General features: G+C 38.9%; 4 protein-coding genes across 4 annotated transcripts; all 4 read right to left on the reverse strand.

Annotated features, from left to right (window-relative positions):
• Positions 1-19,819: 19,819 nt before the first annotated feature.
• Positions 19,820-38,172, reverse strand: LOC139733528 (uncharacterized). The gene is made up of 10 exons (XM_071644338.1): positions 38,146-38,172; positions 37,205-37,354; positions 35,972-36,070; positions 34,280-34,415; positions 31,055-31,953; positions 29,754-30,288; positions 28,431-28,546; positions 27,765-27,875; positions 22,477-22,638; positions 19,820-19,996 (listed from the first exon to the last, which is right to left on the reverse strand). Exons 1-10 carry the CDS (start codon positions 38,170-38,172, stop codon positions 19,820-19,822), a joined length of 2,412 nt encoding a protein of 803 aa, XP_071500439.1.
• A 2,375-nt stretch (positions 38,173-40,547) lies between these two features.
• On the reverse strand, positions 40,548-90,958 carry LOC139733530 (uncharacterized). The gene is made up of 16 exons (XM_071644339.1): positions 90,760-90,958; positions 85,214-85,290; positions 82,024-82,081; positions 67,952-68,035; positions 61,550-61,803; positions 60,940-61,040; positions 59,007-59,122; positions 57,514-57,771; positions 56,853-57,034; positions 55,211-55,461; positions 54,247-54,410; positions 45,765-46,501; positions 43,607-43,761; positions 42,182-42,301; positions 41,480-41,622; positions 40,548-40,797 (listed from the first exon to the last, which is right to left on the reverse strand). Exons 1-16 carry the CDS (start codon positions 90,840-90,842, stop codon positions 40,548-40,550), a joined length of 3,033 nt encoding a protein of 1,010 aa, XP_071500440.1. The 5' UTR covers positions 90,843-90,958.
• Positions 90,959-102,677: 11,719 nt separating this feature from the next.
• Positions 102,678-115,206, reverse strand: LOC139733493 (nitric oxide synthase-interacting protein-like). Its single transcript, XM_071644305.1, has 8 exons — positions 115,117-115,206; positions 111,576-111,681; positions 110,909-111,020; positions 109,433-109,496; positions 108,366-108,541; positions 104,718-104,902; positions 103,729-103,837; positions 102,678-103,020 (listed from the first exon to the last, which is right to left on the reverse strand). The coding sequence occupies exons 1-8, from the start codon at positions 115,184-115,186 to the stop codon at positions 102,949-102,951; spliced, it is 894 nt and encodes a 297-aa protein (XP_071500406.1). The 5' UTR covers positions 115,187-115,206; the 3' UTR covers positions 102,678-102,948.
• A 4,430-nt stretch (positions 115,207-119,636) lies between these two features.
• LOC139733531 (uncharacterized) lies at positions 119,637-123,619 on the reverse strand. The gene is made up of 3 exons (XM_071644341.1): positions 123,513-123,619; positions 121,959-122,116; positions 119,637-120,951 (listed from the first exon to the last, which is right to left on the reverse strand). Exons 1-3 carry the CDS (start codon positions 123,617-123,619, stop codon positions 120,233-120,235), a joined length of 984 nt encoding a protein of 327 aa, XP_071500442.1. The 3' UTR covers positions 119,637-120,232.
• Positions 123,620-144,179: the final 20,560 nt, after the last annotated feature.

The following is a 144,179-nucleotide window of genomic DNA, read 5'->3' on the forward strand; positions in this document are numbered from 1 at the left end:
CTGCAGCATGCTCAAATGCTTGTGCAACATCCTCTAAATCCAGCAACATGTTGTGCAACATCCTCAAGAATTTGCAACAAGCTTAAAATAAAATGTATTCGAACATGTGAAAAACATGTGCAAAACATCAGAAGCATCGAACTACCCCGTACTGAGATATTTGTGTGCAAAATATGAGACAGAACATTGAATGTGAGCAGCACAAAGAGAGATAAGCTGCAAAATATTGCGTACCGTGTGCTCATGATGTGGCTACGCGCGCATACAATTTCTGCAATATTTTAAGATTTTGAGCTTGCAACATGCTCAAATTTCAAGTTGTGGACCACCCTAAGTGGTAAGATAAGAGAGATAAACCTCACGGGTGTGGTATCACTTCCAAAGAGTTATTCCCAGTCTGCACGATTGTGCGATATGCTGAAAAGGAGAATGTCTGTTGCTCTGGGGATTGGGGGGGGGGGGGGGTGTGCAGGAAAATAGTTAATATGATAATATGACTGTAGCATGCCCTTTTACATCAAACATTTGCATGAATGTCCATTCTTTTCCTTTGTCACCAATTATAACTCTTGTCAGTAAGTCTTGTCAGGAACCCCTCTGTGTATTATGTTTATCAACCTCACCATTACAGGTATTCCCTGTGTTGTGACATATAGCGGTGCAGGAGTGACACATTGATGGAATGTGTTACTCCAGCCTCAAAATGATAATTTTTATCCAAGTGATGGAAAATTTGTAAAAGTAAAGTATCATGCTGAAGATGTTTCTCCAGCTGAATTATCATTTATTTCTATCATTTGATAAAACTGCATCATTCTACTTCTATTTTTTTTTCCAGGAATCTTCTACGGATGTGGAAGCATTCACCATAGACCCAGACTTTGACTATGATAATGTCATCCTGACCCCAAAGTGGCAGCCAGGTGACATGGTGCCTCCAGGGAGCTAGCCATTCAGGCTTGAACAGAGACTACATGCTGATCAGTGAATACATCAGAGGCTGTTTGTCTGAAGGAGAACATCTTCCAATGTTTCAAATCTGACGACATGCTGTTGACACTGTTTGACAGAACCTTGCAGATACACCAGATAATTGTCTACATTTAAATCAGTGGTTCAAATGTAAATTTTTTTTTGTGTTTGAATTAGGCCCTCTTGGCAATGTGCAACTACAGGCAACTCCCATTATCATAAATGTCCTCGGATTCAGCAGTCTTCTGTCGCTACATCTGTACATCAAAATTTTGATAAAACCAAAGGGAATTTTGTACCATAGACTTGAATGATGATAATTTTCGGACCAGAATTGTTGCTTCATTGTCAGAAAATGATGTTATGACCTTGTTTGTTGTAACGGGAGCAGCCTGTTTTAAAGATGGATTACTATAAAACCAGAAATGTTTGCCTGCATTTTAATTTCACCAATTTTGCGAGAGCTAAGATTTACAAAATTAGAATGCACACGAAAGTTCTTGTCTACACTGCAGATGTATGTGCATTGACTGCTATAGGCAATTTGCGAAAATTTGGTGCCGTGAAGGTCGTTGGCCCCATTCATGAAAATTTCATACCACAAAAATATCGTTTTACAGTAATGTTACTGGTCCCTCCTGTATCTCTCCTGCCATCCCATGTCCTGTAGAAACAAAAACAGGATAAACTAGAAAAGCACTCTGAGAGCGCAGACCTCTGCCAAGTATGCAGGTATGCAGCTCATTTCCACCATTGATCTTGTTCTTCCATAGAGATAATCAGTGATTTCCACCCATACGTACTTATAGCATTGTATGCTGAAAGTCGCCCGATTTCCCAATGTAGAAGCCATCGTTACGTCATAAACCCTCAGCTGCACGGCGCGCCTCGCCCTAGCAGAAACTAGAGCACGCACTTTAATTAGTGCACGCATGCAAACCTCAAATACGCCAGCCTGAACTCCCAAGTTCATTGACCCTACCTGCCAAAATGTCAAAAATCCTTCATAAATTCCCCAAAAATTCTCGGATCACTACCAAAAGTTAATCGTTTGTTACTTGTGTCATTCTCAACCTTTCCTGCAAGTTTCATCCCAATCCGTTAACTACTTTTTGAGTTATTTTGCACACGGACAAATGAACAAACGAATAAACGAATAAACGAACAAACGAATAAACGAACGAACGAACGAACAAACGAATGAACGAACAAACCAACGGTAACGAAAGCATAACCTCCTCCCTTGGCAGAGGTAATAATTATGATTTGTTGGGTTTTTTTTCTTTAGTAATTCTTCCGAGTAGGCATCAAACAATGTTTTTGATTGCCAAGGTTGTGTAATCCAAGTTTTCACAACTTCCTCAAACCAGATGCCATCTTTGAAAGTCAAGTTTGCAGTTTGCTTTACAGCTGTCACTGCTGGAGTAGTAGTTGTTGTTGTTGTTGTTCATTTTCCATCTGTGAAGATGGCTGGATAGCCCATATTCAGCTACACTAAGTTGGTCTTCCATGGGGTCCAGTTGGATGTGGGGTGGGACCACTTCACCGGGTTAGACACCCTGCTCTTTACGATGAATGAATGAAGCGGGATCTTTTACGCGCATGAGCTGTGACTCTCTCATACACGGGACCTCCATTTTATGTCCTATCCGAGGGACAGAGTGTTTTGCCTCTTGCTAGAGGAGACGGTATGTTTACACACAACATTGCTCAGTCCAGACTCGGGTTCGAACCCGGGCCGCGTGATCGTGAGGCAGACGCGCTACCGACTGAGCCAACTCACTGCCCTTATGAGTTTAGTACGAGTTTGCTGTCTGAGTAACTTTCCACTCTTTGGTTTCCCATGGCAAGGTGCATTCCTCTTGTACTGAAAATAAATACAAAAATGAATAGATTAAACCAAAATTACAAGCTAAGGAATTGTCATAGAAAAAACAAAAACAAATAATTGTAAAACTCATGGATAGATCCAGGTTTGACAGCTAGCATAAGGAAGTAGATTTCTCTTTAATTTGAATAGGTTGTTCAGGGAGGAAAAACAGGTATTTCAGGTACTGTGGAGATGTCGTGGCTGAGTGGATAAGAGTGCTCGTCTGTGAACGACACGAGCGTGGTATGGTTCGTGGGTTCGAGCCCATGCCAAGCCCGACACGTTTGCCCTTCAGCAAGGCACTTTATCCACATTGCTGCTCTCCACCCAGGAGTATAAATGGGTACCCGGTAGGATGAGAGAGCTTACAATATGTTGGTTGATCAGATAAATTGTGTGCGCCTGTAAAATGGCTGCGACTGGCTGGAATGCTCCCCAGGGAGTGGAGAATGAGCACTGTTGGTGCTGGTTGGAAATAATGTATCCAGTGACCGGGGTAATAATAGTCTGTAAAGCGCATTGAAACCCTGAAGTGTGTGAAATGCGCTATATAAAAACCAGCTATTATTATTATTATTATTATTATTATTATTATTATTACTGATGTGGTCTGTGTGGTGAATATATGCATCATAGGCAGCAGTGTGTTGTTGGATGAAGAAATAGGGTTTACAACATGAGAAATGGTCTCCTTTGACCGTAAGAGGCTTGGTTAAACTATAGGAAAAAAGGGGGGAAATTGTTCTGATAAGGATTTGTAGCAGGCAAATTACGTTGTGTTGAATTTACTTTTGATCCAAAGATTGGGAAAGTAACATTGGGATCTCGCCAGGACCTCGAATTTCACAGTATGTTGTAGGAATAGTCATCGAGATGTTTTTGATTGTGTGAAGTGAAGCTTAATGCACAGAGCGTGATAGGTGTGAAGCATTTGGAATGCTGTGATGAAATCATGTGTCTACAAGTACACAGTGTGAAGGGTTTAAAGTTATCTTTGAACTTTATGTGTGAGAGTGTGACTGCTACTTGATTTTTACTCATTCTCAAAGGTAATATTTATGGGAATTGTGGACCATTTAAATAGTCTGATTGAAAAGGGTAAAATTTGATCAAGTGTTTTTAATAATTTAGGAAGTTGATATTGTGAAATAGTGCTCCATGAACAGTTAATATGAATATGCAAATGAGTGAGCTGATGACATTATTACATCAAAGCTTACCAATTACAACTATAATTTAGTTTGTACACAAAATCTTGTTTGTTTGGGTTTTTTTTTTCTTCTTTTTTTTCAAATGAAATTATGCCCCAATCTCATATCATCATATATCTGACTGATCCATTATTTTGGACTTATGCAGTGAGGAATATCATCATGTTTTATGCTTTTATAGCAGAAAAATCTAATTTTTGTCAGTTTTATGTACACAACTAAATGGAAATTTAACAAGTGATTACATCATCAGCTCACTCATTTGCATGTTAAAATCAAAGATCAGGTGTTTTGCAGACATAAGCATAACTTCACAATTTCATAAACTTTGCTAATTTTTATTTGATATAAATCAAGTTTTCACTGTTGAGCTTTAAAAATTTAGACCAGCCTGTGATTGATCCAGAATTCCCAAAAGCAATTACATTTAAATTTGTGAGAGCATTTAAATATACAAAACCTGAAATGTAAAAAATGATGTAAAAGTTAGAAAATTTTGTTGCAATAGTTGAAATATTTATGACTTGTGATCAATGCAATTGGCAAGGTTTGATAAATTTCAACTCTGTTGATGTGTATGTACATGTACCAGACTGTATATATTTGTAAATACAATCTTGTGCACCATTCCCTCTGTATTCCTTTTTTGAAGGGAAAGTAAAAAATATATTTGTGTAAACTATCTCATACAGTTTGGTTGTTTTTCATTGAATATAGTCAAACCCCGCTAAACAAGGTCATCCTGTCCGCAATTTTATTTTCTTATACTGGATACCCTGTAAACATACTTTCATAGAGTTGGTTGAGATGAGGATTCAGCTTTTAACTTTTTGCCAGGTACTTAGAAACCTTTTTATGGAATGTTAAAGAACATAAAATTCAAAAGGAATTCAGAGATTACTTGATGAAAATAGAGTTTGAAATGGCTGAGATATTGAACAACAAAGTAAAACAAAGCAATCGTAATAAAAGGTGGGTCCCACCTCTTATTAGGATTACTTTGTTTTGAATTTCTCAGCCATTTCGAAACCAATTTTCATCAAATAAACTTTGAATTCCTCTAAAAAAGAATTATTTGCTCTTTCATATTTCATGAGAGGTTTCTTATTATCTCAAAAATGATTTTCAAAAAACATTGGAAACCTGGGGCCCATTTCATAAATCTTGTTATCAGTGACAATGCCACATTTCTATGACAAATTTGCTCTCAGCCAATCAGATGCAAGAATTTCAGTTGCTTGTCACATCTGTGACAACTTGTCACTGATAAGTTTTATGAAACGGGCCCCTGAAGCCACCAATTGTATACAGTGTATCTCATATTAAAGGGATGGTACAGAAACTGAAACAGAAACTGTAGCATCCCATACATCCTTTATTCGCATCTTGGGCAACTTATCCCAATGCAGCTAGCAGAATTGATCAGAATATGTAATTGTTAGAAGATTTTCATCAGTGAATATTTGATGTGCATATATCTAAAGTGAACTTTCAGGGCAGTTTGAACTCTGTACCCCTGTCTCAGACTGATACTTATACCAGTACATGTATGTACATCTCTGCTAACCACACTTTCATTTAAAAAACAAACAAACAAAAACAGACACATGTACATTATACACATACTTATACCACACATGCATACATACATACATACATACATACATACATACATACATACATACATACTTACATACATATACACACTCAAACAATGAAGAGTTTGTTCGCAAAAACTGATAAGTCCATTTTTGAAGATTTTGAAGTACGGTCTCTGTCATAAAGTACAAAATAATACCTTTTAAATGATATATTGGTCAGTACATATAAACTAAGGTACATTTGTGAAGTTATGGTCAAAAGAAGCAAAAAATTTCTTATTATTCTCTTTATTTTTCTTGACCTTTAACGCAAATATCTCCATTTGGCAAATATGGACTTATCGTTTTTTGCAAACAAACTCTTCACATATACACAGGCATACATATACAGACACAATGTATGTGCGATTAAATTACATTTGAAGACATGTGCAGCTAATCACTGACTGGAAGATGAACATACACTTGTACATATACTTGTATGTCTCTCTGACATAACAGATACACTTTGTACATGTATGTTGTGATGGCATTATGATATACAATGTACCCCTCTTGGGACCGTCTTAGAATAGTGTAGACCGATTCAGTACTTGTCATGTATTTGAATTCAAATTCTACGCATGTTTTGTTCACAAAAGTTGCCAGAAAGCTTGTCAGAGGCTTGCCCTAGCTAGCAACAACTATGTGAATTCATAAGTAGAGAATTAATGTGGAGGGAAGAGGTGAATGAAATGCTTCGTTACTAGGCAGTAGGAAGAGAAACATTCATGAGTTGTAATACATTCATTACAGAAACAGCCCATTCCTGAATGTTCCTACACAAGTTTTACCCTTGGCTATGTTGTAAAGGTTGAGTCTGTTTTATCGGAAATTATACGTGACACTCAAACAGAAGATACAGAGATGGGTGCTTTCAATGCAATCACATTTTATTCACCCTGGTCACAAAATGATTTCTGGTGTGCATTTCAATCCAAAACTCTCCGATCAAACGAGCTAAGAAATCTTGAGAAGAGGGAAGGCATAGAGCAACAAAATTCTACTGAATACAGTCTTCAAATGATTGAAACAAAAAGTATAATGCAGTCATGAATCTTACATCATTTATGGTTTCATACCACTACCAAAGCATACACAAATACACATGATATTGAAGCGAAGTTCTTGAAGACACAAAGGCTGTTAAAAGATATAATAATAGCTGATAGATTTGAAATATGTTTGTCTTCTAAACATTGAAAAAAGTAATCATAGCATCAAAGTTCAGATTAGAAGAGGCAAAGGAAGGCACATGATCGAAACTATTATCTGTTAACCTCGGTTCCCAACACACTAAATGTGAATCCCATGTGAGGCTGCAAATCAAACACAGAAAAATGTGCAATGACCAACACCAAAAAAAAAAAAAAAAAAAAAAAAAAAAAATAGAAAAGTCATGGAGCAAGGCTAGTGATTGTTATGCTCTGATTATCTGGCTGTGCCATGAACAACATGGCAAATCACTTTGGTCTCCTAAAATGCATTACCAGAGACTCCAACTCTCCCGCTTTCGAGGGGAGATCTCCGCCGAAAGCCCACTTTTGCAAAATCTCCCGTTCTCCCGCTTGAGATTTAATTTCTCCCGCCCTGGCACTGTGTCTCCCGTTTGAAATGATTTCTTACTTTTTGTCTTCGTATGTTTTATAAATAAGCCTTAGATAGCACGAGAGACCATCAAGAACCCTAATTATCAGAGCTTCCAGGGCCCAAGCGGGCCCTGGACCCCGGCCACAAGGAACTTTGCGCTCGTGATATGCGCTTCGCGCACATCAAGTTGGAGTCTCCCGTTTGCTAGGGGTTTCAGGCGGGAGAATCTCCAGATCAGAAGGTGCTTAGGGTTGGAGTCTCTGCATTACTGTTGTTACATATGTAAGTTTTTTCCTCATTATCACAATATAAATGTATCTCTTGCAAATCTAGACTTATTTGAAATTCTGCAGATTGAAATGGGTCCATTTCACTATAATTCCAATCTTCATTCAGTTCATATAAACTTCAGTAAAAATGCAATAGAAAACTTCTGTATATTTCTCTTTTTCCTATAAAAGCATCTGATATCTCATCTATCGCCATATTTCTGTTTCCTGTATGCATTTCTTGTCAGACTTAGCCTACAACAAACCTGAAAACATCCAATGCCATTCCCATGCATGACACTCATTCCAGAATGAATTGTTCAACAGCAATCCATCTTTGCATTCCAGTAGTCTTTTTTTTTTCTATACTCCTGATAAACCTTGAGCTATACTGAATACAGATTGTAAATATATTTCTGCAGCAAAAATAGAAAAACACAACCCTGCATTTCATGCACACTACAACATTTCTCTTAATTTTTCATTGATGGTCTTTTCAAGTCACAGATGTCATAGGCAAAGCTGTATTCACAAGCATTTCAAAAGTCAGTTTTGCTGGTTATGTAAGATGAAAACAAGTTTTCCACTATTTGTTACTGTGAGTACACTAAAACATTTAATGATCTGGTAGATTTACATAAAAGGGCATGATAACTAACTGTAATCATAAGATCTGTCCAACAAAATAAAACTGGCAAATTGACCGATCAGAATCGAGTCAGATATGAACATTTAATTGCTAAGACAATAAGTTACTGCTAGTCTTTATGCTACAAGTTTCTGCAAAATCTTGAACTTTAAGCCACACACAATGATTGAGTATTCAGTAATCAAAAGTCTTTGATGAATTATTTTCTTTGCAAAATGAGCTAACTCTTCCTTTCTGAATACAAGTATATTGATTTATTTCACAAATAATGAATGCCCGAAAATAATTCAATCACAACTTATTTTACAACCACATCACTTTGAAGGCAATGGATACATAGACTCTACTTGTACTCATATACTCCTTGATGGATATCCAATTCAAACTCTAAATACAATGGTACAATTTGCAATGTAAAATCAATTCTGATCTGGAGATTCTTCAACTGCAGCTAAATTTCATAATATTCTTATATTTCTATCTTTTAAAAAATCCAGTTCTTCTTACTATCAATATCTTGCATATAATTTACACAGTCATTTCATCCACATCACATCAGGAAAAAAGGCACTTGTAACATGTTTGTTCATTTTATATATTCACAGAGTCTTGAGCTACATGCACAGATCAACCCTCAAACATGTCTCCTAAATGTAATCAGAGTCTCAGCATTCAGTCACCTGCATCAAAGAGCAACTTACTGTATACGCTATAATTTTCGCGTACATAAATTTTCGCGAATTGCCGCTGTCACACATTTTCGCGAGTGGTTAAATTCGCGATTGGGGGACCAGAGAAAATATGAAGTGGCAAAGAAAGTGTGAATTTTCAACTTACAAGCAAATAAGAATGATACTAGTTATACACTGCATGAACAAAACTTACCAAATTCTGCGAACTAGTTAGAATTCAACATATTTGAAGTGGTTAAGTCCATCGCGCTAGATTTCTGACGAGTGGTCCCCTTGCGATAATGGATTGGCTCTCTGCAGTATTCGTAAGTAGACGGGGACGTGCTATATGTACGTAAACAAGCTTAGCCAGTATGGTCTGTTCGGTAAGCCATGACATGGTATACTAGTACTGAAATGTTCGTATCATCAAGGCAAGGGATTCATTTTGGAAGGTAATATTTTCGCGTGTTGTTAATTTCGCGAATAGCTCCCGACTCGCGAAATTCGCGAATAGCTCCCGACTCGCGAAATTCGCGAAAATAAAACCCCCGCGAAATATATAGCGTACACAGTACATTTTCTGCCATCAGTGTAGAATAGGAGAAACAAAAATTAATAGTCTAGAGTCATGAAACTCTTTGAAATATTGTCAAACACTTTCCTGTGACATTAGAAAACCAACACACTGGTGGAGGGTAAGTGGTTTTGATGCATGTTCTTACTGTTCTGAAGATGATGTGTGTGCAAAACCAAGCATTTTAATGTGAAATCACCCAAAGTTCACAGCAAATTCAATCCTTACAGAAAAAAAAAGAAAAATCAATCACATAATGAAATAAGTCAAGAAGAAATATGACATGGGTGGGTAAAAAACTATACAGAATGCATTGTGATTTGTTTGAATGTTTTCACTGAAACTCGTTCTAGCCCACATTCAATGAATAAGATTCTTCAAATGTATAGAAGAGTCAACAGTGCCAACAGCTTTCTGAATATGTTCTGCATAATGACATAAGCAGGATTACCTCCACTTATTTCTGTTTGCTGGCCAGACTGTCATGTGTTTTAATTTTACTTCGCAAATATCTTGGTTGCATTAACCATACGTGTACATCGTACTGACAAAAAACAAACAAACAAACTTGATTAATTGCATAAGAGATCGTACAACTCAGCATGAAACATAACCCAGGAAATATGTTCTGGCATATTTCCCACAGCCAATAGGTCGTATAGATGTTGCCATGGTAACCAGTATTTTTGGGGTATTTGTCTGACACATAACAAGACTACCCATTGATGTACATGATCCTGTTATGTGCAGTATTTAACTTGGTAATTACTACCCCCCCAAAAAAAAAACAAACAAACAAACAATAATAATAATAATAATAATAATAATAATGATAATGAATACATTAAATAAGATAAATAAATATACTTTTAGAAAAAAAAGTCATACAAAAATCACATGTATAAAAAAAAATGTAGAAATGTCCGTCATGTTTCAAGTACTGTTAACATTTTGTTTGAACACTGATTGCTACAGTCATTTGTCCACTCTCCTATTACACCATATCAGGTACGTCCATTAATCATGTCATACTGTGAATATATTTACCTGAATGATTTAGAATACATGTACAGTTTACTTCCTATTAACTTTAAGAAGCAGCTTTAACTCTCACAGGCAGTGGATACGTACTGGCTGACTGGACCGAAGAGACTAACGTTAAAGTTTCTATTAATCTACACTTTTGTACAAAATAAATACAAATAGTACCATTATACTTGAGTACCTTGCAAACTTTTCAGAATACACTGCTGCAGACTTCTTCAAAATACTTTTTAAATCTACAGTTATTTCATATCAAGTACCAAAATACTCTGGTTTTCTGAATACAACTATGAATGGTGATACGAATACAATGTATGACAGTCATGACTATAAAATCATATTTACAATGTACAGCGCATAATCAGGGCAAAATGTGCATGAATAAAAACAACTTCTCTTTACTTTACAAAACTTACTTCAACTCTTGAGATGAACAAATTCACATGAATTCATCTCTTTCGAAAAAAAAAAAATGATGCTGCATAAAATCAATGAGTAGTTCCTCCTTACCAACAGAATAAATCAGTACTTACAGTATGCATACTGCACTACACATCTTGTGGACAACAGTTAAAACATCTGATTTTTAACAAATCATGCCACTGTTATGTACAACACACGGTTGGGAAATCTCAGCCCCCACACTCAAACACATACACACACTTACAAACACGCATGGTTCTTATGATCAATGTGTGTGTGTGTTCTACAAATGATCTCTTGATTACGTAGCCAAAAAAAGCCATGCCATGAACAGGGATTACTTGAGCTTTTCTACTGAGCTTAAACTCTGCAGCCAATCATGGAAATACACAGATTTCAGAATACATCGGCACTTCACACATTTTCGAGGTTATTTTAGGTTTTTGTGGCATTTCATCTCCATGTTCTTGAACACTCTTGATTACATTCGCCACTTTCCTTGCACTTCTAGTCTCCTAGAATCTATACATTATGGTCATTTTTCATCATTTCTACATCAGTCAATATTTTTGTTTATTCTTTTATTTTTGCATCGATGCAGATAATTGGGAGAAATGAGACAAGACTATACTGACATGACATACAAGATGAAAAAACAAGGCACTTACTTCTGACATGTCAGTCTCATATTCTGTATATTGCCTTGCCAGTCAATATTCTGTATATTGCCTCGCCAGTCAATATTCTGTATATTGCCTCGCCAGTCAATATACATGTAGACCAGGTCACTATCTGCCCAGTGTGGATCACTCTATCCATCCTTCCTTTCAACAACATTTTTACAACAACCCAGCCACGGCTGCAATTTTTTATACAAGTGTATTTCATTTAGTACCAGGTTTTGAGGCATCTCATCGGTAGATATTAAACTGTATGCACCAATAGCCAAAGGTAAAAATTTCATTGCGTATGATTCCATTATGATAATTTCATATGCTTTGAGGAACACTGACAATATTAAATCTGCACACAAACAATTTAAGTTAGGACCAGTGTTGGAGAGTTAATTGGAGGAATGAGAGAAAGAAGCAAACAAACAGTGCTTTTATTACATCAGCTGGGATATCATACTAACTACACTCTGACTCTTAACCTGATGTGGATGAGCTGATTTTGACATAACACACGTTTCTCATAGACACCCGTCTGAGTATAATCTGGGCCCCATTTCATAAAAGATGTTAGGATGACAACTCTTGGTGGAATGACCACTTTTCACAGCAAACAGCCAATCAGGAAGCTGTATTCTTGTCGTTACCATGACAATAGTCATTCCAGCAAAGAGTTGTCATCAAATAAACTCTTTATGAAATGGGGCCCTGGAGTAGTCCTCGACCGATTAAACCCAGTGTGGTTTATGCTTAACCCTGAGAGATGCTGTAGAATACAAGTGCCACTCCACAGAGTAATCACTCTGTGATGTTATAAGATTATGGCAATACAGAACACTGTAATAGTGACAGTTATGGCCCCATAGAATATTGTGACACTACCTGCACTGTTTAGTCACCGCATCAAATCAGCACCTGACTATCACTAAACCCAATGAAAAGCAAGCTGCATAAAAGAAGCATCCATGATATTTATTTCCCTTTCCTGCTAAGCGTGTACAATGTATGACCCCTGCTTGCTGTTGTTTTAGCACATTCCATATTTGAATGCAAATATCCTCCTCAAGTACTTTACAACTTTCATCAATAGAGCACAGAAGTGCAATGTCATGGCCATTCATCGCCTTGTAAACTGGTTCTAAACAATCTCATGTAGTTCACATATCTGCGACAACAATCGTTGCTAACACTGCTCATACTTGATTCAAACCCACTGCCCAAACCTCTTTGCAAGGATGTCTTTTTTGGAACCAGTACTGGGCTGAAACAAAAGACTGTGACATCATTACTTTGATGCTCTATACCAGTATAATGCTGATGAGTAGGAAAGCATTAACAAGTTTGCTCATCATGTAAAACAGCACAAGGCATTTCCCAATTAAATATCACAAACCAAAACTTCAGAGATGAGGGTTAGTGCATGATATCCAAGCTTTTCAAAAATTAATGATAACTGTGTGTGCACTATGACAAACTTGTGCAGATTGAATACACCAGTACAACATTTGTGTATGTGGCTGTTAAGATTATGGTACCTCTATGAGGTAAATACAATGTAGATCTGAGTTTTTATTAATATTCAAGTCATCAATGGCTTGTTACATGAAGTGGAAAATGATGGTAAACAAGTCATTATCCAGTAAACTTGGTAACTGTGTTACTTGTGCAGTTGGCTTGATCTCGATTATTAGAAGTGCAAAAGTGAATACACAAAGCCTGTGTACTAGACTCGGATACAGACATGAACAAGTGATTACTGTGAACAGCAGAATTGATGCATACACAATTTTCCAAACCTCAAGGATCACTGCCGAATGTTGTCGGCAAACCGGAAGGGAATGTCTTAAGGCCATGACTAGAGGAAGAACCCAAAAGTCTGCTTCTTACTGGTGCATTCCGCTATATCCTCCATCATACTATAATTTATTTGGAAAGAAGTTTGGGTTATCTCAGCCTTCTCAAGGGAAACCTCCTTGCATTGAGTGAAAATCTTTCCTCCGACAAATTTTTCATAAAGGTTTAATTTGAACTGGGATATGAAATTTAAAAGCTGACTACTGTTCAACTAACATAGTCTGAAGTAGCCACTTTGAGAAAATAAGGATTAAATAAACATGACTGCCGATTTCCCTGTTTGGGGTTGAGTTTTGTAGTAAAGCATAAGGCACAAATCTCAAAAATTCAAATGTGAGTAATTCCCCAAGAGTCATTTCATCAAAGAGGGCAGCTAATATCTACTGCATTGCTGCAGAGCATGAAAAGGATTTTTTTTTTTTTTTTTTTTTTTTAATGTATGGAGAGCCAAGCTGGAGGCTGGCGAACTAGCAGTGAATGTCACGACAGAGATCAAATTGGCAACGTTTGAGAGAAAAGACCGACTCACAGCAGGCAGAAAACTTGGTAATGTGAATCAGCAGCAAGGGTTTAAGTCTCTTTGAAAGGATTTGTGCAGCAAACTGAGTTTGTTTGTTTTTCTTTCTTTTTTTTTGGGGGGGGGAGGAAAAATTGCAGGGTGGTGGTGGTGGTGGTTTTTTTAGGGTAGCAGAAATGAAGAACGTTCGATCATAAAATAAAAGAAATTGTCAAGAGAAAATCTTTAACAAGAGTGAGAGATAAAGAGAAACAGCTAAGGACATTGTCATGAACTTCTACAAGGAAAAATACACACACACAAGTAATTGTGGAAAACATTTCTTCTAAAGTGTAACAAAACTAATGCCTACAAAAAGGGGGGGGGGGATTTTGCAAAACTTCTTTCAGATGAGAAACTGTGAGTACCTAATGAGCTTTGCAAACATTTTGCCATGATTTGATTATACAGAACACATTTCCATGAGAACAAAATCTATGAGTACTAACTTTATAGAAATCTTTAAATGATACAACCCAGTACGACTATGATACAACCCAGTACGACTTTTGATCAATCAAAAACAATAATTGTCAAACTTCTAAATCTGAAATTCTAAAGCATTTGTTGCGAATGAAAATTTCTAGCTAGTTTTTTGTCCGATTTTGCAGTAATAAACTTTCTTTTTGGCAGTTTTAAAGTAAAGATCTAAGGAGTTGAGCAGCACAGAAAAAAAAGGCAAGAGAGATATAAAAAACAGCTGGCAACTTTACACTTTTTTTTTCTTTTCTTTTTCTTAGCATATAAAGATCTACAGGAAAGTTACAAAGTAAAAATTTGAGCAAACTTTCACAAAAAGATTTGCAATCCCTGTATGCTGCAATACTTCTACGGGGCCTCAAGGAACAGGGTGCAACAAAGACAGGGCAAGATAAGTGGAACAGGGCTGCACACTAACCCATTTTTCCTACTGGTCCAACCTGTCTGTCGGATCATTAGGTATCCAATTTTTCAACCTTTTACTGGTCTATTCCTGAAAAAGTTACTGGTCTGACAGTGATTTTTACCAGTCAGGGGCCGTCGAACCAGTGCCAGTGTGCAGACCTGGTGGAAGATTTGACAATGCTTTGGTGAAGCAGTCTCTGTACAACAAATGGAAGCACATAAGCACCACTCACTACCATCTACATTGTATCTTTGCTTTGCAAACCTTTGAACAAATCATTGCACATAATGCAAAACTTGTTTTTTTCACAACAAAGTGTTCAAGGACAAAAGACAAAAATTAATTCAAGAATTCTTTGAACACCTCATATATTACTTATGAAGTGACCAAGTCTTTTCAACAGTAAGAAGTATACAAAAGAACTGCAAAAGATTAAGACAACACATGAATCAAATGAGGGTGCAGACACTTTTAAAAATGAATCATGAACAAATACATTGAAGAGTAAGACAGCATCAAAATCAATCAACACTGATTTGAAAATACTTTTGAAAAATGTGCCACAGTCCAATGGTGAAAATTCTGCCCAAAACTCTAATATACCAGTACACATAATTTAATTGACAGCATTGATAACAAGTCAAATTGTAGTGGCCATAGTTATTCTCAGACAAAGAATTCATTACTACAACTTACTGTGGTGGCATTTTAACTCCGTAAAGATTGATTCAGTGGAATAAATACATTGAGCAAACAATCGAATGATCTCGGTTAATTTCAAATCAGCTACATGATTATTGTAACTGAAAAATGGGTATGAATTATCACTTTAGCAGAATTCTAATGGAAATTCGTTCATGGGGCAAAGTGACGGACAGGATTTTCACCATGGATGTTGAGCTTAGAAGACAGAAAAACACACACACACAGCAAACGATTACACAAGACTGTAGACTTGATTAAAACACACAATTTGTTAGTGGTAGTCACTGCTTCAAATTAGACAGCGGAATTTGTGTATTTTGCTTTAATAATATTCGGTTTGTGGTTGGTTTCTTGAGATGAGGGGAGGGTTAGATTCCGACACCGATGATAATGATGAGGAGGACGAGCCTTTGGGCCTTTCGACTCTCGGCTTGGCATGGGTTAGGCTACGGCATTCAATTGCGCTGCAGAATACAGGAGCAGTGATGAAAACAAATGACAGATGAAAAGCAGTTAAACAAAATTCAAGCTGCTCATAGAAAAAGAACTGCAAGTGATATAGCATCAGTGAATACCATTGTTAAAATAAAATAAGAAATATATATGGGTTAAGTTTCTCAAAATTAAACAAAATTAAAGGACAAGTTCACCTTCATAAACATAAGGATTGAGAGAATGTAGCAATATTAGTAGAACACATCAGTGAAAATTTGAGGAAAATCGGACAATTCGTTCAAAAGTTATGAATTTTTGAAGTATTTGTGCAGTAACCGCTGGATGAGAAGACTACTGCAGTGTATGAATAACTTAGATGTCACATGCGTACAACAATATAAGGAAAATATAAAGAGAATTTCACAAAATTCCATCTTTTGAAAAAAGTACACATTCCCCTGACTCGTTACCGACAAATGTTATTAGTAATATCATTCCCCCTGCCTTTAGAAAGAGGCAGGTCAAGTGCTCTTTTATTATGCGAAAAAAGTGAAAATATGTTGAATTTTCTTTTACATTTTCTTCATACTGTTGTACGCATATGACTCACAAGCTGAAGTAGTCTCCTCATCCAGCAGTTCCAACACAAAAATTTTAAAAATTCATAACTTTTGCATCGATTGTCCAATTTTCCTCAAACTTTCACTGATGTGTTCTACTAATATTGTTGCATTCTCTCAATCCTTATGTTTATGAAGGTGAACTTGTCCTTTAAATATTGCATGAGGAAAATTCTTGACATTTATCCATTATTACTTCAGTAAAATGTGGCTCAAACAGAAGAAAATGAAGCAGAAACTGCAAAACACATTGGAAACAGAGAACATCTTTAAAACAAGTTCTGCATTTTGCTGATGCAAATAATGGATGCTCAAATTGACATTAAAAGGGCATAAACTCACTCAGGTTTTAGGATGAATTAATCTAATAATGCAATAGGATTGCTTTTCACTCTACCCCCCCCCCCCCCCCCCCCACCCTTTTCTTTCCCCAGCTGGTACTAAGGGTGGGAAAGAAAAAGGGTCTACACATTTCAACTTTATATTTGAAAGTCTTCACTGATTAGTCATCAAATCTATAGCACTGTGGCATTTCTTTTTTAACTGATGTTGAGATCAACGGATAATCAAACACACTGGAGGGATGTAAAATGACTGTGCAGTCTATATGTACATAGAAATCTACATGAAGCATGGTTCTAGGACACACTACAGCTAATTTTGGTGGGTGTGGCATTTGAATGGGATGCCTGCTTTTTGATCTGTGCAGCAATCATTAATGAAGTTTGTACAGCAGCTCTTTCATTTGCTGAGGAAGATGGCATCTACTGCTTACAATTATCATTCTTAATTGCATTCCATATGCTGATTTAATAATATATGATTAATATTTCTTGCTGAATACCATGCATTCTCAAGTGAAAATCATTGGTCTACCCATCAGTTTTGATGACAGAATGCTGAACTTTTCATGAAAGTTTGTAACGTAATTAAATCTACAAAAAATGTTGCAGTATTTTTCTTGTTTGCTATTGCATTCAAGAGAAAATAGCAGTTGCTAAGATAAGGATGTTTGTTTGAACAGCTTATGGATAAAGATATCTTGGTAGATATAAAGATCTCTTGTCAATACGGAACATGCTTCAGAAGAAATTGAATATCAGAGAAGAAAGAGAAAAAGAATCAAGTGGCATGCATTCACATCAAGAGAATAATAATTGCTGCTAGCACATCTAGCAAATACTAGGTGATGAAATATGGCTGACTATCTTGGGAATTGAGAGCAACAGAAGCTTGCTTACAGCAAAGGAATATTACTAAGAGACAACATGCATGCTTTGTGCCATTTGCCTCGCTCACATCTCAGCCAGTATTTGTAGGGGTCTCATCTTTTTGGTGATGATTTTTCTGAGAATATACTTCTCTGTCATGGCGTTTGATTCTCCTGAGATAGCGTCAGGCATCAGAAATCCCGCCTTGATTGAAACTTGAAGGTTTACATGCTAATAAAATTGTTATTCACAGAATTGTAACATCTTATGAGAATTCTGTTTGGTATTTTTCTTTTACTGCTCATTACCAACTCTCCACAGCAGGTTCTTTTATCAAAATCTCACTTCCTTACCTTTTTTTCCTTTTTTTTTTTTTTTGGTGTTAAGGTTTGAACCTTCTGCGCTTGTCTTCGAAGAGTAAACAGAAGGGGAATTTTCGCACAGAGAAGAAGAATAGCACTTACATTAATAGCTACTACTTAAAAACAAAAGTTCTATGAAAATTCAACATTAACATCAGAGTCATACACTGTATAATAAAGACGGCTACGTCCAGGTAGCCACTGGAATGGTGAAGAATCATCACTGAGCAGCATCATATTTACACTTTGTTATGATTTGTCTCACATGACTAAATTTTTTAAGAGCCCATTACTTAAATCTCATCAAATTCCCTACAAAGTCTCTGGTACTAATCATAGCCTCTGGCTCTACAGCAAATTGGTAGGTCTGGGTCAAGCTGCAGACCAGTCAAAAGTCCTGGAACAAAGGGGAAAACTCGAAACTAGCAACAGACCTAGACTAGCAGGAAGCCTATGACACACAGATAAAAGCAACACCCCTGACCAGCCCTTGAACGGGGTGATACACTTATCTTAAAGACAGCTCTTAGGACTCGCGGGAAGTCTTAGTACTTTAATCTAGGTCACCATAAAGGGCCCATGTCTTAGGCATAAAAAGGAAAAAATTCCAATAACTGGGCCTAGTCCTAGCAAGTGTCCCATTGACTAGATCTAGACCTAGAGGCAAGGTCCAGTCCATAGACCTAGACCGGTGCTTCATCAGAGCTGAAATGACGACCATACTTGGTCTGGCCCAGCCTGAATTCATCCCCACTGGGCCCTTCATCTGAAAACTCTGGCGTACCTGCCAGAATCTTGGTCTGTTCGGACACCTCCTGGGCCAGGGCCCGCCTCTTGACCAGGACCTCTTGACGCAGCTCCTTCTCCCGCTCCAACCTCTGTTTCATGTCGTTGACCGGGGGACCACTTCCATTCCACTCTGGAAGGCTGTATGGAAGAAGAGAACAACAATCACAGATTATGGAGGCCAGAGGAGGAGGAGGTAGAGGAGGAGGAGGTCGAGGAGTAGGATGAAGAAGAGGTGGAGGAAGAGGAAGAGGAGGGGAGGATTAGGAGGAAGAGGAGAAGGAGGAGGAAGAGGGGTGAAGAGGAGGAGGTAGGAGGGGGAGGAGGAGGAGAAGGAGGAGAGGGAGGAGAAGATGAGGAGGAGGAGGATTAGGCTGAAGAAGAGGTGGAGGAAGAGGAAGAGGAGGGGAGGATTAGGAGGGAGAGGATGAAGAGGAGGAGAAACAGGAAGATGACAAAAAAAAAAGGATGAGACGGGAGGAGGAGGAACAGGAACAGGAGGAGGAAGAGAAGGAAGAGGGAAGATGAGGAGGGGGTAAGAGGAGGAGGAAGAAAAAGAAGAAGAGGAGGAAGAAGAGGAAGAGAAGGAGATGGAGGAAGAAGAAGAGAAGGAGTAAGAAATGGAGGATGAGGAAGAAAAGGAAGAAGAGGAGGAGGAGGAGGAAGAAGAAGAGGAAGAACAGGTGGAGGAACAGGAGAAGGAAGAGAAGGGGGAGGAGGGATGAGGAAGGAAGAGGAGGTGAAGGGAGGAGGAGAGGGAGGAGGAGGAACATGAGGAAGAGGAAGAGGAGGAGGAGGAGGAGTAGTAGGACTCTTCTTACATCTCCCTGGGATGCCACTCCTGTAGGCTCTGAGAGGTGATAATCTTGGCCATCTTCTGCACCTTGGCCTCCCTCCTGGCTCGCTGCTCCTCCGTCTCAAACTCCAGCTCACTGTCTTCATCTTGGGCGGGGTTATACCTCTCTGGTATGTGCACCTTGGCTGGGATGCCAAGCTGTGGGGTAGGATGGAAAGTTAATCACATCATTAAAACACATTACACTACCATTCATTTCTTGTTGCTTACTGTCTTTTTACTTCATTTATTTCTTCTTGGAAAAAAATTATCAAAGGATTGCATTGTAGCAAAGGTTGAAGGGCCCTGAATAGGACTTTCAATCTATTTTGGCTAGAACTGCATTATTTTCATTTTCAAAGATATGATACTAAAGTTTTTGTGAAACAGCACAGACAATGAAGTCTACATATTGAAAGAATGAATACATGTAATGTATTCTTGTTGGCCAAGAAATATAGTAAACAAACTCACCATTACTATAGATACTGTGACTAGTAGAACTTAGCCCAAACACAATATTTCTCAATTATGATCAACTATCACTCATATCATAGTGTACATATTCAGGGTAATATGATTAGAACACCATGCAATATTTTTTGTCTGATGATCTCAAAATCTTAACAGGGGCAAAAAGAATACATCAAAACTAGAAAAACATGCTGGAATGTTAACAGAAGATTTCACAATCTCTTTCACTTCAACTGTATATATTATGTCTTCCATGCTGGCAACACTTTGTATCATACAGAGTTCTGAATCAGTGATGAACAACTAATTATGAGACCCAGATAGCAGAGAAGTTTCAAAACAAAACCTGCATAGGAACTTGAGTGTACATTATTGGTGCATATAATCACAAGCATATCAAGGGCAATTTAACAGCATTCTTCGTTGGGACATAAAGAAATAGCGTCACTTTCCACCAAGCCTTGAAAAATCTTGAGTTATCACAATTCAATTCATCACATCCCAAGAGAAATAAAAGATATCATTTTGGGGGCTAAACATGCCCTGTCTAGCACCATTACTTGCATACCAGAAATAAAGAATTGTGATCAATAAAGAAAAGATTTCTCTTCTTTCTTAATAGAGAGACATGACCACACACAGATACAAAAACGTGCCACATGATTCTCAATTAGACTTACAGCACAGATTGTTAAAATGCCAATTTTGATTTTTCAGTAAATTTGTTCTCCTTGTTTCTTCATTTGTTTACTCTTTAATCCTTGTCTACGATAATGGTATTACATGACAACTGTGGGTCATGCAGATTTTGTGGAACACCACATATTCAGCAGGTTGAATAGTGTTATGAAAATCTTCACTCGCAAATTACTTTTGACCTTAAAGAAGTTACTCCTGCATTCAGAGTGCATACAATCAAAGATTATATTAAGTGTATATTGTTCGCCCGTGCAAAGCAATTAGACATCCATACAATTTCTATACATAATGATCATTCTCCTGAAACAGTTACACACGGCATGCTGTATGAATTTTTCCCTGGTAACTAAAAATTACCACGGATCATATCATGAGGATCTCTGCATTGCAGAAATGAGTTTCCACTATATTCAGTTTGATGAACAAACATTCCCTACATTACTGTGTAAATAATTAAATAATGCCATAAATTGTACATTTTGATCTCATGACTTTTGACCTTCATTATATTTGACCTCACTGCTCATCACTGCACCTCTCCACCAAATAAACTCTGATGATAGGTGGTGATCAACTCTTCACAAACATGTCTTAAGCTAGTGCACCAAGAATTGACCTTTAATTCACAGCCTCTCCTGGACTCTTTAATCTGATTTCTCATGCGATGACATCATCAAATGCTCACACTTCAATAAATATTTCCATGCCTGGTTAGATTGATTTCAATGAAGTTGATACACATTGCAAGTATACGTCAAGTGTACATGTGCCCAAGTGTAAGTATCAACACACATAAAAGTCAAGGGGCGTGCATCCACAATACACTCCAAGCTACTCCAGGCATTAAATACCGTGAAGAGATGAGCTGGAAGGTGTAACTCATCGGCTGAAACCATGAAACAGCCTCGCCTGAATCGGCTTTTGGCTCTACGATACGCCATGGGCAGCGAATAGTAGATCAACTTCCAAGAGAGGGACAAAGATTACAGGAGACCTTATAAATCTTACACATAAAATGCTTTCTTTGAGACATTTTTTTCCCACTACTTCTTCATCTCTATGATGTATTCACAAATGCACTGATTTGCTCATGTTCATTATTACACATATGTATTGACATACTATCTACTTTGAATTTCTTTTACATTACATTCGTCAGAAACTATTTTGATTGAAGAAACATATCTCCATGCACCATGGACCTTAAAGTTATGCCAGACCTAAACATTGTAAAATGAAAAATTATACAATTAGAACATGAGCACAAAATAGTCAAGAAAGCAGTTGCCTTCACATTATTCCATACACCTGATAAATCATATCAAAAACAAGAATCCTGTTTTTGAAAAAAAGTTTCCTTTAAAACAGAGGACTTTGCTAAGAAAGAAAATTATACACAAAGGAAGACAAACTGAGTCATAATTTTCCAGGAAACAAAAGAAAAGAAGATGAAAGAGATCACTCACCAGTCCTCCACCGGTCGACTCATCAAACTCGACGTTCTTGAGGTCACTCTTGTAGACAAAGCTAGATCTCTGTCTCTGCTTCTCAGCATCCTCCTCCTCCTCTTCTTCCTTGGTCTGTAGCGCCCTCTGTAGTTCACTCATGGGAAGGTCATTGGCAAGAGCCTACCAAAATAAGAAGACAAGATATTAACTTATGTGTACACAACTTGAAATATCATCCACTATGTCATTGTCATTCGAATCATATACATCGTATTCTGTATTTGACAAAGAAGAAATTTTTCCATGATTTCATTCCACTGCCAGAATTTGGTTCATTTTAGGTGTGCATGTTCACTACATGATCAGAGGGGACAAAAACATAGTACATATTATAAGTGTTGCTCAATACAATGGCCGCGAATGAAAAGTCAGCCTGACTTCTGTGTAAAGAGCTCAGATCTTGTCAAAATTCTGGATTAAGACCAGCTAAGACAGACAGAAACAGCAGTCTTCATGACCTTTACAGACAGGTTCATGTAAAATGATCTGTTTACTGAAAAATCTGCAGATAGGTGATCTTTACAGACAGGTGGGTCTGTAAAGCAGGTTTGGAGTATAGCAAGTTAGATATCCATTTATCACTGCTTTAACACAGTAATGTGAACGATCCAACACATTCTGTTTTCTCTATACTTACGATCAAGTTAGATGCGTATTATCCAAAAACAAAGAGTACATTGCCCTTTTCTTATAGAAAAAAGAAATACAACGAAGTCACTGCATAATGCATAAAAGCACAGAAAGAAATCACACGCAGAAGTATTGCCAGTAACTTGTCTTGAGATTTGATGTTGTAGTCATATTGTACGACAGGAGAAGAGTCACAACCTCATTGCGACAAAGTTGTTATATTCACAAGGAATGGCAAAAAATAATATAAAATAAAATAAGATAAAAATCACAGCAAGCAAATCAGGGCATGAGACAAAGACCATGCTCGAGACTAGAAAATTAATTTTACATGCAAAGATGTGTTAAACACCATAAAAAGTCAGTCAACAGATTATCATGTATGGAGCATAAAGTGCGCAGTGTAATTTGATTTTTGAAATGATGGTAAGAGCACGATTATCTGGTGTTTTTTGCCAGCATTTCTAATTCTGTGTTTCAATGTTAACCATGCAGTTAGAGGGCAGCATTTATAAATCATCGAATTTGTCCACATCCAGAAGCTTGGCGTAAATGACGCATGTTTAGCTGTAGCATGAATGAATACAAACTCAACAGCTTCAAAAAAATATTTAAAAAAACGAAGAAAAGCTAGAGATAAGTATGTAGCTCGTTTTATAGCAACTCTCTCTTGGAAGAATGTATCTTGACTTGAATTACCTCATTACCTATATTCCTATCTATTTTATTGAACAAGACAGGAAGAATATTACGTATCTACATGTTACATTAAATGTACTTCTACTACTACAATTTCTCCTATTAGTAACAATATATTTGAAGCATTTCAACAGTTCATTGTTCAACAAGAGAAATCTAATACATGTTTTGTTTTGGTCAGGTTTGAGTTTCTTCAGTTTGTCTCCCTTTACAAATGAAAATTTGTTAAGATCACAACTGCTGATCTGTAAATTAACAAACAGATCAGCAGTTGTGATCTTAACAAATTTTCATTTGCAGATGGAGACAAACTGAAGAAACTCAAACCTGAGCCTTCCCCCCTCTGAATAATATCTTTCTTTCATTTATGTTTTTTTTTTAGGGTGATTTTATTTTTCTCCAATGATAGTTCATAATGACGGTAAATCAACTACCTGACATACATGTATCTGGAATCTAACTGGTTCAAGAACTCAATATAAATATGAAACCCCCACAGCAACTATTACTAACGACTTCAGAGCTTTCACTTTCTATGAAAGACTTTATCTCAAAAGAAAATCAGCACACCACTTCATCAAGGTTGGAATTTAAAGAATCTAATTTGAAAAGTCTGGGTAAGAGCTCCACAAATGATAGATGATGCTTTGTGCTGTTGATTAACCCCGCTTAACTCTGAGGGCAACCTATTGTTTGGAATGTCAGATGGATTTTGCTGTGATAGTCCCATATGGGCCTTACACACTGTGCATTCATACTCCTTTAATACACACTGTGCACCTACACTTCTTAAACACTGTGCCCCCACAGTCATTACACAATGTGCACACTCCATGCGCATACATGTGTACACTGACTATGATCTGGTGCTTAAAATTATGGCTTACAATATACCACCAGACTTATTCTTGGCTGGTTAGTCCAGTTTATAGCAGGAGGACAAGAAAGATAAATAGTGAAATTGGAAGAAAGAGTGAGAGAATTTAAAAAAAAAATGACTGGATGAGAAGACAGTCAAAGTGAGCACAACAGAGAGACTTTTATTTTCACTGCATGCAATGTGTCAGTGCATTCCCTCCAACACAACACCAGTCAGTGCCAAAGCTTGGTTAATCCTGTAAAGCAAGCACAGCATATAGCACAATTCATGTGAAAATGTGATAAGACAAGACTGCTTGCACAGCATGGATTACAGAGGTCTATGCTTCAAAGGTATTCACAAGATTCCCATCTCATACACAGAGAGATGAGAAACACTGTGGTGTGTCATATTGTATGTTGTTATTTTCACGTACAGATATTTTTGTGAATGAGGAGGTCACAGATGTTTTCGCGAGATGTGGTTTTTGCGCATTAACACTGATGCTAACGTAAATGCACTATTACCCTAGCGCATGGAGACATTTTTGCATGTTGTTAAATTCATGATCTAACCGTGATTCATGAAATTCATGAAAATTAAACCCTCGCGAAAATAACAGCTTATACAGTATCGACTCTTACCAATCTGTGATTGGTAAATTTCCAAGGAAGTAAAGGCTGCTGCCTATTTTGGCAAGCTATCTAAATTCCTACCAAAATTTCTTTAAAATGATCTACATGACTACATTGCATACCAAATAGAATGGCATGTCTTCAAATTTCATTTTAACTTTCTGCCAGGACTAAAAAGGTTAGAATTTATCAATCAAGCTTCTTTTACACTCTGAGAATGATTATTATCTAATTTTCAGTCACTCTTCAGGATTAAGCGTATCATGAGATGTAGCATAAACTACCAGCTGCCCATTACCTGTAAGGAAAGGAATCCCCAAAACAATGAGGAAAGATTAACTTGGGCATGAATCTGTTTATAATCACATGGAAATATGTAGATCTCTTTGGGAACGATTCTGTTCATAATCCCATGGAAAGGTGAAAATTAATTTGTTTATAATTAATCAATATGTTTATAGTCGCATGGAAGGTGGAGCAAAGCATTTAACTTTTATTTCCGGTGTGAAATGTGTTAACATGCGACAAGTTCTTGGATGCCAAAGAATGATCTGTAGAGGGCGCTGTTTGCATTGTGAGTGGTTTGAAGAGGCCTCAGGTTGTTTAGCACATGCAAGAGATGTGAGAAGGTAGTGAAGGCACAGCCCAGGAATGCACACAGTGAAAGCCATACAAATACAAAAGGAGGTGCATGCCTTTTCCCACACGGAGGTGGGTCGGTAACTGATCGGGCCGTCCAGGGTGTAGATTCGCTTCTGATGCATGAGGGCTTGATCCCCGTCATTCTGGGATGAGGGGGACTGGGGAGGGAGGGACGCTGACCGCGAGAGGGCAGGGTGGTGGGGATGTGAATCGGGATGCAGCGATGGGGGTTGAGACTCCAGGGGGAGCTGATGGTGTGGTTCTAGGACCGGGTGTGGTTCTACAAAAGGGTGTGGTTGTAGGACCGGGTGTGGTTCTACAAAAGGGTGTGGTTCTGAGACAGGGTATGATTCTGGATCGGGGTGTGGGAGGGCTTCTTGGTGTGGGTAAGGTTCTGAGCTGGGGTTGGAGAAGGACTCTGAGTGGGGGTACTGGTGAGGATCTGACTTTACAGCATCTTCAGTGGAAGGGATGCTTAGGTTGCCAGGCAGGGACTTGGCCCGGGCGGATCGTATGAGACGCTGAGAGGCACTGGGTCTTCTCTTTAGCTGGGACTATAACGGGTCAAGCAGGTTCACACCCATGACACATTGGTAGGGGAGGGGGCGGGGCGGGGCGGGGCAGTGGCAGGGGAAAAACAAACAAGTGAGGGAGAGATTTCATTAAATGATTGATGAGTTACATCTACTCCATTATTAACCCGTTGAGGACGAGTCCCGAGTATACTCGGGCAACAGGTGTATGGGAAATACACCGCATGTTGGAAAAAAATTAGCCCGTCCTCAAAGGGTTAAACCGGTCTGAGCTTGAATAAGGTGTGAGGTTAGTATTAATAAATCACAATATCATACAGATTAAATATAAATAAAATAATGCTGGCTGCAATGAAGCAAGCATGGGTGGGGATCAATCCATGCATGGATAAATATCAAAACATCAAGTTTGGAATCCGCCTGACATCACCATCAGATCATTGTATCATTTTCATCTATCACAGATATATTTGTGGTACCAAGAGACACATGTTTTACAATGTGTGATACAAGTTTATGTAGCTGAATCTGATAAAACTTTTATCCGATTGGATACAAGATTCAGAATAAGGCTCCTACAGATGATAGACATTCTTTATCCATTAGCGTATGTATAAAGTTCCCTGCACAATCAAGCAAAGCTATGTGTGATCTAACTGTTGATACAAACACCAAAAAGCAACTCAGTTTCTATGAGATGCAAAGTCAATATTGCCAATGAAGCAATGTAGGCTTGAATCCTGGATACCCCCCCCCCCCCCCTTATATCAAGAAAAAGCAAATACAGTATATGTCCCTCAGGGTGGCACAAACATCATGACTGTCATGTGAATGACTAATTGGTTTCAACTTCACTTTCGTGAGAAATTTCTAGAATGCCTGCTTTGGTTAATTTACTCCTCCATAATGTAATCCTATGCTTATGAGATCACTACATCAAACTTTATGTATTGTGGGGCCTTTCCTCTAAGGTAAACCAACTGGTAGAAAACTCTGTGAACATTCTAGGATCTTAGCATCTCTGATAATAACAGGGATGATATAACAGGGGTTTTTTTAAAATCAGAAATCAAAATTTTCAGGTGATTTTTATACATGAAAATAGCAAAATGTGTTACAGACTTGAAAAGATGAAAATATGAAGTCAGATTTAAATCTCCAGAATATCATGCCTGTTAGAAGTTTTCTCTACATTCCATCAAACATGCAACAGGCGGTGGTGGTGGTGGTGGAGGAGGATAAACTTACAGCGGGAGATTTGCCAGGCTTGATGGCCATGACTGGTGGTGCGTCCATCTCAGTATCAGAGAACGCCTCTCGGTACGACTCTGTGGGGGGTTGGCTGTTTAGCAGACGCTCCTGAAAGGTTGACAAACACAGTTAATCACTGGTAAGAAAATGGTGAAAATTCCCTAATTTTGGAAGGCTTTTGTTATTGAAGTTGAGAAATCTGTACCCCACTCGCATGTCATTTCTCCTTCTTAAGCACACAGAGACTGAAGTGAAGCCTTTTGGCTGCCATGGCAGTTTTGTGCATAAATAAACTTGGTTGACTTGAATTGAATTGAATTGAATTGAATGGAATTAAATTATACATTCAATTAATGATTGATAGTTTATATCTCCTAATTTTCTTACACCAAGGAAAGCAAAAGCTGACCACTTTAATAGTGACAAAATGCACAGAATGGCTTTGTTAAACAAAATTCTCATAATGCCCTACAGCAAATATTGAGGGTTCCAGCAGCTCATCATCTTTCATTTAACACAAATTATTTAATGTAAGACTTTCACAAAACTGCTCTTTGCCAGAGTAACAAGTTTTCTGAAGATGGCTCCCTCTGCAACATCCATTTGTATTCCCGGTCATATCACATTTGTGCATCAGAAGAGAAGAGATAAAGATAAACTCACTGATGCTGATTTACGTCGATTCTTCTTCTCTTCATCAAGGCCTGGTTTCCTCCTCCTCTGAACACCACTGACAGACGAGAAGCTTCTTACCGAGCTGTTGTCGGAGTCAACGAAAGCTAGGAGGAGCAAGAAAAGATGATAAATGGTTTTATAAAATGGGTTCAAGAATGTAGCCAATTGGAGGTGCTGAAATGAGTCACGTGTGCTTGTATTAATTTCTCACTAGCATCCACGGCTGACGTCACAATGTTTGCACTAGCAGTGTGCACTCAATCAGTTGTTACAAGTGCGTCGCGCGCTACTATACGCACTGTCAATCCTGTAAACAACTTCTAGTTCGGGCTGCTGCCGGCCGGCCTTTCTTGTGTGCATAACATTATGTGGCATACGTATACAGTACTCTTATACGTACAGTGGCATGTGCAGGATTTCTGAGAGCGACGCGCTTGACTCTCTCGAGCGAGTGCTACATGTAGCTGACTGGTATTGACCCACAAAGGTACGTGAAAAATGCTGTTAGTTTTCGACCCATTTTATAAAACAAATGATGCACAGGATTATTTCGTGGCGTTAGTGGAGATGCTGCTCAGTCTCGGGTATTTACAATGTAGTGCAACATGCACTCGGCTTCGCCTCGTGCATGTTTCACAATTGTAAATACCCTCGAGTGCGCTACATCTCCACTAACGCACTCTATCCTGTGCATCATTTGTATAACATAGCAACATTGGAAGGCATGTTCTCTAGCACTTATTGACAGTCTTCTCAAGATCACTCTGTTATCAATTCTGAGCTGGTGAAATATGGTGTCAACATGGACTACTGTAAAACATGATAAATTCACGGCATGAAATTTTCGGGAATTTGAGCTGACCGCCTTTTTCGCTGCATGAAATTTTTTTGCGTATTGCCGCTGGCATTCAATGCATATAGTGTAGACAAGAACTTTCGTGTGCATTTTAATTTCGCGAATCTTAGGGCTCGCGAAATTTGCGATATTAAAATGCATGCGAACATTTCGCATTTTACAGTATCTTAAAATCTAAAGCTTCTTGTTAATATACAGTAACAGCCTTTAAATTTACATGATATATTTCACAACTCAAAAATCAATGTACTCAACACTTGGTCATTCATATTTGATTATCACAGTTCACTATGATTTTCACAGATATCGTATATTCCTGTAAATTGTTATCCTACATAACTTTCTGTTTGAAGAAAGTACATGTAATTCTTGACACAAAAAGTATTCACACATTGTCTATGTCATACTGAAGTACCATGCTTTTTCTGAAATGACGACCTGTCCTCATATCATACCTTTTCTAAATGGAGTTGGTCCATAGAGGGAGGTCTTGCGTTCTTTCGGCATTTTGCTGTCTTCCGACAAATAGGATGACTCAGAGGGTGTGGGCTGGTAGCTGTTGCCATGGTAACCATAATCCCACTGAGGTTGTCCATTGTATGCATCCCACTGACCTCCATCATACTGTGCAGGCCTCTGCTCCTCCTTCTGGCTGGGCACCCCCGCCACATTGGTCATGGAACTGGCCGGAGATGGCGAAGCATAGTACTTGCCATCAGGATAGGACTGTCTCATTTGTGAGGATGGGGGTGGCTGGGTGTTAAAGTCCTTGGGAGGGGCAGGATGAGCAAAGCTTTGTGGAGACTGTGTTGCATAGTTTGGTTGAGGAGCCGAAGACTGCAGCTCCAAGAGCTGCTTTGGAGAATGCTTCTTTGGGGGCGGGTCGTCAAACCCCTTTGGTGAGAGAGAGGTGTAATGGAACAGTCCAACAGGCGTGAGGTCAGAGGTCAATTCAGGTGACTTCAGAGGTGAGGTAGGTATTTCCTCTTCCTGTTGACAGACAAATGAAAACAACAGTCTTAATACTCTGGCAAAGACTAACATGACTTCAATCACTAAAAGACTACCGAGAATAGAAGATGAGGAGGAGAAAGAGGAAGAGATAGGAAAAAGGAAGGGAAGGAGACGAGAAATGAAGGAGGACTGAAGAAGCAAAAGGTGAACAATGAGGATGAGAAGATGAGAGCAGAAGAGAGAGAAATTGAAAAAAGAAGAAGTACGGAAAGAATGAGTGTATGAAAAAGGAGAACAAGATTATGAACATTAAACACATAAGACAATGTATTAACATCACAACCCTAACTCTTACTCTCTATCTACACATGTAGCTTCCTTTCTAGAGTGTTTTTTTTTTTTTATGGTAGAACAGCAACCACCACATGATGGAACCAAAATTTGACACAAGTTGAAGACAAGAATATAGAAAAGTTCTGTGTTCATATTTCCCTCAGGTTTATAAGCCTTGTGGTTTTCACATCATACATCATACTGTAAAACGAGGACCATTCGTGTGCCTTTTAATTTCGCAAGAGCCAAGATTCGCGAAATTAAAATGCATGGGAATGTTCTTGTCTACACTATACGCATTGAATGTTAGAGGCAACTCACAAAAATTTCGTGCCACAAAAAAGGCCGTAGGGCTCTAATTCGCGAAAATTTCATGCTGCAAAAATATTGTGTTTTACTGTACATTGAAAAGTATGTTGTATCTTACTCCGTGGGAGATGGGAGGATGAAGCTTGGAGGATGCCCTCACCTGACTCTTAAAGCTCTCTTCCTGATCAAACGGGTGTGGCACTGGTTCCTGGATGGTCTCTTCATAGCTGGTTCTGACTGGTTCCAGGTCCCTCTCCATCTCCAGCCCAGTCTCTGGGTACTTCTCACCCGTATCCAAGTCTGTTGACATGAAGGATCTCCCTGATCCCTTTCCTTCAGGCTGCTGGAGGGGTGCTGAGAAGGACGGCGGACTGAGGACTGGAGCTGTGTACTCGGCATGGACCAGGTTTTGTTCCAATGGTATGGATCCTGGATCCTGGTGTACATCGGAGTGCCTTGATGGGACCCTGATATGGTCCAGGGAGACATCATTGGATCCCAACACATCATCAAAGGGTGGTATGTCAAAGGAAGCCTGCATCCCAGGATCTTGTCTGACACTGGACTCATCGGCACGATTATCCACATTCATGCTACTATCACCGACGTTCCTGTCATAGTGTTCTGCCCCACCCCCGTATCCATGACTACCATCCCTACCATCCCAGCTCTGATTGGAGTGCTCATTGAACCCCGCTGGAGCCTCGTTGGGGTAGAGTTTGTCAGACTGGTCTCGAAACGAGTCCCCGTATCTTGGCTGTGGCACACCAGATCGAGGATCTCCGCCCTGGCCCTGGTTGCCATAGCGACTGGAACCAGTGGCATACACCCCAGGACTAATCACCTGACCCATAGCACCCAGACGGTCAGTCTGTGGATCCAGATAGGACATCTTGCTGTCCCCCGCAGGTGTGGAATCCAAGCGGTCAGGAGTGGACGGTATTGTGGTCAGGCTATCAATGTCCACTGTCTTCAGAGTGTCCAGATCGGTCACTGCGTAAGGGCCGGAGAGGAGAGCTTCCCTTGAGGACTTCCGCTGGACAACTCGTCCTGGTGATCCTGGCAGTAACACAATTTTAAAACTCCAACATCAGCATGGTTATCTACATATTTTGACAGATAATGTCCACTATGATAAACAGTAAGACATTTTTGATAATCAAATCAATTTAAACAGAATTCATTTAACTGAATGTAAGCACAGCTTTCAGTGCTTGGCTCTACAACCACAACTGCAAACTAAAAATTTCTAGAAATAAGCTCTAAAATGACCTGTTTTTACCATTGGAAAAACTACATCATTACAGGGCGCTGTCTTATCAAACTAGAAATGTCGCTACAGCAACTGGTTATACCCCCGCCAAACAACATTTCATAAGCTTTGGTCAAAACAACATTTCATAAGCTTTGGTCAAAACAACATTTCATAAGCTTTGGTCAAAAAACTGAGGAAGTAGTTAAATCCGCAAGATCTTTCCTTGATCTTCTGCCATTAATATGCCGTTACCATGGCAACGTACTTTCGGGTACTGTCGAAAAATACGTCTTGCACATCTACAACCAAAGGCACACATCTGCACCAAGTTTCATGGAAATTGGGCAAAAACTGAGGAAGTAGTTTGTAACACAAAATTTTCCATCATTTTGGCTCATAATATGTGAGCTGTTACCATGGCAACATACTTTTTGTCACTGTCAAGAAATGTGTCATGCTGACCTATATCCTAAGACAAACATTCAATATGAATTCCATGAGAATTGGAAGAACACTGATGAAGCAGTTTTGCCATGAAGCATTTTGCCCTATATTTTACCAATAACATGCCGTTACCATGGCAACGCACTTTTTGCCACTGCGGAAATATGTGTCTTGCACATTAACATATTCAGATGAACATCTGTACCTAATTTCATAAAAATTGATCAAAAATTGTGGGAGGAGTTCGCGACGCAAGATTTGTACCCATTTTTGCCCATAATATGCCGTTACCATGGCAACGTACTTTTGGGTACTGTCAAAAAATACGTCTTGCACATCTACAACCCAAGGCACACATCTGTGCCAAGTTTTATGGGAATCGGTTGAAAACTGAGGAAGTAGTTCGCGACGCAAGATTTGCAACGGACCGACCGCCCGACCGCCCAACCGCCCGACTGTCCGCTGATTCCTATATACCCCCTTCAAACTTCGTTTGGCGGGGGTATAAAGATAAAATCGATTTAAATTACCTTAACACACAGGCTGCCATAGACTTACAATAGAAATCAACTTTATAATCAATTTTATCTCTTCATAAAACAGGGCCCTGAAGGTGCATATCTTCAACCAAATAATTGGACAGCTGTTACTCAAAAGTGGTAAGGATGACACATATCAGCATGTAAAGACTATTCTGAAACATTGCTAGATCTTTCTGTGAAATTTATTCTGCAATTTGTTGAACATATGTCCCTGTGATTCCGTAGTATAAACAATTCAATCAAATACACTTCATGGTCCCTTTTAACAAGCAAATCCAAAGAAAGAAAATGCCAGTACCTACTCAGTAATGCTGATGATTCATCAAAATTCATTTCAAAAGCATCTTTTCACAGCATGCAAGCATAAGGCAAGTTATATCTCACTGCCAGCAAATAGTCTTGGTATCTAAAATAAGCATAAAGTGTGACCAAGGCAAGCCAAAGTTTGGTATTAGTAGCCAAATTCACCAGGTGAAATTAAACATAAAGTGGATTAAGGTGCCTAATCTACACCCATGTTAGAAGAAGCAAATGACTCAAGTCGTCACTTCTATTACGCAGCACCATAGGAAATATCTAACGCAATACCACAGAATCAAAGCAAAAATTATCAAAAGTCAAGGTACATTGTAGTAATATCTTTAATTGTATGTACAGTATACTGCGCTTAGTAGAATATGACACAAACGATGCTGCGATGTAGATTTGATCTTGCAAAAACTTGAAATTTATGCGATGCAAATAGTAAGAAATGAGTACAATCGTAATAAATGAATTTTGGCTTTCACAAAAACTACTTCACTTTTCATTCTGTCTGGTTCCCAAAACATGTTAGCAGACTATTAGTGACAAGGTTAATAAGCAAGGTCCCACACAAAGATGATTTTTCTACTAAAAAAAAAAAAATTAATAAAAAAATAAATACTTAGACACTACACAGCAGTATACAAGCCACAAGAGATTCCCACATCCAGCTTGCTTCAGTGTTAGTATGGTGAAGGCAGTTCATCCATGTTAGCAGCACACAGAGACTGGTGATCCTTTCTCTACCATGCAGCCAGCATGCCACCCATGACAAGCACACCCACCGCTCCCTTACCCAATGATGACGCACCACTCCACCCACTATCCTCCTCATTATCACCTTTGGCCTGCGTGCGGCGCAGCGTGTCCATCTGATTGGCCAACGCCGTGCGCTGTCTCTCCAAACCGTTCATGACGGACTGAACGTGGGACACCTCTCTCTCCATCTGTAATTTCTCCTTCACCGAATCCGCAGACTGAAAGAAGAACGTGACACGTCTAACCTAGTCTTCTTTATCGTCATGGCTACCAGCATCAAGGGCAGAGTACAACAGTTTTAAGGTGTGAATTTTCTTCAATTTGCCTCCCTCAAACAAATGAAATTTGTAAGATCGCAAGTGGTGATCTGTAATTTAACAAACATGTCGGAAATGTCGGGAAAGAGGAACCATGGGACTCGTACCTGTCATCTACTGAGATGACAGGTTCGAGTCCCATGGTAACTTTTTTTCCGACAGTTTAATTTAATTACAGATCAGCAGTTGCAATCTTACAAATTTCATTCGTTAGAGGGAGACAATTGAAGAAAATTCACAATGTAACCTTCACCCCTCTACTTAATACAGTTGAACCTCTCGTATCCGGACAAGTTGGGACCGGGGCTCATCCGGATAAGGGATTTGGCCGGATACGGGAGACTCAATGCTTTATACATGTACATATACAATGTACATACACATGTACTGATGTAGCCCATTGTAGTACCACATGTAGTAATGTGTATACTGCAACCTTTTCATTGTTACACTCAGTAACAGACCCCAAAATAGAGGTTCGTGTTTGTAAGAATGAAATCATTTTCTTTTATAAATTCTTGGGATGATTTACCTAAATAATTATTAAGAAATGTATCAAGTAGATCTTGAAAATAAACAGTACGAGTCGACGAAAATTCGCTTCAAAATTTTGAGTTTTCAATATCATTCGTTGCTCAGCCAATGACTTGAAACAATGCATGTCTATCTAGTCATATCGACGGCTGTGTATGGACCTATGTGTGGCAATGCCATATGAGAGGACTCGAGCGCATAATCTGTCCATGTTCTTGCGATAATTTGGGGATGTTTGGGGATGTTTAAATGTCTGAAGGTAAGCAACTTGGAAGGAAATTTGATGTAATGTATGTTAATCATGTTGGAAGTAATATGTAATTCATGTGTGTTTGTGTAGGAGTTCTCAAGGAGTTGGGAATCCCCCTTTCCTCCCATAATTATTTAAAAATTAAAAAAAAAATCACGGCGAGATTGCGTCCGTATAGTAGAGGAATCCGGATAAAGGGAGGCCGGATAAGAGAGGTTCAACTGTATTCTCTTGCATATATACAACAGTTTTCATATGATAGCCTCCTGATGAGTGAAGGTAACACTCTACTCTTTGAAGTTGGCGTCATTAAATGCATCAAGTCAAATCAAGTCAAACACAAGGTAGGATTGAGCTTTATGAAAATCGGACAAAGTTGAAAAAGGCAAAGAATTCTAGTGTTATATATTGTCATGACACATTTATGTTGACAGGTGCAACCATTGTAAGCAAAATTGATGAGTTCGTGACGTAAATGTCTCAAAATTCTCTCACTGTTTTATACTTACATTATCTTCATTACTGCTGTGCATTAAAACACTGATTTGTGACAAAACTTTTCTGCTAGACTGAATGAATCAGTGTGCATGTACTCAACATTCAGCTTGAAAAACGAAGAAAAATATTGAAGAGAATGGCTGTTTTAGGAGACTAAGGATGACCTTAGACTGACCTTTTCCCTGCTGATGTCCTCCATGCCTTCCATGCCAGATCTCATCAAGGCAACCTCGTGTTCAATACGCCCATTCTCTGCTGTGATCTCTTCCAGCTCCTGGTGTCATACACAAAACACCAAATATTATACATCAAACACCAAATATCAGACATTAAGCACCAAATATCATATATCAAGCATCAAATATCAGACACCAAATACAAATGTTGTACACCAAACACCAAACATCGTATACCAAACACCAAGCATCATACACCAAACACCAAATATTGAACACTAAACTCTAGTCACATGAGTAGGTCATTATATATCAATCTTACATATATCTATGATCATATCCCTTCATTTTACATATATCTGTGATAATCTAACTCAACTTGCTCAAAGCAGCTAGTGTGTGATATGAATAACGATGTTTCTCGTTGAAAATCACACATGAAATGTATATTGTTGTAAGATCCAGTGCTATATATGCAAGGAGATATTGACACAAAACATTACCTGTGAGAACGAAATAAACAAATTGCTTACATTCACATTATTGTGAATTCAATGTGGAAATATGTTTATGTTAACTGCTTTTCATACAGTCTTACTGTCTAATAATTCAAATCTTGTGAAGATTTCTTCATATCTAACACAATAAATCTTATGACAGCCTCACAAATTTATGTTTCCAAAAGCTTTGACCAGCTACAACTGACAGAACAAACAAAATCACAAATCTAAACAGAACACTTAGTAAAGAACTAGCTTTAAAGGCCCATAGTCCCGGTAGTGTAGAGGGCGCTGTTGATGATACTGCCGATTACCGTTAGCATTGATACGAAGACTGCCGAAGTTGAGCTGTCATCAAGATTAAAGCCTGTAGGTGTTGCTAGGTAACGTTGCATTCGTTGTCTTCTCTGCGCATCACGCAGTCTGTAGTAATGCCAGGATGCGTGTATATGTGCTTCTTATTATGACATCACAAAAGAAGTTTGCTAAAGCTGTCATCCCCCTCAGCCAAATCATGAGCCAAACTGTGATCGAACCACTGACTACAGTGGATCGGATTTCTTCAGACTCGGGAAATGGGTCACAGCGGAAGCGCTAAAGAGGAGTCGATAGTGTAGGTCTCTATAGGAAACTTGCGCCGTGCGCCTACCTACGCATTTGACTAAACCACTGAGACTATGTGCCTTTAATATCAGGGCAGAGAGATATTGGAATGTAAAGTTGACCCCTGACCTTTGTGCCCTGAGCCAGCTGTGACCTGACCCGGGTCAGCTGTCTCTCCAGCTGTCTCTGCTGCTCCTCCACCCTAGCAACCGTCTCCTGGTCCTCCCACTCCTGACTGATCTGCTGCTCAAGTCTCTCCAGTGTGTTCTCAATCTTATCCTGGGAGATAGACAGACAGAAAGACAAAGCACTCAGTCTTATTGTTGTTCTTGTTGTTATTCTTGTTGCTGTTGTTGTTGATGATGATGTTGTTCTTGTTGTTGTTGATGATGTTGTTGCTGTTGATGTTGATGTTGATGTTGTTGTTGAAGTTGCTGTCGTTGTTGTGGTGGTGGTGGTTGTGATATTGCTGTTGTTGGTGATGGTGGTGTTGTTGATGATGTTGTTGCTGCTGTTGTTGTTGCTGCTGTTGTTGTTGTTGTTGCTGTTGTTGTTGATGATCATCATCATGTTGTTGATGTTGTTGTTGTTGTGGTGGTGGTGGTGGTTGATGTTGTGGTTCTTGATAAGAGGCTTGTCATGGTTAAAGGCATAATCTGGTGTGGCTAGAGCTAGTCTTTGTCAAAGATCCTCTTGATGTATTTATAGCAAGAGTAGTAAGCAAAGGGTTATCGGGTAAAATGGAGTCCAGTGAACAGCCTGAGGCAAAAAGAGGGCCTTGAATACAAGTCCAAATTCCTCTAACAGCCTGTTTAGGGCAAGCTGAATTTGCTATAACACACATTTCCAATAGACACCTGCCCGAGTATGGTCGGGACTCATCTTCAACGGATTAACTTACCCCCTTGAATTACTGGACTTTGCTACTAGCACTTGACGGTGAAAGTCTAAACAAATCAGCAGGGATATGTTCAAGGCAGCTTGCAGATTTAACATTTTCCACTTTCAGTTTATCTATCAAGAATCTAGCAATGCCATTGGTTGAAGTGTGGATGCCTACGCCTTCTCACACAGTCACAGTAATCCCCCACAAGCATGACCCACCATTTGCACTTCTCAAGCTAAAGAAAGAGAGAGGGAGAGGGGGGTAGAGGAAAAAGATAGTACAGCTTTCACATTCAGACAAGTTTTTCACAACACAGTTTTCCTTTCCATTTACCTTTTCATTCCTAAGGACGTTGACCCTGGATGAGATCTCCTGTAACTTCTTGTCCAGTTCACGCAACTGATCAATCTTTTCCTGGAAGTAGGAAAAAAGATGGCAAGTCATGAGATAAAGTCACTACACACACCATACCCTAAGGCTTAATACTCTCCACATAATTCCCTTTGTATCATCTCTTATCTTTTTGCTGCTAATTTGTATCAACTTCACTTCGTCTTATACTCCCATTTTGTCTACCACATAGTATTTGAAACACCTACTGTAAACGTCAATATTTTCGCGCGATTAATTTTTCGCGCTGAGCGGCTCGAAAACATATTCGCGGGTTCTTAAATTCGCGCTTAATACACAGTCTCTGTTTTCATCCAGCGATGCCAGCGTACGATAAGCGACGTAGCGAGCGGCGCGAGTGCGAGTACAAGCGCTCAACTACGTAGTACATGTGTATTTTACTCGATACATGTACTGTAGTACTAGTACTAGTACTGTAGTCGCGGGGATGTAGCACACCAATCGGCCATGGGCTCGGTGCGTGTGGTGCGTGCAATGATACTGCTATATGCGTAAACATGTCTGTACTACGTAGCTGTATCATCGACGAAGCGCACACATTTCAGGCCGTTCAAAATGTGCATAGAAAATTGCAAAGATATATTCGCGCGTTTTTGAATTCGAGCTAGCCGAACGTAGCGCGAAATCCGCGAAAATTAATGTACCGCGAAAATTTCCACGTTTACAGTATTATCAAAACCATACTTTCAATCCAAACCCAACTTCTAAACTTCGCAATTCCCTGGTTGCAAGCAGTCAAAATAGTCTGAAGTACAAGCTCTAATTATGACTCATAATTATTATATAAAAAAGTGATCTACAAAGTATTGCATGTGTATGGGATTAGATTTAATAATTTTCATGTATTCTCATGATTCAAATTAGTAATTCTCTTTTGCATTTCATTTGCCATTAGTATCCACTGCATGCAAAAGTGTTTATATCGAGAAGATGACTGAAAACGACATTTATTCCTCTCCAAGTGCAAAAAATGATTTTTTAAATTTTTTTTATGCTTACTTCCGATTTACGTCTCTCTTTCAGATAAAGAAAGACTTTGGTTCTGTGAACCAAAACAGTAGAAATAGACTTGGTTTGAGTGAAAAATAATTGTTCCTCTAGGAAGCTTCCTTCGAATTCAAGTTTGTCCTCCTGAAATATCTCTCACAAAGAAAGATTTAATTTCCTTTATGCTAAAGAGAGCTGGTTAATAAAGGACAGATTTTATCCTTACCTGGAGCTCTATATCTTCTGTAGTTTCCAGCTGCTTAAGGTCTGCCTCAAGATTCTGCACTAGTTTCTCCTCCTCAAGTCTCCTGGAAAACTCAATCAGTTTCTTGGGTGGGCTGTAGGGCAGACCCTTCTTCGCTTTGTCCTAGAACCACACAAAACAACATTACGTATTACTCTGAGGGCATAATGGAACATACACCAACCCAAACAGGGTGATGTTTGGAATCCAAGGAAGTGTAAAACAAAATGATATCTATGGTAATGATGGCTTGGCACATGTATTTAAAGAAAAAATATGTGCAGTATGGTAAATAAACTCGTGACATTAATTTGTACAGCTAATGTGTGTTTACTTGAGAATAAATATTTTGCTTCAATGGAAAATATTAGTTTTGCACAAATTAAATGACATCGATTAGGTTTCTAATATGTATGCGGTAATGACACTAAAACTGTGTTGTTTTAATGGTTTGAAGACCTTCAATTCAATTCAATTCGAGTGATTTTATTCCACAATAAAGTAATACAAAGCAATATACATGAAGCTTACATGAGTACATAATATCTTAAGGAACATTGAATCATATAAGTTTCAACAAAACATGGATACAATTATGATAATACCAATGTTTTTGAATAAATAGACAAGTAAGCAATACAATTTTATTTTGTGAATTTTGTGAATTACTCTAGAAGGTGAGGGCATCTCAAGATCCGTCAACGACTTGCATGTATGAAAATTTTGATATCATGACGTCAGGCGAAGCAAACAGAAAAAAAGGACTATGACAAGGACAAGAACGAAAGCAGGGACGGAACAGGCAGGAAAAGGCAGGAAAACAAACCTACAAACAACACAGAAACTAAAACTGTTTTGCAGTACACATAAAATGCTTAACTCCTTTCTTGATGATGCAAACTGCACTCTAACATATTTTACAACCCTGCCAGCATTGGAAACCATCAAACCATCATCTTTTGTGCATCATCTCCTCGGTAGGTCAAACTCACCCCATAGAACTCCTGGGCTATCATGTGATTGTCCCCTCCATACAAACTGCCCATCCTAACCAGGTTATCCACAAGGTTGATGAGAGGAGAGCTGATGTCCAGTTCCCTAGCAACCTCCTCCCTCTCCTGTACCATCTCCTGGTAGTACTCTGGTTCATCCTCCTCCATATCTGCCACACTCCGCCTCATCGAGTCACTCCGCCTGACAGAAGATCAATCGACATGACAGGACGTTAATCTAAGTTGGAAATTGAAGGGAAGCCTGTCTCTGAAATAAATCAAAACTTTCCAACTTAGATTAACGTGCATTTTAATTCCGCGAATTTTGGCGCTCGCGAAATTCGTGAAATTAAAATGCATGCAAAAATTCGTTTTACAGTAGCTAGTGTGTGCCAGCCATTAAGGCCAAAGGGTCATGGTTACAAATGTAGCTTCAAATGGAGATTTTTGCAATGTATAGCTGTGTTTAAACACTAAAAAGTAAACCAAACAGTGCCATGCCACATTAGGAGCGTTCCACCACTATGTGGAGATAGCGTACCTCAGGAGTTATTTTTGGACTGGGGTCAGATAGAGTGGCCACATGTGTTGTAGCATCGGGCCGTTCACCTCATGCGCTTATGCTACATACAGATGACCCTAGCAAAGAAAATTGCATTTTGTATTATTACGTAGTGTGCGTTATGCACATTCTTTTCATGTCAACAGCTGGTACTATACACTTTTGGACCTCTTTGCATTCACTTTCTTTAGCAGCTTTAATGCCAAATATCTCAAATTGGCAAAAAGGAAGTTAACTTGTTTGGCGATAAAAACTCTTCCTATCTTCTGACGTCTTCAACCTTGATTCCATTCTAATCATACGACATTACAGTGTAACTCACCTTGGTCTTAGTCTGGCCTGGCTGGCTGATGAACTGCTTCGGTCTTTGATGAGAGATAACTCATTGTCAATCATTGCCAGCCACTCCTGGAGGTTTGCCTTGTCACGTCTCAGCTGGATCAGGAACAACACTAACTCCTCATGCTGCATTTCAGATATAACACACAGATTTCAGTGCATGGGACTACACATATACAGACATTTCCGTAAAACCGGAAAAATTTTTGTATGCATGAAACTTTCGCAAATTTTTGAGGAGCCAAGATTTGTGAAAGTAAAATGCATGCGAAAGCGTCGCCCGGAAAATGCTTGTCTACACAATGCATTGAATGTTGGGGCGATTCACAAAAGTTTCATGTCGCCCAAAGGTCATTGGCTCCAATTCATGGAAGTTTCATAACGCAAATGTTTCTGGTTTTACAGTAAGTGCATTCTAAACAAATAATCCTTTCACAAAAAAATAACAACAACAATCACACACAGATTTCATTGAGTGGGATCACACATGGACAGCTTCATAACATCCATTGTTTTATGTTTGCAATGACAAAACGAACACCACAAGTGCACTTTATGTCTTTACAAACTAGATTGCATTAAGGCAGCTCGGAGTTCTAGTATCTGCGTTATCTTCTCTCATCTATGCTATGCAACAACAAAAAAAAAAAAAAAATTCAGATGATCCCTGACTACATTCACTTACCGACTTTCCGATGAGATCCCCTGCTGCTATGCTCAGTCTGAGTCTGATTCCAGTGGAGAGGTCAACAAACTGTTGAGTTTTCTGCTGCCACATACGGTAACGGCCAGTTTTAGGAGCACCCTACACAGACAAGAAGACAACAACAACAACAAAAAAGATCCTATTTTCAAAAATCACTTCCATCAAATTATGCACAAGAAGGATCAAAGATTTGAAAAGTTAGTTGTACTAAAAAAGTCAAAATCACAAGACACAGAGCAATTAAGAATTAAGGGCTGCTGGATGGTTGGCTGTTGACATGTTCAGATGATGTGGGTGTATATGATTTGCAGTTCACCATGCACAGGTCATGGTAAGGTCAACTAACTTTTATGAACTTTTACTCTATAAAATCCCCAAAGTTGGTAATTTGATAAGGTTGACTGGTGAGCTGTCTGTCACTGGTAGTGCGCTCAAATTTGAAGAATTCACACAAAAAACATCACCTGTATTTGTCAGTATTTGTAGAAAATTTGTCAGTACATGTAGGAAATGAACCACAGATCATAAAAGATGGGTTGCCAACATTTTTTTAAGAGCCAGTTTGGGTCAAACTTTAAATGTCTCATCTTTGAACTGTGGCAGTTTGTAACGAGACGGATGGCTGGATAGTTTGAGGCCAAACATTTGGCAGTGGATGCCACTGACATGGAGAGAAAACTAAAAAGGGTAGACAGAAGAGCACTTCACTCTGATAACTAGGAGTTCTGAGATTCTGAGTTTGAATCCTGCATGCTAGGTTTGTCTTCTGCTTCTTACTCTTAACCCAGAATATTGCTCAATATCCTCTAGGAACAGGGGCGGATCCAGGAATTCGGTAAAGGGGGGGGGGGGGGGGGGGCAACAAATATTTCTGGTTCCACTTCCAGGTTTCATTTCATTTATTTCTTTTTATTTCTTTTGTTTTTAACGAAAAATAAAGGGGGGCGCGCACCCGGTGCGCCCCCCTCTGGATCCGCCACTGAGGAACCAGCCAGGCAGCCACGGTTAGTAAGCAATTCGTGTATATGGGGCAGACCACTTCACCACTTTATACACCCTGCCCTTTGTGATGAATAAATGAAACAGGATGTTTTTATGGCTATGTACGTGGGTTGTGACACGCACAGGACCTCCATTTTATGTCCTACCCCCCAGAACAGAGTGTTTGTGCCTCTTACTAGAGGAGGACAGTACGATTACACTCAACATTGCTCACAGGGACTCACTGGGCTTCCAACCCAAGCAATTCGTTCGCAAGGCACATACACTACTGACTGACCTATCTTGCCACCTTCTTTCATACTCGGACAAGATGTCTTTCCCACAATATCTTTCTTTGTTTTAAATTGGCACTTATCCCCTTTTGCAGTTAAAATCTTCAATTCCATGAGATAGTGCACTGACCTGCCTAGCACCAATTGGTTGCAGCGGTGCCACGTCGTCGTCCTTCTCCAATTCCTGGCGCCTCAGGGTGTCGTTACGGTTGAGTTGCTGCTGGCTGGAAGAGATGGACCCACTCTGGGAACGTCGACTCGGGGCGATGTCCGTTGTGTCGCCCTCTGTGAATCACGACAAGACATTACATTTTCACTATCAATTACTATTAACTAGAAACATTCCCAGCATGAAGTTTTGGTGACTCAGAGCCAATGACCTTTTTCACAGCATGAAACTGCAACTGGTGATGAATGAATGGAGGGGCATCTTTTAAAGGGGAAGGCTAGTAACTGATCAGTGGGAATCAGTGGAAATGCTGGGGGATGATTGTTCCAATCCTTGTGGGATTCATTTAAGAGTACATTATATATCTATTGTTGTGTGAATATTATTTGCTTCAGAATGGTCTCATATTCAAGTAATGTGCAGTTTAATGTTTCCAGGTTAGCATGCCTGTACAGTGACAGGGCATTAAACTACACATTACTTGAATATGAGATCGTTCTGAAGCAAATAATTTTCACACAATAGATATATAAAATATTCTCAAATGAATCCCACAAGAATTGGAACAATCATCCCCCAGCATACTAGCTATCCCCTTTAAGCCCGCCGCACACTATACGACTCACGACCTTACGACTGACAGACTTTGGATCCGAAATAAATCACAGTATGCTCAGAATAAACACCGCTTGTTTATTTCAGATCCAAAGTCTGTCAGTCGTAAGGTCGTGGGTCGTATAGTCAGGTTTTACATGCATGAGTCTTGATTCCTTCACATACAGGTCCTATATTTGATGTCCTATCCAAGGGACAAAGTGTTTTTGCCTCTGACTAGATTGGACAGCATGATTACACTAAGCATTGCTCAGCTAGACTCAATGGGTATCAAACCAAGCTACAGTTGAACCTCTCTTATCCGGCCTCCCTTTATCCGGATCTCTCTATTATACGGACGAAATCTCGCCGTGATTTTTTTTTAATAATTACGGGAGGAAAGGGGGATTCCCAACTCCTTGAGAACTCCTACACAAACACACATGAATTACATATACTTGATACATTTCTTAATAGTTATTTAGGTAAATAATCCCAAGAATTTATAAAAGAAAATGATTTCATTCTTGCAAACACGAACCTCTATTTTGGGGTCTGTTACTGAGTGTAACAATGAAAAGGTTGCAGTATACACATTACTACATGTGGTACTACAATGGGCTACTGTACATGTGTATGTATATTATGTACATGTATAAAGCATTGAGTCTCCCGTATCCGGCCAAATCCCTTATCCGGATGAGCCCCGGTCCCGACTTGTCCGGATACGAGAGGTTCAACTGTATTTGATTGCAAAGTACACATGCTATGCTATGGACTGAACCATCTCGCAATGATCTACCTATCATGTAATTAATTCTAAAAATATCAGTTAGAAATATCTCTTATTGCAAAGTCCTATAGCCCAAGCAGTCAGCACAGCATTTAACAACCTTTTTCACTTGAATCAAAATATAATTACTCCACGTTTGACTGCACAAATATCCTAAATCCACCAATTCGAACTAAACATGCAAAGATTGTCATGCTAAAACAGCCATACTGCGTGTACGAACCAGAAGGGGGCCATAGTGACACAGAAGATTATCTCTTTAAGTATGCAATACAAGTCTCACCTAAAATTGTTGAAATCAAATATGTCAAGAGTTTGTATTAAATGTGTATTTATGAATATATATTCCAACGCTGCCCTCTGGCACTGGTCCAACGGTCCCTTACCAGTAAAATTCACTGTCAGACCAGGAACTTTTTCAGGAATGACCAGTAAAAAATGGAAAAACTAGATACCTACTGGTCTGACAGACCGTACAGACCAGTAGATAAAATGTGTTAGTGTGCCCTGTATATTCACTGAAATAGGATTATCTAACACACATAGCATAGCATACCAGTTAAAGAATGAAACCATGCAGGTGAATTGATATGACATACTGTGTGTCAAACCTGCTTTAAAAGATATACATGTGTTAAAAGCAATCATTAAAATGATATGATTGGTCCAAAAAAGAGAGGAATTTGATGAAGTCATTTAGTGAGTGTTAGTTTAATCCAAGATGCATCATACCCATCAAAGAGCGATCCCGACTCCGCGACCTGCTCATTCTCTGGGTGTCTCTTGACATGGTGCTGCTCATAGAGGGCGTCCTACTGCCCGGAGAGCGCCCTCTATTGTCTGGCGGTGGTCCCCTGCCACGCATAGGAGGTCCACGTCCCTGCTGGCTAGGTGGCCTGCCGTGCTCTTGCGGTGCTCTTGTCTGCTGGACCGGCATTCTCTCCTGGGGATGAGGCATGCGGCCCCGCTGCGGGGGGCCCCGCCCCATCACTCTCCCCTGCTCTGGTGGTGGCCTACCTTGGTGGGGAGGCGGCCCCCTGCCGTAGTCTTGTGGTGCCCTGCCATGCTGGGAGGGTACCCTACCATACTGTGGGTGAGCTGGCCTGCCCTGATCAGGTGGTCCTCTCCTGTATTCAGATGGTACCCTTCCATGCTCAGATGGTATTCTTCCATGCTCAGATGGTACCCTTCCATGCTCAGATGGTACCCTTCCATGCTCTGGTGGAACCCTTCCATGCTCAGACGGTACCCTGCCATGCTCTGAGGGTACCCTTCCATGCTGGGGCGGCATTCTAGCATGCTGAGGGGCCATGTGGTCGTGCATGGGAGGTTCCCTACCTCTGTTTGGCGGTGCCCCTCGGTACGACTCCGGTCTGGCTGATTGCTGGAGCCTCTCAGTGCTCACTCTTGTGATGGGGACCTCCTCCATGGGGGCGAGGCCTCGCTGGTGACTTGGCTCCGAGATGGACCTGTGGAGGGCAAAGGTCAGGGGTCAAGGTATCACATCCTGTCAGTCTACATTCTACATCTGCCCCTTTGAAATCTTCAGAACTACTTGAATACAAGGACTCCTGCAAGATGCTTTGTTCATCAGGTTTGACATTTTTGTGGGTGTAACAATATTTATTATTTCTTCAGCTCACTGAGGGTGAGCTGATTTTGCTTAACATGTATTTTCCATACACACCCGCCTGAGAATACTTGGAACTATAGTAGTCTTCAACTGGTTAATATAGGGCCTGCCATGCTTAAAACACTGAAATGGTATGTTCCATTTAAGTATGCAGAAACATTATATCTGTTCAATCAAGTACTAGATCTGATTTCTAGCAGGGTTTTCATATAGAATGCATGCAGTTAGGCGTGACAGATTTTATCTCACGAGCGTTCGCCCGCGTCCGGCATGCCTTCTTATCTGTTAAGTAGCCAGCTTGGCACGAGCTTGGCATGCGCCCATGCCGTCCGCGTTCCGGGAACGCCAGCTTAAAAGTCTTTTGTTTAGTGCCTTTGTTTCGAACACAATAGCGTCAACTTCACTGCACCCAATCGACCACGAAGCCATCGCTCCATGTAGCCAGCGTTCGGGAACGCCCGGATTAAGTCTTCCCTTTGTCTTGTGCTTAACACTTACACAGTTGATTTCATGGAAGCTTAAAAAACGGACAAACTAGCAAACAAATGAAACACGAAAGGCATTGCACTATTACGCGTTAGTAACGCTGTGATTACCTTAATTTGCGTCGATGAGAGGCGTAATCAAGAAGTATCTGAAATAGTATCCGAAATATAGTATTTGTTCCCCTTACATGAGCGTGAGACCACTCTTGTAAGCAGCTTCTCAGGTGAAGCAAAATGTGTGTAATGAAGTGACAAGTGTATAAGAAAAACATTCACAATAGCTAGGTAGATTGACGGAAACTTGACACCCATGGCCGTGCCAGCCAGGCAACAAGCTGGTGGAAATTTCCAGGAACTTCAAAGCAGGTTTGCCGCCAGGCAAAAACCGCAGGGTAAAGGAATTTGCGTACGCGCTGAATGGGTCGTAAACATCGTGTCAATTGCATGGGGCCTGGGAGGGAAGAGGGGCTATGCATAGTACATGCATTAGTAACCCTGTGCTGTGTGATACGTGCATGCTGTTGGAGACACGTGCTGTAGTTGGCGAGAGCTAGCTGATGAGAGCTCCCTGCACCTGAAACCAAGGAGGTACCAGGCGAGCTCGCCTAGTACCTCCTTCCTGAAACCAGGGAGGTACATACACATCTGGCTCTGCTGAAACTATGGAGCTTTAGTACAGTAAAGCTCGACATTGCTTAAGTCGACACGATAAAAAAGTCCCGATTTTTGTCTTGTTATTCCTTGAAAATTTCTTCGTCTTACTCGACATTTATAAGTCCACAACTCGCGTAAGTCGACCTGATTTTTTAGTGCCAACTGAGCTGAAATACGTGTTTATTCCCTCGTCTAAGTCGACATAATTTTTCGCTCAAAATCTTATCGCCATTCTCTTAAAAAAGAATAAATTGTTTTCCCGCTCTGATTCGCTGCATTTCTAATCGGTAATTCCCTAGTGTATGGCGTGGTAGCGTTCGCGCCATGCGTCCATATTGTCTTGTACGCCAGAAATGAAAGGGCATACATTCATTTACATTGGAGAATTACATGTAGTTGGCTACCCAAAGCAGTTCACTTTCCCCCTTTTCTGCTCGTTATTCTCAAAACGCAAAAACTTTGTACACATAAAGGTCCTAGCAGAAAATCATTATCAGAACGTGAAATACACGTGTAGGTGTTTCTGTTTATCCGAATATTCTAACGTTAATTATTCCGAAGCGTTAATAGAAACCTGGGCCCGTTTTTAGAAAATTAATCAAATGCAACTACATGTAATTAAATGCAGCTGAAAATTAAATGCAGGTGTATCAAATCACGAGCAACTTTGCACATAAACGCAAGTGCGTTGCTGCCAAAAGGCTTGCGTTTGATATAGTATGAAACTAGAAAATAGTTGTATGAACCTGAAACTCAATTGCGTTGAAACGCAACTCTAAAAATCAAATGAAGTCCATCAATCACGCGCAACGCTGTATTCAAACGCAAGAGCGTTGCAGGGAAGACTTGAGGTTTTCGTAAAGAAACTACAGAGAAACTGCGTTTAAAAGCATCTCTTAACATCTACGGAAGTGAGTTATTGTTGAAAAGACCTGCATTATTTTTTACTTCTTACGCAAAATTAAGAATTAAACGCAACCCCCAAAATCAAATGCAAGTCCATCAAACACAGAACGTTGAAAAGACTTGCATTTCATAATCATCCGACACTAGAAAATTGTAAGAAACTTAAACTCAATTGCGTTTAAACACTAATTCTAATAGTCAAATGCAAGTCCATCAAATCACAAGCAACGCTGTATCTAAAACGCAAGAGCGTTGCAGAAAAGACTTGCGGTTTTTGTACGAAACTAAAAACTGCGTTTAAACGCATAAAAACTATGAACCGAAGCGTGTTATTGTTGAAAAGACTTGAATCATTTTTTATTTCGTAACGGAACTTTCGCCATGATTGAACTTAGTCTGCACTAGCAGGGGAAAGACATCGCAACATTAACACGTTTCAAACTACCGAAACGCATCGTGCTTCACGAAATGTCGATGAAAAAAATAGTAGCAAATTATTGTTACTGTAGTTCGCTATTCCGAAGGTTTAAATCTCAGTCCAAAGTTAAATAAGTTCGACGATGGAAAGATGTTTATCTTTACGAAGGTTAGTAATCCGAAAGATGTCGTTTCCGGATTAACAATTTTTCTTGTTTTTATTTCAGACTGGCCCACGCCGTACATCACAGAGCGGTAATGTTGCGAATCGGAGCGCGAGAACAATTCATTTTCAGAGTATGGCAATAGAAATGTAAGCAAAACAAATAAAAATATGGCGACTTAGGGAAGGAAAATCATACATCCTCTTTCAACTCAGTCGGCACTGAAAAATTATCTCGACAGAATCATAGGAATTCACACGCATATCTTCACAGCAACGCACTTCAATTTAAATCGCAAATTTGCATGCACTTTGGGGAATATGCGTTTGTTTTTTTCATATCAAATTTAAAACGTACAGTGTCTAGAAACGGGTCCAGGTTTCGGATCCCGCTCTTTCAAAAGCTCTCAAGATTTTTGTGTTTTGTGCATTGCCGTTACTAACTTCGCGTATATTATGTGCTTCTTTCGCAATAAAACTCGAATTAAGATGTACACAGCGATAGAGGCTCAGCTCAGCAGATACTTGCCTCCAGTGACAATATTCTTGTGTACAACAAAAGAGTTTGTGAGCCCATTAGCGCAATGTCTATTAATACCTATACCTGGTGCCCGATCGATACTTTCATTGTTTGATGGCACATGGTATTGTAGTTGACCATGGAAAGGGATACTGTCATAATAGGCCTACAGCTTGACTGTTTCCGCACAGGAGGAATGAATACCAACCTGTCCATTCTCAAGTCGACCTGCAAAGAGAATCTCGCTTTTGAGCATTTCAGGCTCTTGGAGAATTATGGGAGGAACGGGTTAAGAAAACTCATTTAAACTATGAATGTAATTATCCCTCTTCCCTGGTTATGTAATGGCTGTTTAGAGCTCATCAGTGAAGATTGAAAGTAAGCCTACTTTTTGCAAAGCGTATTATAATGACAACTTGTGCAACAATAATTAACCTGGCTATTTGTTAACTGGCAAAATGTAACGTTTGGGCTTATTTTCTTATAGGTCAGCAAGACGATATGCGGATTCCGTAAAGTTCTGGGTAAAACCTAATGTCCTGAGAGAAGACTTACTAATTTACAGGCGCTTGGAACGGATAAGTCTACCGACTCTCACCAGGAAAAATTTCTCCAGTACTACATACAGTGCTAGCCGTATATAGTGTATGATAGGCTATCTTATAACAGGCGGGAAGGACGGTGCATCTTCTACAAATGATTTGTCTCTCGTGGAAGAAAACCCGTCTCCTTGCGTGAATTTTAGCTCCTTAATGCCTTAATCTTATTATATTTTGTTAGGATATAATTATATTCCACTGCTTGAAACGCAGTGAAGGGGGGGGGTTCATAAAGCTGTTCGTAAAGATACGAACGACTTACGAGTGACTGATGATAAGTTCTTGTGCTGAATTATGGAAATTCTGATAAGTATAGCACATCAGAACTGATCACCAGTCACTCGTAAGTTGTTCGTAACTGTACAAACAGATTTATTAAACGCCCCCCCCCCCCCCCCCCCCCCCCCGTAACACAATAATGTGATACTAGAAAGCTTTAATGTCATGCTGAGTTAAGTAACCAAGTCAGTGGTACTTCATATTTTATGCAGTGTTTCAAAGTGACAGATTATGAGAACGACTGCTGTATTGTTTCGTTTAGGGAAAGAATCAGGTTGTGAGCTTGAACGGAAACAGAACCTGAATTTTAAGAGATTGTCATGGTTTTGTTTGTTTACTTGTTCGTTCGTTTGTTTGGTTGTTCGTTTGTTTTTGCTTTTTAGAAAGTGAACTACTGACAATAGCGTACAAATATTCGTATTTAAGGTTTAAAGGGATGTGGAATTGGATTATGTAAAGCTAAAAGCCGCGTTTACACATGTTCAGACCCTAACAAAACTTGGAGGCGGTCCGCAGCGGGACGGGACGGAAAATATTGATAGTCTATAGCCTGATCAGACGCCGTGAGAACAGCGTGTGATAGCTATAGAAGTTCGCCGGGGCGAGGACTGGAACGATCCGAACAAGACTTAGAATGCGAAGGTGGGGGGGGGGGGGGAACAGGAGAATGTCTCAACTGCATATACTAGTATACCCACAGCGCACTGCATCTCAGGCAAATACAACGTGGCCGCCAGGAACATGGTGTAAACGTAGCTTTAGAGTCTGTAGAATCCACATTTATATCTATAGGCATAACTAAAACTTGATTTCTCGTGACTCTGACACACTTTGACAGACTTTGACAGATTTCTGTGCACAACATGTACATGTAATATTCAATCCCACACACATACACACACACACAAAAGATCTTCGACCTCCTAGACCATTCTCCCGCCCATCATTCTCTCTCTGCATCTTTTTCTGTTGTTATTTTGTTCCACCTATGGGGATGTATTCTATGTTCGGCAATAATAGTGCGTTTCATCGTGTTTTGTTTTGTTTTGTTTTGTTTTATTTCATTTTTAGATTTAGATCGGAAAAGCAATATAGACGGGAGGTAAAATTCTTGAAGCAACTATACAGTTTCAATTTTTAGTTTGACATCGTTCTTATATTTTGATGTTCGTTGCACCTGTAAGGTTCTTGTGATGCGAAAGTTAAATAAGATTCGCTATACTATTCTCGAAAATTCCCTCTGCCGTATTGATATTCGTTAATGTGAAAAATAAATACAATTCATTAATCCGAAACCGCACGAATTTTGTGATTCTAAGGGTGCATTTATCGGGATATTAAATTAATTACGTTAATCTGAAAACGAATAACACAACTTGTTCCTTTTAATTTCTGGGATTAACAAAACATCAGAAAGCAGAGCTTATTTAATTTTCGGATTTTAAGTCTGGCATTGGGGGTTAGTAGTTCGGAAAATAAGTATGGAAAATCTTTGAGGCAAGAAAATAATTTGAATTCCTATTATGGCATCGTTATTTCCTTTGCCTTATGTTCATTATTCCGAAAGAAGAATAAGGTTCGTAAATCCGATGGTTCTTTTTGCTGAACCCGCAAAACACGCAAATTTGATATGCCTTATGTATTAATGTGTTAATCCAAAATTGTATAGGGCTCGTTAATACCATTTGTGGCATTATTCCGAAGGTTCGTAAATGTGAGAATGAATTACGTGCATGGTACGAAACTTATGTCATTTTTGGCTAAAAGAAAATTAAAAACGCCGAATCTTTTCCTGTGACGGGAATATATGGGTTTATTTCTGAACGTGACATCGTTTACTTCTTTGCACGATATTCATCATTCCGGGAAAAAAAAAATATTCAGATGGTTCATTCATCCGAAAATGGAAAAAAAGGTGGGTCGTTTATCTGTAAAGAAATTATCATATTCGTGGTAAGAACTTCGTTTTCGTATCAGCTATATAACGTCCGAAATTTCGAAACTTATAAAAAGAAGAAAAGCGAACCTTCAGCATAATAACAAACTTTAGCGAATCGTAACAGTTTTTTTTTTAATCAATCGAGCAGTGTGGAATAACAAATCCGACATTTGTTTTAGCATGGTATTGAGCAGAATGTTACTGCTATTCACTTCCAAAAGTAAAAGCAATTATCTGACATTTATTCTGGCATCTTCTGGAGCCGAATGTGATTGCTATTTACTTTCGAAAGTAAAGCAAATATCCGACATTTATTTAATCACCATACGGAATTGAATATTACTCTGATTCATTTCCGAACGTCAAAGGAAACATTCGACATTTATTTTAGCATCTTCCGGAGCTGAATGTTATTGCTATTTACTTTCGAACATAAAAGCAAACATCAGAAATTTATTTTATCATCATACAGAGTTGAATATCATTATTATTCATTTCTGAACGTCAAAGCAAACATTCGACAATTATTTCACCATCTTCCGGAGCCGAATGAAAGGCAAAATCAATTATCTGACATTAATTTAAGCACCGTACGGAGCTGACTCTTTCCGTTATTAATTCCCAAAGTATAAGCAAACATCCGACATTTACAATGTATTTTAGTATCATACGGAGTCGAATATTACCGTTATTCATTTCCAAAATTAAGAGTAAACATCTGACATCTATTTTAGCATCTTACGGAGCCGATTGTTACCGCTGTTCATTTTCGAAAGTAAAGGCAAACATCCGACTTTTTTGGTGGCCCGATCGTACCAAAATCTTCATTTCTGAAATTTCGGTGGCCCGACGCGCGTTTTTGGTGGCCCCGTAAGATTTAGTGTCGAGCCTTGACTAATGTCATCGAAAAGTAAACCAGAATGCAACTTCTCGCTTGTGAATTATTGCTTGTGAATAATCGCAAAACTTTGGCAAAACTTTTGGAATACCAATCCTGTTCATGACGCTTGGAAACTGCCAGTCGTGAGAATTTTGCGAACTCGTGCAATGTTACTCCGTAGCGTATGCGAGCATGTGGAGTCGCAATCGTTTAACTGTCTGAAGTGCGCGATTTCTCTCACTCGTTTTTGCCACGCGATTTATTTTAACTTGCAAGAACGATGTGGAATTCTGGCGTCCACCGTGAATTGTGCACTTGCCGGCGCAAATTGTTCTTTTCAAAGGTGAAGCCGTGCGCGGAAAGCACGTGGTTGGGATAATCCTTGCGTTCCTAAAGCGGAGAGGAACGCCATGAATGCGACTTGTGAGCAAGCCCGTTCTGTTGCGTCCAAGGAACGCCCTCATTAGGCTGATGAATAGAGGGATTAAACCCCCCATTCTGCACGCAGGAGGAATAGGGGCGTCCCCTAACAAAAGGAGGAACGCGAGCATTCCCCACGCGGCCGAACGCTCGCTATATTAAATCTGTCACGCCTTAAATAGAGTGAGCTTTTTAGTGCTCATTCATATAATGCAATATTTAATTCAATCAAAAGGTATTTGATTGAAAGATAGCATACACTTGGAAAACAATATTATTTTGCCAAGTCAAAGATGTAAAATAGTGTTCATACTCTTACCTCTGACTGGCATCTGATCTTCGACTGTCAGACCTGTGTGCATTTCGGGGCAATCTATTTGGCCCTTGACCCCACACGACCTCTGGGTCATAGTTCATAGGATCGTTGGGATCTGACCATTGGTCCTGTGCTGGGTGCCTAGGAGCATCCTGAGTGTAAGGTCTCTGTCAGGGGAAATCAGAAAGCAATACAGGAAAACACAAATGTCATCAGAATGACAAGAAATTTCAAAGAGGATGTTACAATACAGAGAGAAAATACTACTCAGAATATCACAAAGAATGACTGAATATGAGTTAATGTATTAACCATATTTCTCTACAGAAGAGACAAAAAACCTAAGAGTAAAGTTACTGTAAAGGCACACATTTTTGTGTGCATCTTTATTTCATGGATTTCACAAGAGTCAAGATTCGCAAAAAATAAAATGCACGGGAAACTTCTTATCTACAGGTTAATGCATTGACCAGTGGCAATTCATTAAGATTTCATGCCTCAAATTAGGCCATTTAATTCTTGCAGATCTGTTCAAGTCTGTATATTAACTTGTATACAACGAACCCTTTTCTGTTTTAAGCCTTATCAAGTGGTGGGTAACTTGGCAGTTTTATATGTTGGTTGCTTTAGGTCTTGATGGATAAAGCAAATATTGCAGAAATAAGACACTTATCTCTCTTTATACAGTAAAACTAAAAAATTTCACATGCATTTCAATGTTCCAAATTTTGCGAGAGGCAAGATTCGCAGAATTAAAATGCTCATGGAAGTTCTTGTCCACACTATATTGCATTGGATGCCAGTGGCAATTCCTGAAAATTTCATGAGGCAAAAATGGTCGTCAGCTCCAATTTGCGAAAATCTTATGCTGCAAATATTTCTTGCTTTATAGTAATGGGAAAATACCAATGCTAGGTCACTCTTGTGGTTTCTTCCTTCTAAATGTTGCTCTCTCTCTATCTCTCACCTGATTTGGGTCCATGTCATTACTCCGCTGACCATCCATCTCAACATGTCCATTCCTCTGTACCAGCCGTCCATTGTCAAGATGACCTTCAGGCCTAGATGAGGGAGGACGTTCCCGAGAGCGAAATGACTCGTCGTCGGGGTGTGAAGACTGAGAGGTGTAACGGGAGGACGAATCTCGCTGGCTTCGTTTTCTCTCCTTGATGTCGGCGATGTCCACATAGTTATAGCCTGGGATGTCCCTTGGCTTGTCTGAAATAGGAAAGGTTGTAGATGCTGTGTCATAGCATGATTACAAATTTGCTAGACATTCTTGCGAATGATTAAAATATTTCTAATTCTGAGGCATATCTGGCAACTATCTAACATCCAAGAAAAATATGCTTCACTCAAACTGCTTTCCCTTCATCCAGTAGAGGTCAAACTCTATCTACAGAGCACAGATGTCTTCAAATAAGCTGACATCTTGGGATCTCATTATGTCATTACAGAACCAAGAGAGACTTTGCTCTAATAGATACCAATTAGCTTTCTATAGGAAAATATGATGAAACTCAAGTGTTAAAACTGTTTTATCCCAGATATACCACAAAGCAATTTTTCACATCTGTTGAATGGGTTCTATTTTATTCTGTACAATTGGTCATATTTTGCTTTATATACCCCAATAATTTGAAAAAAATATAACACAATTGCTAGTCTGCACTTTAAGGGACTGTACAGTACTGGTTGAGGTGGGGAGTCAGGTTTATAACATTCCTAAGTGAGATAATGAGAAACCTCTTATGAAATATGAAAGAGCATGTAATCATAAGAATGATTCAATGTTTATTTGATGAAAATTGGTTTTCAAATGGCTGAGATATCCAAAAAAGTGATTATAATAAAAGGCGACAGGCCACACCTTTTATTAGGATCTCTTTGTTTCACCTTGTTTTTAGATATCTCAGCCATTCCAAAACCGATTTTCATCAAATAAACTTTTGATAGCCCTTAGAATGGCATGCTCTTTGACATCTCATAGAGTGGTTTCTGAATATCTCTCAAAATGTTAAAAGCTAAATCCTCCTCTCAACCAGAACTGTACAGTCCTAAGGCCATGGACCACTACTTCTGTGGTGAACTTCAATAAATGCATCAATGCAGAAAGAGCATAACCACTAAACTAACACCTCACTTTGGTATTTGGACAAAGGTACAGTGTATGTAAGACACAGAGTAGAGGAAATACCAATAACTCAAGACCAACAATGGTACTCCTGCAGTCTGGAAATTGTGTAATTGACAAATAAGCTTGACTTGAAACAAGCCTACATGTATGTCTGTGTATTTAACTGGTGATGTGACATTAATGATAATAATGATAATACTGTATTATCACTGGATCGATGGCGCATTACAACTTTTGTAACAGCATTTGCAATGCGCCATCGATCCAGTGACCTATTTGGAGGCACAGGGGGTCATAAAAAGTAAATTACATACAGCTGTATTAAAAAAGGTGAAAAAGAGAAGGCAACGATGGAGATATACATGTATATGAACAAATCTAAACAAACATTGAACCACAAGAAGACATAAATCTTATTACTTCAGATTCTTTTTAAATGTTTTATGATATAGAGACCACTCCTTACTCCCACCTGTGCCATAGCTCCTATCGTGGGAAGACGCGCTGTGCATGCTGGGTGATCTCGGGGGTGACAGGTGACTGTTCTGTCCGGACCGTCGCTCCTCCAGACTGGAGGAGAAGGATGTGTCGTCATGGTAACCACGTGGCTGGGAACCTTCCCATGACTCTCTGGATGACTGGTGAAGGTAGGATCTATTTTGGTAGAGATTTAAAAAAAAATGAAAGAGACATTAAACGTATCAAGCATACTTCTAAATAGCCTTTAATGATTTTGCATCTTATTTTAATGGCAGATCATAAAAGCTACATTTTAAATCTCAGCTGTAATGAAAATAAAAAATCACACCTTACCTTGAACTATGTGAAAGTATCAAAATAGGTGGAGTGTTAAAGATTGATAACAGACAAAAATTAATTTAAAATAACTGTGCTGGGGGCAACACGACACTTGCTCCTGAGGCAGTTAGTCCGGTCTTATTTTTCTCCACGGACTTAGGGTAAGGGTTGTCATCTGGTTTTAGGTTTAGTTTGATGTGAAGATTAGAATTAAGGTTAGGGTTATGTTTGTGGGTAGAACGCATGTTTGGCTTAGCATGTAGATATTTCATGAGAGGAGTTGTTGCAGGAGCAAAGGTCAAGGAACCATGCCAGGTGATGAGGAGGTAACCAACCTGTCTGGTCCGACTCCGTTCCTCATCTCTGCATCACCCCCGGGACCAGGGTTGCCAGGATTGTCAAACATCACCGTCTCATAGTTGCCCCATCCCCGCTTCTGAGGGGGACTTTCAGAGCGGTGGGCGGGGCCCTCGGGTCTGGGTGGGGAGGAGCTGTTGGGGTAGCCAGGGGCGTCGACTGGACGTTCGTTTCTCCTCAGGGAGCGAGGACTACGTACTTGACCACCTCCCCACTCCATCTCATCTTGTTCGTCTCTGATAATAGAAGAAGAAATTGAAGAAAGTACACATTAAGCAAATGCTAACCAATTCTGAACATACATGGTTGGTTGGTTTGTTGGTTTGTTGGTTGGTTGATTGATTGAATGCTCTTGCTGGCTTCTTTGAGTAATTTCTCCTAACTTCAGAACATACAGAGTTCAATTCTTACAGTCAGCATACAAATAGTACTCTAAAAGAGAGATTTAAACTTGAGTATAGTTTTACATCTTGTGTTAAAAATTTGCTTCAGTACTCTTCTCCTCACATGTTATGGAGGAGGTATAAGAGGGCAATAAAAGAACGTAACAGGCGATGTTGATGCTCAAAGTTCACTTGATATCGTTACTGTTGTGATTATTTCGTTATATTCACATTTCCATAATTAAGAGACATTATTGAATCTCTCTCATTAAGTGATCACTATCTCATATGATAACAAACAGGACTTTGAACAATTAGTTTTTGATTGCAATGGACTGTCTAAACACTGAATATAATTATATTGTATGCAGAATTCATTTTTTTAAAAACAATTTTCAACTGATATGGCAATCCATTTCACTCCAATGACTCATACTGTATGCTACCTCCACATTGTTTCGTCTATAATATCTCATTCTTTTTTTCTTATTCCTTTTTTTTTCTTGGGGGGGGGGGGAGGTCTGTCTGCTCAAATTTCTTATTTCTTTGACTCCATGCGAGTTGGAATACAAATTTTGAACTCTACTGTAGGAGTGCTACCCTTTGAAGGAAACAGGAACCTTAATGGTGGATTGAAGAGGGTTGAGAAGGGGGTAGGCAGGGACCAAAGGCTACAACTGGTGGTAGGAGCTACAATTTCTACAATCTAATACATAATGGACAGACTTGACACAGTCTGTTTCACAGTCTCTCTCTCTGAGGATTCTTGTAGCAAAGTATTTTGAGTGAGTAAAGAATTTCACCATTGGTGGATAGACAACAAATTCAGTGTCTCGGTGTATTCCAACACATGACACATTTCAACTGATGGAAACAGGAAAATGAGGTAAGAATTGAAAAGAGCGAAATCTAGAAATTCACAATTATTTCATTATGATTAATTATTTCATCATTATTTAACCAGCTAAATATCAACATGATGACAAAGAACATATGCTAATTAGTTGCAAGGTGTAATTCTCAAATACAGAATTTGTCAAGTATCAAAAGGGTGAACCAAAGCAGGTGGAAGGCAGGTCTGAACTCACCCGTAGCCTCTGTCCAGCTGCACCTGTGAGGCGCTATTCAAAGCTTCAATCCACTGCTGCATGAGGTCTCCTGATTCTGTCGCAAAGTAGTATGTTCGCATATTACTGTGTTCACACTGGGGAAATAAGAGCAGTAAGAGGCATTGATCAGTGTTTTCTGAAATGAGACAAACTCTGCGACAGAGAATGGTATCATGGGAGAGGAGAAAACAATTGGGATTGATCAAGACTGAATTGTATTCATTTCCACATGTGGCATAACAAAAAAACATTGGTCACATTAACAACGAACATACAGTTACACTCGCCTAAGTCGACATCGCATATGTCGAATAATCGCACAAGTCGATGATTTTAAAAAGTCCCGATTTTTCCCCATTGACTTACGTGTATTAATTCACTCACAAGTCAAATTTTGTAAGTCGAATACTCGCCTAAGTCGATGAAATTCCAAGAACACTGTCACGGAAAAACCATTAAATTCACTGTGCCTAAGTCGAATAAGATTTTACTGTGCAATAAATCACTGTCAAAATCACGAGACGCCAGTTTTTGTTTGCGTAAGACCTAGTCTGTCCAGACAGGTGACAAAATTCAAAGCGATTGCATGCGATTGTTGAAATCTCTTCGTGTTTGGAGGTCCGCTGGTACAGCCCTGTTGCGTTACGTACGTACAGCGACTGGGCTGTGTATAGTCTGTGTATGTTTGCAGTCTGCACTGTGCAGTGGATGGATGAAGCTGCTGAGTTTTCAAAGCGGAAAATAGAGGGAAAGTTACGGGCACGGGTAAATCAGAATTACACCTCTACACGCATTTCAAGCCATGGTATGGTAAACTGGAATCAATCACTGCTCAAATATCGTTCATATTCACTTCCCCAAGGTTTAACAAGGGTGTAAAGTAATCGGACCTGTGCCAATACTGTAAATGCACTGTCCATGCAAAGTTAGCCGCGGCCCTGCCGGGCGACCCGTGCTGCGGCACACCTCTCCCGCTCTCGCCTCCAGAGCAGACGACATACATGTACATTTATACATAATGTACGCAGGGAGGTGGGAAGCATCCCACCTCCCTGATGTACGTGTGGTGTAACCAGGGAGGCCACCTCCCTGGTGTAACTGTTGTTAAGTCAATTTTTTTTTCGACTTACGCACAAGTCGAAAATCGCCTAAGTCGATATGTTTTGCTCAGTCCCGAGAAGATCGACTTATGCGAGTTTAACTGTACATATGATAGTAGATGAATCACGAAAAGGACACAATAGAAGCTTGTTCTTAGGGATCCCATAAATACAGTAACACAGATTTGATTTTAATACAAAGAAACATTATCAGTAAAAAGATAATCGATAACCAGCTTTGTGGTGGAGATGATCATTATGTCAATATGAACATATTGACTTCAAAGATGGAAAGACTAGTAAGTTACCTTAGGTTACCACTAATCTTCAACTTATAAAGAGATCGAAGGAAGCAATTTAACCTTCATTCATGGATTCCAGTAATGAATTTGTCATTACATAGCTGTTAACAGTGTAACATATTCAATGTGATCAACAGAAAACAATGATGATGATATGAACTTGAAGATTGGAGTTACTGATAGTAGTTCCCTCTTGCTACTCATGAGACCTTCCTGGAGAAATTCATTAAAAGTTTTGGAATCATTTCAAACCTAACAAAGCTCTGTAATTTCTCTGTCAATCTTATCACATAAAGCTAATGATACATTTATTTAGCACAAACTATTCCTTGTTATGCCTGAAATGCATTGAAGGAATATCCCTAAGAAGATCTCAGTAAAGTCCTGACACAATTTCATCTAAAAAGAATAATAATAATAAAATAAACAAATAAATGATCAAATTACAGAAAACATAATCAGATTAAGGTGAATCCCTTCTTTTAAAAGTGGGTCTGAAAAAGGGCTCACCTTGAAGGCAAATTTTCTTGTGATTTTGTCGCTTGGCTCCACAGGTTTGATGGCATAGCTTGGGAGCATCACCGTCCCTGCCTGGTTGACTTCATTATCACCTAGAGTACAGTTTAGAGAAAGGTGAGAACTTATATTAAGAACAGACCAAGCTTCTTAAAGACGGAAAGGGGAGAATAGGGAAGAAAAGACACAGAATTTCAATGAAGTCGATCACACTGGCAAAAAAAAAAAGATTAAAATATTCTGATAAAAGTTCACAGGCAACTGTGCACAAAAACCAATTAAAACATTAACATAAATTGCAGACTGGAAAGCAATTTGTTATGCTTTGTAATGAGAATGCTCACCACTGAAAAATCACCATTTTTATCACACAATTTCTTACTCCTACTTTTTGCAATCACATCCGAAATGAGGCCTGCATTCATTTTGTAGAATTATAGTTTCATACAGCAGGCTGTTTTAAAGCCAATTGGGCAATATTTCCCAATGAGAATGGGACTATCTATATAGACAAGTTTGCTCAGGTATGAAGGAATTCAACATCAAACTTCACATTTTAAAGTAATGTTCATCCATTCATCACACTCAGTTTACTGAAACTCACCCTTGTAGTAAAAGAGGCAGAAGTCAGACACAACACACCAGCGTTTCCGCCACACTCCAAGAGGTCCGCTGTCCTTCTTATACAGCCAGCCGTCCTTTGAGACCACCGCCCCCTCCCGTCGCTTCACCTTAGGGGCCTCGTGTTTGGGGATGGTGCGCTTCTTGAAGCTGGGCTTGGCAACGGGGGTGGGACTCTGAGGAGTGTGGGGGTAGGTTGAAGATGAGGTGGGGCCTTGGTGGTTGCTAGGAGACAGCCTGTACAGATAACACAACAGACATTCAATGAAGAACTAGACACTATGAAAAAAAATAGTGCCTTTTTTTTCTCAGTTATGTTGAACTGGTATGCATCTTTCTACATCATTGTGTATGCACCATATACATGTAATATCAGAATAATCATGCATATTTATCATTCAGGGAAAGAGAATTAGTGAGTGCATACACAAGAGCACAAAGAGAACTTTTAAAAACAGTATTGCTGGAAACTTTGCATCATCTGCACATCTTCATCTGCAGCAGCTATAGATTACAACTGCTTTCATTCAAGCTCTTGCTCTTTAGTAATTCCATTGCAGTACTACACATAATTTGATTAGACACATACAGTGTACAAGATGTGGGATGAATTCTACTTGGATGTCATACAGGTGTATCTCAACATCCATTGTGCTGTTCGGAGTATGCATGATGTCAAGGGGGGGGGGGGTATGACTAAAAACAAATTAACATCACTCCAAAAAAAATTGCATACCGTGTAGATATCGATCATTACTTTGTGAATAATACAACATTCATGATGCTTGTTAACTATAAACAAGGCTCAATGGTTAAATTTCAGCTGCAGTAAAGATCTCAAGCATAGACAAGGTTACAGCCAACACACAAGGCACGTATATCTACAATGTATCATTCAAAATTCAGAAGTTATGGAGTTTTCTCAAGCATCAAATTTACTTTACAACACTATTCACTGAATGAACAAATAAAAAATGTTCCTGACTGCCGTCATGAAAAATAACTCTTTTGGTTTAAATTATTTTACATAATTGCCAATGTTTACAAGCTGAACAACTCATTAAATTACTGTTTATAGCTAGGGCATGTATGCCTGTCCCATCAGTGGCTAGTGAATGAATTATCAGAAAACAAATAATCCGTCACCTTCAAAAGACAGTAGAAACACTTCAAGCACAGATAGTCGTAAAGAGTAAACAAGGACGGTATTCAAAGTTTGATTTTTGAGACCTTTGGAAGCAATCAAAAGTTGGTTGTTGGTTTTTTTTTTTTTTTTTGAGACCATAAAAACCTGTAGTTCTAGATCTACCAGACCTTGATCTATAATGTACATTGTAGACGTATGTTCTCTTTTGCAAATGGTGCCTTATATCCTATACTATAATACTCGAAGTTGTTGTTGTTATCGCGGCCTTATGTATTTCCTGTTTTATTTCGGCGTTGCTGGTTTCTCTATCTCCTCCCGAGCCGTCGGCTCCGGGCAGTTGCGACCGGTGCCGTCGGCCGCAGGAGAGTATCCTACATCGAATGGCGTGGGTTTCGTCCCCTCTCCGCCTCCGTGTCGACGTCGAGGACGAAAAAGAAAAATTAATTAGCTACATGCATAATGCATTTTTGTGCGTGACGAAAGAGCCGAGCGTTTCAATATTCACGGGACCTGCGCTGGCCTCCTGCTTTCTCGATCTTCCATCTTTTAGCTTGCAGAGACACTGGGGGATACTAAAGATGATGGTGCAGCGAAATCTCTGACATCTTCCGGCGGACGCGCACGCACACACACAATGTACCTCGCAGAACTCTATACACACTCTACACTGTGTGTATATAGTTCTGTGATGTACCTTTGCCTCCGCCTGTTACGTGTACTGAATGTATTGACGATGGTTACACGAATCTGTGTGTGCGTGATATGGACTACAAGGGCATTTACGTACAGTTCGCCATTATTGGCGTCCCCAAATGAAAACAACGAACGTTGGTTATGTAATTGTATTTTGCACAACTGCAGAATACTATATGCAGCTCAGGTACGTCATTTAGTTTGCTCGCCGTTTGCTCTCAAGTCCGGTGTCATTGTACGCAGACTGTTTAGGACGCGGCTAAATATATTTGCCGATCGTACCCTTACATATCAGATTACACGCGCAGCTGTGTCCATTCGTTTACTGCAGAGCTGCTGTAATCATACATATTCATAAGATGAGCGGACGTAGAGGAAAACCTCGCTTTGCCGACCGCCTATTTTTAGAATTGCAAGTGGAAATAGAATGTGTGGTTCTATGGTCTATCAAACCAAGTTTTGGTGACAAAAAAAAAAGAGGGAGCAAATGAAGATGAATGCAGTGATGTATATATTCTTCTTTCTTCCATAACATGGGAAAAATATTAAAGAAAATACGAGGTCGTGAGAACCTACTCCCACGGGTGCCTATTAAACCTGATGACTATGATCTCCCCCTCCCCTAATAATAACAATGATGACAATAATAATAATAATAATAATAATAATAATAATAATGATAAGGATAATGATAATAATGATATAATAATAACAATAATAGGAGCAATAATTGTAGGCCTAATATTAATTATGATAATGTACAATCTGAAGCAGATGTAGTTCTATATTAATATGATATATCAAGCCAAGTTTTGGTGATTAAAAACAACAAGGAGGGAGCAAAATTATGAAGACGAAGATATCTTATTTTTCTCTCATAACGTGGGGAAAAGAAACATGAAAAAAAAACACAAAACAAACCGAGGCCTTGAGACCAGCCGTGGATTCCCGCGGGTGCCCGCGTGGATGCAAGAGCAGGGGGTAATCAAAGTCATAGTGTTAATATCTTCCCGTTTCGACGGGAACAACCTGTGGGCAGAACTTTCGGAGAATCTCATTTGCGTTTTTGGTAATTTTTCCCTGAATGTTTTTGTTTTTTTGCCCTGCGGAGGTGGAAATGTGTGTGTGCGTGAGGGGGGGGGGGAGGGGTGAGGGGCAACAAGACAACTGTTGGACTTCAACGGGTGCAAATAACCCCTCGAAACTCAAGTTCTATAATAAAAGCAAGTAGTGGCGGGAATGATCCCTACCAATGGACCGGATCGCCTGGCATATACTACAAAAATGTATTATAAAATTTCTGGGAAGGGTGGTCATTTAGAAGACAGCACAATTAACGAAAGAATGAGAAGACTTTTCTTTTTATTTCTTCAATAAAAATGTGCAAAATCGTATTATGAGAAAAAAAAATAAAACCCCTCAGACCCGTGGATTTCCACGGGTGCTGCTAGTCCACAAAGAATAGCCAATTTTGGTTCAAGATGATAATGTACCATAAGAGTAATACATACTTTATAGTGCTCACTGATCCTCATACATGTATTTCCTCAAATTTTTATACTCTACTGGCGGCCTGAAATTGCCTTGTACACATGTAATTCAGAAAGATACCAGGACACTACATGTATGAATTCTATATATTGCAATATCACCCAACACACTTATCATACAATGTGAAAGCAGTTTCAATATTTTGAATAATGATTCCTTTCTTGTTTCAAAACGTATGATACTTTTTTAATGCTGTTATCTTTAACCTGTAGAAGACTAGACCCAAGAATACTACATACATATATGGCAGGTGTCTATGGGAAATGTATGTCATAGCAATATCAGCCTGTCCTCAATGGGTTAAAGGGAAGGTAAATCCAAAGAGCAATGTGGATTGAGTGAAAGCAGCAACATTAGTAGAACACATCTGTGAAAGTTTGAGGAAAATCGGACAATCGATGCAAAAGTTATGAATTTTTAAAGTTTTGGTGTTGGAACCGCTGGATGAGGAGACTACTAGAGGATATGACGTATGAGTGGACAACAACACAAAGAAAATATAAAGGAAATTCAACAAAAATTCACTTTTCTAGAATTATGAAAGAGCAGTGGACCAACCGCTTTCAGAAAGCAGGGGGAATATTGCTACCCTTAACATTATGTCAATATCAAGTTGATGGAATTTGTAATTTTCGTGAAAAATGGATTTTTGTAGTATTTTCTTTATATTTTCTTGGTATTGTTGTCCACTCATACGTCATAACCTCTAGTAGTCTCCTCATCCAGCGGTTCCAACACCAAAACTTTAAAAATTCATAACTTTTGCATCGATTGTCCGACTTTCTTCAAACTTTCACTGATGTGTTCTACTAATGTTGATGCTTTCACTCAATGCACATTGTTCCTGGGGTTTATCTTCCCTTTAAGGCTGAATCACATCTCTACCACTCCAAGTGTAACAGGTGTACTGGGTTCAACAAGCTTGTCAAGTACATGTACAAGGGTACACTTCAGGCAAGACAATGCATAGCCCTGTAGGGGGTTTACGCTGCAAAATAACGCATAGTCACTGTTTTCCAAAAAGCAGAATGGCGGTCTACATCACAAGGGGACTTACTTCCGCTTGAATTACGACCTTCTACAAGAATACGTGTACATTGTGTATTAATGGTGTATCCAACAAGGCACAACATTCCTTTAACAGACACAATGGGACCTAGTACTGAACATTGAAATGTTCTGCCTCATATCAACTGGAAACACCAGAGGCTCTAAAAGAAAGCAATCCTCTACTCTAGAAAATACATGTACCAGTAGTTCAAGCATGAATCCTTTGATAGTTATAAACTTCAGTTTGACCTGTACCACTGTATAACCTTCTACTCAGGGTACAATTATACAGGCTTGCAACACAGGGCAAAAGCTCTGGTACTAATATTGTGAGCTAACACTAAGTTTGAGTAGAAGTTTGTTCTGCGTATTGTGTGAATAATGATTTTCATAAAAATTGCAGTGTGATCCCAATTACTGGCAGAAAATGCGTCTAAGTATCTAATGGTTTACTTTTGATGAAGGGCTTTTACAGTGTATATACAAGGATGTTTGAAATTCTGACTTCAATATAGAAAATGTATATTATCACAAAAATTCCATTGTTAAATGAAAATAGAAAATATAATGGCAATAAACATCATTAGCTCATTGATATTCTAAAATGTCACAAAGCAATAACATTGGTTCTCTCTCCAAAGTCATTGCTACATATATACTTCCTTTTTTCTGTCCTGTCGTACAGCAAAGAAGACAAATATTACAACTGTGAGTCAGACCAAATTTCATGAAAAGAGAGTTAAGTCTTACCTGTCAATACACAAAGATTTTCCACAGATTCTAGAAGCAAGATGTGTTGGGGTAATATCCTAATAAATGATCCACACTGATGGCAAAAATCTCTGTTTAATAGCTTCCACAAAGATTTTTCCTCCGCTCTACCACACTCCCGAAGAAAGGTGAAAGATGTCTCCCAGACACAAGACACTGTACAAAGAGCTGTGGAGCCTTTAGAGTGGGATACTAAACTACATGTACTATCTACAGAGTGGAGGGTAGGGCCTTGTGTTTGCTTAAAATGCGAGTTCAGATATTAATTGGCTGTCATTAAGCATACAATGTTTGCTCAAGAGATTTCTGATTAAGGGAACGTTATGCATCTTTGCTCCCACACCAATCAGCTGTGTGTCGAGTTCTGCAATGTATAGAACTTTTTTGTTTCCTTGTTTACTTTTAATCTTTTCTTTTGATGGAGGAAAACAAGATTACCCAGGAGCTGATGTTTTAGAAAAAGAGGAACTGTATATTTCTGTTACTATAAAAGCTACTTTGCAACATTGCTTACCGGTACTTGCTCAAGGATCTGTGGTTTTTAATGTGTTTTTTTGTTGCCTTTTTTTTAAAGGATGTTTACTGGTAGTCACTGAACCCTACTGTTTTGTATGTCCTGGATTAACTATATCTAAAAAATATATATATTATATAAAATGTTCCTTCCCATCTAAAGTCTCTTTTTTGCTTGACTTTTTATTTTTGCTTCTTCTTTTTTTGAAAGACCACAAAATCTATATTTTTCAAACAGCACAGTACAGAAGGGGGAAAAGAGAGATGTGTAAATATTTAGTGAATGATCAAAATGCAAAAATAAAAGCTTATCTGCCTGAAGCATGTCTGTCTGAATATCACAGAGTGTTTCAAACTGAAACTTTGAACTAGATATCACTATAAAGTAGTGTCAGATTTCCCTCGTCACCATCAAAAGTACAGAAATTAGGCATTAAGACTTAAATTATTAAAAATTTTATCCCACAGCAATATTTTGAAGAAACTGACACCCAAAAATGACAGAGACTTTTCATGTGTTTGTATTTTGGTCACAAAAATGTGATAATAGGAGCATTGTCTTGAAACACTTCCTTTCTTATAGCTGTATAAAGATACAAAATATTACTGTTCTGTTAGAAACACAGCCAGCATGCTGTGAGTTTGGGGCAAAAAACTCACATTTGAGGAGTATCCTGAGGGTCAGTATCCATCTCTGACCGGCCGGTCACTGGGTTGCTGAAAGTTGTCATCTCGCTGTAGTGACTACAAACAAACAAACAGACAGACAAAAAAAGAAGAGACAGGTTTACATCACTGAGGACACAAGTCATACAAATTCCTTCTTGGGTAATAAGAGACAATGAAAACACTCAGCTCCTCCAGACAGTATTTCAGGTGGGGTAGGGGTGTTTTATATGATGCCCCATTCATTAACTCATTGTATTCTCAGGCAAGGAAGCAAACATATGATGTCTAATGCCATTCACAATGAAACTTGAAAGCAAAATTTTTGTTGTCATTGTGTGGTTAATAAGACACAATCATACAAGTGTAAGCTAACCAATTCTTATACCCCTTTCAGGTAATCGCGGTTCAATTATCCGCATCCAAATAATGCGGATGAAGTAATCAAAATTGCGTTCATATATCCCATGAAGTGCGCACTACTTTAATACGAGCGCCCGTTCATAAACGGTGCGAAAGACGGGAGTATTTGTCATGGTTGCTGCGCACGCCTCTATAATGACGTAATGTTTCAGGTGATATATACTCAAGCGCACACGCGCGAAGGGGCTTGGGGACGGGACTCACGTGTATGCACAGCTCTCGCTCAAGCTCAGCAACCAGCGGTTGTGCGGGAAATCGAGTGACCTTTAACCGAACTGTGGAATGTTAGTCCGCATAAGTCGTAAAACGCATTCATGTATTCTCGATCAACTCCTCATGCTGCAATAATGCGGATAATAGCAGCATCAAAATAATGTGGACTTTTTTACTCCTCTCCCGTTCATGTAATCAAAATTTTACGACTTATTGCTCCTATTATCCGCATCCACGATTACCTGAAAGGGGTATTAAAGACTACTATTCTGTAGCCTTTATGCCTGAAAAAAAAAAAATCACCTAGATGTTTTATTCTACACCCATCAAAGGGAGAGTTAGAAAGGGGGGGGGGGGGTGTAGTTTTCTCACAGTTGAAATTCCTGCAAATAAAAACAACTACCAAAATTCCAATATTTGAAGATATTAAAGAGACTGCTTCATTCTTTTCTTTCTTTTTTTCCCTTTTTTTTTTGGGGGGGGGGCAGTTTCTTGATATTGCAAACACAGGTATGAATGGTCTGCATGTGCCTTTGTTCACTCCTATTGTATGGAATGTGCATTCCTTTCTTTTCATTCATTCATGCTGTAAATTACATTGACTTCCTCACATGTACACAATGGAATACAAATGAGTTTACAAATACTGCGAGTGTGTGTGGGTGGTGGCACACTATTTCCTTTTCTTTTATATTGTATTTGCAGTACTAATGACTTCCACAGACAGCTTTTTATTACTTCACAAGTTTGCACTCTAAAACCTTTTTTTTTAACATACAGTTCATAATTTCCACTTTATATGATACAATTGTATGTGAAATTGGACACTGTATATTGATCACATGTCATTTTTTAACACAGCATCATTAGAAAGGCCACAGACATGTATAGGCTAATAGGCCACCGAGCATCATCACTTTATAATTCAATGCCTGAAATGTGTGAAAATAACTAGTCTTTCAAGCCAACTAACTGCTCAAACCACAAAGTGCGAAAAGGACAAAAAAAAAAAAAGAAGTGGAAAAAAGGCACTTTGCTTCAGGGTCGGGATTGACAAATCAACCATGAGGGTTATAGAACTGATTTCATGGCTGCCAGTTCTCTCAATACAAAACACTCCATAGACATACAAATGCTTTTTCTACACTGTGAAATATATGGAGCACACAATACGTGATCTTTGCGGCGAGTGAATCAGTTCAGAGTGAGGAGAGAATGGTGTCACTGGCTCTGTCTGACACAAGGCTGACACGCAAAATAAAAACACGTTTGTCAGCGACAGTCGAAGTCAACAACGGAATGACAGACACATCGAATACCTACATGTGTGTAGGATTCTATTTGACCCTTTCCATGCCAGGGACTTTGTACAGTGTGCAGACTGAGCACTATGGGGTTTTCTCTGCTAATTCACCAGCACTCAAAGCACATAAAGGTTTTATGGCATCCCTGTCAGTGTCAAGAAGTTAGGCCTTTTCCCATATGTAAAAAAAAAAAAAAAAAAAAATTACTACGGGATCCTCAGCAATGATAACTTTATTGGGTGAATCAATCTAAAATTTCAGGGTTTGAAACTATAACTCATTACCCACATCTTACAGAAAAGCCCACCCGATTTACTTCAGTTGTCAAAGAGAAATGAGGGTTTTTGTAGAGCATGTTAGGAATCCCTTCCCTCAAAGCTCTGTCCATTGTGTTCACACAGTACAAGTGCTAAACTTGGAAGAATCAGACATATGACATGCAGCAAACCAATCCACATTTCTCTGTGACCTCTAAACCAAATTGAATAGGGGTTTTCTGCAATATAGTAAAGATGTTATATTTTTAGACCCTAGAATAGCATTTGGACCTCGTAGTTAAATCATATTGGCAGTTATCAATGCAAAAATCCAATTGTAATTTTTTGGGGATATACTGTACAAGAATATAGATTGTATGAAATGATGTCACTTATTTAATAGCTGGTCAACAAGGGATAGAAAAGCACATTTGGTAAATACGTTCAGCACGAATGCAATGAACGTTTGCCTTCAAACTTCCCAATTTGTGCGAAATTTGTTTCCAAACACCACACAAACGAGTTCTTTTTCAGGTGTGAACCCCCTCAGTGTGAGATATGTGTCATGCATTCCAGAGCTGTGAATTGGGCCATCCATCAAGCAAGTTACCCCCTGTTGTGTGGGGCTGCCTCTATCCTGGTATCACCTGAAATCCTGCAGGACTCTGCATTAGACAGAGCCTAGATGCATCTCTGGGAGCATTTATCAACTCGGTTCTTGCACAGAATTAAGGTTTCCTGATGACTTTTAGGGAGATTTAGGCAGTTGATAAACACAAAGCTGCTTTGATTATGGGGTTATAGAAACTCTTTTCTGTATGAAATGCCATCAGAAGTGTGATCTAAAACATTTCAGCCAGAAATGCGTTTCTGTTGAGTTGATAAGTTTACGTGAAGTTGCCCTGAAACATGTTTATAGCTCAAACCGACCCATGTCAACTTCATAACCTCTGCTCCTCGAATCAAACAGCACAATGAAGAGCTGCCTGCTTTCGTCTCTTGTGACAGAGATAATAAAAGCAATGTTAAGCTTGAGAAAAGCGATGTGGGACACTTTTGCAAACATGTTTGATAGTGGATATTGAAATGCGTTTCAAACATGGGAAAGTTAATATGAAAACCCAGTTTCCCTTTTTACAGACAAGATCAGGGTCCTATTGCATAAAACTATAATATCTTTACAATAATGGCAACTACATTGTAGGCCCTATGAAATCAGTAGTAATCTTGAGTGATTTTTTAGCTCTGATTGACTATGGAATACAGTGTTGTTATGGTAGTTGCCACTGATTGCAAAGTTACAATCAATTGCATAGTTACCATGTTTCCGCAACAGGGGTCTAGTACTTGTGAACAACCTCCTCAGTTTTACAGTCCACTACACACACTTTTCTCTCTGCCTCCACATACAGCAAGCCAAGTGGATGCAAATCATAATTTACTTCACTCGCTCAAAACATACAAATCCTCACAATACATTCTTTTCATGTTTTATCAACATCAAATTCAAAATCTTAACTTGTTAGGCAATATCATCTCTATATTCTTGCCAGCTTGTACCGAAGTGTTATTGCTATTGTTTGTACTGTACATGTGCTCCAATGAGTCACATAAATGTACCCCTGAAGGGTTAAATCAAACCAGACAATTTTCAAACTAACCCAGTAAAACATCACTGATGTTCTCCACAGTGGTAGCAAGAATGACAGAGTGAAAAGTAAAAACTGCAATTATCTTTATACATTGTATGATAGCTCTAATCAAAATCACACTGATTTATAAAGCTTTTGGGAGACTGTTACCAATTGTCTTTGCCCATTTTCTTGTAACATATAAAACAGCAACGGTGCAATTTCACGTACACTTCCAGACAATTTTACATGGGTGGAGAACACTTGATCTCCCACGCCAAGTTTTGAGTTACATTATTTACATGAAATCACATAGAGAGACTCCCACGCCTTTGATATCTTTGCTCAGGCTGGAGTAATGTTTCAAGTCATGTCCTGGGTGAAAGGTGAAGTTATAAATCTGGTCCTCATGAGGGAAGGCTGATACACAGTGATGTATCGCCGATGCTACTTACAAATGTACTCATGAATAAACTGGTGTAAGGATAACAGTAGAACTTAGCACACAACAACAGAATCTTTCTCAATGCAATGTAATCAACAGTACTCAAGAACAATGAATACACATTACAGCACACAACAGACAAAGTGCACTAGCACACATATTACAAATGGAGAGCTTCAAAAATATAATACAAATGTATACACATGGTTGCTGCTGATTCTTGGTATAAACTTGGTTGTTCAGCAATGAGGTACACATGAGAGCATGTAATACACTGACCAGTATTTGATTAATTCTCTTTGAATGCTACAAGCTTTTTCTGATAAATTTAATAGTAATAGTCTAAATGATTTGATAAAGAGGATCTCACTGACTGGCTGGGAAACTATTGATGTGAGAAGCTATGGCAAACAAACTTCAGATTTCAGCATTTCAAGAACTTTAAAAAGTTTGGGGTTGAAGTTTATGTCAACATTTTGTGAAAGAAGAATGCCATATCTGACTGAATCTACAATGCCTGTCATGTGGAATCCCATACAGTGTATCTGTTCCTTTGATAGTTTATTACATGACGAGGTAAATAGATAAGTTAAATTGACAATCAATTTGAATAGCAGCATGAACACAGCTTTACATCAGAAACTCTTTCATTGGCTTAAAGGGTGTATACAATTCTGGTCGAGGTGAGGATTTAGCATTTAACGTTTTGCGAGATAGGCCTATTCAAAAACCACTCTATGAGATGTCAAAGAGCATGCAGTTCTAAGGAGTATCAAAAGTTTATTTGATGAAAATCGGTTTTGAAATAGCCGAGATATCCAAAAACAAGGTGAAACAAAGAGATCCTAATAAAGTTGTGGCATGTCGCCTTTTATTATTATCACTTTTTTGGATATCTCAGCCATTTACAAACCAATTTTCACCAAATAAACGTTGAATCCTTCTTAAAATTACATGCTCTTTCATATTTAATTAGAGGTTTCTCATTATCTCACTTAAGAATGTTCAAAACATGAATCCCCACCTCAACCAGTACTGTACAGTCCCTTACGTATAAAGAGAAGAATAGGGAAGCAGTACCCAAATTATAATATGGTTCACCAACATATGATTAGTGCATTTAAAAAGCAATGGACAATGCGACAAATCACACAGATCTATTATAAAGCATAGTTTGCAATAATGAAGTAGCTCTTATCTTTTAATACCATTTGAAGACTAGTCCCCAAGTGCACCATGGCTGGGGTCTCCTGTGTACCAGTATGTGTGTATCAAACAAAACTGAAAATTGCCTTCCACAAAGTCAATGAAAACCAAATCAATTTTATACTTCACGGTAAACGACTTCAATTTATAAGATTTTCCACTGGCCCCAGTAAAAGTGGTCCCAAGAGTGATAAACAGAAAGATGAATATCATAATGATCTGGTTTCAAAATCATGAACTTGATTTCTCCCGAGGTCCAGAGCCCATGCTGTGTCGCCATGGTGATTGCATGAATGAAGGAACAAGCAGTCTGCTGTCTGCAATCTGTCCTAGATGATGATGGTAAAGGGTTCAGCATTGGCTGTCTTATAAGCCTTGTCTACAACCAAGGTTGTCTTGGCCTCATTTCAAGACTATGGCCAGTTTTACTTAGACCCTAACAAAGAGTATTCTGTGGCAATACATTTACACTACCATTGTGCACTTGTTTGCAGTAAATCACTTCTGTCAAGACATTTGTACAAAATATTAACCCCATGAAGACGAGTCCCGAGCATGGTATGTATACTACTTGGGCAGGTATCTATGGGAAATGCGTGTTGTAGCAAATCAGCCCGTCCTCAACAGGTTAAATGCCCATATTCGCTTCCAGGAGCTCAATAGCTTGCAACTCAAATCTAAAAAGAAAGAAAGTAGTGTTGATTTTACATGGATATTCAATACCTTCAGACAAACAAGTTTCCTGACACATGAGAATTAAAGGTCAGAGGTCACAAAGGTCAGACTTGACAATTTTTAGACAATGCCTCTCACGACATTTTTGTTTCTACATTCTGTTTGAGTTCTTTCAAGACTTCCCTCTTTACAATAACACATTTCAATTAATAGCAATAGTCTGTAAATGACCTCACCACCAAAAGACTATACAAAAATGGAATAATCATTAACAGCAATTGAAAAACAGCCAAGTAGAAAGTGGTTATTTTTACCTCTACATAATATATGCTTAATGAATGTTTTTGTGAATTTGGTTGAAAAGAACACACACTCATCTGTACATTTCAATATGCACCTACAAATATTGTAGGTCGAGCATAACAATTTATTTGATGAAATACTGGTATATTCAGTTTTAACAAAGACCTATCCAGTTTTTTAAATACTTCAGTTACAAGTCAAGTGATAAAGAAGGTCTACCATGACCTTTACCTGATCATACTCAGTCAGATTGTAAAGTTCTGTGAGCTGGTTTATTCCTGAATTCTTTTCCCCTACACAAAAAAAAAGTCAGGCGAGTTCAATCCGAGATTTCTAATTGTCTTCCAGGCTTGTGTGGGTAGCGTGCCTGACACTTATTTGACCTACAAACACAAAGCAGTCAATACCTCCTTTATTCTTAATGTCTTCTTTTCATGGTGGAAGTCATTTGTGAATAATATATTTTGCCTCACTGAGCAGATAAAAATAAAAATGGCAGAGTACAGGATGAGCACTGCGGTCACAAACACCCCTGCACTACCTGTCAATACTTGTTTGTGAAAATACTACCATTGAGATGAAATACTATGATTATAAAGGGAACTCTCACACAATTTGTTTAAAATTGTAATGTCATTTTAAGGAAAACAACATTTAGATGGTGGGTTGTGTGAGATCTCATCACAGCAAAAATGTGGCAAGCAATAAAAGGCTATCTTCTACAGGTAAAAATAAAACATTTGCAACTTAATAGGCCCTGCAATTGTGCACATGAAAGGATGGTATTTTTGTTTCTTTTCTTTTTCCAACTCGTTTCGAATCCTGTTCTAATGTCTTAACCCGTTTGTTTTGATCAACAAAAAATTCAAAGAAAAAAAAATGAGATTGTACTACATTATGAGGTCATCTTCATAAATTATTCAATTTGGGCGATTTGTCATGAATTTGCTTCCTTTTATAAATCAATGTAGGGCGTAGCAGTAGTCCCATTTAGTCATTACTGTGTAGTGGTATCACGCAGGCCAGACGTGCCAAACATTCCTGTCATTAACTGACATTTTGGGAAAAGAATTATAAGGATGAAATTAATTCTGAATGGAAAATCAGGATTTCAGCTTTTAATAGCAATCTCTCTGTAGACCTATTTATGAATTCAAAGTACTGTAGTACAATGTACACTATTCTCTGCTGATATCACTTCATCTCCATACATACATCGTAATTACTATGAAAATCTGCATTCACTTCAAGTGATTCATCACTTGTTTTTACTCTGTAGTCTGCATATTCGCTTGAATTTTGCTGTAGTCTGCATATTCGCTTGAAATGGATTGCAACAACATGATTTTGACATCACAATCTTCTTGATCTTTAGCTTTAATATGCCATCACTTCAAGGCAATGCTCTCATTCATTCATCCAATGCATAAATCAATCTTTTTTTTCACTTAATTTGATAGGGAATACATGTACCTCCAATAATGATCTTCTATGTAATGAAACTAATGAAGAATATTCTGAAGAGAAAATAAAAACTATTGGTGGAAATTTGTTTTCACAGTCATAACATCAAAAAGGGACTGATGTTTTGAGACTACTCTCTTAGACATAAAAGGAAGGGAAAAAATATCATCGTCAATCAATCTCCATCACAGCCCAGTGCTCTTGGACTAAAAATCTGAGATATTGTGTACAAAACTTGACCTTTGACCCTGCTATGACTCTCCCAGTCTGTGTGGAGAGCTCCTTGTTCCACCCACGGATTGGGGCAGAGAGACGCATTCTTTGAAATGTTATATTTACCAACCCCAACGAGAAGGAGAAGTTCATTTTCAGGAACATCTTAAATCAGGCAAGCTGGCATACATTGGCAGGGAAAATTATTTCTGCACCCTTTATTTTCTGTGAACTTAGATTTCACAAATCAGGGCTTGAAAGACGAGCTCGATGGTTGAACTAATGATTGATAAAGTACAGTACTGGAACGCTGAACGAAGTATCCCATTCGAAAAGTAATTATGTCAGCAATATCCCAGACACTCCAACCCCAAGCACCTTATGATCTGGAGATTCTCCCACCTGAAATCCCTAGCAAACTGGAGACTCCGACTTGATGTGCACGAAGTCCCTTGCAGCTGGGGTCCAGGGCCCGCTTGGGCTCTGAGAGCTCTAGGATTCTAGTTGATCTCCTGTGCTATCTCAGGCTTATTTTTCAACATACAATGGCACTATAAAGTAACAGATCATTTCAAAAGGGAGAAAATACATCTTTATAAGCGGGAGACACAGAGCCAGGGTGGGAGAAATTAAATCTCAAGCTGCTGGAGAATAGGAGATTTTGCGAAACTGGGCTTTTGGCAGGAGGTTTCCCATCGAAAGCGGGAGAGTTGGAGTCTCCGATATCCCACACCTTCCAAATGGGCAATACAAATTAATATACAGATTGCATTTGTGTGATATAAGGCACAATATTTTTGCATGTTGTTCATTTCATGAACATCAGTCACCTTACAAAGTTTGTGAAAACAAAAGCCACGTTTTTAGTCTTGAGACTTGAGACAAAAGCTTATGATTGTAGATCAGGGGGGCATTTCATGAAGCTTTTTGGTCGGATATTTTTCTGACAAACTGTTACAAGCTATCGAAAACCTTGCATCTGATTGGCTGAGAGCAAATTGGTCCGACAACTTTGTCGGACAAAATGCTTCATGAAACGCTCCCCAGGGGGGCATTTCATGAAGCATTTTGGTCGGATATTTTTCTGACAAACTGTTACAAGCTATTGAAATCCTTGCATCTGATTGGCTGAACGCCCAATTTGTCCGACAACTTGTCGGACAAAATGTTTCATGAAATGCCCTGTAAGCATTTTTGTCCGACAACTTGTCGGACAAATTTGCTCTTAACCAATCAGATGCAAGGATTTCGATAGCTTTCAACATTTTGTCAGACGAAATATCTGACAAAACGCTTCATGAAATGCCCCCCTGGTCATTAAATTGATTAGAATGTTTCTCTTTTTGTGAAGATTCAAAGACAATTTTACAATGAAGATCTTATACCTGTAGCTGGTTCAATCTATAGGCCCACTAGTGTAAACTAGAAGCAAACTTTCATTGCTCCACAAGAGATTTTATAAGAAGAAGGAGCAGGAAAGAAGAGGTAGAATCAACAGCAGTATTAAAAGAAGGCAAAACTGATTAAACTAGAAATATCACTTAAGGTGATTAATACCCCCGCCCCGTGACGACAGTCTTACCCAAGGAATGATCTTTCCTTGATCTTCTGCCATTTAAATGCCGTTACCATGGCAACGCAGCTTTCGACACGTCCGAAAAATATGTCTTGCACATCTTCCCACCAAGACTATTGTGTGTGCCACGTTTCATAAGCTTTTGTCAAAAAAAACTGAGGAAGTAGGTCAATCCACAAGATCTTTCCTTGATCTTCCACCATTAATATGCCGTTACCATGGCAACGCAGCTTCCGACATGTCCAAAAAATATGTCTTGCACATCTTCCCACCAAGACCAATGTGTTTGCCACATTTCATGAGCTTCAGTCGAATACAGAGGAAGTAGTTCAATCCGCAAGATCTTTCCTTGATCTTCTGCCATTAATATGCCGTTACCATGGCAACGTACTTTCGGGTACTGTCAAAAAATGCGTCTTGCACATCTACAACCAAAGGCACACATCTGTACCAAGTTTCATGGAAATTGGGCAAAAACTGAGGAAGTAGTTTGCAACACAAAATTTTCCATCATTTTGGCTCATAATATGTGAGCTGTTACCATGGCAACATTCTTTTTGTCACTGTCAAGAAATGTGTCATGCTGACCTATATCCTAAGACAAACATTCAATATGAATTCCATGAGAATTGGAAGAACACTGATGAAGCAGTTTTGCCATGAAGCATTTTACCCTATATTTTACCAATAACATGCCGTTACCATGGCAATGCACTTTTTGCCACTGCGGAAATATGTGTCTTGCACATTAACATATTCAGATGAACATCTGTACCTAATTTCATAAAAATTGATCAAAAACTGTGGGAGGAGTTCGCGACGCAAGATTTGTACCCATTTTTGCCCATAATATGCCGTTACCATGGCAACCGTACTTTTGGGTACTGTCAAAAAATATGTCTTGCACATCTACAACCCAAGGCACACATCTGTGCCAAGTTTTATGGGAATCGGTTGAAAACTGAGGAAGTAGTTCGCGACGCAAGATTTGCAACGGACCGACCGCCCGACCGCCCGACCGACCGCCCGACCGACCGACCGCCCGACCGACCGCCCGACCGTCCGCTGATTCCTATTGACCGATTCGGGTTCGTTGAGGGCAGCAGACATTTTACGGCACAGGGCGCAGCCATAGTGGGTGTATCGGTGTGTATCAGCCGACCCCCCCTGCTCTCCCCCACCCCCGGGCAACATGTTTATCACGCACTTGCAACAAAGGTTCGCGCACTAGCAAGCATTCGCGCACTCAGTACGAGACGCCCATTGGCTAAAGCAGTTTTTCATTCTGCGCGCGTGCTAATGTAGGGAGAGGGGTGGGGGAGTGTGGAGGGGGGGTCGGATGATACACCCAGTATGGCTGCGCGCATGCCAAAAATACACATAGCGCGTCACAGAATCGGTCAATATACCCCCTTCAAACTTCGTTTGGCGGGGGTATAATAAGGAAATTATATTACTGTGATTTGGTATTAGTCATAGGCAATATCATGCCAAAATCACAACATCAAAGCATTAACAGTCACGTGCATGAATTCTAATATTAGAGGCCAAAAGGTTGGATTGATGTTATGAATGGAAATTATGTGGGTTTTTTTTTTTGTTTTGTTTTTTTGGCTGCTAAATATTTGGAATTATCACGATATCTAATCTGAGGGTCAGATACAAAGTAAATATTAAAAATGGAAAATACATGTCACAAAAAGTCTTGCCTAGCAGTATGGAAAGTGAGGTTCAAAACGTGACATCTCAAATTTTGTATTTCATATGACACATTAAAAAAAAAAGAGTTACAAACAAGTATTCCTATGGTATGAATGATGATACACTCACTCATTCTCATTATATGTCATTTACACACCAAACAAACACACACCCACTCACAGCAAAGTGTGTGTTTGGCATATATCACTTCAGCACAATATTAAATTCTAGCAATGTTTTCATTGCACACTGGCAGTATGGCAACAAGAGGAAATATTTCTCCTATGATACATCATCTTTTAATAAAGAATATAAATCACTATTTCACACGAAGCAGATTTTATCGATGCTGGCTGATAAATGCTTGGCATGTCATAAATTACATAAAGTATGCAAATAAATTCAGGAATGGAATTGCACCACAATTTGTAGCAATCACCTGAATACCAGCATTTTCAGCTCAGTACAACATCAAAAATTTAATGTCGACATGTATACATGTATGTTTGACTTCTTACCAGTACAGATGAACTTTTGGCTAGATGTACATGTACATGTACAGTGCATTGGAATTGTGTAATTTACTTACCTTTTAATAGACTGATTTCATATACACTGAGATCATTTCAGATTCTCCTTTCACTATTCTTGATTACAATGCGGTCCCAGGATCAATCTATTCAGAGACTTGGTCTATGACATTGGTCTATACTTGTTGCCAGGGTACAATTTGAAGTGCCTTTGTATAAAGACTAATCAGTACACATAATTCTACACCTCACTAGTATTCTTTGGCATGGATCCATTGACTGAGTTTAATACAAAGATCAAACTGGTTTGGAGGGGAGGGATAAGAGGAAAGAGGGAAATGCTGTACATTCATTGTAGATCAATGGCAGGCAGGGAGGTGTGAGTTTGAAATGTAAGCGGTATGATAATCCAAGCAAATGCTCATAACTACGCTTGCAAGAAACCAATGGAGTCAGCTGGTGAGGTAATTTGAGCCAAACTATCAGGCATATGCTAAGTCCATCAGATTTTATTCAAGCAGCTGGTGATGGACCGAGAAAATTGAGTTTGATTTTTCCGCTCCCTGGGGCTTTGGAGTGACTAGAACATTTGTCACCATCCATTGCAATCATGAGGTATAAGTACAGTAGGACGAGCTATTAAAAGCACCACAACATCTGTGTTTAATCCACCATTATGATTAGTTCCATGAATGGGACTCAGAGAGGGTTTCACACTTACACATGTACATATCCACTCAAAAAAGCGCTTTGTTATCAATTTCTGAAATTATTTCATAGCATTGTCAGTTACTGAGAGTTTTGATCCTAACTGCAAACAATGTTATACGTCGTAAGAGCATACATATCTAACTTGGGGTAGAATTTGGGTATTTTTTATATTCCTGTTTAATGTTAAGGTATTTTTTTTTTCTAAAATAATATGAGTTTGTGTATTATTATTGTCAAGGATTAATTTTGAATCTCTTCATTTATATAGAGTATTGATATTGTGTTGATGTTATGATGTAAAAAGGAATGTCCTTGATTTGTTATTTTGTGTTTGTTGAACTGTTATATTTTGTCATTCTGTTGCAGGGCCCCCTAGGATAACAGTGTTTGAACTACTGATGGGGCTACCCTGGGTAAAGAAAACTGAATAAATAAATAAATAGAATGTATACATACAACATTTGTATCACAAACTTTAAACACTGTCAATCAAACATGCAAATCTTGATACAATTGAGTATAATGCATTTTTGCATGCATGACAGCAAGGTCAATAGCCAGGTTACTCCTTCTCAATTTTGTTGTGGAGGTCATATCATTCAAACTGCAAATGCAAATCCAGAAACAAATTCAGAAAAGTGCTTTGTAGAGTCATGATCCAAGTTTGATAGACTTCCCAAAATACCTTGATAACAGCATAAAACATGTTTCTGGAGATATCAGTGAACAAGCTCTTTGGTTAGTATGAACACCCTTTCAGCCTGCACAACATAACAATTTCAACGACTTTAATAGACCACACATAGGTACCATGCCCATCAATCAGCAAATGCTTGATGAGAATATGATGGGTTGTCATGTTTAAGGATGCGAGAATTCCCTGATGAGAAAACCACGTACACTACATTATCATGCATCAGTCTCTGACAGGGAAGTGGAAAGAAAGATTTCCACCTCCCTGGTCTCCGAGCAGCAAAGCAGGAAATCATGTCCGTAAATCAGTCTGAATGACTTTCCTACTTTTTATTAATCTAATTAGACTATGATGGTGGTGTGGATTAGCCAAACTGGGTGTAACTAGTTATGTTCAGACGACAGGCCCTAACCTCGAGGTTACAACATCTGTAGGAAACCTCGAGGTTAAGCTCTTGCCCTCTAACTACTACGTGTGTCCACATGACGAATCTAAACCTCGAGGTTACGAAACCTCAAGGTTGATTTTTGTGTCCACAGGTACTTAACTACCAGAGGGGATTTTATCTGTTTACAGAGCTAATTTATGGAAAGGAAAATTAAACACAATCTATGTCATCATAAACAAGCAAACAAACAAAATACTATATTGAGTTTGGGAAAGTGACAGTAAGTTGAGACAGTTTACAACTGTGAAGATTTCTGGGAACATTCAACTTACTTGACAAAGTAGACTTGTCCATCGGGAGTTACGTCCTCTTGCCACCCACGGGGAAGATCTATGAGGAGAGAGAGAAAAAAGTAACAAACAGTCAGCTCTCACAAATCACAGTTCAGGTCCTGGTTCAACATTTCACTTCTGGTATACTGCCATTATAGAGAAATAAAAAAACTCACATCTTGCAAGTATGAACACCTGAAGTTTCCACGTAAATTGTAAGTCGTACAAGATTTTAAAGACACATGGCCCACAAAGTCTTGGGATAATTTTGTTGAAGAAATTATCAGCCTGTATCCATTGGCAACTCTCTGCATTTTACTGGGAAACTATTATTCTTACAATTGGGAAGAACATCTATGGAACTGGTTAAATTCATTAACTCTTCACAAAATCAAGAGAATTTACAAAAACTTGTCAATTTGAGGAAGAAACAGGAGCTCTCGTGTTCTAAGATGTGTTGCCAAATGAAGAATATGTCATAATTTCAGCCATTTATATGTTATTGAAATTTCTGTGAAAACAAAATATAAATAATAACAACACAGTAGTGAGAGAAAACTTTTTACTGATGGATTAAAGATGCTAAACATGTGGATGGAATTTGACGATGAGTAAGCTTGTCTGTTCAGAGAGTGAGTGCCTGATACATTGTGAATCTTGATCCTCAAATCCATCTATTGATTCATTCAGAGTAAAATTAGAAATGGCTACAAATTCTACTTCGCATCCAAAAGGCAGAACCATTCATTTATAGCCTGTGATAGTCCATAGGGGATTGAAGCCCTAAAGCCTCCTTCATCTTGAAATACAGTCTGTCTGGATTTTATAATCTTTTTTCCCTTTTAATCATCATTATTTACAGAACACTGACAGGAGTTACTTTCAATATAACATTTAAAAAGGGAATCAAATTAGTTTATATAGCACTATGTTTCACTCTCTAGGGTACAGAAGTTTGCGAGATTTGGTGTAAACTGAGCAAAGCATCTCATAATGCTCTAGAGGTACCAGAAAAAAAAAAAATCACAGCTTGTTCTGTGTAAAAAATTTCTTGTGATTACATGTAGCTCCAACTGTCATCTAATACCAACTATGAGAGTTTCTACATATCCATCTTTTTCCTAATACTCATGTAAACAATGTGTAAAGAAAATAGCAACATCATTTTTAATTTACCCGGTACTGTAAAAGTGTCTATTTTCGCGCGACTAATTTTTCGCGTTTGATCGGGTCAGAAGAGTTTCGCCTGTTTTTAATTCCGTGGAATCAAGACATTGTGCACAGGAATATATGGCAAGCAAAAATATTTGCGAGCTTTTATTTTTGCGCTAATTTCTGGTTGCGCGAAATGCGCGAAAATTTCAACACCGCGAAAATTTCCACTTTTAGAGTAATACTCATGCATGTATTTCAAACAATGTGTGAGAATATAGCAAAATCAATTCTACTGTAGGCTGTATACTGACATTAAAAGTTGGTCACAGGGTTTGTTACAGTATATCTTTGTCTACATTTGTTTCTTGTGTTTACCATCAAAACTTTACATTTTTCAGTCATGTTTCTTCTTTACGTTTAACTATCAGATAATGATAAACATGGTACCGGTAATGGAAGAACAATTCTTTCCATTTCTATCTGAAGGTTCCTGTTACCAGGATTAATCACTTTGAGACAGTGGTCACAATTTCCTTTGAGGAAAGAAGATTTCCCATGGATCCCCTGGGATGTCTTGAAAGTAAAAAATCTTCACCTCTGTAAAACTTATACTTCAAGAAGGGTCAAAATCTTGTAAAACACATTCTTTTTGCCACTCCCCAATAGCATCTTCACTGAGAGTTAACAATAGTAAATCACTTTCCAAGGAGGCAAACATCCATAGCAGAATAGAGAGACACAAAAGATGTCCTCTGATTGTTGTCACACTCAAGCGTAGATGGATCCTCTTCAAGTCACAGTGCTAAATCCTATAAAGGAGCTTATCGTCAATACTTTGGAGATAACGCTCCCCGGGCAACAAAGAACAGCTGCAACTATTTGTCCAGATCCGATTTTATAACCTTGGTTAACCCCTCGCTCCTTCTTTTCCTCAAAGTCCCACAATAATTCCACTCTGTCAGGTATTCTGAGGGTTAAGCTAGGTTTTACTCTTGTCCAGTGAGTCAGGTTTGATCTTGCATTCCACAGACTGCCGTCACAATGCCAATCACGGCTATTCAGCATTGAAACAAACTTTTACAATGGAGATCAAACCTTTTCTCCTGTCCACTCCACTCCTCTAAGCTTACAAGATTGCCATTATTAACACCAAGACTGTTGACGTACATCTACCTTTAATATACATGTATCTTGGTTCAGTATTGAACAAGTGTGTACTACATTTGTATGCTACAACTGTGTACAATCTTACATCCATTGGTGTGATTAGTCAGAGAAAAATGCTATTATGTTTACCTTGCACAGATAGCATTATTTGTACAAGATTTGTTATCAATGATTTTAAGGTACAGTACTGTAGAATGTCCAATACCTAAATTTCCCAGATTTTCTCTTTATTTTTTCTTGTATTTGGAGATAAAAATCACGTTTTTTCTTTGAAAAAGGGGGAATTCATTTACTGGTGTCATACCTTTCAGATACAGGGTTAATTCTCAATCCTGCACACAAGCTATGACATACCATAAACTCTGATATTTTCGCGCAATTAATTTTTTGCATTGGGCAGCTCAAAAACATATTCTGAATTTGCACTGTGCAATTGTCAACCCATTCAAAATGTGCAGATAAAATTGTGAAGATATTTTTGCGGGTTTCAGAATTTGCAAATGTGCAGATAAAATTGTGAAAATATTTTGTGGGTTTTAGAATTTGCAATAGCCAAAAGTAAGTGCAAAAAATTCAAAAATTATTGTACCATGACAAAATAGCACCAGAGACCATCTAGAGTTCTAAAGCTTCCACAGCCTTCAAACAAATGGCTGCTGACATTTTGGGAAAATTACTTCATAATCGGATGGACAATATCAACTTCGCTATAGAATTATCATGACCAAACTTAAAGTAGCTATACTAAACACATATATGAAGATCCATTCACAAGCTATATTTGTTTTCATTTCAATTAAATGGATGAAGAACTGTTTGTGTGGATGCAAAGCAATAAAAAACTGAAGAATGAATGATTTCCTCTCACCTTCTCTGTCATCATATCCTGATGCTACTGGTACACCAGTCACTGGGTGAACCCATGTTGTCAGCCTCGACTCATCGCTGTAACATTCGTAAATGGGAAATCAAAACCGAGTGATTTAAATGCAGTTCATTACTTGATTAAAGAGAATAACTACATTTAAAATTAGCTTGTGTGAAGAGAAGCAGAAAAAAAAAAGAGAGGAACAGGAGAGGGACAATTTTAATAGGCAAATTCTGATCAAAACTGAAAAATTTATTATTTTCTTAAAAGTGACTGATGAATCAAGCACAAATTGGCAACTCCTTTAAATGTAGTATGTGAGCTCATCTTCTACTCATATGCACTCTTCGTAAAATTCCATAAAATCTCTCTCCTTCTCATTCCCCCTCTCTCCATCTTTCTTTATTGATGACGGAATGTACTGGTACCGATGTGTTGGCTTAGTGAGTAGAGCGGCTGCCCTCACAATCGGGAGGTCGTGGGTTCAAACCCCGGCCGCGTCATACCAAAAGACGTTAAAAGATGGGAGTTGCTGCTACCTTCTTTGCCGTTCAACAGTTGAAAAGGTTAGAGCAACGTCGATCTGGCGCTGCTCAGTGGCTGCCGGGCCCACGATCAATTGGGCAAAATGAATTTCCATTCTTGGACAATAAAATTTGGAGTTTATATCCAAAACAATTATTATTATTATTATTATATGCAGGGGGTTTACGGAAAAAAAGACTTAGAATAAGGGTGTGTGTACAATTTACATTACTTGATGGGAAAATGAAACTTTTGTATTCTATAATATGAAGCAATGGGGGGTGGGGTACAGCTCGTACAAGACATCACAGAATTGTCATTTCATGTTTGATTGATCACATCTTCAAAACCCATACATTTTTCAGCTTTTACCAGAATTTGTTCAAACTTTTATTGTCCTGTTCCCCTGATTTTCTGCTTCTAATGCCACAAACTGATTTTTAGGATTGATTTGTCCTTTAATGAAATCATGTTATCCAATGATGCTACAACAACCAGAAACAGAATTCAACAATTCTGTCACTAATACAATGTACAGCTGTAGCTACACATTCCATGTTTAAGGCGCTACCTTTCAGCATAAAAGGCCCAAACACATAGAACTGTCTTTTTTGTTTTCATCTTCTTTCTTTTTATTGCAATGTACGATGTATGCTGCAAGCTCAGCACTAAAGCTTTCCAAAATGCACATATGCCAAGACAATGACTTGAGTTTCCAAGATCACTCTCACCAGGGAGGTGTCACCTCCCCGCCCTCATCGAGGCTCAGAGTGGTAAGTTTGAACAGTGGGGTGAATTTCTTTTTGCATTTGTTCCCAAAATTTTAACTAATCCAGGGTGGTCCACAACTTGAAATTTGAGCATGTTGCAAGCTCAGAATCTGAGAATATTGCAGAAATTGAATATGCGCGGAGCGCACACAATGAGTACGTAGTATGCAATATTTTGCTGCTTATTTCTCTTTGTGCTGCTTACATTCAATATTCTCTCTCATGTTTTGCACACAAATATCTAAGTACCAGGTAGTCTGATGTTTCTTATGTTATGCACATGTTTTGCACATTTTTGAATACTTTTACTTTGAGCTTGTTGCAAATTCTTTAGGATGTTGCATAGTATGTTGCTGGCTTTTGAGGATGTTGCACAAAAATTTTAGCATGTTGCAGCGACATGCTAAAACCCCTCGTCAACCACCCTGCTAATCTACTTCTCTGATTTTTCTGTTTTCATACAAACATGATATCAGGATGGACTTTTCCTTTAAAGGACAAGTTCACCTTCATAAACATAAGGATTGAGAGAATGTGGCAACATTAGTAGAACACATCATTGAAAGTTTGAGGAAGATCAGACAATCCGTTCAAAAGTTATGAATTTTTGAAGTTTTTGTGCAGTAACCGCTGGATGAGAAGACTACTGCAGTGTATGAATAACTTAGATGTCACATGCGTACAACAATATATATAAGGAAAATATAAAGAGAATTTCACAAAATTCCATCTTTTGAAAAAAGTACACATTCCCCTGACTCGTTACCGACAGATGTTATGGGTAATATTATTCCCCCTGCCTTTAGAAAGAGGCAAGTCAAGTGCTCTTTTATTATGCGAAAAAGTGAAAATATGTTGAATTTTCTTTTACATTTTCTTTATACTGTTGTACGCATATGACTCACAAGCTGTAGTAGTCTCCTCATCCAGCGGTTCCAACACAAGAATTTTAAAAATTCATAACTTTTGCATCGATTGTCCAATTTTCCTCAAACTTTCACTGATGTGTTCTACTAATATTGTTGCATTTTCTCAATCCTTATGTTTATGAAGGTGAACTTGTCCTTTAATAGTATTAGTAATGTTTGGCTATGAATAATAGCATTTAACTGAATTCTACCAAGCATTGCCATATCATGCTGATGCATTGCATGTGGCAAATCATCAAAAAGGTTCCACAACTATGATAAATTTTAATAAGAGGACCCAATTTTTTGCATCACTATCAGGATCTCATACATGTACTTTGCAATTTATTTTATTTTCATCATCATACACAGGAATATCACATTTTGCATCATGATACAAAGGTTGATTTTTGAAAAGCATTCTTTCTGGTGTGTGTTTGTGTACAGGCTTTATACATTCAACTGACATAATTTATTCCAATAAGCCCAATCTAATCCTTTAAAAAAAAAGATCAAAATGAGTAAGAATCATATAGGAAGGTAAGACGAGTCATAGCTTGAACATCACCTCTGTGTAAAACATTTTGTTGACAGTGTTGATACAGCAATGAAGCCTGCATCATGTTCTTGCTGTATATTGCATTTGAACTAAACTTTCACTTTGTTTAAATTGTTTTATTTTGTAATTGTTTGTTGATGGCATGCAAGTAACTGGCCAAGTTTTGAACGATACATCGTCTTTAATGTTGTTATAATACATGCATTGATACAACCTCAGGTCTTGTGATTAAATCATTGTTTACATTTTTTTTTTAAAGGAGTCTAACATTCCCCTAAAATAGCTTCAATTACTTGAACAAACCACTAAGACTGGGACCAGTGGGGGTCAGTCCATAGTTACATACTGACATCAGTTAGTAACACCAAAAAATGAATCTAGAGGCTCTTTCACTCGGAGGTCTACTGGTTTTTAATGTGATGGTCTTTCACTGTGATAACTTTGCACAGCCCTGTCACTGTACACAACGTGACAGCGCTGTACCAGGAGGGATCCACAACACAAAGTGACACATGTCGATCGCGTTGAGTTTTGATTCATGACATCATTTTTGCCACCTCTGACTCATTAAAGACACAGAACTTCAGGTGTATGCACACATACAATGTAAAGTTCTGTGGCATGTGCTGCTTGAGTGTGCATGGCATGGTCGACAGTGTGACCTTTGAAAGTGCAGCTCCGATCACGCTCCTGATTTGTTAAATATGGCCGTGCGAAGAAGTCTGATCTACCGCGTGCACACACTGCATTAAATCTTCATTTTCGGTAAGTTGTGCACTGTGTAAAATGTCAATATCGATGATAAGAAATGAAGTAAAAATGAAGATTGTCCTCAATCAATGAGTCTGAGGTGACAAATGATGTCATGAATCAAAACTCAATGCGATCGACATGCGTCACTTTGTGTTTTGGATCCCTTCTGGTACAGCCCTGTCGCATTGTGTACAGCGACAGGAGCCGTGTGTACAGTTATTACTGTGGTGTAGTTTTTCACTCATTGATCCACTGCCTACGGTATTTTGGCTGTGGAGGACAACAGTTTCTCATCTCATCGACTACCGTAAATCTAGAGTCAAATGCTCACGAAGTCTGTATATCATCAGAGTGCAATCACAATTCTACACTAGCTGTTGTAGCCACATAAGGATGACATGAAATAAAATGTACATTTCATTTTAATTCATTTTATTGTTTCTGCATGTCTAATCACTTTCAGAAATATACACATATGGTTCATAATAATTCATGGCTGATTTTGCACATGAAAGGCAAGCAAATCATTGTGACAGAGAATGGAGACATACCAAGGTGGCAAGGCCGGGCTTGACAAGGGTAATACTTATAAATAGTAATTTAAAAAGGTTAACTAAGTTTAACTCATATTAGAACCTAACCCCGGGACGCTCCGTATACACAGTTACACACCGTGGGAGCGTCCTGAGACAATAGAGTGCTACAATGTATATCGGTAAGCTTGAAAAACATACACAGTCTGTCACAGATTTTCGCGCCTCCGTAAGTTTCAAATTTCACTAGAAAAAAACTTACTTTTATAGTATACATAAGATTCTTATCTAATTCCTACCATCCGTTCACCTTGTTCTTGTTCACACTGGTCCAATGATCTTGAAAAAAACGTTTTTTTTTACAGGTCCATCTCCTAGCTCCCCATCCCATTCACCAGTTTCGAAATCAGTACGCAGTACACTGCGCACGTAAATATTCATGTGCTGGTGGAGTCGCAATGCGTTTAGCCTTCTGACAAGGCCTGCGCGCGCGCACCCACCCAGAAAGCAACGCAATATACAGCGAGAGGGTTTGCCACAACAGTATGATACGGCCTTGCCATAAAGCTACAGCTGTACAGATGAATTGACGGCCAGGGCATGCGCACAAATTTCAAATCCATTGACGGTATAAGATGTCGTTTCTCCCAAGTTCCTCTCGACCGAGTCGTATTTAACTCATCAATTCGAGCAGAAATGGAATATTGGCAGAACCAAAAGTTGAACGCAGTCAGTCTTCAACATTATAACTTCACCTGTAAGTCTTCATATTACAGAATTTTTGCGATTTCATATTGATATTTAGGCGCTATGCTTCGCCTGTCATGATCATGTCTGCTACAATGCGCAGCCCCAACACTGCGTGTTGGGGCTGGTCGCAGTTGATTAGAACCCTGCAACTTGTACTTTCTGAAAGATGCTAATCAATGCAGCTTGAAGCGAAGGAAGAGTGCGAGCAGTCAGAAGTGAAAGAGAAAACCTGGATCTAGAACCTGAGGCTGTAGTACAATTTTGTACATGTATACAAAAGTGTCTTGTCAAGTTAGATCGATCATCCCAAGAGTCTCAAATCTCGTACACGACTCTGTCTTTCACCAGCATCATTCTCACTCTCACTACTGTCACCAGTGCAGTGGGCAGTGCATCACATCTAAAGACAGAGATACATAATTTAGTCATCAATCACAAACACCCATGTATCGCATCATAATTTAGACCCCTAAAACCCAGGATAGCCTAGACATCTATGTGCACTACATTAGAATCCATACACTTAGTTAACCACATTGCTGGTAGATGAACCGTCAGAAGTAAAAGGCACGGATTATAGGGATTGAGCTGTTCGCGTCACGTCGGCTGTGCCTGTGGGCCGTGGGGTAGGTAGCCGCGTATAGTACAGTAATGAGTAGTAATGCTTCAACTGCAAGACTGGTCTAACCCGTTACATACACAAACGGAGTAAATTCTACAACCAGAAACGAAACCAATTTCCACTTACTTTATAAAGAAAACACGTCCATCGGACGTGACAGCATACTTCCATGGAGCAGGCAACTCTTCTGTCCTTAGCCTCTCCGCCATGATGGAGAGATTTTGATTAAAATAAATGGTAAGACTGTAAACAATCCGATCTAATTACTCATCGTGGAGTTCGTACCTTGACAGCTAACCTTCCGTACATACAACCCATGGATCTTCCGCATAACATACACCCACATTGGGGTATGGGGTGCGAGCTCGCGTTCTTCGATAGTACACACACACTCTTTACACGAGTGGCTGCACCGACCATTGCCCGAGGCTTCCCACTGGCGCGCCGCCGCGCCGTATCGATTGAGTGCATGGGGGCGTGCATCTGAAATAATCCTCTGTTCTTTTTCCCTCCGTACGTTCACAAGTCATAGATTATGCCGCATCTCAGTGAAGATTTGAAATTGCTGGCTGACTTCAGATTTTAGTTCACAAGCAGATGAATAGCATGCGATAGGTCTGTCTCCCTCTATAGTTATTGACTTTACAATGTAGGTACATGGAAAGTGTTGATCCTCATGGACTGACCGTGTGTCTGTAATAACCTAAATAATCTGATGGTAGAAAACCCATTCGTTTCTTCCTTTTTTTAACTTTCTATTGTACTTCAACTTTGTCTGTATAGCTAAACTCTTACAGTTTGATTTCTGCTGCATTTGAAGAGTTTTATTGCAAAATTGCCATTTTTAAACATTTCAAAGTAAGTCCATCATCAGATAGAGCAAAATAAAACATTTCCAGTAATACCTCACTTGTAACATAACTAGTGATTACAAATACCCTGTATTTCCTTATTATTCCCTTTAATTTTAGCAGTTTTTATCACAAATATAAAAAGTTAAATACAAAAGTGGATTGCTCGTTTTACAATAAAACTCTTAATTTCGTTTCTCCTCCTTCAAGATCTGTTCAAAATCTGGTCTGTTTGAGTTGAAACATTAGCAAACAGAAACTAACATTCTCCCCCCCCCCCCCAAAAAAAAAAAAAAAAAATGGGTCCAAAAGAACATATCCTCAGTTTAAACAGTTTGGACACATACAACTTGCATGTTTTTAAATTCATTTCATGATTTTAGTACACTGTACAGTGATCGATGTACTGATAGCATGTTCAGTTTCCTTTGACCTTTTCAAAATTTCAATAAATACACCGTAGGGCCTATTGCAGGGCCGGCGCACTGTTTTCAAATTAAAGTGTGGGGGCCCACTTCCAGGTTTCATGAGCTAACAAGCAAAAAAAAAAAAAAAAAAAAAAAAAAAGGTCCTCAGCTCATTCTCTCCCCTCCCATTTTAGTGCCTCTTACATACTTCCGGGTTGAAAAAAGTGTGGGGGCCCAAAGTGATGACACCCTTATGTATTCCTTTATATGGTGCACAAAAAGTGTGGGGGCCCAAGCCCCCACGGCCCCCATGGCTGTGCCGCCCCTGTTTTGTGCCATTCTATACATGAATTTATTAATCATGAGCTCAGTTTGATATTTTGACTTTGAATAATAATACATTCCCATGAATTCTTGCATTTGCATGCATAATTACGAGTCGTGTACATGATGGTTGTGCAGATAGCCATAAATTGCCTGTGGGTCTCTCAGGGTAGCTGCAATGGAGGTGTGCTAGGTGTTTATGTGTTGGTGGTTTGTCTGGTTCCTAGCCGTCTGTTTCCGTGTGTAATTACAATCTCTTCTCAATGTATCCCCTGTAGGAGTCTCCTAAAGTTTTTTGATCCCTGCACACTATAATAGGGGCTGTGTTTCTTTTGTTGACTCTGTTTGAATATTTCAGCTAAGTGATTTCTTCTTGCCATTCAACTTGTATATTGATTTTATACATTTTATATTTATATATTTTGCATTTTGATTTTATATATTCTTCTTCTTATTATTATTTTTTTCTTCTTCTTCCTCTTTTCAAAGCTCTTAGTTGAACGGCAAGAAGAAATAAACCTCCAGTAATACCTCACTTACATTGTGCCATAACAAGGAATATTCTAGAAGTTATGATAATATCCTGTATTTTCTTATCATTTTCTTTGTTTTTAGCAGCTTTAATCACAAATATCTCAACTTAACAAGAATGGAGTTGGCTTATTTGTTATTGCTCTATCTGATGATGAACTTACTTTGAAATGTATGTATATATATATATGTGTATGTATATATATGTAAATGTATATGTATATGTATATATATGTAAATGTATATGTATATATATATATGAAGAGTTTGTTCGCAAAAACCAACAAGTCCATATTTGCCAAATGGAGATATATTTGCGATTAAAGGTCAAGAAAAATAAAGAGAATAATAAGAAAAATTTTGCTTCTTTTTACCATAACTTCAAAAATTTACCTTTATATGTAGTGACCAATATATCATTTAAAAGGGATTATTTTGTACTTTATGACAGAGACCGTACTTCAAAATCTTCAAAATGGACTTATCGGATTTTGCAAACAAACTCTTCATATATGTATAACATGTATATGTATATTACACAATGTATATGTATATGTATATGTATATGTATATGTATATGTATATGTATATGTATATGTATATGTATATATATATGTATATGTATATTTACATCTATATGAACAGTTTTATTGGAAAATGGGTTTAGCGCCATTTTCAAACATAACATTTCAAAGTAAGTCCATCATCAGATAGAGCAAGATTAAACCTTTCCAGTAATACCTCACTTGTAACATAACAAGGAATATTCTAGAAGTTATGATAAAAGATATCCTGTATTTTCTTATTATTTTCTTTGTTTTAGCAGCTTTAATCACAAATACTTCAACTTAACAAGAATGGAGTTAGCTCGTTATGCAATAAAATTCTTCATATATGTATTTGTATTTGTATATATATATGTATATATATATATATATATATATATATATATATATACACTCATATATATATATGTATATATACACTCAGCAAAAAAAGTAAGTTTGCCCTAGCATTTTTGGATATATCTCAAAAAGTGTTTTACCGATTTTCATAATTCAAACGGAAATGGATAAGGAATTTTATTGGTACTCATAACATGAGTGGCAAATCATTGCCACCAGATATCATTATTGGTGTGAAAAAATGCATTTTATGTCATAATGCATGGAAAAAAAAAGTTGCACTTTAGTGATTTGCAATGACTTTTACACTAATAATCAAACAATCACTCATGATTCTGAACATTTAAGCATGGTTGATTGCATATTTCTCTATCTCTTTCTTGTCATGAGCATACAGTGAAGTATTTGATAGTTGATATGTCCACCATCCGCTTCAATGACCAGCCAGCATCTCTTCCTCATACTGTTAACTAAAGTTTACTTGGCACTGCCCAATATTGGCCCATGCTCTCTGCAAGATGCGCTTAAATTCTTGCAGTGAAGTGTCATCTTTCACCTTCTTGCTCGCTTTCCGCTTAATGACATCCCAAAGATTCTCTTCTGGATTACAGTCAGGGGATCTTGCAGGCCACTCCATACGTTCGATGCCATTTCCCTCAACAAACTGATCTACAACTTGAGCGCATGATGCAAAATGGCCATAGGCACATTAATGTGATCAACCCTGATTGGAATTACAAATCACATGGCTTCTACCAACATTTTCATATTGAAAAGGCTATTGTTTAAAAAGTATGCATAACATCAGTTTAATAGGGAAGCACATTGTACCTGAGGAAATTCCTGAGAATTGCACAATTTAAAAAAGTCATTTGCTAACTTACATAGGAAATGTATACAATATGCTTCATATAGCCTGAAGTGCAACTTTTTTTCCCATGCTTTTTGACATAAAATGCGTTTTTTTACACCAATAATAATATCTGGTGGCAATGATATGCCATTCATGTTATGAGTAATGAAATTCCCTATCCATTCCCGTTTAAATTATGAAAATCCGTAAAATACTTTTTGAGATACATCCAAAAATGTTAGGGGGGAACTTACTTTTTTTGCTGAGCGTATATATATATATATGTATGTATATATATATATATATATATATATATATATATTTAAATTTACCTACAAAATAAGTAGATAGATTTTGTTTATTTCTTGTTTTTTGTCAAAAAAGCTATCAAAGAAAGTATAGGCCTACAAAAGCATTAGGCCTCCATGGTACATAAGTTGCTAATTTTGAAATGACTGTCTACCTGTACACGAGGCAACGTGCAGAGTAACTAGAGTGTAAATCAATTAGCCTTTCCTACATACCGGTACACAAAACTCCTTGTCCAGTTTAGACCAGAAATGGATGTAAGTAAAAATCTCAGCAAACTGCAAAATTTTGATTGGGAGAGAAGAATTGACTTCATTAGCAACTTAGTAAATGACATAAAAAGGATCAAGAGACCCCTGAAATCTACCTTCATACTTATTGTAGTTACTCAATGTAGGATCGCATTTCAAAGGTTTTACACACACACACACACACACACACACACACACACACACACACACACACACACGCGCGCGCGCGCGTGTGTACTCACACACACACAGACACTATATATATATATATATATATATATATATATATATATATATATATATATATACATATACCAAGAGTAGAAACAGTCGTATAAACACAGCAGGAGCCAGAAAATTGGACTGACCTTTCGGTCAAAGAAATTGATAAAGGTCTTTGACCAAAATGTCAGTCCAATTTTTTGGCTCCTACGGTGTTTATACGACTGTTTCTACTCTTGATATCTATTCATTACACACCGACGCAGAACTTTCATATTTTGATGACTATATATATATATATATATATATATATATATATTCTCTTTTTTTTCTTAAAGAGAGATATGTTTCAGTCACTGTCATAATCTGTACCGGTATTTCACTTTTTTTAAAAAAGAATGATGACTGTATGAGTCTGTAATCCAGATACACTGCATGTTACAGCTGTATCTCCCAGCTGGACATGATGTCGTGAACAGTTATCCTTTTTGTTCAGCCAACTTTTCAATTTCATTTCATTTCATTTCAATTATTTCCACTTTCATAATTGGTTTACAAACTTTGCATTAAAAACAAACAAACAAAAATACATGGTGTCAAATATGATAGTGGCAGAATCATGAGAAGCACAAAGTAGGCTTATTGAAAATGATCCCTAACAAATATTGTGATGTAAATATGTGTAATCATTTATAATCATTTGTGTAATTGAATTGAAACAAACATAAAATACAAAATGCAATAAGATTCACAACTTGAAATCAATCAAAAAACCGGACACATGTAGATATGAAAGAAAAGAAGAAAAGAAGAAAACTCCATAATTAACTATTCATCAACTTGTAACTTAATTGCACCAAAATGATGTTGTTTGTTCTTTTAACACTGCATTTAAGACACCTCAAACATTTCATGGAAGTGCACATAAGAACCTAACTCTTTTGAAGACTATCTACGACCTCATGACTACACAATACTGAATTGTCAATGAGAGTTAGATACTTGTGCGCAGATCAATATAAAACAACAGAATACAACTAATAATTTCATTGCCAATAAAATTTACATTTATTTACATAAATACATATTTACATAAACACATGAATTTCACATCTGATACACCATAAAATGTCTACAGATAACACTACGAATGACATCAAGACCTATGTGAATGATTTGTAATTATTAACTATTGAATGCCACTACAGTCAACCTCGCCTAAGTTAAATCTATTTGGACTGAAGAAAGAACTTCGACTCAATTTTGAGGAATTAAAATCAATAGAACATAAAGAGTATAGGACTTGAAAAGACCTTTCATTTATAGGTGATTATTTGACTTACGCGAGGTCGACTTGAGCAAGGTTGACGGTATTTCCTTCTCAGATCATAACATCATTCACATTTACAGAGGACTAGAGTGGATAACCTTGCTAGTTTGTATAAAGAGGTCTGTGGGGTGTTTCATCAACTTAGTCAGCACTGACAAGTTGTCAGTCTCTGACAATTTCAGCAAAATCCTTGGTTTTGATTGGCTGAGATGCTCTGGTCACTGACTGTCACTATGGTTATTGTCAGAGACTGACAATTTGTCAGCGCTGACTAAGTTGATGAAACACCCCCCAGATGTAACAAAACCCTCTTATAACAGAGTAATTTTGTAGGTCCGAACTCTTTACATTTCTTTGATTTGTATCCTGATATAACAAGGCAATTGTTATGGTCTATAGGTCCTCACTGCAACAAGATTCCCCTATATCTCCATAAATTTGTGGATACGCACATAAGACAGTGCACAGACACACACAGACACCATAAAAACCATAGCAGTGTTGGAGTAGATGCTTGCCTGCCTGGATAATATCAAAAGTTTGAGATGCATTCATTTTGAAATAATATCACACATGCAAAGAGAAATATAGGATAAAAGAAGGCTGATTTCCAAGCTTTCAAATATCCTGCACTTTTGACAGATAATTTGTTAATCCATTTAATTCTCCTCAGCTGGGGCCTTGTGCACATCATAGTAAAAAGACCAAGTATCTCTATGATGAGGAATCTGATACAGATGCTAAAGTTACAGCCTTCTACTATAGCAGATAATTTGTCAGTACACTATCAAACACTAAACTAATTTTTATATCTGAAAGTTTTTCACAATCAATGATCACTTGTCTAGCAAGAAAAGATAGATCTTAATAAAGTATGCATCATTAAGACTGTTACCAGCAACAGCAAAACTTTGCATCATTGCATCAGTAACAAGCTGTACCTCATGCAACACATGTACTTACATAATATTGTGACTTGTACGACAACTTTGCAATTGGTTAAAGGGAGGGTATAGTATCAGTGCAGATGAGAATTGGGCTTTAACTTTTTGCACGATACCAAGAAACCACTTTCATGAAATAGTACAGAGCATACCATTCTAAGAGGAATTCAAAGTTTATTTGATGAAAATTTTGGGATGGCTGAGACATCCAAAAACAAAGTAAAACAACGCAATCGTAATAAAAGGTGGGTCCCACCTTTTATTAGGATCCCTCTGTTTTTGAGATCTCGGCCATTTCAAAACCAATTTTCATCAAATAAACATTGAATTCCTCTTTATATAGAATTACATGCTCCATATGAGGTCTCTCATTAATTCACCAAAAATTGTTAGAAACCTGAAGTTAGGTCTCAGCCAAAACTATACAACCCCTCTAAGTTTGTGATTGACAACCACAGTGATGAGATGAGAAGTCTATCCCACTTTAATTCATTGGGTATGAGCTGATATCGCTGTAACACACATTTCCCATAGACACCTGCATGAGTATTGTTGTGTATGGAAACAAGGAATATTAGAGACACACACACTGTAGAGCCGCGCATGCGCTTTGCGTAATAAAAGTTGCTTTGGAACCGCACTTGAAAGTATCACACGTGATTTCTTTAGTGTCTTCATTGTTGTAGTAATGTACATGTACTTAAATTACATGTACATAACAACAAATGTGGCGACGAGGATCAGTGAGCCTATAAGCGAGACTACGTGGGGGACGCAGTGGAAAATGCATGAAAGACCCGCTCTACGGAATTCCAGCACTGTTCTCTGCACGTATACTGGTGACAGCATGGAAATTGTAGGCGAGTGTGACGCAATAGAGCAGCATGGCAACCAGACGAAGAAGCTGAGTCTCATCGTTGCTAAGGGGTCAGGACTGAGTCTCATGGGACGAGAGTGGCTGCTCCTTATCAGACTGGACTGGAGGGAGATAAATCTCCTCACTAGCAGTGATCGAGTCAAGCAGCTGCTCGCTGGCTACGAGGGACTGTTCACACCTGAGCTAGGGACGCTCCGTGGTGTAGAAGCGGAGCTGGATATCGACCAGGATGCTACACCGAAATTTGTCAAAGCGCGCCCAGTCCCATTTGCACCTCGAGACCGGCTGGATCGTGAGATTGATCGACTTCTGGCAGAAGACATCATTGAACCGGTGCAGTACTCGAAGTGGCGGCTCCCATAGTCCCAGTTATGAAGGGAGATGAGTCTATCCGTGTTTGTGGCGATTACAAAACAACAATCAAGTCAGCCGCGCGTTCTGACACATACTTGATTCCCCGGGTGGAGAAGTTGTTTGCACGACTTGCCAATGGACGGCTTTTCACAAAATTGGATCTCAGCCATGCCTACCAACAACTGGTCCTAGCAGAGAAATCCAGGGAGCTGGTCACAACAGACACTCACAGGGGACTCTTCCGCTACAAGCGTCTACTGTTTGGCGTATTGACAGTGCCATCAGTGTTCCAGTGAACAAAGGAATCGTTGCTGGCGGGAATTTCCGGAGTGGCGGTGTATCTGGATGACTTGGTCATCACAGGACAGTCAGTAGAGGAACATTTGAGAAATCTGGAGCGTGTTCTATCCACTCTCCAACATGCAGGACTACGCCTGAAGAGAGAGAAATGTGTGTTTCTCATTGACCAGGTGGATTACTTGGGTCATACAATCACAGCTGACGGTCTACGCCCTACAGATGACAAAGTATTTAGGGCTATCAACCAGGCACCGGCACCTAGCAATGTGAAAGAACTGAAGTCTTTTCTGGGAATGCTGAACTATTATGGAAAGTTCTTGCCTGACCTGCAGTGGAACGAGGAGCAAGAAGCTGTGTTCACGCTTGCCAAAGAGCTGCTGAAATCAACAGAGGTTTTAACACACTACGACCTGAGTGAGCAATTGGTTCTGGCTTGTGATGCCAGCCCATATGGCGTCGGCGCCGTGCTTGCGCACAGGATGGCTGATGGTTCTAAGAAGCCCATCAGATTTGCATCGCGCACTCTCAGCCAGGCGGAACGCCATTATTCCCAATTGGATAAAGAGGGTTTAGCTGTGGTTTTTGGAGTGGAGCGTTTTCACCAATATCTGTATGGTCGACAGTTCGACATCGTCATGGATCACAAGCCCCTACTGGGGTTGTTTGGGGAGAGGAAAGCGATCCCCCATATGGCCTCCCCTCGGGTACAGCGTTGGGCCATCACACTAGCGGCGTACGACTATCGCATATCGTACAAGGCGGGGGAAAAGAACGCGAACGTTGACGCCCTCAGTCGACTACCGGTGAATGAGACCATCACAGACCCACCCGTCCCAGGCGACGTCATATTTCTCATGGATGCAATGGAGAAATCACCGGTAATGGTGTCACGCGTAAGCAAGATGACTGATAAGGATGCGGTCCTATCGCGAGTTCGGAATTTCATCTTGGATGGACGGCTGAATGATCGTTAATTGAGAGAGGTAGAGTACACCCCCTATTTGAATAAGAAAGACGAGTTAAGCGTACACGAAGGAGTCGTGTTGTGGGGAGCTAGAGTCGTGCTGCCCCCAAAGTGTCGCACCCAATGATGGATGAGCTACACGATGCCCATCCCGGGATCGTTCGTATGAAAGCGAGTGCACAAAGTTATGTGTGGTGGTCTCGAATCGATAAGGATTTGGAGCGTAAAGTCCAATCATGTGTGGAATGCCAGGCACACCAATGTCAACCTCCAAAAGCACCTCCACTCCAATGGGAGTACCCAAGCAAACCGTGGTCGCGAATACACGTTGACTACGCCGGTCCGGTACAAGGGAAGATGTCCAAATCACCACAACGGCGAGAAGCGAAGCTACAATTGAAAAGTTGAGAAATGTGTTCGCAACACATGGTCTCCCACATACACTTTTCGGAAAACGGGCCCTGTTTCACGAGCGCTGAATTCGCCACGTTCCTGAAGATGAACGCGATCAGCCACAAGAGGGGTGCACCATACCACCCAGCAACGAATGGCCTTGCAGAACAAGCGGTGCAGACAGTGAAAACCGCCCTTCGCAAGATGAGTGGACCACTTCACACACGCGTATCACGATTCCTACTGAGCTATCGCACGACGCCACAAGCGACCACGATGCAATCGCCAGCAGAATTACTCATGCATCGCAAACTGCGTACACGCATCGCAACAGTGCTGCCAGATGTTAGCGCAACCGTGGAGAAAAACCAGCTAGCACAGAACGCCTCATACAAATTGCGAACTCTGCGCGAATATGTGATAGAGGAAGACGTGTTAGCACGGAACTACGGGCAAGGGAGCAAGTGGGTACCTGGCCAGATAATCAAACAGTCGGGGCCCGTGTCCTACACGGTCGACATCGTTATCAATGGTACGACACACCAGTAGAAGCGTCATGTTGACCAGTTTCGAGGTCGAGAGTCGTCACCAATCGCAGCACGACAAACGCGAGTGAGTGTAATAGCGGGTCCTACATTCAAGGATACGCCCATCGACAACGATCTCAGTGATGATGCCGACGATGTTCGCGATGAACCGGTCAACCCCCGCGAAATTCTCGCAAACGAAGTTGATGTCAATCGCGCTGTCTCCACCAATGGCAACAGGAAGACATATCCACGACGAGAGTGGAGAAAACCAGACTACTACAGATTTTGACCGATTGGACTGGGAAATGATTACAAGAGCAATGTACACATCCATACTCGCCATTTGATACAACCAAAAATAATGTTTTGAAATGTTGGTTTTGGAAGTTTCATAATTGGTTTAACTGTTTTTGATTGGGTTTAAAAAGCTTCATGAATTCAAGCTGTTGTGATTAATTCATGAAACGTTTTCTATAAAATTCATGATGCAGTACATGTACACACTTTTGGGGAATGGAAATTCAAAGCAAGATTTGAAATAATGCCTCTGGCACCACTTCGTGGCGGAGGCATAAAAAACAAAATCTGTTGGCAGGGTATTGAAATTGAAGATGACATGATTATTGAGTTGTTGCATTACATGGTGTTAAAGACCACATTTTGTTATGAGGAAACTGGATTAAGTAATAAGCTATTACATAATTTTGAAGAATATAAAGAGGCTGAAGATGAATGTTGTAAGGTGTTTAAAAACTAAGGGGGGAAAAATGTTGTGTATGGAAACGAAGACTATTAGACACATACACACAGTAGAGCCACGCATGCGCTTTGCGTAATAAAAATTGCTTTGGAACCGCACTTGAAAGTATCACATGTGATTTCTTTAGTGTCTTCATTGTTGTATTAATGTACTTAAATTACACGTACATAACAAGTATAGTCAGGACTAGTTTTCAAAGGGTTTAGAAGCAAAGTAAGTCATTTCCAACTTTTAACATGACATGCGTTGAACATGTGATATTGGAAGCAATATTTCGCCTGACTGCCAATTTCACCCGTACTGGTCAATTCATTTTAGCTTATTTTAGTAAAATCTAACTCTTGAGCAGAACCAATTTCATTACTGGGACATGACGCCCCCTCCCAGTCGGATTTGTTCAAATTTTTTTTGCAAAACAATGTAAGCAGCGATACGCTTGCTCCTGCTCAACACATGTCGGGCATGGACTTGGCAAAACAACGTATCTACATGCAATGTGTTGTTTTGCCATCTACATGTTTATGCAGCGCGTGCAGAAGCACACGCATATTGACATTGTTGGACATTATACGTGCGCCAGTGATCAAAACTTAGTTGTTTTGCTGTAGCAATGTCTCTAGCGTGGTTATCTTGAGACGACAAAACAATATATGTTTTGATTAAATGCAAATTACTCCAAAAATTAAGGGTCTAGTGATATCAATTTCCATTCACTGTATTACTGATATCGTTGGTCCTTCTACGGTAAGATATGAAGTGTTTAACAAAAGCAGAAAAAGAGTTATAGGTTTGCGAAACTTCAAACTCGATTTACAGAAATGATGTTGGATGTAGATATCATGAAGAGTTTGTTCGCAAAAACCGATAAGTCCATATTTGCCAAATGGAGATATTTGCGATTAAATAATAAGAATAATAAGAAAATTTTTGCTTCTTTTGACCATAACTTCAAAAATGTACCTTTATATGTAGTGACCAATATATCATTTCAAAGGTATTATTTTGTACTCTATGACAGGGACAGTACTTCAAAATCTTCAAAAATGGACTGATCGGTTTTTGTGAACAAACTCTTCATATTATGTTGTTTTGCCATCTCAGGGCCGAGATAACATGCAGACATTTATAGGGAGAAATGCCCTCCTTGATCGGTACTCTGCAGTCCCTGTAACCTGTTACAGGTACTCTGCAGTCCCTGTAACCTGTTACACTACGATGCCATCATGACTGGTCTCGCTTTAGTCGCTGCTTTGGCTCCAGTACTAGCATAGCCAGTTCCTCCCTATCAAAGGCAAACAAAAACATGGAGGAATGCATTTATGTATAATCTGATAAACAATATTTCATATGAAGATTCATATGACATGCAAATTACAAGAATGAGACACGCTGACATCAATGAAGTCTATGATTCTCTGGTTCTTGTAAAATCTACTTTCTCTGAAATCTATCCATCATTAGAACCAGTGTAATATCTATTTATGTATTTTTTTAAGTAAGGAGGAAAGTATACATCGTACGTATAATACATATGCATGAATTAAGCAAATGAAAACATCAACTCGAGCATAGGTATCCCACCTACCCTCTAAAAAAAAAGAAAAGAAACATTCTGTGACACTACTTTATACACAAGATACACAGTTAAAGTATACATAACAAAGAAAGTATCAACACTGGGCAAAAAGAAACAAAACTTTCAGTCATTCCATCGAAGTACTATAACCATACACTCCTAACATACATATGTAAGATAAAGACAGAATACAGTGGAATCCCGTCATAATGAAGTCCTTGAGACCTGCCGTTTTCTGTCGTTATATAGAAATTTTGTTATAACCGAACAAATAAACAATTAAAAAAATAGAGCATGAAATGTTGCAGCCTGAAATTTTACTTCGTTGTAACCAGAATTTTGTTATAACAGTGTTCGTTATAAGAGAAGTGCACTGTATTAAAGATGATTTAATCAAATCATCAAATCACTCACCCTCTTAAATTCAATGATATCACTTTCCTCCAATGTGTCTCCTGTGAATGGATCTGTCATATCTTTCTTGATCAGCTTGTTAACACACTCCATGGTAACCACCTTTCCACTACAGCAAGGAAGGAAAACAAAATTATTTGGATTTCATAAGTTTGCTGATTTGCTGATCAACACTCTCACAAGGCACTTTTTTTTTCTGCAGGGAAAATTCTCTCTTCATGTAGGAGAATGGGTCGATGAAGTAATATTGAATAAAATTCCTTCTTTCTGAAGTTTTAAAACACATGTGGCACTTAACTGTCCTCTTTCTATCTAATATCATCAAGAGCTGTGTAGACATTGCCAACTGGTAGTTTGAAAGATTTGAATGCTACTATACTGGTAGAAAAGGGTGGCAATCTTGAAACAAGTTACCATGTCATAAATGCAAATAGGAAAGGAATTTAAAAGGACAGGATGGTAAAAGAGCAGATAAGGCCCCTCCCCCCCCAAAAAAAAAAAAAAAAAAAAAAAAAAAATTGTATACATAAGTGTACCGGTAACCCCTCTCTCACCCTAATAATATCCTCAACCCTTTGTCTTTTGTTGATTTTTTTTTAAATCAGTTGCAGACAGTCTCTATAAGATATGTGCTTTTATAAAGTGTTTTTCTTTAATCTCTCTCTCTTTTTTTTAACACCCCCAATACCGCTTGTTTGGGCGATATATATATATGCCCACATTGCTACTTATCTCGCTCAATAGAATTCATTTACAGTGCATGCTTGTTCCAACCAAAAAAAAACACAAATAAATAAATCACACAAAACAAATCCTGTTTTTTTTAGTGGCTTGCTACTCCAACACAACATTTTCTATGTATTATTATCATTATTTGTTTATTCTATCTAGTTTTTTCTTGCCTAAGGATATGTTGGTTTTAAGAGGGCACCATGAAAACTTGATGGACTTTGGAAATGGAGAAACAGGTGAAGGAGCAGATAAGGTACCTTGGCTTTAAGAGGGCACAGGGCGTGGAGTTAGAGAGGACATCATGAGTGACCGCACACATGTAGCGGACTTCCTTGGCCACCAGGGGCTTACTGTCCTTCTTGTCCACCAGTGTGAAGGACACTGGGATGAGAGACTTGATGGTCAGCGGCTTCTTACTCATCGGGCAGTACACTGTCTTATCCTAGTAGGGAGAATAAGAAATGGCTTCATTAACCCATTGAGGACAGAATGATTTTGCTACAACACGCGTTTCCCATAGACACCTGCCCGAGTACACTCAGGACTCGTCTTCAACGGGTTAAAGGCATAATTTACCATTTGCAGATGAAATAAAAACCCAGCATTAGTGCTTCAAATTAGTTCTAATATGTGAGTTAGGGATAGAAACAACCCATGTAAAATTTTGAATTAGTATTATCAATGTTGAGTATTCTAAGTATACAAAATGTGAACAATGGTTATACAAGGCTGCATACTGGCACTGGTCCGACGGTCCCTGACCAGTAAAAATCACTGTAACAGTAACTTTTTCAGGAATGGACCAGTAAAATATAGAACTAGATATATCGCTACGGCTACTGATATGCCTCCGCCATAATGCATGGTTCTCCTAATAGGTCTATAGTACAATGTCTTGACAATGTGTAATGACAGTTTCACACAATTGGCAAAATATTAAAATGACAGGTTTGACACAAATGTGCTGAATGTTCACCTTCCTAGAACTAGGTTCAATTGGATGAATGATTAAAATGTCAGAGTGCAGGTATTTGGGGAACTGATGATTTTTACTTGACTTTTGACCCTTTTATAAGTTTATGCATTGAGTAATTTTCAAGGTATTGAGAAAAAGTATATTTTCAGTATCAAATGGGAAAATAGCATTATCTAAACCTGGCCTTTGACCTTTGACCTCACAGTTCCAAAGAGAATCACTGTTAGGTTGAACATGCATAAATATGTAAGTTTCATGATGATACCTTGAGTTACTTTCGAGATATGGAGGAAAAAGTGCAATTTAGCACTTTCACTTGACCTTTTACCTTTTGACCTTTGACCTTTTGGCAAGAAACTTCCGCAAAAATATGTATTGGGTAATACATGCCATACATCAAGTTTTAAAAAAAAACCTTCAGGCATATTGCATTTTAAGGAAAGTAGTGATATTTTGAGGAGTTGACCTTGACCTTTGACCCCTGACCTTTGACCCATGACCCCCAACTTCCCTAGATAATCACTGCCCATCGGTACAAGCATATATACTAAGTTCCATGAAGATACCTTGAACCATTTGCGAGATATGGAGAAAAACATGAAATTTCAAATTTTTTTTCACAAAATAACCTGTGACCTTTGACCTTTGACCCTGTGACCCTAAAATCCACACAAGGTATTATCCCCCAAGGATATACCCTCACACCAAGTTTGATGTAAAACCACCACACGGTTCTTGAGATATCGACAAAAACAAAACGGGACGGACGTACGGACGGACGGACGGACGACCCGAAAACATAATGCCTCCGGCCACTTCGTTGCGGAGGCATAAAAACTGGGTACCTACTTGTCCGACTGTCCGACGGACAGGTCGGACCAGTAGAAAAATGGGTTAGCGTGCAGCCCTGGGTTATAATAAAAATGCTTCCAAACTAAACCATCTACATTTACAGTTTATTGAGAAAAATAGTGATATCTCCTTACAGTTTAAGTTTTATTGCAAAATTCTTATATGGCAGGACGTTTTGTGATACAGCTGACCTACACATATGCACTAAATGTGATATCTTGAACATTTCTCAATCACTGCTCCCAAAGGTAAACAAGACCTCTAACACTCCACTCTTACAAAAAGAACTTTTACAGACTGCTTTCAGCTAAAGAGATCAACAGTACATTTGTATACTGTGGAAGCTCAGAATGAGAAATGTTCACATTGAAAAAAGAAAGAAAAAAATGATAGTACAGTTGAACCTCTCGTATCCGGACAAGTCGGGACCGGGGCTCATCCGGATAAAGGATTTGGCCGGATACGGGAGACTCAATGCTTTATACATGTACATATACATCCACATGTACTGATGTAGCCCATTGTAGTACCACATGTAGTAATGTGTGTACTGCAACCTTTTCATTGTTACACTCAGCAACAGACCCCAAAATAGAGGTTCGTGTTTGCAAGAATGAAATCATTTTCTTTTATAAATTCTTGAGATGATTTACCTAAATAATTAATAAGAAATGTATCAAGTATATGTAATTCATGTATGTTTGTGTAGGAGTTCTCAAGGAGGTGGGAATCCCCCTTTCCTCCCGTAATCATTAAAAAAAAAAAAATCATGGCGAGATTGCGTCCGTATAATAGAGAGATCCGGATAAAGGGAGGCCGGATAAGAGAGGTTCAACTGTAATAATATCTGACATAGAAATGTCTCTTCTTCAGAAATAACAGAACAAATTATTCTATTTCTTTTTTTTTATTGCCTTGGCAACTGAAAGCATTTTATCTACTAAACAAAACTTCAGCAATGCAAAAGGATAGGTCCTACTTCAAGGCAATTGTGATGCAAATATTGTGACAAGGACTTAATTCTATATTTCCTGGAGGTAGATTTTAGAACATCGCCAATCAGCTTACGAAGCAAGTCAGCTGATACAATAGTTTTTTTTGTTTTTTTTTAACAAACACAATAAGGTTGAAGCTGCATAAAGTACATATCATATACCTCTCAATTAACAAAATTCATTGATGACAATAAATACAGGAGTAATTCCATGAAATAGTTAATACTGATTGAAACAAACTTTTTAGGGACCATCTGAGAAAGAGATCAATGTGGAGCAACACAACTACACAGCTAAGTGCAATTATTTTAGTGGTATTACAGAAGAATTCCATGCCTACAAACTGTAAAAATGGATATTTTTTCACGACTGATTTTTCACGCTCGGCCTGGTAAGAAGAGTTTTGTGTGTTTTTAATTCCACAAAATCAAGACAGTAAGTACAGGAACATACGGCAAGGAGAAATATTCGCATGCTTTTATTTTCGTGCTAGTTTCTGGATGCGCAAAATGTGTGAAAATTTCAACACTGCAAAAATTTCCACTTTTACAGTGTAATGGAGACATTCTTTTTCATGACAGAGGGTCATTAAACACAAAAAGTACTGTTTTGGGATAGAGAGTGAGGGAGAGATTCCAGTCACACTTATAATGCAAGAAGGGAGCATTACAACCGATCGACAAATTACCCTTCATCGACGTAAAAGAACACTGATTAATCAGTGCTGAGAGTACCCAGGTAAGATAAAACTCATGGGCACACAAACTTGACGCAAGAATCATGATACTTTGAATTCTGTATGCAGTACCCGCTGCTATAATGGATTAGAATTATCACTTGCTATCTTGCAGAAGTTTAGTTGTCTATTAAATGATATGACGCCTCTCTAGCAATCACAAGGCCATGGGTTCAAATCCCATGGGGGTATGTATGCCCATGATTTTTATCATGGCCATTACTCTAAAACACTAAATAATCGGTACTCATGAACATTAGAGAAGGGAAATTTGTTGATTAGTCGCAATAAAAACAACTGAATTCAAGAATCATAAAATTGAGGAAGGACGGATATTAATACTGACTGGTTTCTTAACCAGGGTTGGTTTGGCATCTGGGGTGTGTTCAGGGATCCAAAAGCTTGGAAGCTCTTTGTGCTTCCCTCCTTCCATGTTGGACACAGAGCTGGCACCATTGGACGTAGAGGGCGCTTCCATCCTTGCACGCTTGGCAGAGGGAGGGCTGCTGATGATGTTACTCTCTGGACATACAGGGGTAAAACATTATGTAGGCATTAGAATATTAATCAGAGGATTGAAGGTTGAGGTGTGAATTTTGTCAATTTCACTCTATGAATGAGACAAAATGAAGAAAATTCATACCTCAGCAAATTGTTGGGTTAGTATTTCGACAGGGTAGGACAGGGACTTATTCCTTGCCTTGTCACAAATTTATTTGATTCTAGCTTGAAGAGTGGAGAATCAAAGGGTAAAGTTGAATACTGAATAAATGAATCTTGCTTAATCTATACTGAAATCTCCCATGGATATTTTATCAAATCAAACTGAATTGAACAGAACTGAAACAAATCATTCATCTCCTGAACACATATCCACTGAGAAAACATCAGTTTACCCACAAGGATGAGTTTTTTTTCTCACCACCACTAGAGGGTGAACTATGCGATGGCGTCTGTGATTCCATGGAGGCAGCCATGTTACCCACTTTATAGTCATGGTGGACAAGTAGCATTTTTACACAATGTATTTGAACTTTTTAACTTTAACGCTAGCATGCATTTCTTGATTTGGCTGCTCCTCGGTTGCTCATATGCGAGTGTATTAGCATGGGGGGGGGGGGGGGGGGGGGTGAGCCTAACGCCTGGCTTCTCTCTTGCACTTACAAAGCAGTTGTACATGGCCTGTACATACAATGTACTTGGTGCTCCAGTACCTACTCATAGTTTAAGTTCTTTGGGTTATGATCACTGACTACTATTGCTCTCTCAATACCGATGACAATTCTAAAGCATCTTCTGCACAAAATCAATCATTATGACCCTAGCATGAATACATTGTAGTTATGCTGAGGATAGAACCACCAAGCTTTCTACAGTGTCTAGACAGCTAGACCTCAACCGGCCTGCTCTTACCTGACTCAACAAAGGCCCTGACTCTCTTCTCATGTTCATTCTTCTTGCTATCCTCCTCTTCTTTCTATCAGGAAAGAAAATCACAAATATATCTTCTACATAGTCTAAAATATGTCAAAATTGTGTAACATAATAGAATGTTCTCCAACAACTGACATATGTGACCGTGCATCACAAAACCAATGAAAAGTCGCACCCCTTGATTTTTATGTGAGGACTCAAAAAAGGTGAAATGGGTCAACCGAGTCAATCTTGAGTTTTTCATATTTTCTGAGAGAGCTATCCTTTTTCTACATTATTCTTTAGTTTGGGATCATAACATGACTGGGAAAGTGTGTTTTTAGCAGTTTTTCTACAACCATTTTTTTTTTTTGGGGGGGGGGGGGAGTAGAATGATCAGGTATGTCTTAGAGGCCCCTTTTCATTTTTTTTATATCCTTTGCACACTCTTCACTTTCAAGTCTAATAACTTTTGAAAGGATTAATGCTACTGCTTTGAAAGAACTTGGCATTAATCATGGACAGAATGTGTTAATTTCAGCTTAATCTGATAATCCCTTCATTGTTGTAGCTCCGGTGGTTTACATCCTGTGTTTCGTCCCATTCATTGCACAGCTTGCACGGCTTGGTAAAGATTAAGCGCTTGAATAGACCGTGTACTTCAGAGCCTCTTTTCTCACTTCACACTTTCCAGAGTATGTGCTTTCTTTCCAGTATTTAGGTAGGTTAGGGGAGTCCAAATGAATTGAGTTATACATCATTTTAAAGCTTTGAGTCTGATTTTTCAGAACCTGTCCTCAACTAAAAATCCATGTCTGGCGAATTTCTGTAGGTTTTGTGAAGCAGGGTCACATCATATGAAAAAACAAAGAGACAAGTCTCTCTTTTCTTGATGCTCAGCCTCAAAGTCTTTCAAAGTCAGAGATTTCTCAGAGTCAAGCTACATACATTGTAATGAAATGCATCTCGACTTTACACCATACAAGGATCAGGAGGCATAGTATATATGCCATACCTCAGAAGTAAACACTTACTAGATTACAAAATGAAAATTTTCAAAGTGCACACTTTGAAATATTATAATTTGTCTGAATGGACAAAGGTCTGGCTAAGTCCTTTGTGAATTTCATAATCAAAAGTGAAAGTTTTCCTTCAGTGAGCATTGCAGTTTATATAAGCACAGAACACTTCAGAAAAGTTTTGAAAGTGATTTTCATGGTAAGTGTTATACAGTGACATTCAACATGTGCCCTTAGTGTTTTGATATTTTTACACACACGTAAATATCAACATAGTAAGTATTAACTGCATACATTGTAAAATCCTAGAAATGATACACTTTGAAGATTTATAGTCATGATGAAGGACATGGACAAATGATAAGAATACAAAGATATCCCATCTGTCATTGTCTTACAATTTTTTGCACAAATTTACAGGAAAGTTTCCCAGAGTCACATGTGATAAAGGTTGTACCTCAAGCTTCTTGCACTGTTTCTGATATTCTTTCAGCTGATGTTGGATCTCTTTCTTCTTCAACAGCATGTATTCCAGGATTGCCTCCTTGTCATACAAATATCCATCTTGCCTGCAAAAGAGAAATTAAATTGTAACCACTGCTTGACAGACACAGCACATTAGAAGACTTCACCATTGTCATCATTATCATTACTATAATTATTATTCACTTGATATTACACTGTACTTGACAAATTGTTGCTACAAAATATACTGTACATGTGTGCATGTACAAAAATTCCATACAGGGTAACCCAGATGTGGGGATGTCAGCCTTATGTGATCTTTTCTCCATCTCAAAATAAACACATTGGTACCAAATAATTTTGTTAATGTTTATATGACTGTGAAATGTTGTCTTGGAGAAATTTCATCTTTTCTGCATCTGTGGTCGAGATCAAAGCTACAGTCAATTAAGGAAATATGTGATGTAACCAAAATAAGTTCTGTAACTTACAAATGTACTTGGTAATACAAAAGGTAATCTGAGACTAATCTCCACGTTCAAACAGTCAAAGTCCTTCTCAAATCAACCTCATTAGATAGTTGGAGAGCTTGTGATTATTGAAGCCTTTAAACTGGATTCTCTGTGGGACATGCCAGCAAAGTGATAATCTCAACTTACGTGATGACAGGATTCTTGCAAGGTTGAAGGGTCAAACAACAGCAGTCAAAGTCTTTCTCCGAATCTTTCCCAAGTCTGGCTTTGTTTGTGCCATACCCAGATGCAGCTGCAAGAGAGAGAAAAAGAAGTGCATGACTTTAAAGGACAAGTTCACCTTCATAAACATAAGGATTGAGAGAATGCAGCAATATTAGTAGAACACATCAGTGAAAGTTTGAGGAAAATTGGACAATCGATGCAAAAGTTATGAATTTTTAAAATTTTTGTGTTGGAGCCGCTGGGTGAGGAGACTACTACAGCTTGTAATGTCATATGCGTACAACCGTATAAAGAAAATGTAAAGAAAATTCAACATATTTTCACTTTTTTTCGCATAATAAAAGAGCACTTGACTTGCCGCTTTCTAAAGGCAGGGGGAATAATATTACCCATAACATATGTCGGTAACGAGTCAAGGGAATGTGTACTTTTTTCAAAAGACGATATTTTGTGAAATTCTCTTTATATTGTCCTTATATTGTTGTACGCATGTGACATTACACACTGCAGTAGTCTTCTCATCCAGCGGTTACTGCACAAAAACTTCAAAAATTCATAACTTTTGAACGGATTGTCCGATTTTCCTCAAACTTTCAACGATGTGTTCTACTAATATTGCTACATTCTCTCAATCCTTGTGTTTATGAAGGTGAACTTGTCCTTTAAACTACTGGTTCCTTTTTTTCTAACATGTTTGTCAATTTACAGATCAGCAGTTGCGATCTTAACAAATTCAATTTGTAGCGGGAGACAAAACTGAAGAAACTCACACCTGAACCTTCACCCCTCTGAATAATATTCTTTCACTTTGGTCATTCTCATGTGATTCAGGCACGGTCCATCTGCCTGGTGCTCTTTAAGTTTGACTACTGATGTTTCACTCTTGTTTACCCCTGGCCCTTTTTATACCCCTTGCCTCACACAGCAGAATAATAATAGGGCCTAACAAGCTACTCTCTGTACCTACACAGTCTTAACTAACAATGACTTTTTGGTAATTTACTTGTACAACTGCAGGCCTACGATGGGCGGCCGGCGGTAGCTGTAGCTAGAACTCTATATTACTAATTAGCCTCATTAATGAGTCACTAGCCCTCATCAGGCTCAGCTCAGTACATGTTATGACTAGGCTAAGTACTGCTACTTTATTATAAATACAAATGTACTTTATGCACGTAGAACCCTGGCCCTAGAGACTTCTACACTAGGTATCTATCTATGTTCTAAATAGGATTGTTGGAAGGAATTTACAGTTTAGTCAAAGCACTGATCGGTACAGTGGCAGCCTAACAAAGACTAGGTTAGAGACAAAATGTCTAGTCCTAGATTAGAGATAGACAGAAAGATCTGTCTGTCTGGAGGAGTCTTTATTTTTCTGACGGTATCGCTCTGAGGGGATTTCGTGAAGACAGATGCAGTCTCTGTGGAACATATCCCCGACGACCAGATACTAGTAGATAGCTCATACAGACCAATCTTTTGGTCAAGACTAGAATCTGCATCTAGTCTAACTGCGACTGTCCGAACGTGAAGTGTTCTACTGTGTGAAGGAGCACTCTGGGTTAAGTCTAGTCGAGTCCAGAATAACTACATTACACAGGCCCGGCGATACGGTGCAATTAACTCTGCGAGAAGGGGCCTAAGCTTTTGAATTTGTAACAGTCATCGAAGCACCGTTTGGAGTGAAGGACAAAACAAATCTCAAAAAGTCACCTCCTCGTATCTCCCTTATTTTACCACCAAATCCCTTGAAACTTCACACATATCTAATATGGATATACAATGTATCTTCCTTCATATGATTTTTAGGTGAAAAAAATGATGTATCTTTCGAGATATGTGTATTTTTCTGTTTGAGTCGACAGTGGGAAAGGGTTACAATTTCCAGACACAAGTCCATGAATATGCATTTGATTAACATATTGCTAGTCTGTATACACCAAACTCACTACTTGCAAAGTTTCACGTTTGTGCAATTAGTAGTTTAGGTGAAAATCAGATCAAAAAGACAACCAAATTTAAGAGAAAATACTGGATATGCACAACTAGATCATCCTCCTGCGCATGCGTTCTCTAGATCTTACTGATTAGCGCATGCTTAGCCAATCAGCGTTGTCAGGTTTGGCGCACAGCAACAGGGTTCGGTTGTTGGTCTGCAGGGTGGTGAGTGGGCGAGAGACGAACCCTGCAATGTGCTTCAACTGTTTCATGCAGCACGAAAACCAATACACTGGACTGCGTACTGCTTTACACTACTGTACGTAGCTATGGATTTTACGTGAGTCACAAGTGACAGTGATCTCAATTTTTTCCCCAACATATATCTAACAGTGCACCAAATGATACAGAAAAGATCCGGAACACAGCAATATGGATATACTAGTATTACTTTGTACTGCTATTAGCCCGACCAGACGCCCTGCTTCGCCTTCGCATGGCATCCCCATGCGCCAAGACTACCGGTACCATTGACCACAGTGGCTGAGACTTGTGTACATTGACCATGTCGGCAGGGCTGTGTACAGGTGTGGCAATATATGGTTTAATTAATTCACCAACGCAAGAGCATACTAAAAATGACCTTGAAGCCTCATTTGCATAGAGTAAATTAAACAGCTTGTGTTTTACGCAAAACCGCTGGGGAAGTGTTGCAGGACAATCGCAATATGCCAATATCTCACCTCAGAAGCCATCAAATGATTAAACATAGTATCGACCTCTAGTCTACAGCATATTGAAGGAAATACTATTCTCAATGACCAATGACAATGACAATGTTGTTAGCGAGAAAGGAGACTAGATCTATCGTAATGACGTTAGACTATTAAACGTTAGATAGAATACTGAATAGCTAGGTCTAACCTAACAATGCTACTCTAGATCTAGATCTAGAACCGTAGAAGAGTAGACCTAGACTCTAGTAAATTTAAAATTAGATTCATTTTTAGAAACCCTTCTCCAATAAAGTGTTACTAGAATCTATAGGTCTATCGTTAGTGTTATCATGTAGCGTTAGTATGGTTGAAATATAACGTTTGCCGTTTGGGTTTTAAATAGAGTCTAGACTAACCGCATTAGAGATCTGAGCCTGAGGTCCTGAGGATAAACCTGTGGTGGGTGCCTGAGCTGAGAGGCCTGTGTCATGACTCTGTAAGTGTTAGTGTTAGTCTGTGATCATGGTGATTAGTGAAAATAACAATAGCTTTCAAAACCTAGTTTGGTTTCTGCCACAAATGTTGTTTTTTCACATTTTCCTTCATTACCCCCAAAAATGAAACTTCGGTAATATGTGACTCGGTAACTCTATGGTAATGTCCGTCCAGACGTAAATTTAATGATTCAATAAACCTACACACAATGCAATACGAGGGACTATTAATCTCTTTTGCCATTAGTGTCGTCGGAAACGAGTAAGCAAAATAGGGCCCTGAAACTTAACTATGACGTCCCATAGAATATGACTTGACTATTCGTAACCTTAATCTATAAATATGAAGCATACCTGCATCTTTCTGTCTTTCATGATAAGTGTATACAGTCCCAGCGGTGCAATTTCTTTGATGACGAGTCATTTTCGGACGTGTACACACCGAGTCGAGCTGCTATACACTGTACTGTATTTGGTCAGCTGGCTTCACACGTAACGCCGACTTCATGTAGTGCTCTTACTGTACTGATCTAGTCGACCATTGACGACAGCTGATCAGGCAGCTACACGCATCTATGGCAGTTTTGAAAAGCAATACAAAAGGATAAAATTCTGAGTCGCGCTAAATGAAGGCTTTGATCATATACAATGAACTTTCCTCATTTCATTGTCAGAAAAAAGAGAAAAATGGTAAATAAAAAAAACACTTCATAGCCCTAAATGTTATTGCTGCGTATTGTCTTACTGAATATGAATTAAAGCAATAAAAAAATGTGACTCTTACTTCTTCCAAAGGCCTGATGTGTATGAAAGCGAACTGATATATGTTGCAATGCATAAATTTTTTCTTATTTTCTTCTGTTACAGTGTGCCCAGAGAGTCTCTGTGACAATCTTTAGGTCCAGTAAATGTTTGGTGGATATTTTTCTTTCTTAATTGCTTCTCACATACTTGCAGTGAGACAGTGATTTAGGATGCATGTATTTCCAGTACAGTATTAGTACATGTATATGTACCGTGCCGTGACAATTTGTCTTGGGTCTTACCATAACTTCGAACCAGCTCAGGTTGAGAATGTGAAATTGCAAATGGACAAAGAAACAACGGCAAAATCCTACACCCAGGAAGATTCAGTAACTTCTTTAGTTCAGTGTTTAGTCAAAGTCCTTATAAATTAACCACATGTGTGTACATGTACAAAGTATAGCATTTTGTGTTCTATAATATCCATCACTTGTCATTAAGTTAATGTACTTTTGTATTACAAGAACGTGCATAGTTATATAATTCATGATACACATGCACAACCATAATGTTAAATCTACATCTAAGTCGTAAAGAAAGTTTTGTTATTCTATTGAAATTCTATCAAATCATGACATACCACTTACCACATTTAAACTTATACAGTACGCTTCACTTCCAAGTTAGCTTTGTGGCTGCCTTTTTTGCACCTTTATTGCTCCTTCAGATCGATACCTTTTCCTTCAAGAGAGCAAAAATTGTTTCTTCTCCTGTAAGTGTATTTCTATGTACATGTATTCCCATATAACCACACATACACAAACATTCATACTCACACACACAATCACACAAACATTTACACACATGCAGAGATTCCTTGTGAAATGTCAATATTAAAGAGGAGAAAACACTGATTCAAACATGGAAACTTTTCACAGATTTATTTCAATCCGTTTGCACAGATTTATTTCAATCTATTTCAGATAAACATCTCGCAGCAATAAAACAATATTTCAGATACGATACAGTGTATCACAAATTTCATGAGGATAGGACTATGGTGGAATACATGAAAGAAGATAAAAAAGACTGAAACAGCTGCATCATTATGCTGAAACAACACAGACCTGTTTTACGGCTTCATATTGGGAAGGATTATTAACACTCCCTTGCAGCCAAGATGAAAATACAATGTACAAATAAAATGCAAAATGAAATATGCAGCAAATGGCGCACTTGCACCGTCAATAAAGTCTTTTTCCTCCTTTGTGTATGTGTGTACATGTGTGTACATGCAACTACAATGTACATAACTGTATTCTACTCACACACTCGACATGACTGTTATTGAAATTTATAAAATGGGTTCAAGAACGTAGCCAATAGGAAGCGCTGAAATGAGTCACGTGGGCTTTGATTACTTTAGTACCATTGCACTGCAGTACCAGTGCGCACGCAATCAGTTGTTACAAGTGCGTCGCGCGCTATACTATACGCGCTGTCAATCCTGTAAACAGGATTGCCCGGCTGCCGGCCGGCCTTTCTTGTGTGCATAATTATTATGTGGCTCTTATACGTAAAGTACTGTGCAGGAATTCAGAGTGCAACGTGCTTGACTCGACTCTCTCTCTCGAGTGCTACATGTAGCTGACTGGTATTGACCCACAAAGGTACGTGAAAAATGCTGTTAGTTTTCGACCCATTTTATAAAACAAATGATGCACAGGATTATTTCGTGGCGTTAGTGGAGATGTAGCTCACTCTCGGGTATTTACAATGTAGTGCAACATGCACTCGGCTTCGCCTTGTGCATGTTTCACAATTGTAAATACCCTCGAGTGCGCTACGCCTCCACTAACGCACTCTATCCTGTGCATCATTTGTATACAAATCCCTTGTAAAGATCATCAGGAAAACAAAGAATCATACATTCTGTACTTCATCTTCACAATGAGTTGTATCTCATAATGAAACAAAAATCAAATGCTACAACAGATTCCCTTTTAATAGGATGTGAGTGCTCACTTTCTCAAATTATGATCTCAAAGAGGATCCCAACAGGCAAAACCTACAACTGCCACATTTCTATGACAAATGTGCTCTCAGCCAATCAGATGCAAGGATTTCAGTAGCTTGTCACATCTATGACAACTTGTCACTGATGACAAGTTTTATGAAACGGGCTCCAGGAATAAGGCTTGTGTGGACCATATTATACAAATTACATAAGGTATACTTTGTCATTTATGACCTCATTGGTCATTCACATGTGTACAACATCTTCCTACTTTGCATAGCTAGGCAGCTGCCAAGTCGCAGATGGCTAAAGTTCAGTGTTGATCTACCATTTCAGAGTACAGTTCGACCTCGATTATCCGGCCTCCTTTTATCCGGAAATCTCTATTATCCGGACGCGTTTACGCAGTGAAGGACTTTTTTTCATCCAAAAAATTGAGAAAAAACAGTGACTTTAACATCTTTTCATGGATCTATTTCACTAATTTCATAACATGTGCATGATAGGTTTCTCAGTATCTGAGGTAAAACATGTATGATTTTCACATAAAGATATACTTTATTTTTGTGAAGAAGGGACTACAATTTTGCGCAGGCTAGCATAGATTACACCACCGTTGCGGGGTACGTTACCTGCCTAGCTGCCAGTGCACTGGGACTGCAGCTTGGACGGCTGTCGAGGTTCCAAACCCTAACTTTGGCTTAAACCGTAACTCGCCGCCTACGCTACCAGAAATAAAATATCTGCCAGTGCGTACGCGCGGGCAAGCAGCACATTCGTGTATGCATGTTGAAGAGCTTACACGGCAAGTTATGGAATAAACCAAGTTATGGTTTGAGGGCGCGACAGACGGCAGCTATATACTAGTACATTAATATTGTGTCTCCCATATCCGGCCAATTCGCTTATCCGGATGAGCGCCGGTCCCGACATGGCCGGATAATCGAGGTCGAACTGTAATATTTTATTTTACATCACACAGAAGCCCAACCGTGATATTTCACTTATTCTGAACAGCCATGCAGAGGTCAATATTATGCCTGCCCATTTTTGTGGTGTGAGGTGGACTACACATATTCACATGACTCTTTGTAAGGTAGTGAAGTGGGATTTTTATGTGAGTGAAATGGATACAATTATTCTTCAATAAAACCTTTGTGTAACTGAATGAATTTAGTATCTTTTTATACATGTACACCAAATATTGTACCCCCCCCCCCCAAACAAAAAAAAAGTTTCCTGTGTACCTTTGGGAACAATGTGTACCTTTGGGAACAATGATTTAAAATTCTTAATTCATTTTTCAAGATATGACATTTAATGCATATGTGTAGGTATGTTGTACCACAGAACATCCTACACAATATACAATTTTGCAATAAAGCCTACAATATAAGGAGATATCTGTATTTTTTCTCAACAAACCGTAACTGTAGACGGTGTAGTCTGGAAATATTTTTATTATAACTATTGTTCACATTTTGTATGTAACAATACTTAGAACAACGATTTCACCGATTCAAATTTTTACAGTGCTTGTTTCTATCCCTAACTCAAAATGTATAACTTATAATAATTTTAAAGCACTACTACTGGGATTTGCTTCATCTGCAAATGGAAAATTATGCCTTTCAAATTGTATACAATGTATTCAAATATGCATGTAAAACCTTTTTGGCCCTCTCATAGAGGCTAATACAGGTAGAATCATTATCTGTATGCATTAATCAGCTGTATGTACATTGTACGTGTCATCGACACAGCCAACATAGATCCTTAGCACTACATGTTACAATTCTTGCTGAATCTGCTGATAACATTAAACAAATAAACAAACAAACAAACAAACAAACAAACCCTTGGGAAATCTCTTGACTCAAAGATTAGCCCACAATTGCTCCACAAAGTTATTGCAGAAATTTCTCATTTCAGCCCTTTAGATTTTTCAAACATATATCTCAATACATGTACATACTGCATTAAAAGTGACATAATATCCAACTTCATGAGAATATCAGGATTCAATTGCACCTTACTTCATATTGAATCCCATATTTCAGCCAATCATGGTGTTTATCATAAACCGATTAGGATACGTTTCTGGCTCTGTAAATTGATGCAATGTTCGTGACAGAAAATGCTACAACAGAGTTGTCAAGAGTGCAAGATTTGACCATGTTTCAGCTTCCCTGTTCTACATTATGCACTTCACAATTAGCCAACGGCTAATTCCAACACCATAGGTTGACAATTCTCTCATAGGCATTACATTTTGCACATACAGAATCATATATGACATGCCTTTAGATAGATAGAACATTCATAAACTTCATCAAATGAAATGTTTGAACACTAAAAATGATTGCACTGCTGTTGAGTTGATAAATGAAACATAATATTTCTGCATTTCAGGGTGAAGTACAGTCAACCTTGCCTTAGTCAAATCTATTTAGAATGGAGAAATAGCTTAGACTTAGAGAAAATTTGACTTATGAGGGATTAAAACCAACAGAATATGAAGAAAAGAGGACTTGGAAAGACCTTCGACTCGGGCATTTATTCTACTTATGCAAGGTCAACTTAAGCAAGGTTATCTGTAGAATCTTTCAATAGTTCTACGAAGACATGTCCTAAGGCATGTTTGGTACAAATACACTGACCTTTTATCATGCACACATATCAGTATGGAAAGACTGTAATCTTTAATCTTTACTGACCAGACCCAGAATCTCCATCATAAAACTCTAACTGCACCGCGGTAATAAGGTTTCCCTTCTTAGAGAATGTAAAGTTAAGCTCAAGAGGGCGTCCTTCCGTCTCGTAGCACTCCACTACTACCGCCTGACCAGGACGAGCTTCTCGCATGAACATAATAGAGCAGCGTTTGAGGTCATACGCGACCAGCTCCTGGCTGAAGGCTGAAAGGGCCCCCTCTCTTGAGGCAAAGCTCCCACAATCCATGCACATTCGCAGCATGTCTGCTTGGTTGAGGTGCGAGTTGAAGTCGGTGTCACTCCAGTTGACGACGAAGGAATGTTTGTACGCATTCTCTGGCTTGAACTCCAGGTCAAAGCCTTTTGGTGGGGATTCCCGTACGTTTGTTGGGCAAAAGTGTTTCAGAAGGTGAGCATAGGGAGCAGGTCGTCGCACTTTCATGTCCACTGTCACCATCTGAATGGTGTATGTAGCTAGCTCCTCATTGGTGTCTGGATCTACACACTGTGTATCCCAGCATACAGTGCTCTTCCCAAGAAAGCTGACCCTGGCATTGAACTTGAGGGCGTGATCAAGGTGTAGTCTCCTCTCCAGACCTTGTGTAAAGTTCATCACAGTGTTGCGTGCAAAGACGGAGGCCCCCTCGAATTCTACATCGAACAAGTTCAAACTGCCCTCAAAGTAATCTGCCATGCACCATGGGTTGATTTTACCTATGAACAAGAGAAATAAGAAATCAAATATTAGGGTACCATGTTAATTCTTTTTTCTTTTTATTTCAGAGGGTCCCTTTCCCTTGCCACAAAGTCTGTTATTCTTTGTGCAAGTGTTCTCTTTTCTTTCTTTCTTTTTTTCAGAGAAACTTAATGTGGGTAGACATGTCTCTTTCAATACACCTGTATCCTTACACAGATAGGGATACACCTTTAATTAAATATTTGGTGGAAAGGTTAGAAATGCAATGTATAACAAACAATACAATGTATAAAATAAAATTAAGTCTGTCATTTTTATGGCCCTTGATCAAACTGCATTTGATTGGAAGCATAACTGATTGAACTTTTATGGTACATGTACAAATGTAATTCGTCACACCCTTGTCTATTTTCTGACCTGTAAACAAGCTGTATGCTGGAGCCAACTTCTGCTAAAAGTCTTCAAATCAAAATGTAACTGTAGGATTAGCATCTTGGCACTTGCTGCAATCTCAGCCTTATTCAAGTACCATTTCTATCATAAAGCTTGTAAATGTACAATATATACACATCCACCACAGTAATCATGCACACATGTATGCACTATGAGAGACAGTTGTCTTTCTTTTCCATGTTTTATCTATCCCTCTCTCTTACCCTTAATAAAAGAAAGCTCATTTCAACCATATTGTCCTCGTGACATAGGCCTGGAGTTAGATTTAGAGGTCAGCTCAGGAAGAATTGTGAAATATGGGAAAATATAAAAATCCATTTACTGTAGTTCTTGTGTTGTAAGGTCTAATTTTGATGCAACCATGACAATTTCTCCGATGCACTTAATTAGTGCAAACTTCAAAATGGTTTGGAATTGCATTTTGAATGACTGCAAGAAAGAATATGACATTGATTATTAGAAAGCCACATCTGCCAAAACAAAAATTTATGATGGTTTCGAGAATCCATTGTAAAAGAGCCATATTAAAGTAGTATTTTCAATACAAATTACAGTTTGTAAGCATCTCTACCAAATTTGTTGAATTCCCCATAGCCCAGGTCCTTGTTGATGTAGGATTTTACGAGATCGGTTTCTTCCAATTTGTTCTCCTGGAACTGTTTCATCAGCTTCGTCCATTCTACAGGAATGCCTGCAGAGGATGCCAGAGTCCTGATGGGAGGACTGGTCCTGGAAGATAATAAATGTCATTACAAGAAAGACAGATAAGAAAAGAGTGGAAGGAAGTGAGAATGAGTATAGAAATACAAAGTACTTCTGCATTCATTGATAATCGTAACAAAAATACCAGACCCTAGACAGAATATTCTGTCTGTATACATCCAGCCACCAGAGTGTTTTTGTTTTGTTTTGTTTGTTTTTTTGCTTTTTAAATATTTTTTTTCTTAGTATTTACGACTCTCCTCCACAAAGGGAATTCTGTGAAGCCAGACGTATGAAGTCTCCACGGAACATATACCTGACATGATGATACAGACCGAACTTTTGGTCAATACTGACCCTCAATTAATAAAATGATGATTTGTGTTTTGATACACAGTCATGAGTACAGACAACAGAGTCAGTTATAGTATAGGCCTTCATTACAAACCATTTCCGGTGGTGGCAAGTCTAGTATTGTCAGTAGACCCCTTCATATGACATATTATAACAACAATAACTAGAAAAGCACTCTGAGAGCGCAGACCTCCACCAAGCATGCAGCTCATTTCCACCACTGATCTTGTTCTTCCATAGAGATATCACTCTTCTACCCATATAATAGCCCAACCAGACGCTGTATGTACGCTGTGCCGCGACGTATCTACGTACAGCGACTGAGCTGTGTATAGTTACCCATATAAGTACTTATACTCATATAGCGTTGTGTACTGAAAGTCGCCCAATTTCCCAATATAGAACTTCGAGAAGCCTTCATTACATCATAAGCCCTCAGCTGCATGGCGCGCCTCGCCCTAGCAGAAACTAGAGCACGCACTTTAGTGCGCGCATGCAAACCTCAAATACGCGCAGCCTGAACTCTCAAGTTCATTGTCATTGACCCTACCTACCAAAATGTGAAAAATCCTTCATTAATTCCCCCAAAATTCTCGGATCACTACCAAAAGTTAATCGTTTGGTACTTGTGTCATTCTCAACCTTTCCTGCAAGTTTCATCCCAATCCATTAACTACTTTTTGAGTTATTTTGCGCATGGACAAACGAATGAACGAACAAACAAACCAACGCCGACGGTAACGAAAACATAACCTCCTCCCTTTTGGTGGAGGTAATAAATCTAATGATGCCAACCTTAGTTATTTCTTACATAGACAGTCTATAATATTTTGCACAATCACAATCGTCAACATCAGAATCAAGATGAATGAGCTGAGGAGTGCACTGGATTCATTTATTCTCAAATTCAGAAATGGAGACTTTCTTCTTCTTTTTTGTAATTCTTAAAAATAGAGAATTTCATGCCGAATTTCTTTCCTTTAACATTTGTGTTTCAGTAGACTAACGTTGTTAATGCACAAAAAGTGATAAAAAACAGTGACCCACCCACACCCGCTACCTGCCATACCTGTTGCACCTGTACGCGGCCGCGGGCCACCGTGCAGGGCTAATCTCCTGCATCAGGCCTGCGGCTACCGCCCCTACCGGCGATTTACGACAGACCGTTGTGGACATGCTGTAAATGTTGCGACCATCTCGTCTGGAACAAGCAGAAGCGGCTAGAAATAGCCTGGAATATATACGGGACATGTTGCAAACGTTTACCAACATTAGTAGATATGACAAAGATGTGACTGAATTACTGTTGACAGTGCAGTGGGACAGGGCAGGGAGCACCGTGCAGGATACACTGTACATCACACCAGTGATATGATATGAAGCACTGACGTTACTGTACTGCGGGTTTTCCTTCGTATTTACAGTGTAGTATAACAATCAAACCAGCCTCGCCTGGAGCCAAGCCTGTTGTTGTTGTTGTTATTTGAATTTATTTGGCGTTTATCATTCCTCTAGGAATATTTACACCAAATCAGTATTCATAAAATCACTTTAAATTTTTCAAATTTTACCCTATATTATTTTCATTTTATTGATAAATAATTCAAAATAATACATTATATCAAAATGAAATCTCGCTCACTGGCCTCGGTTCGAGCTGCCCAATCGACGATCGTATTTTCTGGCCAGTCCGGCTCGGTACCTTGAGCAGACTTCTCAGCAAGGAGGGGCCGTGATTGGCTGTCCGCCTGCCTAGGCCACTCCAATACACGAGAGGGGCTCGACCGATGCTCGTGATTAATCGGGATATTCAACACGAATTTTATCACAAATTTACATTAATTAAAAAACAAAACAACGCCTAACTCCGAAGAAGCTAGTTTTGTGACAGGCGCTTAAGATTAATTGTATTACCAAAATTTAATATTTGCCTAAAATTCCTCATTTATTGCAAACAATTTTTCTTTTAATGATTTATAATGAGCAAAATAGCTAAAATAAGGCTTCTTAAGCCATTGAACATCTTACAAATGATTTTTCTTGCCTTAACAGTAACTTAAAAATCTGTAGCGGCCTGATAATAGGTCAAACGAGCCAGTTCACTTCACGGTTCACTTCACGGGGACTGAAAATATCACCGTTGAAGACCACTTCTGTTCTTTTCTCTCGTGGAAACAAAGATGAGCGCGTTCATCTATTGTTGGAGAAAAATGAGCTGAAATTTGCTCCTCAGTATAGATATTTAGGAGTGATATTTGATAGGAGGATGACTTGGAGACCACACTTGTGTGGTAAATGGAAATATGCGGTCTGTTATTGTTGCGTCAATGCGTTGAGGCGCGTTGTGTCCATGCCAATGGCGCAGTGTGCGTGTGGTTGGCATGGGCACAACGCAACTTTTATTTTTCATGTGAATAATGACGCAGATTTGATTCTTCACTTTCACTTGAGAGGGAATGGACATACAGATGAATTCTCTACGAGCTCTGCTATGTTGAATAGTTATTATAGGCCTGTATCTGTTATTCACTCTGTATTCGACATGTAGCTGAGGATAATGCGGAGTTTATACGTGTATCGGCAGACTGGGACTGCTTGATTTGCTCAATAAATCTATGCAACGTCAACTGGAGACTGTCAGCGTCATCATTAACCCGGCTTACAACAAATGGTGTCAGGAGTGGGATGATGACAGCCTGACGGAGTGATCCACTTCATCCAGTTGAAGAACCCTGATCGACGAATAATAGCCTCGAGTATGACGGAATAATGGTCCACGTTTCGCTCCGAGGAGACCTGCTGTTTTGACTACACTTTGGTAGCGGACAGGAGTATGGAGGAGCGCTGGGTAATCTTGATCTTGATCTTGATGGTGTACGTTGATCAGCCCTGGTAGAGCAGCACTACTCTGTGAGGCAGCTTCAAGATGATCAGGCTCGTCGATGGCGGGCTGGAGACTGGAGCTGATGATGCGTCGGGAGTTTTGCTGTGGACGTCGGAGTGCGCTGGCGTGCGTCGGGGGCGGCTGAACATCAATCGGGATGCGAAATCGACGGTTACAGAGCTGCGATATGGCATCTCACGCACTGAGCAAGTATTTGGTAACTGAAATAATGGATGGTGCTGAACTTTCGTTTAACCGATTGGACTTCATGCAGATTTTGGACCTATGATGCCATTTGGGCATTACGTTTCATGTTTGAAAATGATGTGTCTTAATTGGTCAGTTTAACTGCGTAATTAGTCATGTGTGAACAGTTTGTTTATAAGGATGTGCAAAGTGATAATTGCTCTTCTTCATCATATCGACAGGCAATAGGGTTGTGTGTAAATCTCGCTCTAGGCCATGCTGAGATTGAAAAGTTTAGTGGGTATTGTGAAGATGGCACTGAAACACCTTTTTCTAACTGGATGGAAGGATTCAATTTTATTATTGAACCTTTCCATTTCAGTGATGAGGAGAAGGCTTGGGTTTTGGTGAGCAACCTTACGGGGCCAGCAAGAGAGGAGATTCTTTATTGTCTGTCTGACGAGAAGCGGGAGAGTTTCACAGAGATTGTAAAAGCTCTCCGTCTGTGTTTTAGTCGAGAGAATTCTCACTATTTGCGATGCTTGTTTTATAATCGTGTTCAACGAGATGATGAAAACTTGGCAGACTTCAGTAGGGCTCTCATGCGTCTTTATGCCAAATTGGTAGATGCTGCAGACGATGAGAAGGAAGCTGCGGCTTTGAGGCAGCTTAGAGACGAAGCTCTGTCAAGCCAGCTTGTCAGTGGAACACGGGATGAGAGGGAACGAATTTTCTTGAGGCGTTTGCACCTGAAAAATCGGGGAGGCCGATTTGAAGTGCTTAGGAGAGAAGCACTGTTAGTTCTCCGTGAAGACTGTATGCTAGAGGGAGATGGGCTGAAAACTGGGAGTGCTGATGCTGGAACACAAGGAGTGTTCACTGACCCGGTTGCTCAGCAGCTAGATCTTTCCTCAGATACAGCTGGACAGGAGAAGAAGGATATTTTGGATGGGGGATCGCAGATTCTGGGTTGCATTGATGTAGATGAGGGTGGTGCAGAAATTGATGCTGGGGGACATGGTCATGAGTCATGTGATGAACAGGTTGATGTAAAGGATTTAGATGCTGGGGTGCTTCTAATTGCAAAACCTGTGGGAGAGGGTACCAAGAGGGGTCCCGAATCATCACATGAAGGTCAGGATGTCCAAAAGCATGCAAAAGTGCAGCCACCAAGCACTCACGTAGCGCCAAAGGAGCGGTCAATTCCAAAAGGGGAGAATATTTCTCATGGTGACATTGTTGTCAATAGTGTAACAACAAGGGAGGCATGCATACCCAACTGTAACATGTGGAAGTATGGATGTCATGTTCAGGGAACAGTATGGGGGCCCTGGGAGTCAAATTGGAGACCGGATTTGGGATTGGTCGCTGCAGGTTAGAAATCCGCTGTCCTTTCATGGAATTTGTTGTAAGTTGATTCGCTTACAGTGTATACGTTCATGACTGCAGCTGAAACTTGTGTACCATCTCAAGTAGCAATGGAATTAGGCCCAACTATGCGCATTTAGAAATGCAATATCGATGCGAGAAACCAATGGTTGTTTTGATATGTGATTGACAAGAAGTTTTTAATGAGATATTGGAATAGTGATATGAAAGTATTTTAAATCACTATTACGTGGAAAAACGAAGGAACTATATTATAGCCATTGTTTTAATTGTTTTGTTGGCAGCTGAACAACATGGCATTCTGACAATATTAGTGGTTGTTCAGTGAGTCAGGAATGTTTGATAATGAGAAATAGTTGGTCGAGAATTCATGCTTTGAATGATCCCTTAGTATTTTGTGTGAAGTTTTGTAAATGAGCAAATCGCTGACTGTGACGATAATATGACACATAAAGCGGGGAAGTTACCATAATATGCTTGCTAAAGCGGAGAAGCTTATTTTTGTTAGTAGTGAATTCTAACATTCTGTGACTTCACTTTGTTTCAACTGTGAATTTCGTGATATGTGTTATATTGATTCATTGAGAAATACATCACTTTTAGAAAATCGATTATTGTCATACGGGTCGTATGATATAATCGCGGGGAAGTTGTTGTGTTGTTGTATACAATTGGGATTATTAAGAGAATCTTGTCTATATTGCGTCTCGATATAAATTTGAATTACTACAGGCATTAATGGTCCTCAACGACGTAGAACATCTTCTGTTACAGCATGTTTGGCGGGCTTTTATGCATTATTTTCTCGGATACTCTGTACATAACTGACAATGTGTGACGACTGAGCTTTACATTGAAGCGGAACTGAAGATAACGTATTGATGTGTTATTCTCTTGGCCCGAACCTTTATGCCATGTATCTATGAGTTTGTATGATTAAACCTGTAAATTTGGAAGGTTCAAGAGTTTCAGCTTTTGGCAGATTTCACAAATAATGTTCGATTTTGTAGTATTTCGACGTTTGTATTTGACCGGAAAAGCGGGGAACACACGCTTTCCTGAAGTATATTTTTTGTATATTATGTGCTGTTAATCCGCTCTTATATGGAATTGCTGTAAAGTGTAATAATTTGACATGAAGAGCGGGGAATTTTTTGTTATGAAAATGATATGATGTAATTGGGATTATATAACCCATGGTTGTGTTATATAATCGCGGGGAAGTTTGTGGTAAATGGAAATATGCGGTCTGTTATTGTTGCGTCAATGCGTTGAGGCGCGTTGTGTCCATGCCAATGGCGCAGTGTGCGTGTGGTTGGCATGGGCACAACGCAACTTTTATTTTTCATGTGAATAATGACGCAGATTTGATTCTTCACTTTCACTTGAGAGGGAATGGACATACAGATGAATTCTCTACGAGCTCTGCTATGTTGAATAGTTAATAGGCCTGTATCTGTTATTCACTCTGTATTCGACATGTAGCTGAGGATAATGCGGAGTTTATACGTGTATCGGCAGACTGGGACTGCTTGATTTGCTCAATAAATCTATGCAACGTCAACTGGAGACTGTCAGCGTCATCATTAACCCGGCTTACAACACTTGCAAGACGTAGTTCTGCGATGTAAGAAAAGGTTGAATATACTGAAAGTTTTAGCTCATACAAATTTTTGTAAAAGCATACAAGAATTGTTAGGCGTATACAGATCTTTAATACGCTCCATAATAGATTATGCTTGTGAGGCTTATGATTCTGCTACTATGAGTGTCAAGAATGTTTTAAACTCCATACAATATCAGGCTTTAACTATTTGTGCAAACGCAAAAAAAGGGACAGCCCTAAGAACCCTCCAAGTGGAATTCGGAGAAATGCCCCTAGAGTTACGTCGAGAGATGCTCTCGGCTAGACTGAAAGCACGTATTGAGAGTACTCCCAATCATCCTATGAAAGAAGGGCTTAAGAATTGTTGGCAATTTGAATTTTGTAAAAACACTGCTTCAAAAGAACCTTTCGGACAAAGGACTCTAAACTCATTTGAATTTTTAGATCCATTTCATGTTGAATTGTGTGTAAAACCTCCCAACGTGCCTTTCTGGATGTGGAAGCCTCCGTGTGTATCGACACAATTAAAAGAGTGTGTGTCAAAGACTGACAACACAGCCTTCCAAAAACAGGCCTCCTTAGAAGTGATGTATAACAAATGGCAAAACTATTTACATGTATATACAGATGGCTCCAAATCACTTGAAGGCAAGGTAGCCTCTTCATTTTATGTGCCAGTGTATAAATGTGTTCAGAGTAAAAGAATGCAGAACCAAACATCTGTTTATAGAGCCGAGTTGGCGGCTATCACGTTAGCTTTGTATTGGATTGATCAACTACCACCACTTCAAACAGGAGTAGTTATTTTTAGTGACTCACTCAGTGCCCTTGAAGCCATTCGATCTCAAAGAGAAGAAAATTTTGTTACAGAAATTCTAAGTTTCTGTACTAATCTATACTTTAAGGGAATATTAGTGAGTTTGGAATGGATTCCTGGACACTGTGGATTAACAGGAAATGAAGTGGCAGATAAAGCAGCAAAAAAGGCTTTACAAAATGTTTCCATACAAGTGAATAACAAGTTGAATAAATATGAATTTAATAAAAAACTGAAAAGGTGTTATATGACAAAATGGCAAATCAAATGGGAGGAGACAAACTCCCCCCTGAAATATGTTCAACGAAATGTTTCTCAGACCTATTTATGCACCTTGAATGACAGAAGAGCTGAGACAATCCTACATCGCCTTAGGATGGGGAACTTAGGTTTAAATGACAATTTGTTTCATATAAACCAACATGTGTCGGGTATGTGTGAATATTGTAACGTCCCAGAAACAGTTGATCATTTTCTTATGTTCTGCCCCAGATATATTATACCCAGAGCTATGATGTTAGTTGAAACAAAAATTCATGAGAACAGCATTCAAAGCTTACTAATTTCAACTAACCCACAGAGACTCCAACCAGAGTACCTTCTGATCTGGAGATTCTCCCGCCTGAAACCCCTAGCAAACGGGAGACTGAAAGTTGACGTGTGCGAAGCATGAAATTCCCAGGGTTCTAGATGCTCTCTGGTGCTATCTAAGGCTTATTTTTTCAACATACGATAGAAATATGTAAGAAATCCTTTCCAACGGGAGACAAAGAGCCAGGGCGGGAGAAATTAAATCTCAAACGGGAGAACGGGAGATTTTGCAGAAATGGGTTTTCGGCGGGAGATCTCCCGTCGAAAACGGGAGAGTTGGAGTCTCTGAACCCAGTATACCAAAAAGCTCTCGTGTTATATGTTAAAAGATCACAACGATTTTTCTGATAGATAAACTTTCATACATGTTATGAATGTACATAGTTTGCACTAACTCTGCCTCGAGGTACCCTGAAGAGGCTTTTCATGCGCACCACAGCCCAGAGATTGCTTACTTTATTAAAGAATGTATATGTGATTATTATATATATTTGTAATTTATTAATATTGCTTGTTTGTTTTGTTTGGCTCTGTATCGGACCAATTGAGGTTCCTGTGCTGGTAAGCATCGGACTCTACTGCCTGCATATCGGAGGGGCCTAGGCCGTTTTAATGGCTGAGAAGTCTGCTCGAGACAATGAGCCGGATTGGCCAGAAGATATGATATTTTAAGCAGGCAAATAGACGTACCGACAGCTGACCAAGGATACTCATTACAATATTCTTTTTGAAAAAAAAAATGATAAAAGGAAAAGAAATTTATAGATAAGTGTTTGGCGTAAATATTCTAAAGAGAATGGAAAACGCCACTAAACACAAAACAACAACAACAACAACAACAACTAGCTTTGAACTAGTCGTTGTTGTATGTAGGTGTGGTGTGCATTGCAGTGCACGCGGCACACACACATGTGATGCAGACGCGACGTGTAACCAGGGAGGTGGAAGAATATGGAGATGGCACTCTGAGAGCTTCCCTCAGAAAAAAAATCAAATGGTCTTACACCGATTAACTTCTTGAAATCCAACCCTCATTCTGTGATAAATATGTCAAAATCTGGCCTTATCGGTCCACCCATCACCCTCCGGCGCACTAGAGTGACGCAACATGATCTCCTTTCCAGGCCTTCCATAAACACACGCTCGTAAAAATCGGGCTTTGAAGCGATGCGTGGCACCGACAATATGACGTCATATTCAAAATTTTTGCAGTCTATTACATTCAGTGAAAGACGTCCCCCTTCGAAAGCTACAACTTATGGCTCAAGAATTGGGTAGCGTAGTATGTCTATACCTTTCGCTGGTTCAGCAGACTGTGCTGAGGAGATTGCCGTTTGAACCAGCGAAATCGGTACACAAACAACGGAGTTACTGAGCAGTAAGTTTTGTGCGCTAGAGATGTCATCATATTGTTTCTGTATCGATTATGAGAAATCCCGCACATTTCCGCAATTTTTTTATAGTTAGAGAGGTAGGGCTGACCTTGATCTTCAAAATGATATAAGTTACATGAGCGTGTTCGGGCGTGTTTTCAAACAGTTCGAGTGTAAAAGTAGTGCTTCATAGAGACCGAAGCGGTTTTTTTTTCCGTCTGCACCCGAGCGAGCTGGGGCTTTTCAGCGTACTCGTCGGCTTGTTGTAGGGCCGCCGCGTAGGCGTCGGGACAGCGTTCGTTGCTGTTGTTTCGGTGAATTTGAGTTACTAGTAAATACATATTGGAATGGAAAGTTGAGTGTTAAAAAGTGTAAATTAGACATATCAGCCTTGATTATAATAATTTTCCGTAGAGAATTAAAGATGATATCTATAAAAGCCTAGATGTATGATGCTGTAAGTATATTTTAGGGGGAAAAACAGAGCTTAGTATACAGTGTTTCGCCTCACTCTCCCTCGATCATTCATCGGTAAATACCGGTAATCGGCTTGACTCTACCCCATGCTAACGTTACAAAAATTGAATTAAAAAGTAGTAGAGTACACCTCTGGAGCTAGTAGAATCTAACGTTTAACAGTGGTTAGATTCTAGTTTGTGAAATACTAGAGTCTACTAGCTAGGACTAACGTTAGGTATGCTTTTGCTAGGCAGCGTATACCTGAGGTGACGCTGCGCTATTAAACAGTGTCCTGAGCCTTGCCCTTGCCTTGGCCTCCAATTTCCAAGCCAAGGCCCAACTAACTTTCTGAGTTTCAATTTCAATTGCAAATCAAATTTCGTTAAGTTGCTGTGTCAATGTGATTTTGAATTTGCTAAAAGCAATTCCTCCTCAACAAACTCGTCTCCGTCAAAATCACGATCGCCAGAACCACCACCACTGCTTACACCACTGCTTTACAGAATACATTCTAGAGTTCTGTGCTTACACCGTAGGACGCCATTTTATTCCCCGACCACAATGCATTTCGCGTCGTGATTTCCGCCACAAGATTTACGACTTGCAGTGCGCCGAGCGTGAGTAATGGGATTACGGGAGGGGGAAAAAAACGCTGTCGGGGCCACGCATGACTTCAAAGGAAACTCAGAAGAGCACACTCCATCTCTCTCACCTCCCTCTCACCTCCCTGGTGTAACGTTCATGCACGCACGCACGCACGTCGTACCAAGATACGCCATGAGGAGGATTGTTTTGTACTATTTTCCTCTGTAAATTCTGTTCTGTCCACATCACTAAAGTCTACCAAAGGGATGCCGCCTGAATTTCAGAGTATTTGACTGATTCAGGAATCGACATGAATAACGCCAGCTTATTTGGTATCTTCAAGAAGGTCGTAAAATTGACGAAGGATCCCACGAATGGCTGCCGTGTGGTGCAGTCCCAGCGACACTTCGCTCTCTCACCCCGCTACCTCGGGCGGCTGAAGAAGGGAGCGTTGGAGACATTGGAAGCCGAAATAGGGCGATACTCGGAGAGGTTCGTACAATCAAGAAGTTCCAACTGGCTGTAATTATTCAAACAGCTTTCACTTTTCTATTGATGTACAAAAGAATTCCACAGCCTCACAGGTGCACTTGTGCCTTTGATGATCGATGCGATGTTCGAGGCCGCCGTCGTCTTGCTGAGCAATCTGAAGTAGTGAAGATTCATAATTTTGAACGTAATCATTATGTTGGTCATAATTTTGCTTTTTTATTTATGAAATGAAATGAAATGTTACTTAATGATGGAGCATGTAAACAAAGTCAATCCCGTCCAGAAATTTGTCCAAAAGGGTAAATCAGAGCTGTATCATGTGAAAATGTAACTTCTAAACTGTACCATCCTGGAGTGGAAAGCTGGTTTTGTTTCCTCTTACACACTCTAGAACTAGACACTAGGCCTAACCGTTACTAATTTCCAAAAATGAAACTAATAATAATATGGAATAATCTTCAAGCGTAATTCTTTATTGATAGATACATCAGATTAGTGCCCGGGTATGCCCAGTTGAGTAATTTTCATCTTTATTTCAGCATTTTTTGCTCAATTTCTATTCACGCATTTTCGTGTCTGTATACCTACCACCTAGATCTAGAGACTCTAGAGTCCTACCCTAGACCTACTACTAGACCCTACCTTTTTATAAGAAGGAATAGCGAAAAGTAATTACCATCACAAAGACACATCTTCCTTTGAAAGTGGCTGGTGATTATGCAGCAAGACACGAGTCAATTGTCTTCGTATCTGCGCGGCAGACCCTGTTTGGCACAGCGATGCTTCAAATATTTTTAAGCGGTGGCTTCAAACATGGGATCAAAGGGAATGACACTGTTGTTACTCCATCTCTTGAACCTCCTTGGTACAATCAAGCTCCTTGGTAAAATTCCAGTATGGACGTTGCTGAAGTGACTGAAGTACTCAGTCTTCCCTCATTTATGAGTGTGCGGTTAATTGATGTCAACGATATGTTCAGATGCTACCATACCACCTTGCCAACAAGATAAATCTGCTATGATTTACATCTAAATAAAAATTGTTTATTTTTAATTGCTTTCTGTCTTCTCAATTCATAATATCAACACTTGCACTTGTCTTGCTGTGTCTCATAATTTTTGTCTCAGCTCTTTAATTCAAGTAGACCCTAGATTATATTATTCTGAAAGCACAGCCAGTATTATTGCTATCAATCATTCGTTCATGTGACAAGTTGAAGAAGAAGAAGAAGAAGAAGAAGAAAAAAGAAAAATCTAGCTTACCCTTGGCCTTCCACACTCCACAGTTCCAGATGGATGAATTGTAAACGTACAATGTGTTGATTTTGTATTGTGTAAAAAAGCAGGCAAGTTGGAATTTCTGATATCCCTTTTGATTAGAATTTGCCGAGGTGATGTGACTTTGCAGTTTAGCAGGTCTTTGAAAGTTTGCTATGATTGTCTAATTGTTGTTAAAGCAGTGTTTGCTTTGGACAGAGAACATGCAAATAGTCACTAGTACTAGGCCCTACTTTATTGAAAGAATAAATCTTTGTCATTAAACTTCTCAGTATGTATGGTAGTGATACAATCAATCCCTCCCTCTCTCTCTACCTTTCTGTCTCTCTGTAGCCTACAGGCCATCCCACTGGCCTACACAGACCTCAAGCTGCTGCAGTCAACGGGCTCCATTTTTGATGATCAGCCATTTATTCACTTTGATGTGACATTCAAAGCCGTTGTATTCCAGCCAACGTTGGGTTCAATTTTGAAGGTAAGTGAATTATCAAATATTCTTAACATACAAGGAAGCACTGAATAAATAGAAAAGAAATATATGATTAGGTTATAATCATATTCATCATTGTCATATGTTTGCAATCTTGTGGAAAATTGATTCCTAATGTACTTGGCACAATTTGTCATTCATTTCAAAATCGTGCTGCACCATGCATGATAAGTGAACATATGAATGGGTAAATATAAGAAATCTGTTGGTTCAAGCTTCTCTGCTTGTTATATTCTTAAATTCTCTCTCAGCTCATACAATGACTTTTTATGTTCACCTTGTTCACCTTGATGTTGGACATAAAGTATACTGGACTTTCCTCTCTGCATCCTCTTGAATCTTGCTGCGAATGTTGTTTGCACTACTATTTGTATGCGTAGGGCAGGAGCATCATGGGAATTTAGTATCCGGGTCGTAACAGTTGAATTTATGTTTCCATGACTTTTCAAGATTTGATTTGAAGGTATTGATGCTGCTGCTATCGATGACTTCAGGTGGTAGGCTGTTCCACAGATTAACTACAGCTGTACTCGGTGTGAGAAATTCCTTTGCCATACATATAAGTTTGCGTAGGGTTATTTGAGCTTGAGTGTGTGACCTCTTGTCCTGGAATGTTGTGTATATTGCTGGAAGAAATCTGAGCTATGCAAATCGTCTAGGCCATTGGAAGAGCCAGATGGTCTGGTTTGGTCTGTTGATGCAGAGTATCCGTTGCAATTTCTAGTTGTAGGTTCTCCTGCAGTTTTCTGTTCCGTTCTGGTCAACGGTGAAGATTTAGAAATTCCTCCTCTGTAGATTTTCAAGTTGGTTTCACCATTTTCTCTTCTCCTACGTAGTTCCTCTCTCAGGAATTTTCTCTCCTCCCTCTGCTGAAGCGTCAAGTCGGGAGATATGTATACGGTGTTTTTCCATTTTGTAGTTTTGCAGAGGTGTCTTGCATTCTTGAGGATTTCACTCGTTTTCACTTGGCTATTGTCTTCTGCCAATCTTTACTACACTAAGAGAAAATAAATTTCTTGATTGTTCTAGAAATGATGCTCTTGTTTAAATCATAATATTGTTTCACAGCAAAGTTAATTTTGGTTTGTGCTTTTTTATCCTTCACATTACATTGCTGATGATGACATTTTTATAAGGCGATTTATGAACCAGTGTTATATGGTACATGGGGTCTATCTTGCCATCAAGCATTTTGTGACAGGGGCAACAGAGGTATTGACAAACATAGCTGTAATTCCGTAAGCCTCCAAAAGAGATACACCAGCCAAAAATGAGATGCACCATTCAAATAGACTTCATTCTGCTCAATAGAGTTTCATCTTACACTGTGTACATGTATGAACTATCAAAAAAATATCGTTTGCTGGGGTGACAAGACCTTGTATCTGCAATTTTGGTGAAAATGACTTTTTTTGATTAATGGTCAGTTAATCAGTTAAGTGATGTCCTGTCCAAATCCTAGATGTCTTAACCCAAAAATGAAGCCACCACAGCATGTCAAAGGAAAGGCTATCCCATTGGATACAGTGCTTTGGCTGCCATGTTTTTTAGCTCTCCTGAACATTTGACATTTTGTAAATGCGAGGTCTTGTCACCCCAGCGACGATATTGTTCCATTAAACTTCATTTGCTATTTGTTTGCCATTGCCTACATTCACATTGATATTTGGGCTGTTTCAAGTGTTTCATGCTGGCATTAAAGCTGAAATACGTAGGTCTATGGAGCTTTAAGATCTCATACAGTAGAATGCTGATGTTATATTTATTTCACAGAAAATGAGGTCACTATTAAAGGGAAGGTAAAGTTTTAGTAGAAACTGTTGATTCAGATTTTAACTTTTTGCAAGAAAATAAGAAACCTCTAATAAAATATTAAAGAGCATGCAATTCTGAAAGGAATTCAAAATTCATTTGAAGAAAATTTGTTTTGAAATGGCTGAGACATAAAAAAAAATCAAAGTTAACAAAGTGGTCGTCATAAAAGTGGGTCTAATCTTTTATGAGGACCTCTTTTTGGATATCTAAGCCATTTTATAACAAATAAACTCTGAATTCCTCTTAGAATTGTAGGCTCTTTGATATTTCAGTGGGTTTCATTCAATATCACCACCCCCCCCCAAAAAAAAAAGAAGAAAAGAAAAAAAAAAAGGAAGTTCGAAACTTGAAGCTCCAACTCAGCTTAAAACTATACCATCCCTTGAAACTCAAATGGGTTGCATTCTCTTAATTTCAAGTGTGTGTGATTTGTTGCAGTGCCAGGTAAATGAGTATGCAGGCGATCATGTCAGCTGCTTGGTCCATGACTGGTTCAACCTCTCCTTCCCTCTCCACGACCCCGACCTGGAAAAGAGGTTACCTCGTGGGTCAAAGGTCATGGCCATGGTGACCCACATCCAGGCTAAAGATGGTTTGATAGCCATCAAGGCCACGCCTACTGGTGACAGGTGAGACACTCTCTCATGGAATGTGATTTGAGAAACTGTAAAAATTGAAATTTTTGTGCAAGTTACATTGTAGATAGTAAGAACACTTGCACATGTTCGTAATGCAGCACTGACAAAAAGTGTGTCAGTTTTGTAAGTCCATAAGGAAGTGTATGTTCTCTACTAAGTCTAGAAATGGTATGAATAAAAACACAGTGTTCAATAGAATTTAAGGTAGATCAGGCCTGTTATCTTTTCTATTTTATAAGCAATGTCAGGCCATTCAGTTGAAAAGCAAACAATTTTCAATGAATGTGTATGATTTAACCTTCATTATGTTAGTACTTCAATCTAGTGTTTCTTATTTTCACCCCATAATCTGATTTTGGGATAAATTCTGGTAAATTGCTTGTTTTAATCATTTTGGAGCAAAGTTATCTCTCATTAAAGTGTTCTCACAGATGGTATTGTACAACACCATTAGGGGTTAATGCACATTGGAAACAGAACATAACCAGACATCCCTGAAATTGACCCTTTTATCTTGGAAATTCCCAAATACACAAGAAAAGTTGATGATACAGAAATGCATTCAAGTCCAATACAAATAATACCATGATTCACATGAAGTATTTTATTTCATAAGTCTCAAAAGAGACTACTATGTATAATGAGTAGTAACAGGAGAGTCTGCATGCCCGTCCAGCAATACAAGTGTATGTTAGTGTTCGTTCCAGCGACAGGAGGTTCTTAAAGGGAGGCAGTCCTGAGAATTTTCACTGTATGATAATTAAGAAGAGTAAAAAATAGAACCTTTCACCAATTTATACACGTGGAAAGCAAACACTGTCTCTGTACGCGATTTTTAAAAAATAATTCCTGCAAGCTATCGTGTAAGAGCCTGCCAAAAGGTGCAACGTCATTGATGCCCTACTCTCAAGTTGACAGCCGTGCCTCAGAAAACCAATTTAAGTGTTCAAAATGATCATATCTGATTTTTTCATAAAATGTGACAATATGTGGTTTTATTATTTCCAACAAAATATTTCAAGCTTATTTATAATTAATATGAAAATAAATAGTAAACATGTATTTATAAATAACTAGGGAGCGTACGCATGACAAGCAGAACACGGCTGGGAAGAGTTGTGCCTCGGTGACGTCTGACTCTCCGCCAAGACTTGCTCATTAGCGTATTCATCATGCAGATTCACACTTTTTCAATCAAAATTTACCAGCTTATTTGATGATTTGAAAGTTTGTTTTTGGTGAAAGTAGTTCATTGGAGGTACCAACAACGACATATTTTTTTGAAATTCGTGAGGACTGCCTCACTTTAATGTCAAGAGCTTGGTGTTCTCCCCATCCACCCATGCTGTTTAGCAGGGGGGAAACTTCATGTTCTGATATCAGTACTGTGTAGAGGTAAATAATTACTCTATCTGTTATGAAAAGAGAAAGAAACTCCCACAGATGATGTTGTTAGGTAATAGAAATGATAGTGGTATATTGTATGTAATTTGTCGGAAATTGGATGGTTCATGAGCACTGACAAAAAGTGTTGCTTTTCATTGTGTCTTTTTTTTTTTGGGTAGGTTTCCAGAACTTCAAGGCTCTTCCAAGCCACCTGTCATAGTCCCCAAAGAAGAACCTCTCGATGAGATGGATACAGGAGGTGGACAAACGTTCACTGCTGTGGACAAGAAGCAGAAACATGACAGTGGATTCTTCAGCAACCCAGAAGAAAGCTTCTCGGAAGTCATGAATGATGACGCTGAGAAGAGGAAGAAGAAAAAGAAGAAAAAGAAAGAGAAGGAGAAGTCCGACACAGAGAGAACTGATTGTGCGATTGGGATTAAACAAATCAAAGTAGAACCTCACACTGAGGAGATCTGCAATACAGAGCGACTCTCTGCCAGTGAACAGAGGGGTGTTAAAGTTAAAGAGGGAAGCAAATTAGTAGGAGAAGGAATTCAGAAGAAGAAGAAAAAGAAAAGAAAAGAAAGAGAGATGGATGGTGGTGATAAAATCTTGATGAATATCAAAGTAGAGGTAGACTCTCCGGAAGATAACGACATTGCTATGAGCTGTAGGAAAGGCAAGAACACAGTGACAAGTGAATCAAAGCTTTGCGTAAGAGGAAGCGGGATGGAGGAAAAAGAGCACAGTTTGGAGATTAAGACAGAAGAGAGTACTGCTGAATCACATCAGGTGAAGAAGAAAAAGAAGAAGAACAAGACAAAAGACATGGACTGTCCCCAAAGTGCAGCACTGATCAGAACGCCTAGAGATATGGAGGATGTTCTTGAGAGCAAGGTGCAGAACAGGCCTACAATCCTTAAACGGACTCATAGCCCACTGGCAAATGACATGAATGGTTCAGTGTACCATTCTGAAAGGACTACACAAAATGAAGTGTGTAGGACCAAGGATGAATCTTCCCCTTCCTTGCCGAAAAAGAAGAAAAAGCATAAACATCAAATGGAATGGGTGTAATCTTTTAGACATCCAGGCATCATCTCTTCTCGTGTCTTCCTCAATGTATAAAATGACTGAAATTAAGTTTTTTTTGTTTTTTTTTATATGTTTCAAAAGGGAACTTAAGTGAAAGAGCTGTTTGTAGGGCATGGGAACATCAGTGATGGTTCCGTAAAAAGTTTGAGCCAAAATCAGACAAATATACTCATTCATTGTGTCCTAGGCAAACCACAAAATAGTGCTGTGAATGTCAATTGGCAAAGAATATATTGGTGTTGTACACACTGTCCCAAAGTCCCCTGCACAGATAGGATTCAGCTAAACATCTGTGTGACCCCCAGCTGTATTTCTGGCATGGATGTTGCCGTCACATAGCCAGGCCGAATGTCTTTGTCCATGTATGTTAAGAGGTATACTTCTAATTGCCCTTTGCATTCCCTCAATATTTCTCTAGTTTACTAATGTTGTTCAGTGCAGCTCTTGTGATAATTCTACCCAATGTGAATCTAATCTAATCTGCATATGAAAATTTCTGACACTGGAAGTGGCACCCAAAAAAGTTGTTAGTTTGTTGTTGTAATTTTTTTATTTTTATTTTTATTTTTTGCTTGTCAACTGATGAAACCTGGAAGTGGCATCAGAAATATAAACTACCCTCCCCCCCCCCCCCCCACACACCCACACTTTTGAAAACTTGGCACCAGCCATGGCATGCACACTATTGTATGTCCATGTGTGTCATACATTTATTTAAAAATGGGTCTTAAATCTCAGCAACGTGATTGGCTGATAAAAAATATCATAAAAATATTTTTACCAATCAAATAGGAATCCACATCCATTAACATCATTGAGCAGCGTGTCAGAGAGATTCTTTTTGAAAGAAACTGTGCAGATAACTTTGTGCAGGGCTGTGCAATGGTCCGACACATTTCTTGTACATTGAAGTACATTTTTTGCATCAGGCACAAGATTAGAAAAGAAAATGAATATTTGCAATTTTAGTATTTTATGCTTCCTCTTTATAAGACATATACACACATGTATTTCATGATATCAGAAGCTCTCATTTACTTTGGAAACAGATTATTTTAAAAACCTAGTGCTGCAAAGTGGCATTCCACTGTTAATGCGTACATTCAATTCTTGTTAATCAACTCAAACCTGTGCAAGTGTACTGGCACATCATGTATTGAAGACAACATGAACACCAGCGCTCAGTTTTCTTGTGTTTTTTTGTTTGTTTGGTTTTTTTTTTGTCTTGTTCTTTTTATGCACATGTCACATGATAACTTCACCCCTGTAATACAGTCAACTTTACGTAAGTACTTCACCCCTGTGATACAGTCAACTTTGCCCAAGTACTTCACCCCTTTGATACCGTTAACGTTGCCCAAGTCCAATCTATTTGGACTGAAGAAATAACTTCGACTTACGCGAGGTAGACTTAAGGTTGGCTGTAGTTACAAAGAGCGATCCACATTTAACAAGGATATTTGAAAATTAAGCCCTGGTAAATGACATTTTTCTAGCACCTCAATCCATGAAGGGGCAATTCAATTTTAGGCTAGCTGGTAATTTGTTTTAAAAAAGTCATCAAATGAGTTTAAGAATTGAGGAAACTGACATTCATGCTTACATTAATGTCAAGTGATGGATTCATGTGATTTATATTCCTAAAGAATGTTGCCAGAAGGGAAATTGTCATGTGATTCCAGAAAATCCTTATCCTCCCGAGTAGATCAAGTATGCAATATTGCAAAACCTAAAATGTTGGTAAAAAGAAATTTAGTCAGTCATAAAGGTCCCATGATTTTCTGAAAGCTGTATAAAATTCTATGGCAGTCATTCACTTATATATTAGATTGACCCATAATCAAGAAATCATTTAAAATGAGAGGAGAGTTGGCCTCGGTGTGAAAGGTACCTGAGGGAAAGGATCTGTCAGTGGACAAATCATGTGCATGATTGGTTTGCCAAATTTTATTTGATGCGACTGTGGCAAATTATGTTCAATAAACTCTCCATTTATTACTTGGAAACATCTTGTGCAGATTTCCAGTCATTTGATCTTTGGATATATTGGCTGTTAATTTGGTGAACTAATTCCACTGTGGTGCACCAACCATCATACTGTAGTTGAATTTTCCACCTCATTCTTGTATTTTTTTAAACTGACTTCTAGTACATTTTGTTTCATTTTGATTTCATTTTACAGTTACAAGTATGTAGATGAATCGAAATTCTGAACAGCATTATGAAATATGATTTTGTAGGAATTTTTTCTGCCTTGTTTTCTACCGTGTATTTGACCGGGGCCCCGTTTCATAAAACTTGTTATCAGTGACAAGTTGTGGTAGTTGTTACAAGCTACTGAAATTCTTGCATCTGATCGGCTAAGAGCAAATTTGTCATAGAAATGTGGCAGTTGTCACTGATAACAAGTTTTATGAAACGTGACAGAAGACAGAAGATATCGCGTGTGAATATCAGTGACAGTGTGAAACCAGAGCCATTGATGCTGCATCAACTTCATGTTAGCCCTTTGCAAAGGCAGCGTGCTATAATCTTAGCACACGCACACAGAGAGCAATGGACTCGCACACACAGCGCACGACCGGCGAGCTGCGAGAGTAGCTCACTCCCATCTGATCTCTGTGTGTGCGCGAGTCCACCGCCCGCCGTATGCCAGTCCATTGCGAGCTGCCTTTGCAAAAGGCCAAGTTCATGTATGCATGTGGATACTTAGGATTACAAAATGAAGCAGGTTCGTATCGGGTGATTGGTCGAGAGTATACAGGCATTTATTTTGCCCATCATGTAATATTGCTTACAAATGATCAATAGCACTTTCATGTTGTGATGGTTACCAGGCGAGATTTCATAGATTAGTACATTCACACACACACACACACACACACACACATACAAAGGCTGTTGTGGAATTTAAATGCCTTGGGAAGATGTAAATCCAGTAATGTGTGGACTTTTGAGATGAGGGTAGGCCCCTACTCTGTAATCTATCAAATGACAAGGATCTGCTTCATCATTTTACAAAACAGATAATACACATCATTTTATAAAACAAATAATACACATCATTTTGTGCAGGCATTAGTATACTAATTAACCATACTTGGTACCTTCAGTCCAAACACCTCTGACCATCACCTTAGATGTTTTAGACTGTTTGAAATGTATCTTGCATGGTTATCTCTTACTAATGCTCTCACTGTTGTTCATTTTGTACATATACAAGTGTAATGTAATTCAAATCACTAATGTTGTAGGGCTGTAATAAACCTTCCAAAATTACCTGTATGATTGTATATATTATCAGTATCACTACGATCTTCACCACCACTCCCACCATCATCACCATTACCACCATAATTACTACAGTACTACCATCATTGCCATCATCACCACACCACCACCACCAATACCACCACTATCACCACGACTACCACCATCACATCATCACCACCATCATCACCTCACCACCACCATTACCCTTACCATCATTACCTCTACAACCATCACCCCACTACCACCACCACCACCACCACTACTACCATCACACCACTACCATCACCCCACCACCACCATCACTACCATCACACCACCATCATCACCCCACCACCACCATTACCCTTACAATCATTACCACCTCTACAACCACCACCACCATCACTAGAATCACACCGTCATCACCCCACTACCACCACCACCACCACCACTACTACCTTCACACCACTACCATCACACCATCACACCACCATCATCACCCCACCATCACCACCATTACCCTTACCATCATTACCACCTCTACAACCACCACCACCATTACCCTTACAATCATTACCACCTCTACAACCACCACCACAACCACTAGAATCACACCATCATCACCCCACTACCACCACCACAACCACCACTACTACCATCACACCACCACCATCACTACCATCACACCACCATCACTCCATCACCACCACCATTACCCTTACAATCATTACCACCATACCACCACCACCACCAGAGTCATCACCCCTGGTGACCAATACATCATACAATGGGGCATCCTACTCCATCCCTCTTCCTTTACCAACATCAATGCTACATAATTTGGGACTCTGTCACTGTCAAGTACAACACTGAGATTCATAGACTCTTCTTCCATTTATTTTTAATGAGCCATAACATTACGCACAGAAGAGTAGATACACCGGATAAAGGTCTGGACTGTTTAACATATACAGCCATTGGGTAGCAATATCTCTTCCATTTAGTAGGAATATTACTTTGATTACTGTCAAGCGATGAGGTACAGTTCAATGAGTTGCCTCTTGTCGGCACACAATATGGCACATGGCATGGGTATAAAAGAAATTCTGTATTCTCAAATTAACTACGTGTATATCACAATGAATATGAATCCTTATGGGGTTAAATGGATGACAGATATCAGCAAAATATCAGTAAAACAGAGAAATTAGAAAAAGAGGCAGATATCTACTGCACATTGAAGCAAACGGTTGCAGATAGAGACAGATGAAATTATAGATACAATTGTTTGAGAAGTGTTGAAAACACACAGAATCTAGAAATAACATACAGAGACAAAGCGGCAAGAGGAAACGAAAAAAGAAAAAAAAGCAGAGACCGATTCCGAGCATGGGATAG

This window comes from Diadema antillarum, unplaced genomic scaffold, assembly GCF_040938485.1.
Source record: "Diadema antillarum isolate AM-2024a unplaced genomic scaffold, OU_Dant_1.0 seq00000481_RagTag, whole genome shotgun sequence".
NCBI classification, from domain to species: domain Eukaryota; kingdom Metazoa; phylum Echinodermata; class Echinoidea; order Diadematoida; family Diadematidae; genus Diadema; species Diadema antillarum.

Excerpts from the sequence above, each read along its gene's own strand:
- LOC139733528 (XM_071644338.1), bottom strand. The coding sequence starts at position 38,172 with ATGCTTGTGGGGGATTACTGTGACTGT. Across the intron at positions 36,071-37,204 it reads AGCTGGCTCAGGGCACAAAG|GAGCTGGAAGAGATCACAGC; the intron begins GTCAGGGGTCAA and ends GTATGACACCAG. Across the intron at positions 19,997-22,476 it reads AGTCGACCGGTGGAGGACTG|CTTGGCATCCCAGCCAAGGT; the intron begins GTGAGTGATCTC and ends CCTACCCCACAG.
- LOC139733530 (XM_071644339.1), bottom strand. The coding sequence starts at position 90,842 with ATGGCGGAGAGGCTAAGGACAGAAGAGTTGCCTGCTCCATGGAAGTAT. Across the intron at positions 41,623-42,181 it reads GGGATCTCATCGGAAAGTCG|CATGAGGAGTTAGTGTTGTT; the intron begins GTAAGTGAATGT and ends TCTGAAATGCAG. Across the intron at positions 40,798-41,479 it reads CAGGCCAGACTAAGACCAAG|GCGGAGTGACTCGATGAGGC; the intron begins GTGAGTTACACT and ends ATCTTCTGTCAG.
- LOC139733493 (XM_071644305.1), bottom strand. The coding sequence starts at position 115,186 with ATGACTCGTCATCAAAGAAATTGCACCGCTGGGACTGTATACACTTAT. Across the intron at positions 111,682-115,116 it reads TGAAAGACAGAAAGATGCAG|CTGCATCTGGGTATGGCACA; the intron begins GTATGCTTCATA and ends TCTCTCTTGCAG. Across the intron at positions 111,021-111,575 it reads TGCAAGAATCCTGTCATCAC|GCAAGATGGATATTTGTATG; the intron begins GTAAGTTGAGAT and ends TCTCTTTTGCAG.
- LOC139733531 (XM_071644341.1), bottom strand. The coding sequence starts at position 123,619 with ATGTCCACAACGGTCTGTCGTAAATCGCCGGTAGGGGCGGTAGCCGCA. Across the intron at positions 122,117-123,512 it reads GCCGCGTACAGGTGCAACAG|GACCAGTCCTCCCATCAGGA; the intron begins GTATGGCAGGTA and ends ATTATCTTCCAG. Across the intron at positions 120,952-121,958 it reads TGGGGAATTCAACAAATTTG|GTAAAATCAACCCATGGTGC; the intron begins GTAGAGATGCTT and ends TCTTGTTCATAG.